Consider the following 122,260-nt stretch of genomic DNA (forward strand, 5'->3'; position numbering starts at 1 on the left):
AAGTCCATCATGACTAGGTAAAACTGTACAGGAGCTGAAAAAAAGAGATATATTAACCAAGTATCAAGGTTATCAATCCATTTTTCATGCCGTTAGGAAACAACAGAAAGTAAGCCGACAAAAAATATGTATTTAGCCAAAATTTGGGATAAAATAGTGAATCTTACAGACCAAAATCAAATTACATGGAACAAGGCAAATTTCATGGCATATTGTGTGATTTCACGATGCGTAAACCACTGCACCCTGGTTGATAGGGTTGTGTAACATATCTATGTGATTGACAATTGGTGGAAAAGGCACAAATTCAACCTGCTGATTGATAGGGGCTTACATGGATAACCGCAGATTTGAAGTCAAAATTGTCTTGCTATATTCTGTTATATATTGATGACAAACTGGTATTTTAAACATGAGTTTTGGCAATTCCTCAAAAATCTTTTACTACAAAGGCTGATCTAGCTTCAGGAATAAGGCAAGTTTGTTTCATTTCACATGAGAAAAAATGTCAGCCTTTTTGTGAAACTCCTGTAGCATATTTTGGAGGATAATCTGATATCTTACCATGTTCATTTATATGTGAGATTATCACTGTACTACATGTATATTCTCTCTCAATTTTGACTTGATTTGAAAATTTATATAAATGTATATCCTAAATTAGCCCTATTAATTTTTGTTTGCTCTTAGACTTCCAAAATAAGCCTGAAAATTACATATTTGAGTAAATTTTCCCCAGTATTTCAAGCATTTTGCAATTGTTTTTATCCAATTGCCTTGTGGTTAAATGTTAAGGCTCCTTGTTAGATATTATTGACAAGGACCTCCTTTATTTTGCCTGGTTCCTCATTGATTGAACACATGGCGTGGTTCATAAACTGGCGGATGACAGCTAATTAATGTTGCATTGATAGGGAAGATGACATTATGAATGCTGACAATGTAATGTTATGCTATGTCTAATCGTTAAGTGGAAGATAGCGATGAGTGGCAAACATGTGCTGTGTTGACATCGTATGAATATAAGGACAGGGTTTGGTCACTAATATGATACACAATGGGCATGTAATCTTTTTGTATTTGACAATTTACTAGCCGTGAGTTATAATGTGCTATCTACTGAAGATAGCACTTTTGATCTGTGTTTTGCAATATGCAATTTAGTTAAGATGCAGATATGAGTTTGTCTAGTTCAGGTGTTATCTACTGAAGATAGCACTAACGATTTGTGTTTTGCAATGTTCTATCTATTGAAGATAGTACCAGTGAAGTGTGAGTTTTGAGTGTGGGTGCTATCTACTGGGTAAAGCACCATTGATCTGTTTTGCAGTATGCTCTATACTGAAGATAGTACTATGAAGTGAGTGTTTCAAGTGTATGCGCTTTCTACTGAAGATAGTACCAGTAAAGTGAGTATCTACTAAAGATATGTTCAACAGTATGCTATCTACTGCAGATAGTAGCAGTGAAGTTGGTGTTTCTAAGTTGTGTGCTATCTGCTGAAGATGGATATGTTCGGGAGTGTGTTATCTACTGTAGTACCAGTGAAGAGTGTTTCTAAAGTTATGTGCACTCTCTGCTGAAGATAGCATACTGCAAAAAACATATCATTAGTGAAGATAGTACCAGTGAAGAGAGTGTTTTTATGTTATGTGCTCTATCTACAGAAGATGGCACTTATGATTTGTGTTTTGCAGTATGCTTTCTTCCGAAGATAATACCATTGAATTGATCTATGTATTACTAATTTGCTATCTACTGAAGATAGCACCATTGATCTATGGCTTTGATGTGTTCTCGACTGATAAGATAACATTGGTTGTGATGCTCAGGATAGCACCCAAAGGGGTTACAATAAACATAGAATGAGAATACATATGTAACACATTCCAATATATCAGTTCTCACATTGGAGCAATATTTATTCATTCGTTTATTTCCATATTTAAAAATATACAACTACATCAAAAATATATCAATTACAATAAAGTACAAAAGAAACACAATATGGTGGAAAAGGCAGGAAGGCCAATAAGGCCTGAGAATTGCCTTTCCCTGACGAAAAAACAAAAACAAAGATTATGAAATCAACAAATATAAATAAAATGACTAACAGACATGACAAACAAATTACAGTGCTCGAGAATGGCCTAATTGTACTTAGAGATAAGATTTTGTTTAAGCTGTTTGCAGAAATATTTTATGGACTTTGAGTTTTTAATTTTTTTATCTGGAGAGTTCCAAAGCATGGGCCTTGTTCGAATGGAATGGTCGGAAAAAACTCTTTTATTTTTTGTTAACTGGAGATCATTATTTCGTCTTGTCTGGTAGTCATGGATGTCAGAACATTTTGTAAAATACTCATTAAATGAATTAGGTAGTTTATGTATGGAATTCTTGTACATAAATACACAGAGTTCAAGAGAATACATATCTTGCATTCATTGATAGCACCATTGATCTGTGGCTTTAGTGTGTCGTCTACTGAAGATAGCACCAAATTGGCTGTGTTTGCTGAAGGTAGCACCATGATTGATCTATGGCTTTGGTGTCTCGTCTACTGAAGATAGCAACAAATTAACTGTGTTTGACACCTTTGCTATGCCTGTTTTCTATGCAATACCCATCTACTGCAGGCATAACACAATTAGTATCCATGCTTTTCACTGTGTTTATGACTGTATAATGTAACAAGTGTCAGGTCTGGTAACTGAATTTCAAATCTCCTGTTCAATGGCCGCATAGACATCTGATCATTGTATTGTGCCATCTACCAAAAAAGTGACGTACTTGCTCATTATTATTGGTTCCTTCACACATGCCATCAAATGCCTGTACAAATGCAAAGCGTTTTGATATCAATCACAATTACATAAAGTCATTTAATAGGAAGTCCACCACTGTTCTACTGTCACATTGTATAATAGGAGCGATTGTAATGATAATCACATACCATTAACGTGGCATCCAAATTTCCTCCATTACACCTGCTGACTGTCTCCATTAAGTCAATTTAGCAAACGGTTGATCAATAATGACAAGTGGTCACTGTGTTTATATAATGACCAAAAGGTTGTAGTGATAAAATATTGCTTTGCTAGTTAAATGTTGAAGAGGGTGTTATCAGTAGCATTGGGTTGGTGGACATCATGAATTTGGGGAAATCCTTCAAATTGTAAAATTCCTTTTGTTTTCTGTGTGCAGATTAGGTGTAGGTTTCGAATAGATGATATAGCAGTACCCTTTTACTGCAATGTACAGCAAATACACAAAAGGAAGGCTCTACCAGCATGACTTTTAATACATTACTAAAGCATGCAACAGTTCTGCGGTTTATGATGTGCATACGAGCAGTTTATATAAATGTTTACAAAGATCTCAACACTTATGTCAAGTCAAAGATCCTGAAAATTTATTTGTAGGATCTTTGGTCAAGTTGACTTTCCCAAAGCAAAGATCCTCTTTGCCCAAAGTGTGCTATGCAGTCCACATTAATCTTGATTACAGGTGCACCGAATTAATGCAGATTTATTAGCCTGTGCGGATTGCCCCCAATCTTGTCACTTAACTGGAACATTACCAAATGAACCACAGGTAGTTCTCATTTCAAAACGCTTGCGCCTTTAAAACTATTTATATGATGACAACATCCTGCAAACTTACCTTGGTTTCCATGGCAACGGAACATTGATCAAAGCCCAATCAATGATGATAACTAAAACAAAATTGATGTTATTCTCATTCAGCGGTCATTGCTCACAAATCGTGGCGGTTTCTGCCGAGTTTTAGTTCTATTTATAAATTGCAAATTCTTCCTTGGCCCACTTTGCTCTGTGTTAGATTAAATATTGATCTTATATTATAAATTTTTATATTATATTAAGTTACCACATAAAAACAGAGGTGGAATTTTGATATTAGCAAACATACCCTTTAAATGGCAAAGCTAAGGTAGCATCATTTTAAGGCCTACTCACTTAGTTTTTCAGTTCTATTAACTTCCACTGACCCATTCCATGTCAACTCCAGGGGCGTGCACATAGCACCTCTTCAATTTTTTTTTTTTTTCTGTGTGGTGGTAGATATTGATGAGAAAGTAAAATTCCGAAAATTTGAGCTTCATACTCTCATTTAGTTCTCTCCGTGGCATCAATTTGAAATTTAGGGGTCAGCGTAAAAATATATGTACAACTCTATGGAGAATGCAAACACTGATGTTTGAAGGAGTCCCAAAGTTCATAAATGTATCCAAAGGAACCATTTTCACAACTTTGAAAATGCCTACATTGGTTTCTGGGGTACTTATTTGTACAAAAATTCAAATCTGGCATCAGAAATATATCAGCTCCTTTATTCTAATACTTTAGATATAGGGCCCTCAATATTGCAAGAGTAATGTCCTACCAAAGGCCTTGACTAGTCAAAAAAATGGAAAGTAAAATTATTTTATTTTCCAGTTTTGCCAGTCAAAGTTGGCCCTTTGGATGGACATTACTCTTATCAATTTGAGCCTATTATCTTTTAAAGCTGAAGGATATTTTCTGATGCCAATTTGAATTCTTGTAAATTTTGACCCCCCTGAAAACAATACAAATTTAAATGCCCCCATTATACATTCATGGACCTTGAAATATCGTCCTTGGACAACATTTCTGACGCTTTGGGACTAAATTTCAAACATGATGTAAGGTTTGCAAACTCCATGAGTTGAAGCTCACATTTTCGATTTTACTTTCTCATCAATATCTACAACTCAGAGAAAAGAAAAAATTGAAGAGGTGCTGCGTGTGCACATCCCTGGAGTTGACATGGAATGGGCCCACTATGCTTTTTGGTTATGGGAAAGGAAAGGAAGGAAGGAATAAAGAGAGAAGATGAACAAAGAACTTGTTTGCTCCCTCAGAATTCAAATCCCACCCCCTCCATGTGCCAACCACTCGATCAGCGACTGGTAGCCACAGGTTTTTCGCTGGCCCAGCCAACGAAAATGTGCCTATATGTTTGTTTGTTTGTTTGTTTGTTTTTTTCTTTAATGTCAAATTTAGCAGTCAGTAGTTTTCAGTCTTTTCCAACAGTGCTCAAGGAAGAGGAGGAGGCCATTTTTTCAAATGTGAGATTCTGGGGGATAAGCCCTGTACAGAACCATAAAAAGAATTGGAAGTGATTCTTATTTTCTATAGTCCGTATGCCTTTCCGCGAGGCAGTAAAATAAAATTTCTCAAAAAGGACTCATTTTTGTAAGAATTTGTTATGCTAGCTGGATTCTCTGCATCATCTCCTTTCTGAAAATGTCTACTTATAAAGTTGTTTCTCTTTATTCTCTCATTTCAGAGTTACCACTGTGTAGTTAAAGAACTGGGGCAGGTCTATCTACATCTACTGAGCTCTATACATGTAGGACCATACATATTGCCTGGTGAGTATCATTGGGCTGTTCCATTTAAAATCCACACTACCCCTGTGGAAGATTTTGGAAATATCTTCCACAGTGGGAGTATGTTTTTCAAATGTAATTGGTCAGGGTTAATCATTTTGAAACCCATACTCCCCCTGTATTATGCCTTTACCTATATCTTGCACAACTGGAGTAAGTATTTCAAATATAAATTACCCAATTGTCTATTCTATTTGAAACCCATGCTCCCTCTGTAGAAGACTTTAGCTAAATCTTCCACAGGGGTAGTGTGGATTTTAAATGGAATAGCCCATTATCCCACATGCTCATTATCTCCCTGACATTTCCTTTTTGTGACACTGGAGAGTCTAGACTTAAGGGCTGGGGTATGAGCGTTTGGACAGTATTTATTTTGGGACATTAGAGCACATCAGACATATCGAATTGCATTCTGAATACGAAGAATGTCATTCTGATATCAAATAATTTTGGTTTTTGAAATTCGCAATTTAATACACATTTTATGGCAAATCATTAAAATTGATATTTTTGATATTTAACAGTACTCAAGTAAACTTTATAAATCTGATGAGTGATGACTTATACTTAACGTGTATGTAGGTGGGATGAAATGCCGACGATCAATTAAACATTTTGACCTTTCGTATTGAAGATATGGATTTTTTTTCCCAAAACACCAAAAAAAATTAGGTCTTTTTGGGAAAAAAATCTATATCTTCAATATGAAAGGTCAAAATTTTCAATTGACCGTCGGCTTTTCCTCCTGCTACATACACTTTAAGAATATATCATTAGATTTATATAATTTACTTCGAGGACTGTTATATATCAAAATTTGAAAAATATCAAATTTTTATAATTTGTCATAAAATTTATTATATTGTGATTTTCAAAAATGAAAATTATTTGATATCAGAAAGACATGCTTCAGTATTCAGAATGCAATTGATAGGTCTGAGGTGCTCTCATGTCCCACAAAAAAATACTGTCGAACGCAATAAACGCCATTTTAGATCCCTTAACTTTCTTATATTTAACTCGAACCTGTTACTTAGATAAGATGGGACACATAGAGCAAAGGTCAAATGTATTGTCAAGAACTAGACGGTCTTCTATCAATTTAATTATAGATTTCTGGATTCAAATTCGCATTCTATTGGCACTGAAAAGGATGTTAGAAAGGGTTTTAATTAGATTTATTGTCCAAAGCCGACACCAATAAGTCACTAGGATCCACAACATGCTCATCCATCAGGGGATCAGTTCTTAAACCCCAATACATATGTACATTCATTGAATGACCTTTGAAGATTTGGGTACAAAAACTCATACTCTGCAACTTGAGGTCAAATTTTGCACTAACATTATGTAATTGAGATTATTGGACTATGCCATTGTGATGAGGCTTTTGTGGTCCATAGTGAGTGAAGGAGCGCTAATTAGGTCAAGTATGATTATGTGGTACATGAATTACAATGGATCCTGAGGGATATGTTGTAGGCATGTATCTCTTACAGCGCACCTCGCATTACCGCGCTTTCACCTTCACCCACCTTTTAATCCTCTCACCTTCACCGGGCGTGTTTCTACTGCACTGTAAATGCAGATAAATAATTCACTACCCACGTATTTGGTGGGGAAGGCAAAAGTCCAGAAAATATTTTTTTTAACCTTCATGGTCAGATTTTGGATGGTCACACTGTATTGTAGTACTTCTGGTGTTACCGCCAGAATCGTCACCGCCAGAATCGTCACCGGAACTGTTTCTACTCTGAACATTACCACGTATTCACCACTATTAACCACCTCGCATTCACCTTCACCCAATCTGTTTCTCCGTTACCGCGTATTCCTCGCATCACCCAAATTCACTGAAATTCACTTTACCCACAACCATTTGCTGAGTAGAAACACTGCTCCATTTTAAGCTATAGTAACACAGCATAATAATTCTGTGACTGACTTCTACTTCCCATTTCAAAATGACGGCTGTAATCAAGACTGATCATTGGTCATAGGGGATGATATCTCATGATATCTCTTGGCCCAATTTGAGCCCACAACTAAAAATTACCCCACTTTTGTGAATACCACCAAAAGAATTGGGACATAATTCAGAAACTCAAGATTCTAAATCCTTACACAGGGCATTAAGAATACACTTGAGTGGTGCCCGAGTTTTTAAGGCAATGGAAGACCTTTTTCAGTGCTCCACTAGTGGGAGTTGTGTCTTTCTACTGATTTGGCAAAAAGCAATGCTTGGTGGGGATTAAAGGTACAGGTGCACTGAAATAAAAGTGTCTTTTGATTGAGAGAGATTGGTTATATTGGTTTTCACTGCTGTTTCATCAGTCGCGTAGCCCTGAGCTGTTTTACTATCAAATTGTTTATTGGGCATTCTAGATAACTGTCAAATAGGCCAAAGAAGGGGGAATTGTGGTCTCAATTGCTGAAATGCAAACTTTATTGCTCAAAGTAGCACTTGTAAATGATTGAGAACATCAGAAGTTGCATCTAAAACAAGTTGTATGTATTCATGTTTGAAAATGTAAGTTTTACAACGGATGATAATTTCTTAAAATGATTTGAATGATGTTCCTGGTGTTGAGCAATGGAATTTCTGCAATGTTGCATTGTATTCCAGCATATTGCACACAGGACATTGGAAGTAAGTTATAAAGATGTGGTAGAAAGCACAAATAAAAGCTATTTCTGTTTAGGACAGTGATCTAGAAAAATTTATAGACAACAGAAGTCTTGCACTGTCTATTGTCTGTGACAATATAGAGCAATCATTAAAGGCCTATTCAGTGATCCCAGCGAAAGTGTAAACAAAAATAAACTGTTGCTTTATACAAGTGAAGGATAAGTCATTAAAATTATCATCAGGTATTTTTGAAATGAAAAATTTAGGGAAAAAAAAAAAAAAAAGAACAAGGAAAACAGCATTTTCAAATTTAAGCTCCATTCAAAGTACATTTTCATTTCAAATGCCCTATTTTGTCTAAATACACAGCTTTAGGCTTTTACTCTAGCAGGCTATGTTAGCACATGATTGCTACTGACAAAGGTGCAAAAACTGAAATTTTCTGAATGAGCAAATCGTTGAATTTACAAGGCAGATGCTGTATTTTTGTGCATTTGGATGTTGCTCAGGTGCTACAAGTCTCCCGCTGCATTGCTCCATTGGTTCTGATTAAAAGCAGAATTGATCAAAATCTACGAGTGTCCTCCTTGCCCATCTGATTCAATGCACAAATAGGTGTTGGCATTTTGCTGATTGCTTGCTTGCCTGAGAAAATGGGGGTGCATTAAGAATCTGAAAATACTTAAAACGTCTTGCCTGGTATAAAAGCAGGCTGGTTCTACAAGAAAATTGGTGCATTTATTCCGATCACAAATATAAAAAAGGGTGATAGTTGTATTGCAAGCTGTGTTAGTCATCAATTTGTGCAGAAGAGTAACTGGGGTGAGTTACTGGAAGAAAGCTGAAAATGTAATAGCTGCCTTTTGACAATCAATGTATTTCAAGATTATTTGGGTTAATGTCTAATATGAAAGACACAAGTGAAGTTTAATAAATTAATCTTCTACAGAAACCAAAACAAAAAGTAGCAGGTGGATTTATTTGTCCACCCCACCCACCCCCGCCTGCGAGAGGGAAAACTTTTTCACGTTCCGAGGAGGGGGGGGGTCTTGGTTAAAGGTTTACATGGATATAAGGCGTTTTAAAGTTTCAATGGGAGGGGCTTTTATTTAAAAGGGGGTACACAGATGATGCTGAGAAAGATAGAATTTCAGGCTCTCAGTGTGCATGGTTACAAGATTTCAGACATCAGGTTTAGAGATGGGTACCTCTCCAAATGTTTTCACAAACAAGTAATCATGTTTCATTCTTTAAAAAAAATACCTGCCCAGATTTTCAAATTTAGCTTTACTATGAATATATATAATTTCAAATTTTGCAAGTCTGGTCAGGGAAAAAAATTCTCTAGGAATATGCTTTTATCTGCCATTTGATCACAAAATATCTTAAAAGCTTATCTGTTACTTAACACAGAGCAGCTATTCTGATTGCTGCTTACAATGTGATGATGACGGGTACATTCCAATTCACACATTCTTGCACATGAAATAGGGTATAAATTAAGAATTAGGTAAATTTGATGGAATTTGTTCCTAAAAGGATCAGAATTGTTACAGAGTGATGAATTGGAGAGTGCCTGAGTGATAGTGTTACTTTGTGATTTGAAGCTGTTTAAGCTCAAACAGTATTCTCTTCAAGTTGATAACATTTGGGGCATTTAGGGGAAGGTTTGATAATAATGCGATGTGATTTGCAAAGTAACACACTAATGTTAGACACATAAGATCCACACTAAAAGTATATTACACTTTAATAAGTAGTAATTTGTTGATGAAATTAACATTAAATGACACAGTCAATAAATTCAATGGATGGGAAGTTAGTGCTGCATATTTTGACACATCACTCAGGTCCAAATGATTTGATTTGAACAAAATATGACTATTATTTAGATGCAAAAAAATGACAAATTGGACCATTTAGTCACTGTGGCATGATTGTTTAGAGGCTTTTTGCTCTGATTATTATTGGTGTGTTGTTAGAAAGGAAATGTCAGTGAAATTTTGTTATTTTTTGAAACCTTTTTGTTATTTTTGAAACCTTTTGTCATCAGTTAAATGGATACAAAAGGAGACAATAGTTGTGTTCAGACGGTCATAGAATTCTTGTGGACCGAAGTGCTTGAGATTGCGATTTCTTAGTCAATCACCGAGTGTATCCATACCCCGGGGGGTCAGTCCCAATGTGGCCTGTACACCATCCGCGATAATGAAAACGCGTATAAAGGGTAGTTTTTCGAGGAAAGGCACGATACGCGCGTATCTTGTTTAGGGTATCAAAAACATGAAAAAACAGAAAAAAGGGTAACAAAATTGCAATGGCTATAATACGCGGAAATGAAATTTAGGGTATGAAATTTGATGCAAGGAATAAAATCCCTGTTTAGGGTGTCGTTTTAGCCAAGGATTAAATCCTTGCTAAGGGTGCTTTTCAAAAGTTGATTATCGCGGATGGTGTACAGACCACAATGGGAATGACCCCCCCGGGATCCATACAACTCAATTGAAGCCTGGAATCCTTGAGTTTTGCAATGCCTGATGACGTCAGCTCTGGAATTACTTACATGTAGGCGCTGGATTGGAATAGCAATTCTTTCCGTTTTACCTCATTTGTTTGACTCAAAATTAAAAGGAGACAATGTGATCAGTGAAAACTAACATTTAAATAGGAATATAGGAATCTTTTCTTTATACAAATCACACATGATTGCTTTATCTTAAATCTAAAATTTAATCAAGAAATTGCTTCTTTTTGTGCATTGTTTATTTTGCAGTTAGTAGATATAAAGAGGTTTTACAGATGTGATTAATTAAGAAGTTGGGTCTTAATTAAACCAAGTAATTTAACCCTTAAATTTTGTGTGATTTTGCAAAAAAAATCACCATAATCTTAAAACACATCAGTCATCACTGTGTAATTATTTGTTATGATTAACATCAGTAGTAAATCTTGATTAAAATTCCAGATTTGTTGTTTAAGCCTCTTCCCCGGAAATTAAAATGGTTTGAAAACTAACATGTAATAATTAAACAAATTTGAATATAAACCAAACGCCTTAGTAAAGCCCATTAACTTTTTAATTTTATTTCATACTATTGGGCTATTCCAGAAAATAAATGCACACCCCCTATAGAGGAGTTGGGATATCCAGACTTTTTGTCCAGTCGTGATTGTTGGAAATCCAGACTTTTTACGTGTCCAAAGGCGAAAAAATCCAGCAGAAAACTAGTTCAAAGTAAGAAATCCTGAATTTGAGAGCTCATTTTAGACATTTCCGTGATTTTTCCTTCATTTAATTGGATTTCCAAGCTTTTTCAGCGACATTGACAACTGGAATTCCAGTTGTTTTCAGAAAGCAGACTTGGAAATCCAGACATTTCTTTGGTTAAAAATTTACTCCTCTATAGGGGGTGTGCACTTATTTTCTGGAATAACCCATTACTGGTTCTATTTTGCCATCATTAAAATTCAAATTCTGAATATTATTTCAACCCAATTCTGGTGGTGTTAACTGTATTTAATTGATCAACTTCAAGTTTTGAATTGATTAATTAAAATGAAACTTCAAACTGCTCTTGAAAAAGTCACTTTACTGGCAATGTAAGGAATACTTTAATACAACTCTTATTGATGGATAGATGCAAATATAAGGTTTTTTTTCAGATATTTAGATTTTTGTAATCATATAAAGGAATTAACTTGTTAAATAAAGACAATGTCAATATTTTTAGAAGACCTCAACAAGAAAAGATCTTCATAAAAATTTTTCTTCACTTTGGAAAAATAGTGAAAATAAAGTGGCATCAAAATGACACTATATAAAATTTTTTTTATATAATAATGATAAAATATTTCCCAATTTAGCAGGTCTTTCATTTTCAAGAGAGGTTCATTAATAACATATGACAAAAGCCAGGGAAACCCCAATATTGACAAGTAGTACATAGAAGTGATGTCTAAAACACCAACATAATCTCAACTTTAGAAAGAAAATTGTATTTTGTTCAGGTCACATTTTTAAATTGCTCTAAAATATTTTAATTTAATAATAAGAAGCCTGTTACAGCTTACTAGTATTTGAATTTGCACCCCACTCCAACAAAAAAATAAAAGTTGCTAAAAATACTGCAAAGCACTAAGGCTTATGTTTCATGTGATACAACATTATGGTAAGGAAATATTGTTTGCAAACATGAAAAATTTCACTCTGTCGCGATATCCGCAAATATTCTTAGAAAATTACTACTGGGAAAGCCAAGTGCCTTTCAGTTCTGCAGATCATAATTGAGATATTTTAGTCGTATTAATATTTCATGAATTTGCACCTCAGCGCTGTTTTGTGGTGTGTTGTTTTTACAGTTTCAAACACATTTAAACCCAATGCAGCAGATTTATTTTTGCAGGTTTTTAAGTTTGCGGAATGGTTTGACAGTAACCCTGATAAGCATGAAAATAGAAACCTTGCGAAAATTTCCCCATTGTATAGTAACTATATCCATCCATCACTGTGAAGACTGCAGTGCATTGACCATACATGCATGGTGGCTCAGAGCAAAATAACACCCTCATCACTGTCATGGCATGTAGCATTCTGGTTGACTAGAGCAAATAGATACGATTGGTTGTCAGTTGGACCCAATGAGCACGCAGCATCAGTATCATCATCTCTCTCAGTGGATACTTAGGATGAAGATGCTGCTGACACCTGAGATGACCAAGATCATTTCCTCGTTGCCTGGAATTGGACTGACCACTATGCTGGTCTGAGTGACCACTGGTCACTTTGTAGCTTGGTGAGTTTAGTGAATGTTTTCATTGTTAAATCAACAGCTTGTAGAAATTTGTTATCAAGGATTTGTGTTACAAGGGTATTTGCTACAATTGTTGCATTTTAATATGTTTAATTGCCCGGTTTAATTGACAGTATTTACTGTTGAATAGGTTTATCCTTGGGCAAGTCTGGAGTGGGAGTATAATAAAGACATTTTAAAGCCAGAGCGAGTTTGTGCCATGCCAAGACTATACAGCTAGGCATATAAACAGCGAGCATAAAATATTATCAAGACTACAATGTAGTGTGGAAAATACAGCTGAAAAATCCTGTTTTGTTTTTGTGATCTTGTTACAACTGTGGATTATAGATCTGTTTTGTAAACTGGCAACAGAGAAGTACAGGTAAGCCGTAATTGAGTGGGAAAGTACAGCAGAATCGACTCTGCACGTCTATTTACCTGCTGCTTGGCTGTCTGTAATTGAAAAGCCACTGGTCATGAGTCAAGATTGAATACCTGAATAGACTGTATCCCTGCCAAAATACCATTAACAAGTGAAAAATAACCTGTAGCCACAATCGAGTGGGCAACACAGCGGAATCCAACTCAAAAAGTCAACTTTTGTTTATTGTTGTCGTGCGTGCCTGCTGGACGGACAGACATCGTCGTGGCCGTCACCAGAATGCCTCGAATGACTGCTACACAGTAGTATGATAGCCTGGAGTGATATACAGACACAGTGTACTGTTAGTGGCGGTGGTGGATGTATTGTTATGATTTTGTGATTATATTTGGGAGTATGTGCGCATGTTTTGATACATACCGACAGTTGACTACAGTGCCTGAGATGTTATCTGGATTGGCGATAAGTGGTTTGTGACAAGGTCCACAAACGTGGATAATATTGGTGCACTTTTTACATATTTAAAATACTTGCTGTGCAGTGGTATGCCTTGTATGATGTGATGTATACAACCATACAATACCAATAGGAGTCAATACTATTGATGTACGAGAAAATTAGTTGTTGGTGCTCGGCGGTCATAAACTTGAGCTGTGTGTGTTGGTTATAATAGGCCTTAGTTTGATTATACAAGCTCTTGTTTAATACCATACTACATGAATGTGTAACTCTTGCTTTTCCTAGAGAGTGGAGCCAGTACAGAAGTACACACCATGCTGTAAGTATTATGTTTCTTGATGCGATACTCTAATGGTTGAAATGCTTATCTGGTAGTAGTTCAGGTGAAGCACATCTTATGCATGAAGCACAGCAAGTGCTTTTGGTGAATGGAAAGGAAAGAAGGATTAAAGAAAGTAAAAAAGAAGTTGTTTGTTTTGGTCAGGATTTGAAGTTGAACCCGAGACTACTTGTGTGCCAAGCACCAGATTAGCAACCGGTAGCCATGGGTGTTTCACTGGCCCGGCCATGCCATGCATAGTGGATATAGTAGCACCTAGGAGCATTAGGGTTATGGTACTTGTCATGATATGATCTGTTGATGATGTTTTGAGGAAATTTTGATACTCTAGCTAAACAAAATACATTTTTAAAAATTGTTATCTGTGACAAATTTGACTTTTATAAAAACATTTTTTTATTAAAATAAGTATCTGTGGGAAAACGTAATGGTTGGGGAAAAAGGATGGGTATATAAATATGATAAATGAATTCCGCACACCTTCTGCTGAAAAGCCTGTAGTTTGTAGACGTAATTGATTGAGCCACGAAGTGGGAGTATTTCACAGTATTTAAGGTATGTGTGTATTTATAGATAGATGCCAACATAGTGTGACAGTTGATGATTTGATTCTGAGATGAGATGCTATCAGGACATATTTGGGCTATTCTACTTGAAATACATACACCCCCTGTCTAAGACATGACTTTAATCTTCCACACAGGGAGTGTGAGTGGACTACTAGAATGGGTGCCCCCATTTGAAATTCACACTCCCTGTGTGGGAGATTAAGGTCATGTCTTAGATTTCAAATGGAATAGCCCAATGATATTATGCGCCAAAATGATCTCATCTCCAACGGCACAGTTCTGAAACTTTCAATTAAGAATCAAAGCTCAAAATTTGACATCAAGTTGTAGAGTATGAGTTTTTGTACCTCAATGTCATTCTGTGAGTGTACACACATATTGGGGTTAAGAACTGTGGCCTAGAAGATGATAATTGGTAGTGCATTGAACCTGATGCAGTGTACTTTTTGTGTTTGATGTTGCCAGGGTTACTTGATTCAGTTTAAGCTTTGTGAAGAAAATGGACTAAATTTGTTTTTGGAAAATTCCTGTGTGGTACTGCATACACCATTTAGTATCAAACTCACTTTTTGGCAAAGGTGTTATGTGTATGCAGTGGTATCCCCCCCAATAAAAAAAAAAAGGGGGGCTATGTTGACTCATTCTTGTTCTTCAGCAGGATCATTGCTAGCACTCAGTGGATTCTGAGTTTTCTACATTATTTTCCATCTAATTTGACAGCATTTAGGAGGGGAGGGGATAAATCTAGGGCGATTGAAATAACACTGTCCACCACCACCCATCTATCCACTGTCCTAACTTGTGAAATCCTGCTCGAGTAATCTGCAGCACCGATGTATAAAGATTGGGGTTGCAATTTGGAAACTGACTGCCTAGCAAAAGGGCAGGGTCTGAAGAAATCTGGGGCACCTTCTCTGTTTGATATCTGGGTAAATTGAGGGGAAAATCAGGCCCTATAAATGTGGGAGTATAGGTGTAGGTCTTCACATTTAAGCATGTGACTGTGTGTCCTCATGTGGTAGGCCCCTAATTTAAAGACAAGATTATCTTTGAATCATGTTTTGGGTTGCACATGTACAATGTATGTATGGTGCAATCATTAGCATGATAAGGCTTCAGTGGAGCTGGTTTGTTTTGAACTTTCGAACCTAATTTCGCAGCATGTTTCCTGACATCACAAATTAGGTATGGTCTACATGCATTGTACAGTAATAACATTGTGCAATTTGGAAAAAAGAGGAATTAGAAACTAATATTTATGAAATTCCTAGGGAAGTGGTGACATTTGAGCGTTAGATTATTGCCGGTTTCCTGTTTGTCTTTCCATATCAGTGTTACATCTCATGGAAGTATCAATTGTAAAGGGAAGTATTAATTCACAAATATATAAAGTTAGTAATTATAAAATTGTATAATTATGGAAGTAGAAGTTGTTATAAATGTATGGAGGTGTTTATCATAGGAAATTTAGGGTACTAGTAGGCCCTACTAGTAGGCCTATAGGGCCTACATTTCAATCGTCAAAAGTGCCGAAAGGGTATGAAACTCACCTTGGACTTATGCTACAAGAATTGCTAACCAAAAGTCAAACTAAAAGATTTTTAACTGTTAACCTTAGGTTTGCATCATACAAAATTTTCTGTAGAAAAAAAAAAACACTGAAAAAAGTGACTTCAATCTAAAAAAAAATAACAAGTATCTTGCTAAGTATTGGGATCATTTGGTGATATTTACAATTTGCCAAAAATATTATATTTTCAATTTCAGACTTGATAGTAAAAAATTTGGGCATTTACCGGGAAGTGCGAAACACGGTCTTTTTTTAGCTAAGAAGGAAGATGGGTGTAGCTATCATGCATTGTAATGGCATTGGGTGTACGTTTTTGAAAAGGGGTCTATTGACAGGCACAGGATGCATATGCAAGTGCCCCTATCAGCATACATCAGTTGTTTTTGAATGATTCTGTTGCCCTTGACTTTGCTGCCTAGATATATCCTGAAGATGCATGACATGTTGTTATAATGTTGTCAAGTAGGACCTTGACTCAGTCTTGGTTGACCTACTCAATGTATATAAACACATGGTAAACCAACTGTCCTCAGAAAACATTATAACTGTGCTTGTTGCAATGTACAGCTACATTAAAATGTATAGGCCTACCACTTAAGAATCACTGAACCAAATAGACCAGGCATGTTTGTGCTCATGTAAAAACATTTCAAATAGATGTCAAATGATGAGAAAACAAATATTTATTTATTTTTCAAGATGATTTTGGAGCCATTGAAGAAAGCTGACCGTATCCTCACTGAAGGGATAAGATAGGGTTGATGAAGTTATGCAAACATTTGCTACCTGTCATATGGCCTGAATTGCGTAGTTTGGTTATTAAAATGTTTTTAGCATTGTATACAAGTCCAGATATTTTGTTCAATAATTCAGCATGTATCTTGCACTAATAAGACAGAATGGTGTCATTCACAGTGGCTAAGTTCATTCCAAACTTATAGCTCAAAAAATTGACCCTCAAGTTGTGCTTCATGAGGTTTTGTCATAGACTTTTTCCAACAGTCAAAGTCCCTGTGCATTGTATACTGTGAATTTTCGCATATTAATGAGGGGTGATCGTTCGATTGTGCATGTTTAACTAGGTTTATCCTTAGTGTAAGAGAGCACGAAATACTAATCGGATTAGAGTTAGGGTTAGGGTTAGAATTTAGGGTTAGGGTAAGGGTTATGGTTAGGATAAGGGTTAGGGTTAGGATTAGAGTTAGGATTTGTTTGGTGCTCTCTCTTATACGAAGGATACACCTTTAACTATCACGCCAGCATTGCATGCCTTCGCGTTTCACATATACCCGGTAGAGCGTTGCGTGTCTTCGCGTTTATGTGAAAGACCGTAACAATATGTGCGTAGCGGTTTAGTCTGTCGCACTACATGGAATGATCGGCCCTCGTTATCGGGTGACGCTGTAACTTTGACTGTTTGGAGTTTAGTCCATCAGGTTTTGTACCCAACACATTCAAAGGTCATTCTATGAATGTATAGATGTATCAGGGTTAGAGAACTGTGTCATTTGACACAGATGAGCATGTTCCAGATCTTGTAACATACATTAGGAATGATAACTCTCTCCATGCGGGTGTCGACTGCAGACGACAAGTTTCAATTTTTTTTTTTGAAAATTAAAAATTTCAGAATTATACATTTTCATCCGAATCGGCATGAAAAATGCATTTAAATGAGTAAAAACAAGCCTAGTATTGGTTCAGTTGTTTTTGAGATCATGATATTTAGAGTAAATATCTCAAAACTCAGTGACTCTTTATGTTGAAGCCTATGGCTAGCATGCAGAGCATTAAGAAAAGGATGCGAGAAATGAAGTCCATAATTATCCTAGTAAGAAGACGGCAACAACCTATGATGTTTACACTGGCCTTCCATAAATAAGTAAAGAAGTCGTTGATGAAGCTTCATATTTCGCATTTTTCATTTTTATTACCTATTTACCTATTTTAGTTTTTGTTGACATGGGAAGCTACCTGTGCAATTCAATCCTATCTCTGTTGTTTTATTCTAGTTCAAATTTCCATGTTTAGTCAATAATTTTCTTATTATAACAGTTTTATGTTTGCCCAATTAGGAATTCAGTAGTTTGGTTACAGACTTTCTTGTTTTTCCCCAACTTAGATCAAACACAGGTTTTGCCCAAAAAATAATTGTGTGTGTGGGTGTGACAGCCTGTTTGGTTAAAGTCTGCAAGGAGAAAAACTAAACACATCAAAAAAGAAAGTCTCACTACTTTGAGTGGCCATAACTTGAAGCACAGTTATAAAAATAATACCATAATGATATGAACGTGTAAATAAATTTTCTTACCAATCAATAACCTATGCTGACCGGCCGCCACTCACTTCTGGCGAGTGGAACATGCTCCACAATGCAATTTCATTCCGCATTTTCATACTGTTTTTAATTTGCAACTTCTCAATTGCATTCAGTCATGAATTTCTTGATGATTCCGATTTTTCCCAGCGATTTTGTTTCACACAATTAGTGAGGTATCAAACTGCTACAAACAAAGCTCTCCGGGAAAACTCGCAAAACTTTTATATCAATTTTATTGCTTTTGGGCTCAAAGTTATGACCAAGTGCTCAAAGTAGTAGGGACTTTTTTACAGTGTTGATTACACTACTCACACAAATTAAGGATCATACTATTCGCTGACATAGTGCATGTTTATAGTAACCATTGGCTACTGGTTCAAGCCTAAGCTCCAGTTCTAAACACCTGTTCTAAATTATGATATGCCATAGGCTTTGTGTTGTGATCATTTCGATCAGTGGTTTGTAACAAAGAAAGCATGAGCCAATTGCCCAAGCAATGGTCATACGGTAATAGACATACATGCACTATGCCAGCAAATTAACATTTTTCAAAAACAGCATAAACATTCTAAATTTGGATGAGTGTCATTTCATTCAATATTGGCAACTGAACACTTGCACTACCAAGTACTGAAGTTGCATGACACTGAAAAACACCTTGGTCAGCACCATGAAAACAGACAAGATACTAGAAAGAAATCAGGATTGTCATACTCTGATCCTTTACATATTTTGAGTAGCACATAAGAAGCTTAAAAATACCTTGATCATTATGTTCTTCCTGATTATGGGCTAAACCTCATAAGCCTGTAGGATAGGATATGTGCATTAACAGATGTTTGGAGGCCTAGAGTATTAAGGTTCTGTCAAATTTGTGTTTTTGAAGGGAAAATAACAACTTGTTATGATCCTTTATTAATATTGCTAGAATCTCAAACATGATCATCTGCAGTGACACAGTTCCTTATAACCCAATATGTTTGTACATTCATACTTTCATAGAATGACCTTTGAATGTTTTGGGTACTAAAACTCAGGATCCACTACTTGAGGTCAAATGTGATGCGATCAAGCAAAATTATTTGGATGTTGGGAATATTGATTTTGAGATCAATAATATATTCAACTTCCTTAATATTTCATTGTTCTGAGCAACACTACAATGGCCATATCTCTTGAACCATAAGTCTGCTTATGATGGGGTTTTCAGCAAAATAAAGCTCTGAGCATTGGCACTGAAGCGTGTGCTCAGTGGAAAAGAGAAAAAAAATAAAGCTCTGAGAATGGCTCATATAATGAGATTGAAAACTGAATTTTGATTTTGATCGACATCAGACTCATTTGGTTGATTGCATCACAAATTGTTATCTCTGGTACAGGCCTATACACAGGATTTATATTCGGCTGATGCAGGACCTTCAACAAATGAACTTTTTTGCAGCAAAAAGTTGACTTTTTGTGAATTTTTCTTCCACTTTCTGGACCTTTTCATTCGAAAAGAAGAAGCAAAAAGTGGACCTTATGAATTTTATTTTTTGGGGGGGGGTGGGTGTTGCCACTTGCTTTGAGCCTGGTGGTATTGAAGTTGAAATAATTGACATGCAGTTGTTAGATTGAGCTCATGGGGGGGCTGTGCCCTTAAGTCACCCCTAGTCACTAGTCTTTAGCGATCACTGGACTTTTCCAGAGCCATTTGGGTCCCGTAGGTCTGAAATTGTACTGGTCCTCATCATTTTCACAGGCTCAATCTTGATTGTGAATTGACACATAATACTTGTTTGAAGATTTTAACGTCTCACTTGTCCACATTTTGTGACACTTTTTAAGACTTCAGACTGGCAAATCAACAAGAGGTAACATCAAATGGCAGGGAAGGATTGGTGTTGAAGTCGGTATTAACCCTAACCGCCCTGCAAACTACAAAATACTACAGCACAATGCGACTGCAAGCCCAAGTCTGGGACCCAAGTATCCCACATGATCTGATTGCGTAATCATCCGAACATGCATATACTATAGGCATGAAAACACTGGCCGGCCATTAGGTGCGCACTTGTGACACACTTTCCCAGGTCTTCTGTTCAGCACCCAATGGGTCCATGGTTCCAAACTGGACCAGAGAAAACAACTTTTTTCTTCATCTTCTCTCTTCCTTCCATCCTTCTTTCCTACCCTTTTGTGACAAAAAGCAGAAAGAGTTTAAAGTCACAGTGTTGATGACTTTGGTAACAAACTTTCACAGGGCCTGAGGGTCAGTGCAGGACATAAGGCCAAGGAAAGTCGATTTTGAGTTTCCCGTCACCCGCCCTCACTTCATTTTCTGACCCTCACTTGAATTCATTATTGTGATTTTCCAAAAAATACCGATAAAAACTGGTTATACTTGCAAAAAAACATATGAATATCCCTTTATTTTTTGTGGAAAATCAAAATCAAAACATGCATTTTGCTGTCAACCTTGCAGACTCTTTTTAATATACTTTTGAATCTCATTTGGGCTAAACATCCATCTTCAAGTGAGTGAGAGTATAATAACAACACATTATACATGCGTGTTGGTCATATAATGAAAGGCAGAAAAATAATGAATAATGAATAATGAAAAAGTTACCTCACTTGTTTTCAGAAATTATGTGACGGGAAACTCAAAATTGACTGTTAGGGGCCTAACGTATCAACAAGCCAGCAGTGATTTTCACAGACTTTCTAATACTGCCTGTTGGTCTAGTAACCAAACCGTCATTGAAAAATCTGATGCACAAAATCATTGCAACAAACAGTAATATTTTCTAGCTGCAAACTGCAAATATGACATTTGTAATATGGAAGAATACTTGTGACAACAAGCTGGTATAGTAATCAGAGGTTACTACCAGACACCATGCATGAAGTCATGAGTGATATCTTGATGTCACAACTCATCAATTCAAGAAGTGGATGGACACACATACATGCACCATGGAATACAATGTAAGGTTGTATAAGTGGCTGTGTAATAATTATGAGGGGGGTTAAGAAAATTTTTGGCAAGCCAAAGTGGGGCAAGACATTTTTGGCAGATCCAACTTATTTTGGCACACACATTTATGGAGCACTTTTTCAATAATTGCTCTGAAAAGGCTTAGAAATTCAATACGGAAACATTCAAATGTGCACATTTTTCTTGATTATGTGGATCAAGGTGTAAAAATGGAGTTTCCAAAATGTAGCATTTGCTTTTTTTCTGCAAATAGGTTGACCTGACTGGGAATCCCCCTGCCTTCTTGCTTCCAATTCTGTAAGTACCCCTCTATTCTTACCCCACTGTTGTTACCATTTCTGTGTCATATGTTGTTTACATTTTATCCCAAATCACATTTCAGTTCACTTGTTTCTGGGATGAGTCTGTGCACCAACGACTCCACCATCATCAGCCCTGATGCCTGCAGCAGTCCAATTCCGTCGCCAATTATGAATTCATAACCGACCAAGATTCATAAAGATCGGAAATAAAGAAAACATCTGGTCAGTGTGCAGAGCGTAATATGATAACATGATAATGTTATTCTTAGATCTAGGATGAGCACTGTAAGTGTAATAACTGGTGTGAGGATCCGTTAGGTGGGACATTTTAAAAGCAGCTTTTCCTATACATTGCTGTGAGGAACATTGTAATTAGTTTTGAGTGGCTAAAGTGGTAATTTTTAAGGGCTTTAGTTGCTATGAGAACCACCAAATGTATGGAGATATATGATTTGCTTGAAGTGTATATGAATTTTAAAATATGATGGTTGTGACATACAAAATGCCACTTCAAAATAAAGGCTGTAACTGACTGTCAAAGTTTGAATGACAACAGGGAGATGCAGAAAGGGGGGCAAGTAGTTGAAAGTTGAGAATAGAATTAAAATAATTCATAATCTACATGAAGTGGGAAGTTTGACATATATTTTGCTTATTCGTTTCACCTGTGCAAAAAACAGGGGCAAGTGGCACAGAAGATGAAAACAGGTAAAAATGGGAAACATGGCTTTATGAATTTCCACCTTAATATGATGAAATTGATATATGCGAGATATATTCCTAAAAAAGTAGATTATACAGAAGAAAATGAACTCTTCAAAAATTCAACATCTTTTTGAGGCATGCCCTATATTCATCAAATCCTTGATCGAACAACTAGCTTGTTCATAAATTGAGGTATTGTGGAAATTTTGAATGAAATTTTGCAACGATGCTCGTATCCAAACCTCAATTTCAACACCCCATAGCGTAGAATAATTGAGTGAGTGGATGATGGAACAGCATAACATTTCAACAAAGTCTTTAATTTTCAATCAAAGTATAAAACTTACTCTAACACTGTGGGAAAACAAGCGATGGAAGAATAAAATGTGAAGTCGCTTGAAGACACATCCTTTGATATGTCTAGTTCAATAACCTGCATTGACTAATGTTTGGTTTGAATTTTAACTTTAAGTATTAGGGTGTGAGGTTATGATAGTAAGAATGCTAAGTTTATTCACAAGTGCATAGCAGTGAGGATCCACAACATTCTCATCTATCAGGGCACATTTCTTTAACCCCAATACAGTTGCACATTCATTGAATGACCTTTGAAAATATGGGTACACAAACTCATACTCCACAACTTAAGGTCAAATGTTGCTCTATGTTTGTTTAATTGATGTTATTGAACTGTGCCATTGGGTTGAGGCCATTGTGGTCCATAGTGTAGGCTGAGCAATAGACTTGCTGAACTGTGTCTCCAGGATGGCAAAAGTTATACAGGAAATGTTGGTGCTACCTAAATCTATACCTCAAAGACACCCCTTCAATCAAAGGATGCCTGTCACCAAACTGCTACTCTCTGTCATTCATGTTTTACTCATTTTCTATTTGTAAAGATTTTACAAAAATTCACTAAAAGTTGTGAGATTTCACATTTTCATGATTGTATTGGAAATATCATGCCTGTGAGCCAATATAACAGCCTCATTTTCAGTTACATAGTTCAGTAACTGTCATAGCACATGAGTTAATTTGAAATTGTGGAGTATGAGTTTGATACTCACCACATTAAAATGTCTTTCCATGAGTGTACAGTGACGACATCGAGTACAAACATGCTCAGTTGCTCTCGTCACAGATCTTGAAAAACCAGAATTAATTGAAATCGCTAAAAGGTTTATGTAATGGAATTTATATGTATGTGTTTGAAAAGCTTCAAAGGACATCCCTCTGCCCATTTTCCCATCTTCAAACAGCTGAAGTGCCGCGAGGTTGTTGGTTGGTCTACGGTCTTCATCTGTCAAAGCCTATGTGTGCTGCCGAGATACGAAATAATCCTAACGTGGAAAATAATAGACTGAACAAACAGGATGTGTTATTACTCTGTACAGTAATTGCAACCTGTGGCTTATATCGGACACTTATTGAAGCACTACCCAGAATGCTTTGCGGGAAGATGGTGATACTGTTGCACTCTGTACAGAGAGGGGTGCATCTCAAGATTGTGTAGCTGATTGGCTTTGATATCTTCAATTTGAATGTTTGTTAATTCAATAATACACATTCAGGCATGAGAATTTCCAGTCAAAACACTGGAACCAGACTTTTGTGATGTCAAAATTTCCACAATTTCATTTATTTTCAGCCCATTTTCAGGTGTTTTTGTACAATTTTACACGCTTTTCCAGTTTTTTGACAATTTGCAGACTTTTTCATAAATGTGTTTTCTCATGCCTGCATTGCATGGATAAATTCAAGCAGTGGTAGCACCAGAATTTTTGTTGGGGGGCATTGGGGGAAAGTGAATTTCAGGGGGGGGGGGGAAGGGAAGAAATCAACAAATTGTGTGCAAAATTGCTGTGAAAAATGGGCATTTTTGTAATTTTTGGTTTTTACTGTACATGTACTTGGCTTATCCATGGGGACAAGAGTCCTGACTGGGGGCCATGCCCCCTTACCACTGCATCATAGCTAAATATTGTATTTTAGCTTTGAGTCCTACGAGAATGAATTGATTTCTAATCTCGGAATGAATTACCGAGATAAATGTTGCAGTGGATTATGGGAGAGTGTTAGTTCTTCTGGGCTTATATACATGTGTGATAAGTCGGGCACTCACTTCTTTATAACACAATGTATGACATCTCTGCGTGCTACGTTCACTAAAACTGAAGACTGTTCCAAAATAGTAGTGTATAGTAAGAGCCACCTGGCCAATACTAGGCATGTTTGCACTCATTTGAAAGCACTTTTGATGAATGTTTCTCATTCGGTCTTATAAGAATAAAATGTTTCAATTTGTGGAAAAAGTCAAGAATGATTTGAAGCTGTTGAGTGAAGTGAAGAAAGATGAGTAGCGAAAGGTTAACTGTGATATGAATATGCTTCATTTCTTTTTATGTGATGGCAGAGAGGAGGGTTACGGTGAAAGCTAAGGAATTTCAGTTGAATAGGTGATCACATACCAAGATGAGATGGTTTTGTTATCACGTTCTGACGAATACTTGTATCATAGATACGTGGAATGCGATCGCGTGGAATAACGTTAATATGATCATGTGAAATTGAAACGGTTTGACACTATTCATGTGTCACTTTTTTTTTTTTTTTTTGTTAATGTTTTTTTAACATGATGTCACTTTTTAATTTGAATTCAATTATAACCCAAGATAAATATAACCCAATACTTGTTGCGATGCAAAATGTCACTGTTATTTTGGGTATAGAATACTGCCTGTATTTTTGCTGTATATATTTCTTGTATCTAAGAAGCATGACGTACCAATCTGTACTAGGGACAGTGCTATAATTAGATACAGAGCTGCCAACTAGTACTTATTTTACTAATGAATACTGAAAGTTCTAAAGAATAGCTAAAGAATAGTGTTTAACTTTAAGTGTGAATAAAATACTGCTTTTTATGGAAAAACTGATTTTAGGTCTTGAGAAAACTGAAAAGTGTTTAGATACAACATAAGAATGTATCAGCCTTAGCACTCCTAAATGCCACACTTACCTGCGTGCCCATGGGGTACTGATGTTTGGTTTGGGTATGGTTATACCTCCGTGTATATTTATATTTAGGTGAACATTTCGCAGAAAAGCAAAGCACACACATGCTCATTGTTTAATAACTAGAAGTTTCAAGCCAATCAATATATTGCCCATTGCTTGCATCGCAATCCCTATGCAATCAAGTGTATAGACCTTTTCCGTAAGGCCCCCCCCAAAAAAATTGTTTGTTTGTCCACGTCCGACCGACTGTGTACCCTGGTCTCGACCGTGTCTTTTTTTTTTTTTTTTTATTTTTTTTTATTTATTTATTTTTTTTTTTTTTTTTTTTTGAGTTATTTACCAGTCTTCAAATTTAAAAAAATAAAAATAAAAAAATCCGACCTACCGACCCAACTTTTTCATAAGCCTCTATGGACAAACAAACAATTTTTTGTTTGGCCTAATTGCCCACCTTTCGCTGTAGATGGGGTAAACATCGATGTCACATGACAAAAAATGTCGAAAGCGAGGACAAATTTTGCCGTAGATGGGGGTAATCAGGACAAAAAATATCGAAAGCGAGGGCAAATTTGATGTTTACCCCATCTACGACAAAAGGTGGGCAATTACGGAAAAGGTCTATAGGCTTTCATAAAAAAATATTAAAAACACCCCCCAAAACACACCCAAATACCATCTGGATAAAATATTCATTCTGCTGTAGCATTTTAGCATTAAAGGTAGGAGTAAAAATCATGCTGTGAGACCTTGTAAATGACCTCAGATTTTAGTTCAAGGTGTTGAGAACTCTAATTATCATACCTGATTTACCTGTGCAGCTCTAGAGAATGGTGTTTAGTGTTCAATAAAGTACACACAGGCTTTCAATATGTCTGGAGGATCAAGGTGAAAAACAATTTCTTTAACTACTGTAAAAGATGAAATTTTTGCACCAATTAATTATTTGCAATTTGCTAATTTTCAATAGTTTTAGATAAATCTGAGCTTCTTTACATTGACCGATACACACAAGAAATATATTTGTAGATTTTTATTTTTGCGGAACTCGGAAGAGCGCAAAAATAAAATTTAGGGTAAAAAAATAATCAACTTTTAAGTAGTGAATCAGAATTGGAATTAAATTAAATGTTTATCATACCTAACATACAGGTGTGGTCAAAGCACATAACAGGTGATATGTGAGTACATAAAATAATACATAAATATGAATATAACATGTAGAATATAACATTAATTTTCATGATTTAAAAGGGCCTTATTTGAGAAATTGGAAGCTTCATCCTTATCAGTAGGAGTAGCCAGGCCTTTCCAGGGTGGCCAAAATTGCCTGACCATGCAATAGGAGCAAGAAAGAATGAAAATTTACATGATTAGGCCCCGAACAATCGATTTTGAGTTTCCCGTCACATAATTTTTGAAAACAAGTGAGGTAACTTTTTCATTATTCATTATTCATTATTTTCATGACTTTCATTATATGACAAAATGCGAGTGTAAAACACGTTGTTATTTAACGCTCACTCACTCAAAGGATGTTTAACCAAAGATATAAACTTGCAAAGAGGCTGCAAGGTCAAAATTGATACCAATTCCTTTCTTTTTACTATTATTTTTCTTATTTATTTATAATTTTGTGTGATTTAAGTACAAATTATCCAGTTGACGTTGACATGCGATATCGTCACTGCATGACAGTACGACCACTGTCGCATATCTTAATTGATATGTACATGACAAATCTTTAATACAAACGTCAGCAAAGTCCCATCAAATTGAAATCAAAATACGAAACAATTGCAATTCATGAATTGGTAAGTTTTTACAGCTCCACTATCGAATCTTGCGCCAACAAAATTAAAGGGAAAACCCCATGCGTACGTGTTTTGTTGATGTTGAATACCGCATAGTTCTTGCAGCAATGTCATAAACACAACGGAGTTGAAATATATAATTTGTTGCTCTTTGTGTATATTAAATTTAATTTAAAACTATGTCGAATACTATTTAAAAATAAATAATTGATCAATCGGGACAACAAATATAAAATTAAGAGTATTAATATATTTCTTTAATTACCACAAACAACGATATTGTGCAAAGTCACAAACAGCACTGTAGAATAAAAAATCAGACATTGAAAAATATTTTTGTTCGACCGCATATTTCGTGCAACAGTGTCACAATAGAGCAGAGTTGAAATATATAAATTTTGCCATTTTTGTACAGTCAAGTTAATGTAAAACGATACCAAGTACTATTTTAAAATATATGATTGATATTTATGAAAAGAAATCCAAAAATAACAGAATCAATATATTTTTTTAAAATTCGCACAAACATCACTATTCATTGTGCGATTTCGCGAACAGCACTGTAGAATCATTGATCTGCATGACAGCATTAATCTGTCAGTCCAGTATATGATACGACGTGGGAAAGGACAGCGACGTCAACATATTTACAAAGCGTTGCGAACCGGGCCTACAGGATCTAGGCTATCACTATCAGACGCCAATCAACCGGCCGCAATGAGTTTACTGCCGGTAGCGAAATCGATGTTTTGAATTTGATTTTTCCACTAAAAATGCACGGATTTCATCGTTTTTTGCAAAAATGATAAGATTTTATTTTTATTTTTCGTAAATCGCAATAATGAATTCAAGTGCGGGCCCGAAAATGAAGTGCGGGCGGGCGACGGGAAACTCAAAATCGACTTTGCTAGGCCTTACAAGGTAGACTTTCAAATCCTAGGAAAATTAAAAAACTGTTGAACACATTTTAAGACCGTCAGTCTGTTGATTACATTGAGGGTGTTTGTTGGAAATTGTAATGCATGTATTTTAGGAAGCCTGTCAAGTGCGTTAAAATGATGTTAGACTCATGATTAAAATTATTAACACACAATAAACAGAAGGATTAATATTTGAAAAATGAAACAGTCAAGGAATTTGATTTGGTGTAAAAACAACCATTTTGGAGTAAATGACTAAAAACATTGTGAACATGTCTTAAAATTCTGCTTGAAATTTCACAACAGCGTCAATGTGGAATATATATCGTAGTGTGGAGCATTGCATGTAGAGTTCAACCAAGTAATTATCATGGTTTAACAGAAGTGTTAGTGTTCCTTCAGTACACAGACCCATGTTACATAAATGGCTAGAGGACAAATGAATATGGAAATAAAAACAAAATGGGGAAAAAAGGTAGCATGCATGCTTGATGTGCACATGTTAAAAATGTTGTTAGACTCATTGACTTAAAAGTGCTAAAAAGTCATTGAACTTAAAAGCATTGAGTTGTGCTCATGTTACATGCATGTAGAAGGGAAATTTATCAGTGATAAAAATGTTTAAAATAGTTAATAGAAATAAAAATAAATGCTCTGTGCTTCAATTTCTCTCCTTTAAGATGTAATTCTAGAGGCCTACGAGGTATGTTTACATCTTTTAACCACACTTTTTACGTCACTCACAAAATTACATTTTTGTCTGTAGGCGTGTTTGTGTTTGATTTCTTTTTTTGATGTTCTTGCTCATCTTCATCAAAAGATGGTACGCCTCTCCTGCAAGGAGTTGAACATTGCTACAACCTTAGTTTATGGACTTGATTGCTACATATAATATAACACAATATTTAAATATACTTCACTGTAAATAACTTGTTTCGTAGACAAAAACTATGCATATTGCTGGTCTTTTCTACATGTAGCACCACTTAGATGTTTTATTGGGTTTGCACTTCTCAATTGGAACCCTGACCCCTGGGTACTGGGGATGGCTGGGCAGGTGATAACATTTGGACAGGGAGTCGACACAAAGTTTGTTCGCCAAGTGCCAGGTCTTGCTCAGGGAGTTAGAGCTGGCAATGGGGGGGGGGGGGGGACCATGATTTATGCATTCTAGTAAATACAGCATTGAAGGAAAGGAAGTCCTTCAGTGATCATAGGGAATCATTGTATCTCCTGTGGTTATTCAACAATATTATATAGAGCAGCTATTACGAATAGCTGCTGTGACAACAGCCATTTTTCTTGAGGATATTTTGACCTTTGCAAATGAGGAATCCTATTACATTGGGCTTTAGGGTTAAGACAGATAGCTGCTTCAGGTGTTAATCCGTCAAATGGGCTTAGTGCTTGCAGGTTTTCTTCACCTATCACTAGGATCCACAACATGCTCATCTATCAGAGGCACAGATCTTAAACCCCAATACATTGATTTGTACATTAATTGAATGACCTTTGAAGATTTGAGTACAAAAATTCATACTCTGCAACTTGAGGTCAAAGTCTACACTATGATTATGTAATTGAGGTTATTGGACTATGCCATTAGGATGAGGCTATTGTGGTCCATAGAGTATCTATCTATCTTAGAACTATCTTGGTTCCTGGCATCATGGTACTCCCCGTAGTACATCAGAGAAGCTACTGAGTCTGCTGCATAGACTCTAGTGTTGCGGAGGGTATGGCACTCTCTACATGTGCATGTACAGGTAGTCTTTCGTGTACAATGTTTGAAGTATGTGGCAAATACATGAATCTGAAAACGTGCAACTTGCGAATATTTCTAAAAGCTGTCAAAACTTCCTTTCAAAAGCATTAGGATGTCCTTTGGTGGAAGTAGGCAAGGTCATTATATCACCATTTCCCATAAAATTTACAATTGTGTTTTGAAAAATATCATACGGATCTAAAGGAAATGTAACTAAAATTATTAATTAATATATGTTTAATTAAGAAATCAAATCACAATTTGGGATTTCAAAGCCACAATATACTCAGAATTGATCTATTTTCCATCATCCTAATCCAGTTTGATAATAAAATTGGTTATTAGTATATTGTCATTTTATCCAGGAAATGACAGCATTGAAGAAGGGATAACACAGCGAACATCACGTAATAAGCTTGAGGATATTTGAATGCAATTTGTAATAGTAGATTTGTTGTTTGTAGCGAGTGTCCGTGTAGGGTTAAATCAATGTTTGGGAGGCCATCTTATAGGAATGGGTAAAATTGTGGGTAGAATGATTTGGGCACTTGATAATGCTACTATATGAAGGTAATTTTGTTTGCTTTCTGTTTAGTGGTTTGCAGGTTAGGGTTTGGCTTGGGTAATTATAGGGTTAAATTTGGTTTTGATTAGGGTAGTGGTAGAATGAACACATAGCTTCACAAATCGGTTGAACTTGAATATCTACGGTACCTCAGTGGGGGGGAGGTGGAAATGTGGGTATGGGCATTATAGACCACATAAAGCTATAGGGTCTATGGTATGGGGATAGGCTGCTCATTTGGTAGCATTTTGGGGCTCGTGTGTTTAGCTTTAGGTCGCAGATTTCAGAAACCGGTGTAGCTTTTTCAAAATATTCTCATAAAATATTGTGGAAAAAGTGCTAATTTAAAAAAAAAAGGAACTTGTGAGATTTTCCAGAATTTGTTAAATTTACCTGATTTTTTAACATAAATAAGGTTTATCTAGTTATTGAAGTTGAGAAAATAAGCATATTTTTTGGTCTCTATTTTGTCAAGGTAACTTTCAGAATCCCAACCACACATACCCACCCGATCCAAAATCCAAGTTTCAACATCTGTCTGCGTAAAATAAAAATTATAAAAACCAAAAAACATCTGCCTGAATGTCAGTGCAGTGATGGGTAACATTGCCAATTAGGCATGAAATTTCAAAAGTACCAGCAACAATGTAGACATTGTTTTGTGGGGAAAAAGAAATAAAGAATGAACCAGTGTAAAGTACATGTAGACGCAACTGAAAAAAAATACACATACCCAAACACCAAATATTGCCTGTTTTTTTTTCTGTTAGTGTTGATCTTTAAAGATGGTAGATTACCATGTTCAAGGTTGTCTTGTTTCGCATGGGTGTCAAATTCTGGACAAAGCCAGGAATATATTAGAACTAACTGTTTGGTGTCATTTAGCTTAGTCTTTGTCAAAGACTGACTCGAGATAGTGTCGGACTCGCGATCAAGGGGGTGGAGCGGCGAAGCACAATGAGCCGCTGGCGGCAATCTGGCTCGCCAGCCATGCCAAGCGGCTGGCGGCAGTGTGTGTGTTCCCAGTAGTTTCTCTCCCTATGGATAATATAGGTACACGGTCTGTAACACAGACTACATTTAGCTTGGCTTGATGAAATTTCACAATTTCTATTATCAAGTTACTAGGAGCATATTTTAGAAATGGTGCTTTAGTTGGTTATACAATTCAAATTAAAGGAGATAGTGTTTCAATCCCAATTATGGTTAATAAAGGAGAACAAAGTTAATTGACAATCAATCTGTCATGATCAATTAATGCTTTTTGTTAAAAATTGAATTGCCTGAAAAATGAAATCAGTCACCCAGTACCCAAAGTGCAAATTTCATGCACGGTTGCTCAAGAGGCAAAAATTGTACAAAACCGTATTTTGTGATATGAAACTGCAGTTTCTTCTCAAGCCGACAGAAGTTACATATTAAGACAGTGTCATGCGGAATGTTTGAGCACATTTTGTAACAAGGTAATTATGATTTTGTAAAGCTTGCAGAATATTTGATAAGCTGGGTCTTGAGGGTTGTTAGACTCTTGTAAACTGGAAAATTTCATGGTTGTTGTAGGTGTGATGTTGTATGTGTGTGGGAGGCTGTGTAAAAGACTGGTGTTCTATGCATTGCAATGGGCAATTGACTATAAATGCAACAATTTTAGGCAACAGTAAGCTTACAATTACAATGTAAAATAAATGGGTTCTGTGTGGCAAGATATTTTGTGGCTTGCATGAAAGTGTTATGTTGATGGTGTTTTGTCAGTGTTAAAAACAGTTAGGGATTGCTGCAGCTATTCAGTCTTGAGGTGTGGCCAATAAGGTTATATTAAGAGTCCATACTTCAAATAACTCCATGCATAATGCAATGGTAAAGGGCAATATTGGATTGTCATACTTGGGAACAAAATGGTTTACCTCTGGTATTGATCTGCAAATAGCTGGATTTGAATGATAATCAGTACTTTAAAAAGATTGTGCATTACATAGGTTTCCATTTGTGCTATTACCACAATGCATTACATGCAGAACACAAGCAAGCTTGAGGCATGGCGAGATGTTATCCAGAACTACACTGGTTTTTTCCCCGTCCAGTTCACTGTTTTGTCATTCATGAGTAACACATGGCATAGACCAACCTATTTGGAGACATGTTTTGGGCTGCTACTTGCCCAAAACTCTTTTCCAAGAGGATTGGCATCTATACACCTACATAGGTTAGCAGACCTAGATAAAGTGGGTCCTCATGCCAAACGCCATTAAAAAAAAGTTCCACAGTTTTTTGTGCACAAAATGCCTATCAACTTCATTAGAAAGACCTAGTATAGGGCCCTACCTAAAATATGCTGGTGTATTTCAAGCCCTGTAGATCAGTACTGAATGGGCTTTAATTTAGACTTTTGAATGAAAAGTAGACTTTCTACATGTGAAAATCTGAATCCATTTGTATTATAAATTTGATGATTTGAGATGCTACTCAGGTTAAACAAGAACATGCATCCTGCAAATGAGTGTTACGCTGCCCATTTGTATCAGAGATGCAGTGAACCAGATTATTTGCATGGAGAAGTCATGATGAGATGGCGAAAGCTACATCAGGCTGTGAGAGCCAAATCTCATTGGAATTGGTTGCAAATAGAGATTTCAATGGTGAAGTAAGCCTTGCATGCAGCCTGATGTAGCCAACCAATTCCCAGTGCGGCTCTAAGCCTTGTTGTCTTTTGTCAACTATGCAAGCTTGACCGTGACAGTCCATTTGATCAGAAACCTACCCTTGAATTTGTCTTTGATCAGTGAAAAGGCGAGTTGCATTTCCATATTACAGGACCTGCTGTAAGAAACTGTTGAAAATATGTTGACACAGCTTAATTTGAGCTAGAAATAGAAGTTGTAATGTTTTTCTTAGCAGAGGACGGTGTACACAAACATCTTGTGATGTGCAAATAATGTTTACTGTGGTCACCTCCGCTATTCTGACGGTTGGACATCCGGGCATTTGCATCTATTGCTCTTACTCCCCGGATCTGGAATGAAATTTTGCATTGGACTTGGAGTGTATAGCCTAAGGGAAATTCTATTTTTAGTTCCTACTTTTTGGTTTGACACAATGGAGTAACATTTTCAAAACATGTCAAACGGGACAATATTAAAAAAAATTCTGTTAACTTTTCCATTCACCACAACAGCAATCTTTCACTCCAGTATCAGAGGGAGGATGAGGAATATCCACGTTGTGACAACACTCCGACTGACAGAATAAAATAGGCTATTTGACAACAGATAGAAACATTGCAAATTTATGCATGCATTACATGTTAGCTGATAAAAAGACAATCTTGATCCTGATAAGCCCTGCCATACATTACATTCATTTGTGTTGGGAATTACCATTAAAAAGTACCTACAGATCTAAATTCATCCCCTGAAAAAATATATCACCGCAAAAGTCCACCAAAGTAGTCCTATCTACCTGATCACTAGTCCCAAAGGTAGGCATAATAAAAGCAAAAACACTGACTTCTCCGCTTTGAATACAAAAATCAACCTGTAAAATCTGCTATATGTAAATAAATCTGAGGATGATGGCACCATTGGTGATGTATAGCCTGGAGCGCTGTGTTTTAAGCTTAGGGAATGCACTTGGTAAGTCTCAAGGGGGTTCAGACACCAGCGTACCAATTGTCAACTCATCTCCTGCAGATTTATAGTTTTGTTTTTTCTTGGTTGTTAAGAACTCATCAAAAGACTTGTCACCATATGAGAGAGAGAGACCTGCTTTTGATTGATACTTTTTGCATTAGTCTGGCTGTGTGTCCATCTGAACTGCAACCTTCTGGGACCTGGATTGGATGGATACATATTTCATTGCGTCCATAAATGCAGAGTGCTAGGAGTGTTGCCAGAGATGCTGTTTAGTTGCCCAATTGGGCTCATTAAGTTTGCTAGCCACTGCTGAGACAATTGTGCTGTGCTATGACGTGCCTAAAATTGGGCTGTTTTGCTAATAACAGGTGGCAGCAGGATGTTTGTTGTATTATATCTTTAATTTAGTTGATTTTGAAAGGGTTTGAGTCTCTGAAATAACATATTTTCTGGCCATTTATTGATGAATGGTCACCCAGTATTGAAATTAATTGAAGTGATATTCTACCCAATAGGGGGGTTTCATTGCTGAATTCACTACAACTGCCCAATATTTGGCCAGTGTTTCTTCGGAATAGTTGAAATTGGGCTACTTGGGAGGTATTTGCAGAGGCCTGGCAGGTCAATTTGCTATCTACTCCTGATAGCATATTTTGTCACTTGCTATCTACTCCTGATAGCATAATTTTGTAATTTCATTTCTTCTCCTACTAGCATATTTCTGTCATATTCTAACTACTCCTGATAGATTTGTCATTTGCTATTTACTCCTGATAGCATATTTTGTAATTTCCTTTCTACTAGCATATTTCTGTCATATGCTAACTACTATTTGCAGAGGCCTGGCAGGTCAAATTGCCACCCTTGGTACTGAAAGAGTTGTGGCAACACTGATTGAGGGATTGAGAGTGTTAGTTTCCTGTCAAGCCAATACCTTGGTGTTTTCATATTATCTTATGATTTCCTATCTGGCTACTATATGAGTATACAATATTTACATAAGTTAAGCTTATGTCCTGACAATAGTGATGGACATTTGTAGGTATAAGTCATTGGCCTTTCTCATCTCGGCCATCATTTTGTAACTGACCCTGTCAATCAAGTTATGAAAAGGCGGAGTCAAGTTGTTCCTAGAAGTGACAGTACATGACAACACTTGATGTTATTAAATTCAGTTAGCTAGGCCTGTGTGGTGTATCTCACACGCCACATATTTCATATTATGCATTCATTTCTTTATCACAAAGTAAAGTAACACAACTTGCAAATGGAGTAACAAAGTTTTAATTTCCATTGTTGAATTGATTGTGGGAGTTTGATGTGATATCTTAATATAGAGAAGGATAAAATATTTGTGACTTGCTATCTACTCCTGATAGCATACACTACTATTAGAAAGAAAGGATCAGAATATAGCAATCCTGATTTACATTCTTTCTTTGTCTATTTTCGGGGTGCTGACCAAAGTGTTTTTCATTGGTATGGAACTTCAGTACTTGGTTTTGCAAATTACATTACTCATGAAATGATGCTCGGATGATTTACAATGTTAATTCTGTTTTTGTAAAATGTCAATAAATAGGTCAGATCCTTGCATTTTTTTCGCTTGCTATCAACTGATGATAGTATTTTTTGGCACTTGCTATCTACTACTGATAGCATATTTTGTTTCTCTTGCTGTCTACTGCTGACAGTATTTTTGGCACTTGGTATATACTGCTGATATCTTGTTTTGTGTTGATAGCATATTTTTGTCATTGCTATCTACTCCTGATAGCATATTTTTGTCATTTGCTATCTACTCCTGATAGCATATTTTTGTCATTTGCTATCTACTCCTGATAGCATATTTTTGTAATTTGCTATATACCCCTGATAGCATATTTTTGTCACTTGCTATCTACTCCTGATAATATAATTTTGTCATTTGCTATCTACTACTGATAGCATATTTTTGACATTTGCTATCTATTTGCTATCTACTCCTGTTAGCATTTTTTTTATCATTTGCTATCTACTGCTGATAGCATATTTTTGTTGTTTGCTATCTACGTCTGATAGCATAATTTTGTAATTTGCTATCTACTTCTGAAAGCATATTTTGTCATTTGCTATCTACTGTTGATATCATATTTTTGTCATTTGCTATCTACTCCTGATAGCATATTTTGTCACTTGCTATCTACTCCTGATAGCATAATTTTGTAATGTCCTTTCTATACCAACTAGCATATTTTTGTCATATGCTATCTACTCCTGATAGCATATTTTTGTCATAAGCTATCTACTCCTGATAGCATATTTTTGTCATTTGCTATCTACTCCTGATAGCATATTTTTCTCACTTGCTATCTACTCCTGATAGTATATTTTTGTCATTTGCTATTTTCTCCCGATAGCATATTTTTGTCACTTGCTATCTACTCCTGATAGCATATTTTTGTCATTTGCTATCTACTCCTGATAGCATATTTTTGTCACTTGCTATCTACTCCTGATAGTATATTCTTTGTCATTTGCTATCTACTCCTGATAGCATATTTTTGACATTTGCTATCTACTGCTGATAGCATATTTTTGTTGTTTGCTATCTACATCTGATAGCATAATTTTGTCATTTGCTATCTACTGCTGATAGCATATTTTTGTCATTTGCTATCTACTGCTGATAGCATATTTTTGTCATTTGCTATCTACTCCTGATAGCATATTTTTGTCACTTGCTATCTACTCCTGATAGTATATTTTTTGTCATTTGCTATCTACTCCTGATAGCATATTTTTGACATTTGCTATCTATTATTTGGTATCTACTGCTGATAGCATATTTTTGTTGTTTGCTATCTACATCTGATAGCATAATTTTGTAATTAGCTATCTACTTCTGATAGCATATTTTGTCATTTGCTATCTAATGCTGATAGCATATTTTTGTCATTTGCTATCTACTGCTGATAGCATATTTTCGTCATTTGCTATCTACTCCTGATACCATATTTTTGTCACTTGCTATCTACTCCTGATAGCATATTTTGTCATTTGCTATCTACACTTAATAGCACATTTTGACACTTGTTATCTACTCCTGATAGCATATTTTTGTCAGTTGTTATCTACTGCTGATAGCATATTGCCATTTGCTATCTACTCCTGTTAGCATATTTTGTCATATGCTATCTACTCCTGATAGCATTTGCTATCTACTCCTGATAGCATATTTTTGTCCTTTGCTATCTACTTCTGATAGCATATTTTTGTAATTTGCTATCTACTTCTGATAGCATATTTTGTCATTTGCTATCTACTGCTGATAGCATATTTTTGTCATTTGCTATGTACTGCTGTTAGCATAGTTTTGTTGTTTGCTATCTACTTCTGATAGCATATTTTTGTAATTTGCTATCTACTTCTGATAGCATATTTTGTCATTTGCTATCTACTGCTGATAGCATATTTTCGTCATTTGCTATCTACTGCTGATAGTATACTTTTGTTATTTGCTATCTACTCCTGATAGCATATTTTTGTAACTTGCTATCTACTTCTGAGTCCTGATAGCATATTTTTGTGGTTTGCTACCTACTCCTGAAAGCATATTTTTGTTTTTTGCTATCTACTCCTGATAGTCACATATTCCGCACTCCTAGTCCGTTAAACAATGCATGTTACTTGTGGTTTTCAAATTAGTTATAAAGAATGAAATTAATCCATTACTAGTATGTACGCAAAATACATGCCTGTGACACTTTAGAGTGTTATTATAAATATAATATTACACATTGAATAATTGCTCAGTAATTTTGCAATATAGCCTCTATGATTTACATGACATGCTTCAAATTATCTTCTTCTTGACATGCACTCATATAATTTCTCCTATACTAATTAGTATTTTTCCAATATTTTCACTGTCATAAACATGTCCAGATAGTAATGACACGTTGAGTCATGCTGTCATCAGGCATTATTACATAATGCTCGCACCCACCAATATCACCAATATCAGTAATATTTCGACTTCAGCACCCAAACTTTCAAAACCAAAGTTCACTCAATGGTCAAAAAATATGATTGCTTCATTCATCCCATTTTATAATGCATAAAATGTTTCATTTCCTCATAGTGCTTCATGCATGGCTACCTGCATCATTATCTCATCATTAAACGTAAGTGCAGGGTAATCACCCTCTATTGAACTCAAAATAAAAATGCCGCTCTTCCCACATTCTCCATCAATTGGTCAACATATTTTTCAGTATTCCTCACTTAAGTCATCCAATTTTCTTTTTTTTTTTCATCGACATAAAATGTTTCCAATTTCTTACCCAGATGCTCTATGCATGGCTTATTGAATCATTCCGTCATTTTAGCAATTAGAAGGGAATGACCGCTACAAACACGTATCAGAGGCTGGTTTGCAACCTTCCCACAATGCCATGCAAATTTCCTCCCAAGTACTCAACACTATATACACACTGGTTTAGTTTTTATTGGCTTGTATGGTAGAATCATGATGCATCGTGGGATGAGTGCAATTCATGCTCTGGGTCGGCATATCACACATACACGCACGCACCTGCTAACTGATGATTGCATGATTAACTTTACAACATTGTGACAAGAAGAGGAAATTCTAGAATGAATACACACACATTAACAATATTAAAGCACAGAGATATGAAACACTCATTCATGGATTGGTAATTGAAAAATCTGATTTGATCTAAGCGCGTGCAAAGTGGAAGATGTTTGGGGCAATATTGTGTTCATGTACATATGGTACAGTATCCAAAGGCATGATGATATATATCTGTATTAATAAGTCCAATATTTACCAAGTTCAATTTTGACTTTAATTTTAATCAATAAATGACACCCCGTGAATGTGTTAATTTTGCTAAAGATGAAGCCCCGCTTTTGGTTTTAGGTTAGTCAAGGTTAAAATGTATCCATGTAAATTCTGTTCTGTCTGTCATCAAGGTAACAGGTGTAAGTCAGTTCTTCTGTGGAGAATTGGTCAAGTGGGGCTTCCTGTTTAAAACAACCTCATAGTATTACTTGAACAACAGATGACAAAAGAATTGTCATTCTTATTGTTAATGTATCACAAAATCAATAACAACATCTGACTTGTCTTCTGCATGGCATCACAGATGTAACATGATCAGATCAAATCAGGCCAAAGGAGGTGATTTTGACAATTGAGTTAATCAATGTCAAAATTGCACTGTAATCAAGTGTACTATGGATGAAATCCTTACCTGAATTCATGTTTGGTTGCAAAGCTATGAGCTTTTATAATGTCGATTTTCATATGTATTGTATTGTTTTTACTTCTTATATTTGCTATCATCTCAATTCCACAAGTACAACCTTTGGCCTCATTGGACTAGATGGCATCACATATGGTACATGTCAGACTCACAGGTGGTACCCTGTTACCTTGCGGTCATTCCCTCCATAGTCCATCTGTAATAGCTTAATGACTGTATGATTCAATTATCATTATGATTTAGATGATGGGCAACTGGACATTGGCGGAACAGCAGAATTTTTAAAAGGAAATTTGGATGGAATTGTAAGTGGATCTATCATGCGTGAAGCTGTGCTATCAGCAGTAGATAGCACATGTGGAATACTGAATGATGGTGCTCAGTAGTGCACAGGTCATTGGGAGTGTGTCGTATGATGTACTTTATAACTCTATATCTTCGTTATAGTGAATGAGTTAACAGGTGTACACAATAATATATTCTACACAAAGTTAAAGGAAATTTAGAATTTCATTATTTCAGTTGTGTCCCCAAACTTGTAATTGTATATTCACTCTATGTTAGCAGTTATGCATATAATTGCGTATCTTTTTTTTTTTAATCAAATGAAAAATTTCCCAGGGCAACACTTCCATTATTATTGTCACACTTACTAAGATACCTTTTGTTTACTTTGGCTGAATGCAGGAAAGCATGGGAACTACTGAGGTGTAGGCTATATGAAATTCAACAAACTTTGATAATTGAAACAACAACAGCAACTATAGAAACACATACCATAGTATACAGTATGGTACAAGTATGTTAAGTGCATGTGTTTGTTTGACAACTTTGGTGTTAGTTCACTTTGTACATGGTAAACCACTTTTCTTTATATTAAATCAACCAGGATTCATACAGTAAGCATGGTGTTGGGTACACCGGTAGTACAGGTACCTATGTGTTAACTATAGAGACCTTTAATGCATTGGAAATACAACCTCTGTAAACCATGCCAATATATTAAGCACCAAAAAAAAAAAAAAAAAAGATTTTAAATTTCAATGTAGAATCCATTTTTTCCCTTTTTATTTTTCCCCAGACTCAAACAAATAAGCTTCAGATGCTCCAAACTTACACTTTCATGATTTAAGTGTTAATCACACATTTCTTTCAACAAATTCTTTTAAAATCAACTTTTGCCAATATTTTGATTTAATTTTTAGTTCTATTAAATTTGCAAATTTCACCAAGATAAATAAATGCCCATGTTTGTGTGCCAATGCTAGTAACAGAAAGGGTGTTGCATGTTCATACCACAACTATATCCAGTGAAGGATAGCATGGCTCCAGCTCTGAAATAATATACTGTCCACTATCGTCAGCAGCTACTTGTTGTATAGCAGTGGTCATCTTGGATGGAGGGACACTTATTAGCTGAGTGGTCAAGAACCATATGTTTTTGCAGTGACCATGAATTTAAAGCAGGTCTTAAGGATATTTATAAAAGGTATACTTATTGCATTAAGGGCTTCTCAAGATGGATAATGAAAAAGACTTCATGGCTAGGGCTTGTTTTATTTTTCCAGAGGTTCCAGGAAATTCACATTTTTTTCTAGGAAAAAGTATTTATAAGCCATTGTGACCGGTTTTGTTTTATGGTACGCCTTTGAATGAGGCTCTGTTTATTTAAAAAATTTTCCTGTGGTTGAGTATTTTATGTCAAATGATTGCTTTTGAAAATCATATTTTCCAACAAATATGTGACCCATCACATCGAAACAGACCTTGTGGCAGAAATGAAAATGGAGATTTAAACACTAGGATAAACTGCTGCTTTTTAGCTTGAAAATGATAACTTACTTGTTGAAATCAGATACAGTAAAAATGTTTTATGACGCAAAACAAGCTCAGAATTCTTTTTATTTTCTTTATATTTTTTCATCTTCTTTCATTGTTATCTGCTAATGAAGCTAGCCGCGAAGTGGTCTGTTTTGATGTGATGGGTCACATATGAGCTTGGCTTCCACTCTTTGTGAAAGGGTGCCGCCTAAATACTAGACATTTAAAAATTATATAGCGATTGGACTATTTTTATGAACTCCAAACAGACGCGGCAGTATGATGTTATTATGGTAGAAGAAATTTGCTGAGCTAGGCAGAGACAATTTTGAAAAGCTTAAGGCTAAAATCTCGGGTTATTTCAAATACTGATTATTATGGTCATCTTTGTGGGGAAAGGTCATTGTCTTTATTTGATTTGTTTGTAGTGAGAACTAGGGTAAGTGTGGAGTTATTCTTTCTGGTGATTTTATTATTATGTGGCATGTGGACTCACTAGGAGAAATCAGAGAGCCACAAAGTGATATAAAAAGAGAGAAAGAGGGAGGAGATAGGGAAGGAGAGGGGGAGAAGAGAGGGGGTGTAGGAGTGATGATAGAGAGGGGGTGTAGGAATGATGATAGAGAGGGGAGCAAAGAAAGATTGCAAAGTGAGATGAAGTTAAGAAGAGGGACGAGAGAAGGAGAGCCATAATCCACCGGGCCATTCCAGTTAAAGCTTGTAACCTTAATCTCCCCAACAAGGGGTGTAGATTTCAAATTGAGTCTCCCATTCAGGTAACTCTATTTGAAATTCACACTTCTTGTGTGAAAGATTAAGGTTGTGGCTTATAATAGGTGGATTATGAATTTCAACTGGAATAGCCCATTAGCATGATATGGCCATCAACAGATATTGTGAGAAAGGGGGGGAAGAAATGTGTAGGCAATGAAGAAAAGAAAGAAAGAAAGGAAGGAAGGAGAGAGAAGGGAAAGGAAAGGGAAGGGAAAAGGGAAAAGAAAAATATGGACAGCTATAGAAAAGAGAAAATCAATGCCTGTATATAAATTCTTCTCCAGTTTTCATGACGACAGCCATTTTCTCTCACTTCCACTCAACATGTTTTTGCCTTTTTTAACACTCTCATGGGCTTCACAAATATAAAGATGTTCTTTTAACAAGAAATCTCTGTTATATTTAGGTGTCAAATTGCAACAAGCAATAATGGGACTGGCTATAGCACATATTAAAATCCAGATTGATTTGAATTGATGTAGATCTGCATTAATTTAAAACTGGGTCAGTTCCTCGAATCGGGACCCCTCAAATAGAGAATTTTTATTTCATATGGGTACTGGATGTCAGATGTATAAGTATACTTCAGACAAAAATGCTAATGTCGTAATATTTTAATGATATGTACTTGAATGTTCTGGACTGATCTAGATTGAAAATTCATGTGCACATTCCCATAACCGAATTGTATAGAAACGATAAACATTAAAAGTCCAATTCACAGAGAATGTGCATCACAGAAAATGTAGTTTTAAATGGTCTAGATCAGGCCTTCTCAACTGGCGGCACGTGCACGCCACTTGTGGGGCTTAGAGTTAGTAGAAGTGGCGCACAAAGTAGGGCACAGTAAATTTACCAATTATTTTCACATACATTTTTAACAAAAAAAGGGGTGAAAATACCACACTGGACCCCTCCAGGGGCCACTGGACCCCATCCGCTCTGCGTTCGGTTGCGCACACGCTCCCTAGCAAAATCCTCCCGTAACATGTTGGCACTTCATGATCACTAAAATTTCCCAGTTGGCACTTCAATTAAACTAGTTGAGAAGGCCTGGTCTAGATTGAGTACATGTAGTTCAAAAGTGTCGTATGGACCACCACCCCACAAAGTACCCATCATAACAATGAACCTGAATAATTGTTTACAAATGACAAGTCTAATTTGTGTCATAATTCTGATGACACTCAAGGCGGTCTCCTAACCAAATCATCCGGTCACTACATCAGTCTAGGACATCACTTTGGTCAGTTAATAGACGGTCAATCTTTGGCCATTAGTAAATAGCCAGTAGGGGTAATAAGTGGACATGGATTGGGGCTCATTGACTTTTTAAAAACAATGTTTGTGCCCAGGTAATGGCCTATCGTATTCAACCTAATAAGCACCCATCCCCCAATAAGCACCCCTGTGGAATTTTCAGTTGACAAGTCTAAGCACCCCATTTTCAGTGCAACTTTACATTATGTCAAATGTCTAAATAACATTACCATCTAAACCTTTAAAAAAAGCTGAAGAATCCTGCTTAGGACCTTGATGATTTTGACTTCAGATATACTGTATTTAATGTTTTATGTGTGAATTCAGTACATTTCATTATTTTAATAAGGTCCCGCTCCAAGTGACTGACTGAAGTGTCACTATGTCAAATACAAGGTTCTTCGGGAAACTAGTCATCTTTTTCCATGTATTTTGTTTTACCTTTTATAATACGTTATTGTTGCTGCTGATCACGAAATATCAAATGTAGAATTCTTCAATTCTTATTCTAAATCTCAGGGTCCAGACCCTTGAAGAGAAACATTTTCCTTATTGAAGGTAAGAGATTTGCAAATGTATTTGAACCAATAATGTGAATGAATGCCTGCCTGCTTGCACCATTTCACTAACTATAGTTTCTCATTTTGTGTACTTTTTCCATACAGATATTGACAATATACTGCTCTACTGGATCTAGCCCTTACCTGTATCCAATGTAAGTGTACTACCTGGCATTATTTTGTCTTATTTTATTTGGCAAAATAATACTGCAAAGCATGACATTTTCTTGTGCATGAAAATTTAGCAAAGTTTGTGACTTAGATTTGCAAAATTTTTATGTTGAACAAAGAAAATTTCACACAAATTATGGTTCTTTCCTAATTGCAAAAACAACATTCAATGTAAGTGTACTACCTGGCATTATTTTGTCACATTTTATTTGGCAAAACAATACTGTAAAGCATAACTTTTTCTTGAAAATTTAGCAAAGTTTTGTGACTTAAATTCTCAAAATTTTTATGTTGAACAAATATTTCTTTTCGCTATTGGCCTTTAAAAATAATTCACACAAATTACAGGACGCAAAAATTATCAAAAATAATGGTTCTTCCAAATTGCAAAAAAATATGTGCATAGAAAATGTTGTGGTTTAGAGTATATCGAAACATTCTTTCCTGCATGGAGTACTTTATGGCAAAATGACATTTTCTCAGTCTTGAAGAAGACCAAGCTTATTGGTTCAGTTTTCAGTCAAGGAAATATCTCAAAGTGGCATTTGAATAAGTTTTTTTTTAAAACTTTTGACATCATTCCAAAAAGGCTTTTTCTACATTAAAAAAAATAATTAAAACATTCCTGTGTTCAACAAACCAAGCATAAACATCATCTTGTGTAGTAAATTGAAATTCAACAAGAAATTAATCATTTTCATAAAATTGCAAAGTTAATGTGAATTAAGTATAAATGCCTTAAAATGATTGCATCTTCTTCATCAAATTGTGATGCCATGCAACAGTTGAATCATCACTTCACATAAAATCACAAATGCTTAAGAAATTATATTATGTCACTGAACATATCTGCTTGTGGAATCAATTAAAATTCAACACATTAGCAATGTTTGAATCATTTATATTTACATAAAATCTACAGGTTTGTGAATAAAAATAAAATATCCCTGAAATAAATACATAGGTTTAAAAATAATGCATTACCGTAAGCAACATTTGGATTATTTTTGTTAACATTCCAAAGGATTGTATTGGTATCCTGAAATGCAAATCATTATGTAAGTAAGCATTCTAGAATTCTAATTAAGCTGCGGATAAAAGATAAGATATTCACAGAATCACATACCTGCTTTAAAATTCAACACATTGCAAATATTTGAATAATTTTTATCCCAAATTCCAACTCTTTATGAATAATGATGACAAAAATCCTGGAAAACAAAGCACCACATCTTGTGTGTTAAAATTCAAGTGATTAAGCAACATTTGTATTAGTTTACATAACATTCCAAATCAATGATAGAGTGATTGCAGACCCAGATGCTGATTAACTGTGGATTAATTGAAACATGATATGTGCAGCATTGAAACAGATACTCATACTTAAGGACATTCGGAGGGTTGGCTTCTTAACTCCCTGTCTTAATATTTAATATTTCACTGGAAGAGAGGTTCTGTAAAAATGACACAGAAAAAGTTATCAATAAAGTGATAATTATTCAGGAAATTACGTGATAATTGTGGAAGGTTAAACACTGCAGAAAATAATCAACAGAGACAAAAACAAATTAAGTTGATGCCTACACATCTATGTAGACTACATCCAACGTATGCTACATGTAATTTACAGTGAAGGCAAGACACGTGCAGAACAGGTAGCACCACTTGCTAAAGATCACTGTTTGGAGCAATATCGTAGTCACCTGCTCCACAGCTAACGTTTGTTATGGTTTTTTAAGGCGGAAAAAATAAGACTCATAACACCATGTATTGGTATAGAATGGCATGCACGCAGTTGGGCGCAATGCTTACGCTAGTTATGCATTGTGTAATGTGCGATTGGCGCATGCTTATGCCAAATTTCGCGAGCATGAGTTGGGGCTTTATTGTCGCGCACAGTAACAAAAGACAAATAATTTCTGCCTTAAAAAAGCCGAACAAACTTTAAAGGAGGATTATGATGGAATGAGTTTTAGGGGTGTATTTTTTTGGTATTTATGCACTCGATGATCAATAGGTCAACCATCTTGTTGTCATGATTGTCGATCAGCAAATCAGTGTGATTATTTATCATTTCTGCTTTAGCACTCGTTTACACACAGCAAATAACTAACAATTAGTTGATTTACTTTATAATTACACTAGGCTAATCTTTGACATAAAGATTCATGTGTGATTCTAATCATCATTCATACCTGCTACACGTGTACCTGTTACATACCCGTCTTCCTTAAAAACACACTCACTGTCTCCGCATCACCTTAAACATAGCTAGGTTTCATGATGACTGTATCATATATCGTGAATTAGCACAGTACATCTTGATTTACATGTATAAAACAAATTCCTATCACAGATGATGACTTGGGTAATTACAGTAACATTTCAACGAATACTCTGAGTAAAAATTTGGGCGATTTTATGTCAATTCAAATCAAGTGTTTTCCTTGTTAGCGACTGAAGATCAAATATATCTCAGTAGTGCGAGATAAAAAGAAAAACGTAGTTCAACATTCTAAGTGATAACAAGGAAAGCTTTCCATTACAGCAGAGATATTTGCCTGGAGCGATTTTGATATTATCACCAGTGATTACGGTTCGTGCGTGTCATCTCGGTTATTGTTCTTGATTCTCTTCTTTTATGCATATGAAAATATGCTTTTTTTTTCTTCTTGTCGAGTTCTTGTGGAATGTATGTGACGATGCAATTGATGCAGTGCTAGTAGAGGTTAGCTAAATCTTTGTAATTAGATGTCTGTGACAATCAGCTTCAATGAGCTAGTTGAAAGCAGGGCAAACACTGAGACGTGGGGGGAAAACGTGACAGGTTTTAAAGGAATGTGTTGGGTAGAGTGGAAAATAAATCAGGAGTTTTGAGGAGGGGTGTTTTTTTTGACAACTCACCCAACTCAATTGTGTTTAAAAATTACAATTTTGCTATCTTCAGTAGATAGCAATGTATCAAGTGACAGTTATATTTCTACAGATGAAAGTCAATGAAACCTTTTTTCTGACTCTGTTGATCATTGCATGGCAGCACATAACATCTAGAATTAAAGAATTGTGATAAATGTATTTAGCTTTGAAATTCCAATAACTATCTTTAGTAGATAGCAAGTTTGATTTGTACAGATGAAAGTCAATGAAACCTTTTTTCTGACTGAGACTGTTGTTCATTGTGTGTCAGCACATAATATCTAGAATTAAAGAATTGGGACAAACTTACATGTATTTAGCTTTGAAATTCAAATACATATCTTTAGAAGATAGCAATGTATCAAGTGAAAGTTATGTTTCTACAGATGAAAAATCAATGAAACCTTTTTTCTGACTCTGTTGTTCATTGCATGTCAGCACATAACATCTAGAATTAAAGAATAGGGACAAACCTTTATGTATTTAGCTTTGAAATTCCAATACCTATCTTCAGTAGATAGCAATGTACAAGTGAAAGTTGATTTGTACAGATAAAAGGCAATGAAACCTTTTTTCTGAGGTTCATTGTATGTCAGCTCATTACATCTAGAATGAAAGAAATGGGACAAACCATTATGTATTCATTGTTGAAATTATAATTTAGCTATCTTCAGTAAATAGCAATCTTTCAAGCTAATCTAGTTGTGGTGGTATCCGATTTTGTGCAAGTAAAAATCAATAAAAACTTCTATTTTAAGAAGTTCATGTGTCAGCTTTTTTTCTTGTGCAGTAGAGAAAAAGCAGTATGTAATAACTCAATCTGTAAACTTTAGATTTTGTTTTGAAATTTTGGTAGCTTTTTTTAGTATTTTCAAGACAATCTCCTTGTGGTAGAGTAAGATATGTGCACGAAAGTCATCTATTAGAACCATTAATTGTTGAAGCCTGTTGTTTAACTTAATTTGTGTGTCTGCCCATGTGGAATAACTGAATACACACAAGCTTTAATGCATTTTAGTTTACGATGGCTATCTTCAGTAGATAGAAGTCAATCTTGTTGTAGAATAAGAACTGTGTGGATGGAAGTCAATCACATTATTAAGGTTGAATATGTGTCACATCATCTAGAATAAGAACAATTCAGGACAAATTTGGATGTAATAGTTTTGCACTATCTTCAGTAGATAGCAATATTTTTGTAATAGAATAAACTTGTATACTAAGGCAATCAAAATAATAGCAGTGTAACAAACCTGCTGTAAGAAAGATATTAATTATGTGCCATTATGAGCCATACATAAAGAAAGAAAAAAGTTCCCCAATGTTCAAGCACTATTGCAGTAATGGTGAAATCTAAACCACAGTATGTCTGTCCTGCGTGAACCAAATAATAGAAGGTATTTATCTTATAACTAGATAACTGTGTCATAATAGCACATATTCACATGCCCACAAGGCCTTGTTAGCTGTAAAATAATGCTATTATTTTAAAACGAGAGACAGGACATGGGCTAGATGGAGGTGGTCTCCGGCCATGATAATTCTGTTATAAATGGATTGGGTTACATTGTAAGCCAGAGTCGCAAATCATTGGTGTACATGGTGCTGTAATCAGAATGTAAGCAGAGTAAGTTCAACAAGGGACAAGGGATTTAAGCGTACTTCCTTATAAATGTGAACAAATTGCTTGTATACCTTGCTTCACCTGGAGTTTGGTAATTATATGGCTACCGGTCGTAGTATCAAGCATGTTATCCTAATTCCGCAAAGCGTATACATACGTATACAAGGATGTTTTGTTGACACGCTTGTGGTGCAACTATGTAAAGGCACTGGGGTTACTACCAAACTCAAGGTAAAACAAAGCATATCAATGGCTTTATTGTGGGATAGGCTTGTACTCTGTTGACAAATGGCAGTCTTCAGTGAATGGCTCTTTTCAGAGCCATCAGTATGCAATGGGGCAGCCTACATGTACATGTCTATACTTTGTCTTAAAGAAGTCAGAGCTACTCTTGACATTTCCAAACTTGTCTGACGTCAAATCTGCTAAAAGCTTACTAATTGTTATATCAGTGGCCTTTACAATGGTAATTACAATTAAATATAAACAAAATTGAAAAGACTATGTGAGAGTTGACCTGGGATTGGGTAGATCACCATTTAGATTTGATAGGAGAGAGACGTGTCAAAGATGGCCTCATTTTCAAACGGAGCACCGGAAAACTTAATGCTTTACGTTAAAAGTGGTCATCCAAACTGCAAAATGTTTGACTTTAGAGCTTTATATTATATGCTGTCAGACTCTGGTTTAAAGAAATTATGTTTTGCTTAGCTATACCTTTACATCCTTTGAATTTCATTACCCTGTTAGAAAAAACATTGCAATAAGAAAATAAGCTTCCTGGCGAGACTAGAACAATGTCAACACAATACAGGAAGCAATTGTTGGTTTTGAAAAGGTTGCATGATACCTTGGCCTGCGGAAAGTCAGGTTTGATACTATATAGAGACATGTCAAAGATGGCCATATTTATAGGAAAATGCACACAAAGCATGCAAATGATGATGCTTTCATCCAAAAGGGCAACTTGTTTGAACTTGACTGACTTTTGACATTTGTGTGCTGTCAGACTTAGCTATTGTTTGACAAGTTGCTACTATCTAGTAACGCTACAGGTATCTGTTATTATTAATTATTATTATTAATTCGCCAAATAGATAGCCTTAAGGGGTACTACACCCCTGTGGTAAATTTGTGACTATTTTGCATTTTTCTCAAAAATAATAACACACTGGTAACAAAAGTTATGTATATTATTGGGGCAAGGAATCCAATTACTACACGAAATTTCAGTAACTCAAGACAAGCGGTTCAGTATATATGATAGGAAATGAGGTACAACCTAGCGGTACTTTTGTTACCAGTGTGTTATTAGTTTTTGAGAAAAATGCAAAAATAGGCACAAATTTATCGAGGGGTGTAGTACCCCCTTAAATACGGCTTAATGTAATTTGCAATCTCTTGCCACTTAGTGACCCCTGAAATTACCCAAGTTATTTGTACCATGTTATTTCCCTTCATTTACCAATTATTTACTAGAGATGATTTTTTTATCGATTGCTGTTTTTTTAACCCTCTCTAAAATAATGCTGAAACCAGTTGACTAACCGCAAGCTTATTAAATATGGGTTACAACTTTACTTTTATTACTGCATGTACATTTGTAGCATATCCACGAACTTGCTGAGTACGAACATACAGTCTTGCACTAATTCAACCATTCTCAAGATATTATAAGTTAATTTTGTAACGAAAATTCTAAATTATTTGACTTTATATGATTAAATCTTTGACAGTACACAAACCACAATATATCATCTGAAAGTCCCTCGGAGCCAAATCAACAACAATTGTGCGCTTTTTGCAGCCACAATTACTGTTTGACGCCTCGGAAAATGTGACAGATATAATCAGGCCATCGCAGACTTGAGTGGTCTTGAATAAGAAATGACCACACATTTTTTGCCTCGCTGGTCAAGATGACCTGTCCTGAGGGTTCATTGGATTTACTCTGGGAAGTGATGCCATATGGTAACTTAGCTGCACAATTGGGCTACAATTATATTTTTGAAAGGCGTGGTGAGTGGCACTTTAATTTGCAAAAATATGGGCTACTTTTGGAAGTTTCAAGATGCTGTGGTTTTTTAAACTTTAATATATTTTTGCCAATTTTTATCACCAAAGTGCGATAGCCCATTTCAAGTGCTTTATAACCACACTATTGATGAGAATGTTGATCAAACTTGAAGCACAGGAAGTGGACTCCATCAAGTGATCATCCTCCCAATTGGGCTGTTTTTGCGCTGTTACAACACCCAAATATTAGGATTTGGATTGGATGCATTTTGCTTTGACTGGAACTTGGGCTACTTAAAAACCACACACCGCCATCTTGGGGTATAGCTGCACCTTTGATTTGAATAAGGATGGCAACCCTGATGCAGGGTAATTGTACTGGACAGTCCAGTTAAATGGTCAATCTCTGTTTTAATTTCAAGAACTTGTTAAAACACGGGAGAAAAAGATTTGGCCTTAAGGTGCAAATCTGTGATTTGGCCTTTGATAGAATGATAATTAAATGTATCAGATATTTTCTGAGGATTAGCTGAAAAGGAAAGAGTACAATCCTATAAGAAGTGTGAAGCATAGCATGCAAATATTATAATATTTTATAAAATATAAAAATATGCGTAACATGACCAAAAACACTAAAAGATTTGTTTCTATGGATGATCAGTTGTCCAGTTAACTCATCTGTGGATACAAATCTTTTTCATGATTTTTTGGGAAATCGCTTTATTTAAGATGCAACTAACTGGAATGGTATAACAATTGAAATGGCAGCTCTAAGATGATAGGGGACAGATCTCTAGATCGATTCCACAACCAGTCATAACTACTACCTTTTTCATTGGATTATCATGGGTAAAGTCCAAGTGGAGGCCGCTTGGAGGACAGAATTTTATTTAAATTAGGATGATTCTGGCATGAGTGATGTCGTATTGCATACCCTCTATATAATAACAGCAGTAAATTTGATAATTGAAAAGGAAAAAAATTGGTGAAACCCCATACTTTGTGTGTCTGAGTTTCAATTTGGAAATTTATCTATGCAAATAAGTAACTCAAACCAGCTGATGTACCAATCTTTGAGAAACACCTTGTAATAAAATATGCATCTCCACATTCACTGTGCGGAATTCACAAACAGAAAACACTATAGAAAATAATATAGCGTATACCATGTTAATAGTAGTTTCCAGATGTGATAAGTAGTTTTAGTAATCCTTCACCTTCAACAGCTTGGCAACCAAAAATAAATTCTCAAAAGTGCTTTCTCCTCCTCATCTTTCAGTTAGTTTGCATAATATTCTTTTCTACAGTTTGGAAATTGTAGGTACCATGTCTTCCATTGAGTGAGGAATAGATGCATTTGTAAAGCAGTGACATAGCTGCTAGGTACTGTATTCAACCACCAATGCTTTAACACACCAAGCACTTAAGGGATTGGTATTAATTAGATCAATTCATTTCATTTCTGTTATAACATGTCGGGGGAGGGGCACTTACACAGATTACCATATTTTCCTCCGGAAAGACCCCTGTTTTTGGTACGGGCAGCTCTGAAAGACCCTTGAATTTTACCAAAACAAAGCGCTGATGAAAGACCCTTTTTTGATAATATACTAATTATTGATACCCCTAAGTTGCTCATTTCTCTCATTTCTGGTTTTTCAAGGAGATTTTCAATCAGAAAATGGAAAAAAGTCCCTTGATTTTGACCATTTGCAGTTCTGGAATCTGACCTTCTCATCAACTCCTTCAGACCCAGCTGTGGGGAAACATACCCACCATTCAGGACAGGTTTAGGAAATAAAGTAGTCTAAATACCAAGATCCTGATCCTCTTTTGAAGCATGTTCAACTCATGGGGGAATGAGTCTGGGATTTTGTTTTGTTTGTGGATCACCACATTGTGATCCACACTGATGGTGTGCCATAGATGAAACAATGAAAGCCCAGAAAGGGAGCTATTGCACTTAGCAAGTGATCAGATCAGATGAGATGCAAATAACCAAATGTCAATTGTCTTGCTATCCTCAAAAATGCCGCTGCATGCGTGATACAAAATGCCGCCAGATATTCCAGTCGGGGGTTAGGTTTCTACAAGAACAGGTTTTGGTTTTATATCCATATATTATTTTAGTCATAGTGTATACTCGTTGCTTTTGGTTTCATTGATAGATAATTTTCATTTATCAATAAGCTGGATAATCTTGTGGATGAAATTCACACTAGGGATCTTTGCAAAACATGACTTCTGTATATTTTGATCCAAACTTACTTTGTGTGTTTTGTGCATGAGAATGTATTGTGTGGGGGTGGGAGTCTGTTGGTGCTGCATTATTTCCGAGGACTCCAACATAACAACACATCGACATACCAAGGACTCTGTGCTTAACGAGGGCCTAAATACGTGTCCTAGCTTCGGAAACCTCATTAAACGGCGAAAAACAAGGTCTTATATCCTACTACCCACTCTATATAGCTTACGTTCTTGCAGTGTTAACTGTTTTAACACTTGTTCAGTTTTACCGACTTTAAATGAGCATTTGACATGACAACACACGGACACACTAAGGACATTAGGTCCTCAGAAATATTAGTAAGGCAAGTAAGTGTGTGTGGGGGTTGGTTTGAGGGTGTGATTGTTGATGGGTATGTTTGTGTGGAGTTGTGATCATGTGCTGGCCAGGGTTGTAGCTACACTGTAAAATAAATCTTGTAAATTTTACAGTAAAAGTGTATGCAGCCAATCTGCCAACAAAACCCTGTAAAATTTACAGTATCCTGTAAAAATGAACACACTCAAAATGCTGTAAAATAGGTATATTTGGCGAGTTATTTTAGAGCTTGAGAATGTGTTTAGGATAAAAATGCTGACTGACTTCAAAAGTCCACCCTTCCCATAGAAGTTTTTTTACATCGCCTAACTGTAAAATTTACAGTTTCCTGTCAAGAAAATACAGTTGAAACCTGTAAAATTCATCCTTTTTACAGGATACTGTAAATTTTACAGGTTTTGGTTGGCAGATTGGCTGCACACACTTTAACTGTAAAATTTAGTCACGTGATATTTAGTACTTAATCGTATAAGTGACCATTCTTACAGTGTAGTGATGATATTGATATTGCTTAAACGTTGAATTATAACTCCAATTTTAATTTCAGCTTTGATAGGCCTAGATAATTTAAACTAAAAAAATACAGTATTTGCCTGTTTTTATCAATTACAGCCAAATACTGTAAATAATTAGCCTTTTTTACAGTATTTTACTGTAAATTTCACTGTTATTTTTTACAGTGTACAGTGGGCGGTTGTAGGCGGTAGGCGGCATTGGAGCCCACCACTCAGAGTCCAAAATTGCAAACTTTTGTTGAATTAGTCAAGAATTTGATCAGTTTTGATAACAAATTACCAAGTATGCAAGATTTTCATCAAATGCCACCCAGCACTCAGCTGGTATGTGTTAACTTACGGCCAGTCCATCGTATGTTCGTTCTGTGCCTTTGTGCAATACCTATATGTGTACCATTAAATGCATATGTTGCTTTTCTCAAAGATACTGTGAAATTATAGTAATGGTGCAGTTGATTCACAAAATTTTCATGCACCCAATTTTTTTTCATATAGGTCTGTAAGGAAATGTCAAATTCGTAAAAATTTCATGCCATGCCACACAGCCACAGCTGTCATGCTTTACAGTATTGCTATAAACTGATGGATATTATGAAACCATGCAAGCTACTGAATCAAAAAGGAGGGCAATTATCCCAAACCTTTTATTTGACATGACTTTGCTGAATTAATTGGCAAAACAAATTCAAATGCATGGAAATATACATCCATTTAGCCATCAGCAATTCATAAAGTCACCAGTTTGCATGGCGAGATGGGGAAACAAGCCCACGAACGATTCACAGGAAATTTTGCTAATCGATTGGAAGGTACCGTAGCCTATCTGCCATCCTCCACCGAGATCAACACCTGACGAGATCAAATAACAACAAAAGTCACAATACAAAGAGACATGCATTATTATTGTCGCAACAATATTTTTCTAACCGACCCACTTATTGAAATTTGATCTGTTGGAAGCTGTGGTGGAATATGATCACAAAGTTAATTTTGTGATGACTCTGCATGTTTGTTCTGTCTCATATTTCTTAATTATGCTTCAATGAAATGATAGTTAAGAATTGAATCACCTAGAGCTGAAAGGTTAATGCAAGTTTTTTATGAATGCTCAAAATGTTGACAAAGTATAATGTTTGCTTTTGAGCGATGGGTTAGAACCAGAAGGATATCAGATGTTAGTCTTTGGCAAAGTTGGGTATCACATGTTAGTCTTGAACAAAGTTGACCTACTTATTCTTGCCATGTCTGGTCTTGGCAAATCACTTTGTAGTACTTTGTAGACATGCCCTGATTACTTGCAGGTAGATAAGAAATCGTAATAAGCCGATTGGCGTTCTTATTATTTCAGACCGATTCATCATTCCCTATAAACTAGCCATACCTGTTATTTTCTGTAGCTGATTTGATCTATGAATACAGTAGCACATACCTGTACAGGGCTGGTTATATTTCATACAATGATAAAAAAGTGTTTAGCTGCATAGTGGTGAGATATTTTATATTGATATTATGATTGGGCTATTCCAGTTGAAATCCATACACCCCCTATTGAAGACATGGCTTTGATCTTCTACATAAGGAGTGTGACTTTCAAATGGGACTACCTGAATAAGTAACTCCATTTGAAATCATCACCCCCTGTGTGGGAGATTAAGATCATGTCTTTCATAGGGAGTATGGATTTCAACTGGAATAGTGCATTGTAAAACAAAAATGGTTTCACAGAGCTGGGTGAGAAATGGGTGGGGTGGCGACACAGAATATATTCATTTTGGTATAGTTGGATAGGGTGTTAAGGAACTTACTTGAGGGTAGTCTTGAGGTATTTAAATGAATTGAATGGATGTACCAGAGGTTAATGGAAACACGATTTGAAGAAAACAGATTAAAAACATGATTGTCTAAACCAGGTCATTATTGGCAGTTGAAACTTCTGCACATAACATCTAGAAATGCATTATTTTTAAAGTGTTTTAATGGCGATTCTATTGCAGACATGAAAATCACACAATTCAATACAATTTCATTCTTCTTTAGAAATAGAATGGCTTGAACCAAAGGTTAAGAACCTTAAAATAACAAAAAGTCTACTTTGGTTTTTCCTTTTTTAATTTTAACATAATGACTAAACCATGTTTCCTATTATGATGTCTATCTTCAAACAAAAAGGATACCAAGACTTTCCTCAAAACTTAACCATTTCCTGTGTAAGGTTTCTACTCCTATTGTCCAAATATTGGCCAACTTTCACATGAACTTGCAGGTATCTGGGCATATGGGAAATCCCACTGTGGTTTGCATCAGGATATCTTCAACTCTATTAACGCTACCAGACCATACAAAACCATACAGCATGAAGCAACTGCCAGACCATGCATCCAAAATGATCCGATTGCATAATCATGCAAAACTATATAGGCACAGAACTGTTGACCGGTCGACGGTCACATGCATGGCTTGCTATACCCGTTCTGCTGGTACGGTACATGAGGGGTCAGTGGATAAATTCCCGGGTAGGGAAAACATTTTTTTTCTTCATTATTCCATGAGGCAGAGCCCCTTGGTGGGGTCAGGGGCCTGCTGATGCTTTTTTGTTTGTTTTAATGTTCAAACACATGAACATACAGGAAGTTCCTAAAAATATGAACTTGAAAAATGAACAATACTTTTAAAAAATGAGTTTTGCTACTGTTCAAAATTCAGAATCATAGGAAGGGTAACCAGACCCTACACACACAAATATGCCCATACAACACAATACCTCAGTAATACAACAAAGGGGTTTACCTCGGAGCACATAAATGCTGTTGCTATTTCACAACATTGGACCAACCTTTACCTAAACTTAACTATTTCCTCTTCAAAATAGCTCTTTTTATTGTCTAAAATATTAGCTGACTTTGACGTGTGTGCGGTTTTGATAGAACTGTCTTATTCCAGGAATGGGCGTTTATTTCCTTTACAAGATTAGAATCATTACATTGCTGGGATTTTTCAAATTGACTAATGTTGTCAAACAAAACATGGTTCAATACTAATCTGTGACATTGTAACTAATTTGTGTAACTAAGATTGTTACATTGATACCTTTAGGATGCAAAGGTTAATGTGTTACAAGATCAGGTCCGCGCCACTCCGAACTGTCCTCACATCGGTATAGGCCGTCTGCATGTTAATTGTACGGAGTGTCCTATCTCATAGTCTATATCTCTGACAAGATTGTGAATGTTTTTGTGTGTTACAGTTGATCATGCTCTAGTAAAAGTCCTTGCAGTAAAAGTGCCTTTTACATGAGACATGTGATCGCGTGATATAACATCATACAAACAATAACAGCTTTGGTATTGGAGGCGGCTTGTGGTTTATAACAAATGATACATCATTTATGGTGGAACATCATGCTATTTACGGAATTAAGGAAATGCTGTTTTGTTCAAATTGGTGCTTTTGTGTTTCATCTAGGCCTATAGACGTGGATTGTGATATGAACTGCTGCACTGATGCAGCACATTAACTTTATATTGGACATTGGATCAGTGCTATTATATAGCTCCACACTTTGTGAATCGTAGATGATGACATGATGCTGTAAGATTTTCTTCCTGGTATATGTACCTGAATGCCCTCAAAGGCTGAGAAATATTAGTGAATTGTCTTCTGATTGTGAGACTGAAAGGACAAAAGTCATCTGATTTACAAGGTAAGGCCGTATAAAATTGATTTTTTTATTTGGTTCTCGTTTCTTTCTGGGATTTAGTCATAATTTGTCAAAACATGTATGACTTTGGAATCAAATAGGAAAACGTTAGAGAACAAGGATCTCTGTCAATTCTTTTTGTGGTACTCTAGGAGTTCATCCCTCAGAATCTCACATTTGGAAAACACTGTTGGAAAACTACTAACAATGCTAATTTTACATTAAAAATAAAACCACCTCCCTCCCTCATCAATTCATGAAAATTCTACAGACGAGAACCAAAAAATTAATTTTATGTGGTCTAAAATAAACTTTTCTTATACATAGCAGAGTAATTCCAAAGCATTCCCTAAGCATTAACCAAAGCTAAATGCTACAATCACAAAGTCAGTAACGCAGTTGTATATCTGCCTGGTACACATGATAACCATGAGAGATAAAAGAAGATCAAGTAGATTGTTGCATCCCTTTTCAGCGTTAATAAAGCACTTAATTTAGGCAACATAAAGAGAAAGTGCAAAAACACACACACATTAAGAGGTACTTAACAGCATGACACTCTGCTCCGCTGCTAACGACCTCTTTCACAATAACACCATCTATCTCAATTTAAAACTCGTTTATGACAACAGCTCCTAATGAGTCCCATCAAAAACGGTTTGTTTTGTGCATTTGACAGATAGAATTACTGCTGCCAAGTAACGTATTGAAGCAGTCACACAGTAACAAATTGAAGCATGTGCAAAGATGTTAACTTTGTCATGTGATTAGTGTGAGATACAATGATCTGGGTTAGACTGCATAGTTGCCCCATGTCACAGTATTAACCTTCACACAAAGCCCATAGTCTCAGTTTTGAAATAGTATTCCTTCAGATCTGGAGCCTTTCCCTAACCCTAACGTACCTGGGCATGTTAGGGTTAAGTAAGCCTATATTGAGTTTCGATAGTGGTCAACTAACCCTAACGCCCCAGGGGCTTTTTGGCGACAGAAAGGGAAAGAAGGAAGCACTAGGTCGGCGACACTTTGCCACAGGTCTTGGGCTTCGCTGGCCAGCGAAACCATGCCTATATATATCACTTAGGGCGATTGCGTCAGCATACCATGTGGGATGCACGCACGAACGGCGCATATATCAAGTAGTATTTTGTAGTACCTGGGGGTGTTAGGGTAAAAGTTCTGAAAAAGTTTATGTTACGGGAATCTCGAACCCACAACCTCGATTATGAGTTGATCAAAGTCTTAGACTGCTGCGCCACTGTGCCCTTCTTATAATGGCACAACAATGGCATCTTTGAAAGCTTTTACAAAGTTCTGCATAATGTTATACATAAGGCCTAAAAAAAAAATTTGTTTGATTGAAATAACATCGTGTTTTGTTCGTTTATAAATATAAGTGATTTACCGCATTTTTAAGCTGAAAATAAAGATTTTTTTCTTTTTTTTTTAAATTTTAATCTTTTTTGATTTTTTTTATTCATTTTTTGCAAAAAATTAAGAAAAAAAGTCTAGGGTTGGGCCTATTTTTAGGGTCGGGCCTATTTTTAGGGTCGGTCGGGTTACACCAATCAAACAATTTTTTTTAGGCCTAATGATATCAATGTGTATGGAAGATTCTTTTAAGATATTTTACCAATTCCCAAATTCTGCTTCAAAGAAAAAGACTAACAAAACACTGAATGTCATGTGCCTTCCCCAATTCCAAATTTCTGATGAAATGAAACTGCACCCAAGCATTAAATTTAACAATATATGCACTTTAATCAAATGTGGCAGAGATAGTGCCAGCATTACTTTTGAAGAACACACTAGCTTTTTGGTGCAGTCAGTATGTGTGCTATCATTTTAAATTCAGCTTAGATTAGCCATGTTAACACTATCTTAGTTTCTCATCATTTTCTCTATACACCATTGACAAACTGAATTGGGTTATAGTCGACAATGTTGACGATCGCTGACAGTCCTCTTTAGGCTTGGCTGTGTGCGATTTTCTACATAATCCACCAACATCATGGACAAATTTGAAGTAAACACATGCACAGATATTTTGTTTAAAACCAAAAAAACTTTTTGTTAGTCAGTTTTGCCATACAGGCTGAGTCAAAAAGAAGTAAACTCTTGTTTGAAGGGCTGTAACTAGAGATCTGTAAGGAATCTGCTAAAATGAAAATATCAGTGGAAAGAGCAAACTCTACACGCCTAAATAATAACAAGAATTGTTGTAATTAAGCAGAGCAAACTAAAGTTATACTCATTTGAATACAACCACCCATTTTTGTAGCTGCACACGGCCGATTGATTTTCATCCATTTCAATTTCAATCAATAAAGTACTATCAGGATTTACTGTTGAATTGACAACTTTTGCTTTTAATTAATTACAAACGGCGTCCCAAGAATGAAGTACATGACGGTACTGTAGTTTATATGGATACCAATTCAAGTCTTCACGAACGATCGGGCAGAAGCTTGACTGGGGAGCTGATCTTTGGGTCTTGCTGTAACGCATGTCTAACTCTAGCAATCTTCACTTGTGATCTAGCAGTTCATGGTCTGCGTGAAGCTTCCGGATGTCGGTTATTTAGTGTCCCATGCACATTGTGCTTGTTCACATTCTTCTATACTGCTCCCTTACATGGAATCCGATTAGATGTGGGACACTGGAGACGCAAAACGACGCTGAACTTCAGTGGGACTCTTAGTTTCATGATCCTTCGTCGACAGCGACGTGCGCTCCCGTAAGGTAAATTGTAGTGCCATGTTGTCATTTGGTCCGTTTCATAATAATGTAGTGCAATGAGGTAAGATTCATATTGAAAAGAACCCATTAACATGAGGGAATTATTGATCGAAACCACACCTGCCACAGAACTTTATTTGCATTTGAATATCGCGCCTTACGAAACAATATAATAGGTACTTGGAAAGTGAAACCGTGTGCAGCTACAAAAAAGGGTGGTTGTATTCAAATGAGTATAACTTAAGTTTGCTGTGAGAAATTCGAACAATTCTTGTTTTAAATTAGATGTGTAGAATGTGCTCTTTCCACTGATATTTTCATTTTAGCAGATTCCTCACAGATCTCTAGTTACAGCCCTTCAAACAAGAGTTTACTTCTTTTTGACTCAGCCTGTACACAAACACCCACCCACACACAAAAAGTGCACAGGATGATATGTAATTTAGTTTGCTCATTTAATGGGTAGATGGTATAGAGCAGTACAGTGCCATCACCTACAATGACCTTGCTCCTATGCATTAACATACTAAGTGATAAATGGATGGCATCTTAAATTAAGACTAATGACTAAAGTCAAGTTTAATGGCTTTAATAGACCCATTTTTGGTACATAGACTCACATAGGCTGTTAATATAACAAGTTGAGTGCATAAACACTTATTAGGTCAATGCCATGGTAAATGAAGACTAATGGCTGCAATAGGTCCATATTGATCATATGCTCATATGTCATGACAAAGTTCTTAAACCAGTATGCTTGCACACTAATTGAATGACCTTTGGGTACTAAATATCATACTCTGCAACTTTAGGTCAACTCTTAAGTTATGATTGTTAAATAGATATTGCTGAACTATGTCACAAGGTATGATGATGTTTTGGTAGGTATTGATTCCTTCAGTGTACACACATAACAACTAATATATACCACATTAAGTGCCAAAACATACATTAGGCATATGCCATCTTAAATTAAGACTAATGGTAAGAGTGAAGTATAGCAACACAAGTAGATCAATGTTCTCTACATCTATTCCTATATACACAGACAACATCTAAAATCAACCCTGGAAAAACCCATATAATGCTACTTAGTACTTTCAAATAGACTGCTTAAATCTCACCTTAGATATTTATTATGTGTGGTATAGGGTATGAAGAGTTCATTTGCAAACCCCAATATATTAAATGGGCTGCTGTGTATTTATTTTGTGTACTATTGATAATTTATGTAAGGCCAAAAGAAAAAAAAAAGGTTGTCTCAAAGCTTGCACGCACATTTGCAAAATCGCACGATTTGAAAAAAAAAGAAATGCAGAATTTTTTTAATAGTTTTTTCCAGAAAAATTTGGCAAAAATCTCAAAATACCATAAAAATACCATAAAAATACCATGTCGGGAATAGAATAAAAAACCACTTGTTTTCAAACCACTTGTGAGCTTTGAGACAAACCTTTTATTTTTCTTGGCCTAATGAGATACTTAACCCCATGAGCACTATTGCCTTCCTTACAGAATCCCTGATTGAATAATTACATGATATGAACATCTGAGTAACCAATCAAAAGGTAGCTTCTAGATCTCTGAGCAATAAGCTTAATCGCTTTTAACCCTACCGACTGTCCCTATCTCTGATTGGCTCAATACATGATATAGCCCTCTGTGTAACCAATCAAAATAATTCTTAGAGGATCTTATTTTGGATAGAAGTATTCTTGGGGTTAATATCAATCCACAATTCCACATAATAATTATATATATTTGAGATCTTATCACTTTCATTGAGTTAGTAAAGGATTATAAAAATTAATAAATTTTGAAAAAGCTAACTATTTGCATTGCAATACCTTACTTAAAACCAATTTTTTTTTGGCAGGGTTTCTCAAATAATCTTATAAATTGGTAAATATCTCTTAACCCCTCCCTCACTAAAAGAGCTACTCTTAACATTTTACAAGGAAATGGCACAGCGAAATAAAGTGGTTTTGTAGTATCTCTTCAGAGTGATGACATCCCAGCGTGATTTTACTTTTATATACTTCTATTTTAAGCTTGCCAGTAGTGCACTTTTGAGTTGTTATTGGTCGGATTTTGAGAAAGCAAGATTGCCTGTATGTTTTAGTGTCTTGTTTAGAGTTGAAAGTGTCAATTTGTAACTTTTCTAAAATATTTGTGTGTGAGAGGACATACTCCTGAAAATAGTGTGATAACTGGAGACACCCAGCAACAGAGGACGTCCATGGTTCCCTGTCAGTAGAAGCATATTTGCAAACCATGTAAAAATACATGTAACATGTCTCGTGTGCAGGTGTAAGGTCTGGTTGCGGTTGGATGATAGTAAAAAGTCAAACGGGTCCACGGTTTGGAGCTTAACATTGGGTGTGCTAGGTCCACAGTTAAATTGGACAAAGTTAAGGTCCGTTCATACTACCACCGCATTTGCGATGTGTTGCTTTGCGATGCATTGCTTTGCGATGCGGTGCGATGCCGCACTGCATCGTACTGCAAACTATTGTATTGCGATATCGCAATAAAGTTAAATACATTTTAACTTGGAAATGCGACGAGTTGCGGCAAAAAGTAATCGATATATCGGCATCGCAAAGCAACGCATCCCAAATGCGGTGGTAGTATGAATGCACCTTTAGGTCGTCATTTGCAGGTCTTTATAAGCAGTGTATGTGAGTTTTTTGTAAGCAAATCTGTCAAGGATTGAACTGCAAGTTGCGAGTTCAGGATAAAAAGTGCCAACACAACGTTTTATATCATATTTTTAACACATTTCATTCTCAAGAGCCTTACACTAAATGTGGTAAGCTCAAAAGCTGAGCGTGCAATTTTCAAAGTTCAGAGGCATCTCCTCCATGTATCCTTACATGTTTATACTGTCTGTAGATGTACATATTTCCAAAACTGATGAATGGGAAAGCACCACTTTAATGTAACGAACAATGCAGATGACATTTACCAAGCATAATCCTTGTGATTTGACTCGCTTTCATCTTCGTTGGCATGCTGGCAAGTTTAAAAAATGCAGAATGGTAAACGATGTGCAAATTTGACCCAGATAAAAACCAGGATTAGGCCCCGAAGATACAGCACTATATAGAAAAGGACAACACTGCTGTGGTATATAGTAGAAGATGGATATAAATATATAGGCCTTTATGGCTGGCATACGGTAGATATTGAAATTGCACTCGTCAATACTGGGAACTAAAAGTAATATAGCGCTCCAGTCACTACTCTTGGCTTAAATTTGTATTTGGCAAAAAAATCTTGCTTGAAAATATGTATGTGTTGATATATTCTTTCAAGAAATTAAAAGGTGAAACTCCAAGTTAGCGCTTTATACTCATGTGGAATATTGCACAGATACATGGATATCAAGCAAGTGTAGGTATTCATGTGCATACATACCCATCTTAAGCATCAATGGCAACTTTGTATGTATGAATCATCAAACTATATTTTGAAGCTCTCTTGTTGCTCTGTTGCCATGGTAACAGGATTTGAGAGATGACTTTTGGATCATGTTTGATGATGGTTCTTGGTGAGCTTAGTTCAAGTATGTTGCCTTTTTTGGAGTCAAAATGAAAATGTAATGTTCAATTTTTCACAACCACATTCTTTTTTAATAACATCGTTGGCAGGAAAACCTGCGGCCCATGGACATGTTTAAAACAAAACTGCCAAGAGGTTACATGGGAGGTTTTGCTTTAAACATTTTCAGGGGCCAATGACAAATAGGAGGATTTTCATACCCAGCGATGGTAATCAGTATTGAAACTGCTTGTCTGACATGGTAATGAAGAATAAAGTTGAAAAAATATTGACCTATTTGATCATAATTAAATTTTGCATCCCCACACTGCCATACTTTTGTTGTCAGTTCATGTCAGCCCATGAAGACATGGGCATGTAAAGCAATACGGTATCCACCATCATAAAACAACAGGTCGTTATTTTTATTTGATCATTGTCCAATAATTATCTAATTCGTAATGGGTGAAAAGTACAAGCAAGATATTATCTAATTGTTTGATATTAAATTTCCTGTATACATATAGTGATCAAACCAAAAGCCACTTGATCATGATGATAACGATATTGATAATGTAGAATTTGAAATATAACTCACATAATTAGTCAACATTATTTCCTGCATGTGTTGTTATCAAACCAAAGAGGCACATGATCATGATTAGGATGCTGATATACTTTGATTTTGAAAAACAGCCAACTTGAGTGTAGAATTTCTTGGGCATGTTTTTGCCAACTATCTCTCAAATAGATTTAATGGTTTTTAGCATAATATAACTGCAGGAATCAGGATTTTTGTCAGACATCTAGTAATTTGACATTTGTTTGTGTGTCTGTTGAAGAATGAATGAATGAAGTTTTACTTGCTGATGTAGAGCCATGAGGTAGAACCACAGAGTACCAACTCCTCCAGGATTGGGTGTCACTCATGGAGGGCAAAATAGTGTACCTCCCAATGAGGTAGAACCAAAGAGTACCAACTCCACCATGATTGGGTGTCACTCATGGAGGGAAAAATAGTGTACCTCCCAATGAGGTAGAACCAAAGAGTACCAACTCCACCATGATTGGGTGTCACTCATGGAGGGCAAAATAGTGTACCTCCCAATGAGGTAGAACCAAAGAGTACTGACTCCACCATGATTGGGTGTCACTCATGGAGGGCAAAATAGTGCACCTCCCAATGAGGTAGAACCAACGAGTACCATGTGATGTGCCCTGAGTAATTTGATTTAATTTAATTATTTAACTTTGTTTACAAGCTGAAAGTATTTCATGAGATGGGAAACCCCTTGTATTATGGAATTCCCCAAATTATTGTAAACAAAGTCAGACCTATGTTTGGAACTTGGAAAGCCCCAGTTCATTGTTGCACCATCAGGAAAACCCCCAGGAAGTGATGTAATGTGAATGTAGTATAATTAATCTTGGGAAATCCCAAGATTGCAGCAATGTTGTGAAAATGTGATTGAAGTAATGGTTTATTAATAGATGATGGGTTTTTGCATGAGTACTGCTATAAAAAGCTGGAGGCTTTTGTTGGGACTTTACAGAATGCCATGGGAGATTGAAAACTCCACATGTGTGTGATGGTCTTCGTGCTTCAAAAAAGAAGTACATTTTAACCAGTTTATATAGCCAATAATTGAGCTAATTTTAATACAGCAACGAAGAAGACAGCGAGCACACAAAAGTGCTCTTCCTCATCAAAGGATTAAAAGTTCTTCTGTCAAATTGCTGGAGTTTGCTGGGTTTGTGAAGGCCACGCATCTGTCAAGAAACAGTGGAGCTGTGTTAAAGAAACCGTTCCCTGAAAAAGAGTGATTGGTGAAAGAAACACCATTTTTGGAGAAAGCAGCGCAAGGAGATATATTTGAGGAGAAAGCAGCGCAAGGAGATATATTTGTGGAGATAACAGCGCAAAGGAGATTGGAGAAAGCATCATCATTTTCGTATGAGGATTTTATACGCAAGGATTTATAAGCGCAAGTGTACACTGGACTTCGTGGGACAAGCGAATAAGGATATATTACATCAGTCGTCCAGAACATTGCAAGAACTCTAGGATCACCAACAAGAAGACAGCTGGTTAAGTAGTCATAGAGTAAAACTGTCATTGTGTGATTTTATTGTATATGCGATATTGTTATTATATGTACCAATCATACTCTGTTCTCAATTAAAGACTTAGATTTTGTTAGCTTAAATAAACAGTGTATTTGTATTGTGCATTCGTGTGAGTTCGAGTAAAAGGTGATTTTGGCCTTGAGTCAAGTACGACTCGTAACAACCAACTCCACCATGATTGGGTGTCACTCATGGAGGGCAAAATAGTGCACCTCCCAATGAGGTAGAACCAAAGAGTACCAACTCCACCATGATTGGGTGTCACTCATGGAGGGCAAAATAGTGCACCTCCCAATGAGGTAGAACCAAAGAGTACCAACTCCACCATGATTGGGTGTCACTCATGGAGGGAAAAATAGTGTACCTCCCAATGAGGTAGAACCAAAGAGTACCAACTCCACCATGATTGGGTGTCACTCATGGAGGGAAAAATAGTGTACCTCCCAATGAGGTAGAACCAAAGAGTACCAACTCCACCATGATTGGGTGTCACTCATGGAGGGAAAAATAGTGTACCTCCCAAAGAGGTAGAATCAAAGAGTACCAACTCCACCATGATTGGGTGTCGCTCATGGAGGGAAAAATAGTGTACCTCCCAATGAGGTAGAACCAAAGAGTATCAACTCCACCATGATTGGGTGTCACTCATGGAGGGAAAAATAGTGTACCTCCCAAAGAGGTAGAATCAAAGAGTACCAACTCCACCATGATTGGGTGTCACTCATGGAGGGAAAAATAGTGTACCTCCCAATGAGGTAGAACCAAAGAGTACTGACTCCTCCAGGTTTGTGTGTCACTCATGGAGGGCAAAATAGCGTACCTCCCGAATATTTTGCTATGTGCCTGGAAAACTTTGATTCATAGTGTGTGGTTGTTTGCGTTCTGCATGTAACACGGTTGTGCTCAAAATGCGTGCTAAGTGCTGCATGCGCAAAACTTTGTAACACTCAAGCTTAAAGATGCCAATTATTGTTCCATTTTGGGCTTTAGCCAAGCAATGCCAGATGTACACTATTTGTCATCCATGAGCAGCAAACTAAAATGGCAGATTTATCACAAGGGGCAGTTTTGAGTTGGTATTCTGTAGGCCTACTCTTTATGGTTTGCACTCATATTTATTGTCACATAGGTTTAGAAGAGAGCTGGAAGTGTAGTAAGTAACTTAGCATTAATGTATTCACTTATATGCGACCTATTACTTAAGATATGCCTGTCAAGCAGGACAGTGTACACACACTCACTAGTATAACTGGGTTTGTATGTTAACAGCATCTTAGAGGCTACAGAACGTGTTATTTCAAGTCAATGAGGGATTTATCTTGTGGAGTGTGAGGTGAAAACCGGAATTGGTCTCAAGTCTTTGTTTTATCAATATATGATCTATGACAGATATATACTTGTGATCTGTTCATGTTATTTAGGGATGTATAGCTATAGTAGCTATACTCTCAGTGAATGAGTGACGTCAGTGCACATCACATTGGGCGCAGGTTTTAAATCGCGAGCATTTGTTGAAAGTGTAGACACCCATGCCATATAAGTGCGCATGTGAAACAGATTCCTCCGCACGTTCACGTCACTGACTTGCTGAGACTAACACTATTATAGTTTAGAGGTTGCCTGTTTATGTTGCATAGTGTTTTCTTTATCCGTCTTGATGATTTGTTACTCTAAAAAACGCTGCTGCGGCAGTTGACAATCGGTAAATAAAAAATTGATGTCAGGATTTTGGATTGACAAAGAAGTTTATCCAGATGGGTAAATATCGTATGGACAAGGCGGACAAGGGGTCTCAGAGTGTTGCAAGAAATAGACAGGGATGTGAAGCTGGGCATTTGTGTATATAGAGTTGGAATCGGTTTCTAAATTCTAATCATTTGAAAGTGTGCATGATCTTTGCTGTTTATTGAGAGTGAGAGTGATTGATGAGATTCATTAACCTTGAAATATCTTAAACAGATCTCTATAGTGGTAATATCATTACCTCTTCCTGATTTATTAAAGTTCACTTCCATGCTGTTCCATGGTTGGATGTACATAACAGGTTTCTACATCTGTGCTCTCCCATGGAATAATGACATATCTGCAAGTAATTCACATAGCAAATACAGTATTCTTCTGTTCTACCGTGGGAGGGCAGGTCTGCTTCCAAGTAAAATGTCTCTATATTCAAAGTTAAAGTCAAAGATTAAGTCTAGCTATGCCATAGACCTTCCTTGGATGAAGGGCGAATTATCTTGGCAAAGTAGCGCCTGGCTAAATTATCGATCTCTAAGAACTCTTTTGATTGGTTACAAAGAGAGCTATATTGTGCAATTAAGCCAATCGGATATATGGTAAGAATTGCAGTTTGGTTGATGGGGATTTAAAAAGCTTTAAATTGCTATAAAATCTGAAAGTTCTATTTTGATTGGTTACTTAGGTTAGAAAGGCAGTAGCACCCATGGGGTTAATATCATGATGATTTCAGGCTAAGTTGTGTATGTTGAAAGTGAGTAATGTTTTTAAGCAACCATGAGATACACCAAGTCCAGTCTATGATCTCCACAAATTCTCATCATAATTATGATTTCTAACCCAAGTGTTTGGGAGTGACAAGAGTCAGGTCATATACAATCAGTCAGTGACACTGAACTTTTTCTCATCATTTTTGGGAAGTACAATTTAGTGGGGTGTTATACATTTGTAACTGACAGTATTATTGCACAGGTCCAAAAGAAACTTCAGAGAGTAAAAATGCTGTCTTCAGTAGATAGCAGCCATGCTCACGCTAAAAGATAGGGGGAAGGAGGAGAGAAATTCATGATAGACTGAACCCTTGTTGTTGTACTGCGCATGTTATCGCAACTCTATCTAAAATCACCATACCTACAAATCCGTATAATTAGACCTTCCAAAATAATAGTACCAACTTCTTCCAGATTATTTTTAAAATGTTGAGAAAAACCTCCCAAATTCAATAGAATTTTAGGTAAAGTCTCAATCAATGCTTTGGAAATACAAACATCCTGTTAGGTCTCAGCACATGTTAACACTTTTCTTGCATGACTTTCTTTGAAAGTGGATAATTTTTCAAATAAGTAACTAAAACTGGGTCTATAAGTTAATTGGACAGACAGTAGTCATGGGGTTGATTTGTAGCTGGTCCCAGTTTGTAGACATGGGTCCAGTTATAATATTTATTTGAATTACTTGCAAAATACTGCTTACAGTATGAAGTTTCATTTGATAGTATTCTAAACCACATGCACCTCAAATTGAACCTTCTACCTCTTTTTAAGGCAAATATAGTTCAAAGTTCCCATCAGGATCTGTGGTCCCATAAACATTATTATAGATGATACAGGTAGATATACAGAACTGAACCAGGTCGGGGTTGTCAAACTTAACAGCCCAAGTCACTGGTCAAATCACTAGAAGGTCGCCCAATATATCTCTAACAATATCAGAACAAGATTGGGCTATTCCAGAAAATAGGTGCACACCCCCTATAGAGGAGTAAATTTTCAATCAAAGAAATGTCCGGATTTCCACGCCTGCTTTCTAAAACGACTGGATTTCCAGTTGCCAATGTTACTGGAAAAAGCTTGGAAATCCAATAAAATGAAGGAAAAATCACGGAAATGTTGAAGATGAGCTCTCAAATTGAGGATTTCTGATTTTAAACTATTTTTCAGACGGATTTTTTTTGCATTTGGGCACTTTAAAAGTCTGGATTTCCAACAGTCACAATTGGACAAAAAGTCCGGATATCCGAACTCCTCTATAGAGGGTGTGCATCTATTTTCTGGAATAGCCCATTGCTCAATGCAGTATCTGAAAACACTCCTATTTCTAGTGATTGTGGAATTCTTGGTTTGGGTAAAACTGACAGTTAAGCCCTGCATTTGAAAGTCTGTAAATATTGTATTACAAGCTCTACAATCTTATGCAAAACTTGTTGGGACACTTGATGTTATAATCTATTAATATCACTAAAATTGCCATAACTTTTAAACATGTAAGGCTATCTTCAGTAGACAGCAAACTTGCTTATCATTATGTACTTGCTATCTTCAGTAGATAGCTTATAAACTGTACACATTTGGTGCATGCATGTAGTGCTAGGTATATACAGCTCCCTTTGGGAACATAAACTTTTCAGGATAACAATTCATGCAAAAGAGTACTCTGTGTATTGTAGGGTATAGGTCAAGTTGTGTTTAATTGCCTTAAGATTTAAGAGGAATATGATCTCATCAGTGCATGATAGAGAGTTGAATAGGAAAGGTTTGTTTGTTGTCCTTAAGAGAGATATTACTATATTCTTGTCTTGTCTTTTTTAAAATAATATCCAACATTTGGGATTTAATATGATTATATATATGGTCAATTCCAGCCAAAGCGGGACAAAATTCTCTCTGGGGGCCATTTTGAAAATGTTTTCCTTTTCAATTCTAGACTTATCAAATGAGACGATCATATCTAGTGAATCATCAGGTGGAAGTGCCATCGGATTGAAAAATAACTTTTCTTGCTAGACCAAATAAAGTGTTAAATGCGATATGCATGTTACCCACGAATTCAAGCCTTTTTCACCTGTTGTACGCCATAAAATTTCACTTTCTTTAATATCTTTCAATATTTTATGTGTGACTCATATACACTAGAAATCGGTGAAGACTTTGAACGTAAAATAGAATTTTATTACATATATCTACAAAGAAATATTTTGGTTATTACAAATTTTAAGAAAGAACCAGGTGTACAGTTAAGATTGTGTCAATTCTTCAACTCTTTCCAAAGTGGCTGTCATTTAACATTACTGTATTATTTCGAAAGATTAGAATAAATGCTTCATATAAATATGAAGTTAGATTTTGTATCTCGTCAGGGATGAGGATCTCGGATGGATTCGTGGGTAACAGCGTCCGAAAATAGCAATTCCTATTAATTTTTTAAATAAAAATAAAAAATACTTTTCCGTATGTCAATAATTCCGGCTGCAATGGCACTAAAATGAATTTTAATCAAAATACAAACTACATGGAATATTTAGAATGGATCATTATGGCATTTTGGGTATAAAAATGTTGAGAATAATGAAGTTGCCAAATTCAAATAGACAGAGCAAACAGTTTTATATTATTATTTTAGTAAAATCATTCCATATTTTCATGCAGCAATATTCTATTAACTCGTGTTTGACAGTTCCTATGAACTAAAATACTATCAATACATTGTTAACTATAATTTAAGTAGGGATTCGTGGGTAACAAAAATGTTCGTGGGTAACACATATTTGAAGGTATGTATTGGTAAGCGGCAAAATAGAAAATATTACAGAAGGTTGGAAACCATCATGCGGTTATTCCTCCATTGTGTTTCAATGATTCCCGTTTTTGTAACCAATTGCAATTACCCAAAAAATTTAGGATAATCAATCAAAGCTTCATGATACAGCTTCAGTATACCTTCAAGAGGACGCTATTAAACAGGACTGTTTTGGAACCTATTTCGCATGTTTTCAAAATGTTAAGATGCATAAGAAACATATAATTTACGAGTAAATCCTTGGATTCGTGGGTAACGCCAATTCGTGGGTAAAGCTATAAGTACTATAGTACCGCTTTGGGGTTTATGCGTTTCTTAGGTGCATAAACTGTAAGTACTGTAAAAATTATAGCATACCCATGGCTTGAATATGTGCCGATTTAAACTTAAAATAAACAATCTCCTTGTTTTTCAAGGTTAGCATCTATTCGGGATTCGTGGGTAACAAAAGTTTAAACCGTCAGAGATTCTTTTTAAAGCGGTGAACTTATTTTTACGATTTACAATTTTAAGCGCTTGTCAAACTAAATTCAGTGTCCAAAGTCATTAAATGTTAATTTAAGTTATGGCAATTATATTTGCTGGACTCGTGGGTAACAGTTGATACGTGGGTAACGTCAAATTTGATTTTATGGAATTTTATGGGTAAAACGTATTTGCATAAAATAATCACTTGGACCTCAGAATTATAGAACTAAACTTCGTTTCATGATATAGTCATTTATGGCATATTCACTTAACATTTTTCAGAACGATCATTTTATTTTTGATACGCTGGGTAACAAAATTATTAGCCAAATTGACTTAATGGCCTCTAGAGTCCACATACTTTGGTGGAATTCAATCGTTTTACATATGATGAGAGATCATGCAAACGTCATTCTAACGGTAATAATTTCATTTTGATTGAAGGACATTCAATGACATATATGGTGCTTTATCTTTGAATTCGTGGGTAACGCCAATTCATTTAAGCCATCATAACTTGTCCCCTGGTATTACTTGCTAGTAAAGGCCTATATGCACAACGAGAGCACATTGGACGTGACATGATATGCTCCATCAATAACGTGATTTCCTTTATTAATGACATTTTAAAGTGGAAAGTTAACATAGAGAGAATTTTGTCCCGCTTTCGCTGGAATTGACCATATATATATATATATTTTTTATAAGAAAAACATTTACCATATTATGTGAGATTGAACATGACAAATGTTTATTTGTGAAATTATTTTAAAAGCATGTAAATTTATTTTATATTGTACTAGCCCATTTATCAATAGTGTGATCTCCTCAGTTTGATTATCTTTTTGTTGCAAAATCGGTAACCTATAGATTCACATGAAACATACATACATACACATAATTGGCTTGCTGCGTCACTTGTATTTGAACATAGATGCATTGTGGACTAAAGCAGAACTATATCGGTCCGGACCGATCTGGTTTCTAAAGCCTCGTATAAAGCACCCTCACAATGAGCTCACCAACTCATGCATCCTGCTGTAACATCACCACTGTCCATTAATTACTTAACCAAAATACCCAGACCAGTCCACCTGCAATGTGCTAATTGCATCCTTTATTTACGCTATGTAATAAGTGTACTCTAGGGAGTTGGTAATGGTGTAACCGGAGTCCAATTGAGAGAGCCAGAGTGGAAACTGGAGATTTCTCTCATCTGAAACCTGTTACCTTTGGCTCTCATCCTCATCTCACAGATGAAAAATGTGACCGTTATTTAATATGTGATTGCACGAAAAGTCCAGACTTTTTTCCTGGCTAAAAATAAGTATATTTCCTATCAAATTTCACCTTGTGATTTAGCGAGTATGGAAGTATGCTTACATTTCTTTAATGGGAAAAATTAACAACTGTTTGAAGAAGGGGAATGTAATAATTTCAATGTAATGCAGCAGGTGGAATTCCCCAATGTTATGTGTAACAAAACTTATGTCACTTTAATGCAATAATGTGTGATTTCAATAAAGAAAAGATTCTTATTTTTGTTTTCCACAAAATGTAAGTTTTCATTCAAAAAATAATGTCCCTTTTAATTTCAAGCTTTAGAACAAATAAAGTAAAACAAAGAAAATTGCTATTTCATTCCATAATTCTATAATTTGCCGACTGTTATTGAGCCACACAGCTGGGATGTAAGGCGTATAGCAATATACACACAGTTTATTTTATGCATTTCGGCCATCACTCGATCGCTGAACTTGTATTAAAACCAGAGATCTCCGGATTTTTTTCGTCTTTCACATGATAATTTAGTACACCATTGGGCATTACAATCATGCAACAAGTAGAAATTCAAGAAAAATTTAGGGTGTCACTGTGGAGCAAATCACATATTATGGCTTTAATCCTTTTTCCTATTTTTTATAAGTTTATATATGTGAAAGAGTACCTGTGTTTCAATCCACCCGAGACATGACCCTATTCCGTCAAACAAGACACAGTCTTATACGCATTTTACATTATTTGCCATACACTTGCAGGGAAAAGGAACAGAGGAATGAGAGGATGTCCATATTTTGTGGGTTTCCATGGTTATCAGGGTGTTTTCGGGTGTGTGTTCCTAATTTGCCTGAGTTTACAAACGCACATAAAAATACACCTCTAAATATGGGTGCACACACATAGCACATGTGTATCTTCATATGCCCATTTGCAACATAATCTCTACAGCACCACAAGCATGTGAATAAATTCCTTCACATCGCATAGTCGCTACTAAAAATAATGAAATGAAAGTTGGAATTTGATGCTCCAGGACAGTTTGCTCACTCTATTCATCCCATACAACCTCACTGTGTACTCTTTCCTATTAACAAACCTTATATGCTCATCTCCCATAGTCACAGGTCACTTCACTGTGTGTTCATGTACATGCTGATAAACTATGCATTTGTTTTGGGAACTGAAACTCATACCCAAAGTCAACTTGAAGTGCATACATGTGCATGTAAATTTGTAAACTTTGCCTTTGGGAAGGACAGTAATTATTTTGCTCCTAAGTTAGCATATACTTAGTGCAGGGGTTGTAAGGAACTTGGCGAGTTACAAATTGCTCTCTGTTGTTGTGCATCAAAACAGAAAAGGTGACTAAACCAACCACAGAACAATAGGAAAGCATGTTGGAGTTTGCATAGTCAGTCAAGTTCACAATTCAAACTCTCCAAGGACTTGTGGCCAAGTCTAACAGCTTTCCCAATGTAAACAGTGGAGGAGAATAGAACAGTCTTGACCCCAAGTCTAAAGTAGCTCCGTTGGGAGTGGTGGGGTTTTCTTTGCTGGAGTACAGTCCTGGAGAAAAATCATCTCTGATTTCAATTCGGGAAAATGTTGTGATGTACTGTGGCCTGGTTAGAACTGTTAAGCATTTTTGTGCATAGGAGCAGATTTACTCAATATTATCTCAAGCAGAAGTTTGGTCTATATAGAATTTCTTCCAGTTTGGTATCATTACTTGTAGGCACATGAGTACAAACATGTGTGGTATTGGTACAGTGGTTCTTGGGATTATTATTACCATCTTGAAATTCAGGTATACATACTTTTTGAATGGTGGTGAAGACCTGTTGTTGCATACGGTAAGTGTATCAGAGCTCTGACTAAATGCTTCCAATGTGTTATTTGATTTTTGTAAAAATGTAAAATGAGCATTTTTGAGTTCAGTGCACCTGGCATGAAAAATGAAGCTGTTATTCTTCTTGTGTGCAATAAACATGAATTTTATAAGCTGTTGGGTAAATGTTGATCGATTTAAAACTTGACACAGTTTGTGCAACAAATTTATTTAGTATAAGGTTTCTGCAAAGTAAGGCCAAAGGGAAAAAATGCCTCTGAAACATTTAGCAAAAAAGCTATGTGCTACATTTTTTTTAACAACTAAAAAAGGCCAGAATGGGCTTACGACGTAGAGCTTCATGGTAAAGCTTAATGCACATAGCTATATGTGCACAGGTTTCTAAGACACACTTTTTTCTTTAGGCTCAGAAAAATCAAAAGGTTTGGGTAGTTGTGTGCCAATGAGAGTTTGAAAGTGGACTCATCAATACACCAACATTTCAAGAAAATTCAAATTTTTTGGCCTTTAGCCAAATGGGGAAATTTTGGCTACAGTGAGGCAAAATTGGGCTATTTTCCAATAAAAATAGACATTTTTGAAAAAAGAACCTAATTTCATTGAGATTGGTCATCAACTTTTGGACACAAACTTAAATTATCACATATGCATTGGTTCTTCAATCACTATCTAGTGTGCATGGGATTTTTGTGACTGGGAGTATATATACCGTATTTCGTCAAATAGTCGCCCCCCCCCTCAAATAAACGCCCCCACCACTTTTTTCAACCAAGATGTTTCAAAAATGCAGATATTTCCATGCTATCTTGTGTAGTAAGCTTACCAAGTTGCCCACATGGTCGATAATAGCGTCACTTTTTGGCGAAAATTTGGATCGGAGACCCGGAAGTGAACCAGAAGTCAGTGTTTCTAGTTTGTCATTTTAGCGTGAGTTTTAAGTTTACCTAATGATTTTAACGGGAATTATCGTTCTAAAATTGACTTTGAATAAACGCCCCTTTGGGAAAATGTAACGCCTTCGGGGTGTTTATTTGACTAAATACGGTATATATCTTATTATTTTTGCTGAACCATGAAATAACTGTCTATGTTACTAGGTCCCTAGGTTACTAAGTTACTAGGTCCCTAGGTTACTAGGTTACTAGGTCCTTAACTAACCTTTTGGTCTGAAATGGACATATCTCTAAATGCCACGAAGATATGACCCCATGAGTGGTGTCATATGAAAGAGGAAAACATAAAGAATATAATAAAAATATTTCCAAACGTCAGAGGTCATCCAGGGGTCACAGGGATCAAAAAAGGTCATTTTAATCGAAAATGCTACGATTGAGCTTAAATTTAAATGCAATGATCCTTATGACATTCTAAACATGTGTAAAACATTTTAAAATTTATTTAAGGTCATTTAGGGGTCATAAAAGGGTCAAAGGTCAAGTTTTTCAAAATGCTCCAATTGAGCTGAAATTTATATGCAATGATCCTTATGACATTCTAAACTTTCTAAAAACATTTTAAGATTCATTTAAGGTCATTAAGGGGTCATAAAAGGGTCAAAGGTCAAGTTTTCCAAAATGCTCCGATTGAGCTCAAATTTAAACGCAATGATCCTTATGACATTCTAAACATGTTGAAAATATTTTAAAATTCAAAATGCTGCAATTGAGCTGAAATTTAAATGCAATGATCCTTATGACATTCTTAACATGTTTTAAATATTTTAAAATTCATTTAAGGTCATTAAGGGGGTCATACAGAGGTCAAAATGCAAGGTTTCAAAATGCCAGCTTTCCACGATCAAGGTATATTAAAACGGCAATTAATGAAACAGTCTTATTAAAATTAATACTATCCAGCACAGTATTGCTGCTTGATCAGATCATCACAGTCATCCGCCTAACTTATCTTGTGCCCTTGCAAAGGCACAGTTGCTTTAGTTTATTTTATATTCTTTACTTTTCCTCTTTCATTAACACCACTCGGCCGGTCATACCTTCGTAGCATTTCAAGATTATGTCCATTACAGACTCGGGTGACAGTGGTATAGGCCTACCACAATATACTGCTGAAGCCACATGGTTCAGCTATGGTGCGGTTATCGCTCTAGTTTTAATACTAAGTTGAAAGTGTTGCATTTTGAGTTGGCATAATTGCTGCTGCTTTAAATGCATATCCACATAACACTTTAAACATAATGTAGCAGGAAGGAAATAAAGACAAGCCATTCATTGCAATATTAAACATTTACTGAAGTAGGTGGGTTTCCTGTTGCTACTGTGTTATAGGGAATAACACATTAATAAGGTTACTTATTATAGAAACCAGTTAAAAACATGTTTACTGAGGTGTGACTTTGCTTCTTTCACCTTGTGTGAAGAAGTCAAACCTTTGGAACTATGTTAGGCTAAAAAAAAATAATGCTATGTCTTAAAGGGACCATTGAAAGAAAATATGATTTGGTATCAAAATAAAGCCCATAAAATATAGAATCAATATCTAAAACAATTGAAGAACTAACTATTTTAGAAATAAAAATACAATGAAAACAACATACTCGATTTACCCCCCTTCCGACGCTACATCGCGTCATTTATCAAAAGTAGAAAATTGGGCGCTTTCCTGATGACGCCATTGTGGTTACGCTGCTTTGTGTTGCGCTGACATTTTTGCCGGGATAATTTGACAACAGCGATCGCGATCTAAATATCAGATGCAATAATCATGGTAATACAACCACCTATAATTATTTAAAGGTCAAGTAAAAACAAAATTCCAGTTGATTGTCCACATGTTATCAAAAAGAGGAAGTGGAGGGTCTTTTTATTTAGGTAGAGGAGGATGATAGGATCAAGGCTCTTGTTATTTGATGGTTCTCTGAGAGGATGATTAAAATAAAGCCTCTAAATTGAAATGCTTATTGGACAGAAGCAAATCTAAACTATTGACAATATTATTAACTTTTGAAACATTTAAAAAAGAAGTTTTCCTTATAATAAAGAAAATAGCATTAAACATTTCAGACTCCCTCAATTGCAATGCCATGCGAAAGGAAGCGGGCGGGACGATCAATTGGTTTTTTTTATCATCGTCAAGCATATGCAGCTTATTATTTTACTTATTCATAAATTCAACCCCCCCCCCGGTCAACATGACCATGATTCCGATGACTTTATGAAGGCCCTACATGGCATATATAAAACCATAAAACTAATTATGAGTATGCCGGAGGCCTATGATATAGTGACGATGTTGAGGGGAATATCGCCAAGATTGCATAAATTGCAGATGATGTGCCGGCGCGAGCAGCTCCCATGGGTATTATTATTATAGGCCTATATATTTTTTCCGTAGGACCTACCTTAAAAAATATTCAAGAGATGATTATTTTTTCCAAAACCTGACAATTGGTATAAAAAAGCTTTTTCTTTAACTTTCAAAAGTGCTTATTTTCATACCCCAAACAATGCAAAAGTAGGCCTAGGCCCTTTTATTTTGCAAATTTATTCCCCTATAGGCCTACCATGCATTATACGGGAGACTTGCCAATATTATTTGAGCCGTTGGCACTGGGGCAGTAGCTGAACGGCAGATGAAGAAGTTGGTTCAGAAGAACATGACATGCAAGCTGTTCTTGAAATAAATTACGAGGAGCGCCTATAAACATACATAGGCCTTCAAAAAGCCTATAGGCCTATGTTACAAACATCAAATGGGAAATATTATAGGCCTACACTTATTTATGGATGGTTAGGACCGGGGTAGGCCTAGGCTATGCGAAATTGATGTCAGTCATTTCTAAAAACGAAATATCCAGCCAGGCGCGCTGTATTTTACAAGATTTACCCAATCAACATAAACTTTGCAACTGTAGGCCTACCTTTGATAAAACACTCGGACACTTTGCACTTTCAAGTATCAGTGGGAGTTGAGATTGGATTAGGCCTATAAGCATTTCCATAACGTAAACTAAAGGCTGACAGTAAATATTGTTCATATGATTGTTTGGAGTGGCCTTTGTGGTTCTTAATATCTTCAAATTAGTTTCTCATTTTGCATAGGCTTTTTAAAATAAATAAAAGTAAATTTCGGCTTTTATATAATTTTACGCCTTTTCCCAGATCTCGGAGGGTTCAAAGCACTGTAATTTCGCTGCCATGGTAGGGGCCTACTTATCACAATCAGATCGCATCATCTAGGCTGGATGCTGCCGAACCTGTCGCAAATCTAGCCGCACTTGGATTGTAACATCCACCAATTATCTTTTCAGCTCCCCAAATTTCATTGGGTGAAGGAAGTTTTGATAACCAAACAACTAATCACCGATTTTTGAGAAGCAGGAGGAAACTGGAGATCCCGAAGAAAACCTGCGGGATCGAGATAAACCAAGTTCACATGAGTCATCAGATATTTCAGAGGAAATATAGGGGCCTAAGTAAAGAGTTGCTATATCAGAATGCCTCAGTCAAAACAAATGATAGGCTACTCTCTTGCAAACGCCGAGCAGCTAGCACTGACAGCTAATTGACTTTGTCAATATGAAGGCCTAGGCCTAACTTACTTATGTTTCCCCGTTGTTGGCCAATTTTGTAGGCCTAGCTAGAATTTATATAGGCCTATAGGCCTATCATAGAAGTCATTGTAGCTTTGTAATTTATATTATAATATCCTTTTTAATATACTTGTTAGGCCTAAAAGGCACACATTATAAGTTCATTGCTGTAAACACGTTCATGCGTGCGTTGGTTTATGACCAAGTCTGGACTATGCAGTGTTGCCATGCAGCGGAAAGGATAACCACTTTGACGTCACAGGGGTTGCCACGTGTCTCTGCACATATGAATTGGGCGAACGACGCGACATTGGGCGCTTTGTCTTTATTTGCTGATTTGGGGGTATAATAAAGGAAAATTGCGTTTATCATTTTAGAAATGGATTCTATATGTTATTAGCTTTATTTTGATACCAAATATGTTTTTCTTTCAATGGTCCCTTTAAAGCCCATGGCAGTTTCAAAAACAAATGTGGAATGAGGTGTTTTTTTAAGATTTTTTTTATAGATTTTTTAAAACAAAATTATGAACTAAGATGTCATTTTCGAGTGTTCAAAAGTACACAGCATGAAATTGTGGTGATTAACACAATTGAAGTACAAACATCAATTGTTTTATACCTAAACAATGAGCGTATCGAATCAAGTAACTTTTGTTCCAAATTTGTCTCAAAATTTCATGATTTTACAGCAAAAAACTATAAAAAAAACTTTTTGAAAAAAATAAAAATTGAATATGCCGCTTCATAACATGGACGCACTAAGAAAAAAGGAACATGTGCGTGGGCTTTGAGACATAACTTTCTTTTTTTTAGCCTTATACAAATCAACAGAATTGCGGTTCATCTTATTACAAAAGTTGATTCAGTAGTGCACAAAATTAAGACCATTTTTTGTGACTAAATATACCTTACATTTGCTAAGGCAGACACATGCTCCACTTACACACACACACCACCCCATACACTCCCTCATTCTTGTAATTAAAAGGTGTAGAACAGAAAATGTGTGTCTAATACATGCATATCAATAACTTGTAAAGTTTTTTGATGTCTATTTTCTTAAGTATTTGATTGATTTTGTTCTCTATATTTTTACCTTTATCTCGGTTTCAAATTTGCCACCTTTCCCCCTACATACCAGATCTTGTCACATATAGGCTGTTTGATGCTGGGAAATTGGAGACATGTGACATGTGAGACATGTGTATCCCCAATGAAATACTCTGAAAATATAGGTCTGATTCTTTATTGTTCAATACAACCTCACCCCACATGTCTAACTAATACTTTTAGTATGGGGTGTTGTATATGGCCATTAGCATTTATTTATTTGAAGTTTTATAACCCCTCCAAATACCTGATCCTGCACCATGTACTAGCATATTGAGACATGGTCATTTGCAGTTGGAATAAAACTTAATTATTTTATAACATGCCTCTGTGTTAATTTAAAGAAAATGAATATTCATATAATGAATTATCTATAACTTAGTCAGTCTAAACTGTTCAACTCAGTTCAGTAAAGGAGAAATCCAGCAAATGTACAGTATTTGTTGCTATTGCTATGCACTGTGCGTGTACTGCCATTGCCATTATGTAACCATACCTGATTGCCTGTGCTCATTTGCAGCACAACAGTAATTGATGATTGTTGAAAATTATTTGTAGGATCTGAAATATGGGCAGTTGCAATCTGTCTGCCATCTTTGACCAGGTCAATAAATGGGTTACCCTGATTATAACCTCCAATGGTAAATGTAAAAACATAGGTACCTGAGAATTGACATGTAAATTTATGAGTTACTGAATCATAATGGTTGCCAATGTTTGTTTCTACCAAGTCAAATGTTAACACTTGGCCATAACTTAAAGTTTGAGAAGATGTTTTTATTACTGTGAAAGCTGATTGTCTTATTTCTGGTACCTCGCCATTACTTCCCTTCTCACCGATAGGTCCGGGTTGACCAGCAAGCCCCGGAATTCCTCGCAAACCATTTGGGCCAACTTTTCCTGGCAAACCTCGCAATCCAGGAGGGCCAGGTTCTCCAGTTTCACCACTTTGGCCCTGTGAGCCAGGAAAACCCCTTTCACCGGCAGGTCCGGCACTTCCTGTGTCGCCGCGATCTCCTTTCAATCCATCTCGTCCGGGTAGGCCATTGATGCCTGGGGAGCCGTTGTTGCCGGGGGATCCGGGAATTCCATTACCGGGTAAACCTGGGATGCCTGCAGGGCCTTGACAGCAAGAATTACAGGTATCTGATTGGCTGGGTTGTGACGCGACTCCAAACAGGAGATTAGGCACAAGGATCAGGGATGCAATGGCTGCTAGATGTGTGTACATGATGCAGCTGTGGAGATAAAAATGAAACAAAGTAACAATGTGTATAGGGTGCTTTTTGAAAGTCCATGTTTCCGGATGGTATCCCCTTGTCAATGTGGTTGTCATGATGTTAACATCATGTGTAATTTAATTGCTGCATATGCAACTCTTAGCGGTGCTGGAAGGGGGTTATATTAACTTTTCTCCCAAGTTGCCCTTCCAGTCAAAAAGATAAATCATTAACCCCCCCATTCTCTTTGCTACCCAAAATCATTAACCCCCCATTCTCTTTGCCACCCAACCCCGTGCTCAGTGCCCAGAAATGTCTGTGTGTATGCAGCCATTGCATATGGAACATGTCTTGCAATTGACAACTGTAAATTTTTGCACAACATTTTTTTCACGCTTTTCGCATTCCAAGTAGCTACTGTGAAAGTAGTGTCAAAGGGATCTGCAATGCTCTTGGGCTAGTGGCTGAGTGTAGTCAGTGAAGTTAACACACCAAGGAAGTAGTTTCATGCAGGCATGGCATCTTTAAACACTTTAAGTGAACACTCCTGATTTAAAGCTGCACCATATAAATTTCACACAGATGTCAGCAACTGCACTTGGCCAAAAGCACTGTATTGGCCAAGACCCATCTACTGATGAGCTCAAGCAGCTCTTAATGAGCAACAACAGTTGTCTGTATAGAAATTCTTTGAATATCATTTTAATTAGACTGAAAATAATGGTGTTCACTTACCTATGTGATTTCAACTATATCCAGAATGCCTCTTCAGATCGACCAGCTCACATTAAATGCCAAAGTTTGAAGAATGTTACTTAATCACAAGTTCTCCAAATTCAAATGTGGGCGAGTTTGATGGATGTCCAACATTAGTTCATATCAGACTAAAAGTTAGCAAGCAAAATCTTCACTTTTAAAGTCTGATGAAGACTTGCCATGAGCGCTGATTGGATGTGGTGTCTCAGTGTCCTCTCCAAATTTGGTAAAACATGTGCGTTTCCATATTTGGAAACGCACATATGTGCGTTTTCCATATTTGGTGAAATATGTGCATTAACATTCTACAACAAGATGTATGTATATAAGCTATATACACACACTGTAACCTTTAATTTAAAGTTGTTATATTACATCAATGTGTTTGAACTTTTGATGATGAGAGTATTTGATGTTTTGCCAAGTTAACATGTAGTATGGTCGTTGGACATTTTGACCCGGAAAAAATTGGTAAAAAGCTGATTTTTGCACCAGACAAGCAGAAAACATCATATCCAAAATCCGAAGAAATCCTCCTTGGGGAATTTGTTTTATCCAAGATGGCCGCCAAAATGGCTGCCACAACATATAATTAGCTGTATCTTAGCTTCTAAAGCAGATATGATGATGGTTTTAGTGTCTTTGAATAGGTTTAAGAGGTCAGAGAATTCAAATTTGTACAAATCTAACACACTGATGTCTTCAATCACACTGAAATCCAAGATGGCCGCCAAAATGGCCGCCACAACATTTAATTAGCTGTATCTCAGTTTCTAAAGCAGATATGATGATGATTTTAGTGTCTTTGAATAGGTTTAAGAGGTCAGAGAATTCAAATGTGTACAAATCTAACACACTGATGTCTTCAATTACACTGAAATCCAAGATGGCCGCCAAAATGGCCACCACCACATATGATTAGATATATCTCTGCTTCTGAAGCAGATATGATGATGATTTTAGTGTCCTTGAATATATTTCAGAGGTCAAAGAATTCAAATTTGTACGTATCTAAAACACTGAAGTCTTCATTTACACTGGAATCCAAGATGGCCGCCAAAATGGCCGCCACCACCACGTGTTATGTTTAGGTATATTTTGGCCTTTGAAGCAGATATGATAATGATTTTAGTGTCTTTGAATATGTTTTAGGTGACGCAGATGTTAATTTTGTATTTATCTAAAGTGCTAAGTCAAGTCTTCACTCACACTGTAATCCAAGATGATCCTCAATATGGCTAAAATCAAACATGCTTAACTGCATATCTCAGCTTCTGAAACCAATATAATGTTGATTTTAATCTTTGAATAGGCTGTTAAGAAAATGTAGGTTTTATATAGGTGTTGCAGATTTCAATGTTGCAATTACTTAAAACGCGGAAGTAAGTGCTCAGTAACAATAGAATCCAAAACAGCTGCCACCACATGATTTTCTTTATCTCAGTTTCTGAAGCAAAAGTAGCTATCTTCGACTTCATCTGCAAGTATAATCGCCTCAGCGTTTTGGCAATTTTCTCCTCTGCAATCTCCACAAGCTGGGAAACAAATAAAAAACCCTTTTTGATACAGGAACATCCGTTATTTCCACAAGGACTCCTGGAGGATAGTTTACATTTGTATCATACAAACTTAAGCAAGCCTTGTGGTGCTGTATCTATATCCGTAAGGACCGGTGCTAGTACGGTGTCAGAGAGTTTCCAACCCCATTGATTTGGATCCAAGTTATTGTTTGTGAACTTTCTCCAAAGTATGACCTGCAAAAGAACACTCAGACTGAAAATATGCTGCTCTTTTTAACTAGGTGGAAGCTTTTGTGGATCAAGTGATGCTTTATTTGATGATACCATCGCCATGAATTAAGCTTAACATGCAGACCGCTTTAAAGAATCTTCATCTCTGCCACCACATAAGACAACAAATAATCTGATGCCATTTGTACCAATCTGTTTTAATGTCACCTCAGGATCGCTCATCTAGGATGATATCTGCTGCAATTCTTCTTATCTTCTGCAACAAACTTGTCTGTCCATGTCCAAATGTTGCAGAAGTGGAGTCACAACCACTCCATGCATGGATAAACAGGACCTGAGATGGTGTGTCAATACTTCACCTACGTTGTTAATAAGGTCTTGAACTTTCCAACCCACCGATATCAGCTATATTCTGGTCCCCAGTGGCACTTCTCTTCCTTGTCTTGAACATTGAAGGAGTCTTGAAGGGTACATTCCACTATCAATGTGTCAGCATCTCCGGTACTATTGTGCACCATCCATCGACTCAGCAGCGAGATAAACTGGCATTTGTTCTTATCATATTCAGCTCACAGAATCTATGAAGGTTCTCATCATGACCAGCATACCTTCAATGAGAAGAAGAACAGTCAGTTTATCTCGCTGCTGAGTCGATACTTGAAACCAATGGTCAGATCGCACAATCGTACTGGAGATCCTGACACTTTGATAGTGGAATGTACCCTTCAATTTGCAAGACAAGGAAGAGAAGTACCTTTAGTAGCAGATGATACAGATATACTTGTCCTTTTGATGTACCACTGAGACCAGACTATGGCTGATATCTTATCTACATCCATTCAGAGAAGAAAGGGTTGGTGGTTTGGAAAGTTCAAGACCCTCTGTTTATCCATGCATGGAGTGGTTGCGACTCAACTTCTGCAACATTTGGACATGGAAAGACAAGATTGTTGAAGAAGATAAAAGAATTGCAGCAGATATCATCCTAGATGAGCGATCCTGAGGCTTACATTAGAACAGATTGGTACAGCTGGCATCAGATTATTTGTCGCCCTATATGGTGGCAGAGAAGAAGATTCTTTAAACGGTTCACGGTTCGCTTAATCCATGGCGATGGTATCATCAAATAAAGCATCATTTGATCCACAGCTATCTACAAAAGCTTTCACCTACTGAAAGAGCAGCGTATTTTTACAGGTCATACTTTGGAGAAAGCTACCAAACAATGACTTGAATTCAATTTAAAGCAATGGGGCTGGAAACACTCTGACATCGTTCTAGCACAGGTCCTTACGAATTTAGATACAGCACCACATAGCTTGCTTAAGCTTGTACGATTATTGTAAACTTTCCTCCGGGAATTCTTGTGTAAATAACGGATGATGCGGCCGCAAAAATGGACTTAAATGTGTCACAGCTTGTGAAGATTACACAGAAGAACATTGCCAAAACGCTGAGGCGATTATACCTGTAGATGAGAACCAAGACAGCTACTTTTGCTTCAGAAGCTGAGATATATATTCACATGTGGTGGCAGCTATTTGGGATTCTATTGCGACTTGCACTTCAGTGTTATAAGCCCGGTTTTAAGTAATTGCAACAATTCTCTGACCCTTAAACCCTACATTCTCTTAAAAACCTATTCAAAGATTAAAATCACCATTATATTGGCTTCAGAAGCTGAGATATTTAGCTAATCATGTTTGATTTTAGCAATATTAAGGGCCATGTTGGATTGCAGTGTCAGTAAAGACATATACTTATGAAGATAAATACAAAATTGACTCCTAAAACCTATTCAAAGACACTAAAATCATTATCATATCTGCTTCATAAGCCAAAATATACCTAAACATAACACGCAGGTGGCGGCGCCATTTTGGCGGCCATCTTGGATTCCAGTGTGAATGAAGACTTCAGTGTTTTAGATACGTAAAAATTTGAATTCTTTGACCTCTGAAATATATTAAAGGACACTCAAATCATCATCATATCTGCTTCAGAAGCAGAGATATATCTAATCATATGTGGTGGTGGCCATTTTGGCGGCCAGCTTGGATTTCAGTGTAATTGAAGACATTAGTGTGTTAGATTTGTACAAATTTGAATTCTCTGACCTCTTAAACCTATTCAAAGACACTAAAATCATCATCATATCCGCTTTAGAAGCTACGATACAGATAATTATATGTTGTGGCTGCCATTTTGGCGGCCATCTTGGATTACAGTGTGAGTGAAGACATCGGTGTGTTAGATTTGCACAAATTTGAATTCCCTGACCTCTTAAACCTATTCAAAGACACTAAAATCATCATCATATCTGCTTTAGAAGCTAAGATACAGCTAATTATATGTTGTATGCCATTTTGGCCCATCTTGGATAAAACGAATTCCCCAAAGAGGATTTTTCCGGATTTTGGATATGATGTTCTATGATATATTCTGCTTGTCTGGTGCAAAAATCAGCTTTTTACCAATTTTTTCCAGGTAGCTACTGTTTTTCCTCTTCAACGACCATACTAATGGATGCAGCATGCAGCATACATGTAATAGAATGTATTTGGAATATATTTGGAATTTCATCTCAAGATCTGCTGATAAGAAATCTGAAATAAAAATGAAGGGTTATGGAATCGAAATTTTTCCCCACAACAACTTGTTGAGTGGGGCTAATGGCGCAGATGGTTGGTCGCCGGCCCCGCCGAGCGGAAGCATAATTCCATTAATCCACTCTGCAGCCTAAACACAATAACCAATGAACTTCTAACATGGTAAGGTGATAGAATATGATGACCTCTTGTGCTATATATTTTTGTGTCATATTATATGAATATTAATGAGCTTATTTGCATATTTTTGCATGGAATTCCATTAATCCACTTTGCATTTTACACTCAATAAGCGATGATCTACAAACTTGGTAGGTTTCAGGGTCTTTCAAGTATCGCATATGCATTTCATAGTACTCTCGCTAGTCATGCTTTGTGCCGAAGGCACACTGAAGTATGTCAGTCCATGGCACATCTCTGAGAATGTCTAACCCTCTGTCCCTCTTCCCAATTTAGAAGTTAAAATGTACATGACCATGTTGAAATATTTGAAGTAAATTTATGTAAATTAGTACAAATATAACTAGATGTGGATGATTTATAATACATCAGTACATTATGGGCCATATTATTCAGCGTAAATGATTTTTGTTCCTCTTGCAAATATTAACCTTCACATAATTCTCCTAATACTATGTATAAGTAAAGAAAACAACATTCAACTAGCAGAGTGCTTGAAAAATAGATTCATAAGTGTTATTATAATGAATTATTTTAATCTAAAACTTCCTCTTGTTATTCAAAAACAACTTGAGATGATAACTCAAGTACAAGGCACAGACAGTCATCTGGGAGGAGGAGGAAAACATGACTATACAAACAAGAATGTGATCCAGTTTGGTTCACATCTGAAGATTTGCCTCCCATTCTCCCTCTTTGGATTTGGATCAGTATATAGTTTAAATGTAATGTTACATGTGAAAGTCATGGCAAAATAAGAACATGTATGAAGTATAAGTTATTCATCTCAAGTGCCCCTTCCTTCAAACATGCAGCAACACCTGTATCCACCATCTAACAATTGGACAACGGGGACTGGATGGAGGGAGACATGGGACAGCAGGGAGGGAGATATGGAACAGAGGGGGAGAGGGAGACAAATATATGCAGATTGGCCGGTATTGTGTACTTCAGGGAGGGGGAGGAGAGAGACAAGAGAATAGATCAGGGAGTAGGGAAGGGAAGGGGGAGAGATGCGGATTCATCTGTATGTGTACTTCAGGAAGGAGAGAGAGAGAGAGAGAGAGAAAGAGAAGATCGACAGAGCAGGGAGGGGATGGGGAGAGATGCAGATGTGCTTGTAGTATGTATACTTCAGGAATGAAGAGGAAATGAGGAGGAAAGAGGGAGAGGGGTTAGACAAGAGAGACCAGGGAGTAGGGAGGGGAAGAGCAGAGAAATATAGATTCACCTGCAATGTGTATACTTCAGGAAGTAGAAGGAAAGAGAGGAAGTGAAAATAGAAGGATCAGGTAAGTGAGGAGAGAGAGATGCAGATTTGCACACTTCAGGAATAAGGAGAAAGAATGAGTGAGAAAGAGGGAGAGAGTGAGAGGCAAGAGAACAAAGAGAGCAGGCGGGTGAGGGGAGGGGGATGTGGATTCCCCTATATTGTGTACTTGATCTGGATCCAAAGAGTTCCAATGAAACCTGTGGAGGAGCAAGTATTATGTAGAAGATTGCCTCATTATTTAAGCATGTAACAAGAGCACTAGCCTGTGATTTTCTGTTTATGTGAATAACAAAGTGACAAACTGCTTTGAACCGCTACTTTTATGTACCCAAAATAATTTGTATGAAATTATTTGATCAAATTGATTAAATTACGTTATCTGTGAAACTGTATAGCAACGGACCATGAAATCTACACTCTTCCCCAATCATAACACAATTAACGCTATGGACTTGGAAATCAAGTGTTTCTAGATGGTTGTTCCGTGCTTATTATGATAGAATTGAAACAAATGGTATCATAGGTATGAGTAATAATATATTGAATGGCAAAATCACTGTTGTTTTAACAGAACATTATGGTGATAAGCGTAGCTTAGTAAGAAGTACTGATATTGATTCCTGTTATTTTAAAGATATGATTGAATTTGTTAAAAATGGCGGCATTGATTTGCACGTCATGAGGGACATCTTAGTAACAGGCTTGTTGAATCATCTCACAATTTGGCAGACTAATATATCCAAAATGATATTGTTTTCACTGATTTTATGAATAAAACCGCCGAAATTGGAATCGGATGTCGAGCGATGAGCCAGTCGAACAAGGACACTGAACACCGACTTTGTCAAAAAGTTGCCTCTGCCGATATGCCGCTGATTAATTGTATGTTGGGAGTAGGAATTCTTTTTTTGCTTGGATAACAGTTTACACTTTAGTAATCTCCAGAAGCAATTTCAACTTATGCATTCCTCTAATTTCAGATATCTATGTAAAACTTAGTTATTGAACTAAAAATTGTGTTCTGGCTTTAATATCACCTGAGCAATGAAATTGAAAAATGCATGAAATTTAAAGTATGATGAAAATTTCAGCTTGCAACATAGTCGTCTGTGAAAACCGATGCTGCAAATATGTCACTTATGAAAACCAATGCAACGCTAGGACAGTAACCTTGTCTGTTGCATGCAATTGTAAACTCTAACACCCATTTCTAGTCTGGTCAGGTACAACTTGTAAACTGAGCTCAAAATGTTGAATTAAGTATGGAATGCCTCCAGCATGTCCAGAGGAGGCTGTTTTTTTTGGTGTAAATTATTCCAAATTTCAAGCAAGGCATTGCAAGACTGTTTTGAAGATTTGAAGCTATATTGTAACATTTGCTGAGGAGGACACCTCATTTTGTTATATGATTGTTACGTGCTTTAATGAACGAACATACCCTGCAAAAATCAAGGCCTCAAAGGTGCTCTATTATTGACAAAATCTGTGATTTTAATCAAACGACTGAATGCAATTGATGTCTACATGGTCTATGATAATTATTTTCTTACCGAAATATATTCACTTAACACAGACCACGGTTGCCCAACAAATGAGGGCAAACCGCGGGTCAAATCATTGAAAAGTCGCCCAATATTTTTTTTATCAACCGTTGGTTTCTATGAGATAAAAAGCTACCAGAAGTCGCGTAAGCCAATGTTGAAAAGTCATGCAATATTTTTCTTAACCATCAATTGGTGTCTATAGGACAGGAAATTGTCGCGAGGAAAATCTTCAAAACTCATCCTATTGACCTAGGCCTATTACATCGCTGGTTTGGCAACCCTGCAATATATACAGTTATATAACATCGCACCGCATTGTGAGGTGAACGAACTGAATGTTGACATTGTATTCAGGATTTAAAACAAGAACTGTCTTTAACCAGACAATGCGGTTGGTATAAAACATAGCGTGTGATATCATGATATCAACTTCAAAATCTAAAAACAAAAGTAAAGAAATAATTTAGGGCTTAAATAAATAAACAGCGTACAGCAGGTGCTATCTTGTCAATAATGATAAGAGGAACATGAAAAAACCAGCAGAGAGCATGCACCCCAGTAAAGAGTTAAATAAAGCAAGGAAAAATCATAATGTGCAGAAGGCCTACTTTTCGGATGATATTCACAGAAACAAAAATAAAGAACTAAAGATCTAAAAACAAAAGTAAAGAAAATGAGGGCGAAATAAATAAACAGCGTACAACATGTGATGACTTGTCAATAACGATAAGAGGAGCATGTACCTCAATAAAGAGTTTAAATAAAACAAGGAAAATCATAATGTGTAGAGGCCTACTTTTCGGATGATATTCACTGAAACAGAAAAAAAGAAATAAGTTTAAAGAATTATATATTTTAAGATTAGATAATGAACAATCATACATAAAAATGTGACAGGTGTCTGATGATATTTATACACTTGAGCAAAAATAAAGAACTACTTAACACGCCGACATAAATAAATAGCCATATTTTATGAACGAACTGAATGTTGACATTGCGGACCAGGATTTGAAACAAGAACTGTTTTCAAAAAGAAAACGCGGTTGGTATAAAAACATAGCGTGTGCTATCATGATATAAACTTCAAAATCTAAAAACACAAGTAAAGAAATAATTTAGGGCGAAATAAATAACAGCGTACAGCAGGTGCTATCTTGTCAATAATGATAAGAGGAACATGAAAAAAACCAGCAGAGAGCATGCACCCCAGTAAAGAGTTAAATAAAGCAAGGCAAAATCATAATGTGCAGGAGGCCTACTTTTCGGATGATATTCATAGAAACAAAAATAAAGAACTACGTTAGTACGTTTAAAAAATTATATAATTTGAAATTAAATAATGCAAAATCATACATAAAAATGTGACATGTGTCTGATGATAATTATACACTTCGACCAAAAATTAAAAAAATACTTAACACGCGACATAAATAAACAGCCATCTATCAAGAATGACAAGAGGAACATGAAAAAAAAAACCACCTAATATATGAGAGCATGCACCCCAATAAAGAATTGCTTTAAAATAAAACATTGAAAAATCATGACATGTGAAATGTATGTTGATACACTTATAAATAATACTCAAGGGTGAAATAAAAAACACCTTATCTACCGATATTTCCACAGTTAAACATACTCAGTGATCACTTGTACTAAAACAAAAATAAAGAAATACTTCACAAATGATAAGAGGAACACATAAAAAATAAATAAGCGAGCATGTCCCAAAAAAAATTAGTAAAAGATAAAATAATGATAAAACGTACAAGAAGGGGCAAAATATTTGTCGCAAAAACTTATTAAATGCTCATTTGCTCTAAGATATTTAATGTTTGCAATTTACTCCTAGTTTATCATTTATTTATTATTTATCTATAGGCTTATATATCTTTTATTTATTTATCTATTAATTTATCTATTTATCAATTTATTTCAATATCATTATTATTAAGTGCCTATTTATAATGATATTTAAATCTATCAACATTATGCTTACGCCATCCAGGAGTTATTATCCCACTTGAAATCGCCATATAAACACAAATTAATAAAGAAATACCCAATGGGTGAAATAAAAGCATGATCTATCTTTTCAAGAATGAAAAGAGGATATAAAAATATAACAGAGCATGTCCTATAAACATGATAAAGAATTATTTAAAATCGTACAAATGCGATACATGTAATATGACATATACTTAAGGGATCTGGAATGAGCGTTTTGAGCGTTTCGACAGTATTTTTGTGGGAAATGAGACATCAGACATATCGAATTGCATTCTGAATACGAAGAATGTCTTTCTCATATCAAATAATTTTCATTTTTTGTTTTTTTCACGATATAATACAAATTTTATGACAAATTATTAAAATTTGATATTTTTCAAATTTTTGATATATAACAGTCCTCGAAGTAAATTTTATAAATCTAATGACATATTCTTAAAGTGTATGTAGCTGGGAGGAAAAGCCGACGATCAATTGAAAATTTTGACCTTTCATATTGAAGATATGGATTTTATTTCCCAAAAAGACCTATTTTTGGGGGAAATCCATATCTTCAATACGAAAGGTCAAAATTTTCAATAGATCGTCGGCATTTCCTCCCAGCTACATATACTTAAAGAATGTATCATTAAATTTATAAAATTTACTTGGGACTGTTATATATCAAAATATCAATTTTAATGATTTGTCATAAAATGTGTATTACATTGCGAATTTCAAAAAATCAAAATTATTTGATATCAGGACATTCTTAGTATTCAGAATGCAATTCGATATGTCTGATGTGCTCTAATGTCCCACAATAAATACTGTCCAAACGTTCATACCCCAGCCCTTAACATAAAACAAAATAAAACGGTCATGATAATATGACATTAAGGGCGAACACCACTAATGAAGCGTCTTGGTTGAAATGCACGTGAAAATTAATGTCTTTCTTTGCTCAATTTGAGGCCTTTTCGGCTCTCACAGTTGCCTGATGTACCCCGTTACATTTTATTAAGAAACAAGGTAGTATAGTTTCTCTCCATTGATTTTGCAATAGCGTCTCCAGGAGGGGGGCTCGGAGGGCTTTCAGATTTATGCGGTGGGGGGCTTAATGGCTAAAATCGCCAAAAACCGCCTGATTTTACATATCCTCTAGCGTTGGTTGTCAGTAGATTGCAGTCACTCCTCATCAAGTGTTGACAAAGACAACAGTGGTTGTTGAAACGCACACAGTAAGTGCATTTTCTTGGATCAGATACTACGAACTCTGGTTTACTAGTTTACTCTACCGATCCTGATGAATTTGTTCAATCAATAACGAGATCTGGGGACCAATCACAAGCCAGATTCATTTAAAGATGCATTACATCATGACCAATTTTAGTTAGGCCAGAAATTGGCCTAACTCTCCATAGAATCCCGTGTTAAAAAGTTATCCAATCCAAAGTCAGTAGTCCACTTGGGAAGCTAACAAACAGAGGGCGACGGTGACTGAAAAGATTAGATGTGAAAATCTATCAATTGTGCACAAATAATAATCAGAGTTTTAAGCTTAAATGCAATAGCCAGAAGCACAATTGGCAAGTGGAGTACGGAGAAGTCTAGCTACACCCTGGAAGGAAAAAAAAACAGTATTTGAAACGAGGAAATGTGCAATATGACTTAATGTAATACATTAGAAAAGGCTTAAAAGGCAACTATTAGGCCCTGATTCATATTTAATCATCATTTAGGCCTGTAAATTAGATTGTCTGTGTAAATTTAGCAGGATCCGACTTTTTATGACGACTTTCAAAATGTGTTACATTTCAGAAACACCAAGCTGTTTGTGAGGTGGCGTTAGCTGTATGGGTTATAGGTTGAACTTTTTACAATATTTCTGGAAAAAAAAATCCTGAAATCCATATATTAATTTTTACAATGGATGTCGTCATCTGACCTTCTGCTTGCAGAAAGGGGAAGTTTTGAAGAACTGAGTTGTTTTCCGGCCCCTGTCTGTACAGAAAGTCAGTGGGGTTATTTACTGGTGTGCACCCTAAAAGGCCCTTGTCATAACCAATGGTGGCGGCATGATTTTTCCCGTGCATGAGGGTTTAGGAAAATTAAATTATATGTCTAAACTTGAGGTTGCATGTGTAAAACATGGTCGGGTGTTTAGCGCATGTTTGGGGTATTGAAGTGATATTTGGTTGGCTTGCACAATCATGGTAAAGATCCATGTCATACATAAGAGATTATAGGACATACAATACTTGGTAGGCCTAATGATAATGCGTAAACTTTGTACCTGTTAGGGAACTGAAATCAGACTGAAAACACAAACGCGTCATTCGAGGCTCTGTCTCACCAGTTGCATTTACAAGGCCCTTGTTATAACCAGTGGTGGCGGATGATTTTTTTCTGGGGGGGGGGAAGGGTCACACAAGGTTCTGAACAGAAACCTCACATACGGACCAACCCACACTACCGAGAACCGCGAATGCCGAGAACCGCGAAAGCCGAGAACCGCTCTAGTTGATGATTGCTGAAGATCATCAGCAGAATGTGAATAGGCAGTTGCAATCTGTCTGCCATCTTTTGCCAGATCAATCCATGGGTTATCCCCATTATTACCGGCAATGGTATATGTAAATACATAGTTGCCTGGGAATTGACATGTAAATTTATGAGTTACTGAATCATAATGGTTGCCAATATTTGTTTCTACCAAGTCAAATGTTAACACTTCGTTTGTACTTAGAGATTGGGAAGATGTTTTCATGACTGTAAAAGCGGATTGTCTTATTTCTGGTGCCTCGCCGTTACTTCCTTTCTCACCGACAGGTCCGGGTTGACCAACAATCCCTGGATTTCCTGGCAAACCATTGGGGCCAACTTTTCCTGGCAAACCTCGCAGTCCAGGAGGGCCAGGTTCTCCGGCTTCACCACTTGGGCCCTGGGGGCCGGGAAAGCCCCTTTCACCGGCAGGTCCGACACTTCCTGTGTCGCCGCGATCTCCTTTCAATCCATCTCGTCCGGGTAGGCCATTGTTGCCTGGGGAGCCGTTGTTGCCGGGGGATCCGGGAATTCCATTACCGGGTAAACCTGGGATGCCGGCAGGGCCTTGGCAGCAGGAATTACAGGTCTCTGATGGATTTGTTTGTGAAGAGACTCCCACCAGGAGATTAGGTACAAGGATCAGGGATGCGATGGCTGGTAGATGTGTGTACATGATGCAGCTGTGGAGATGAAAATGAAATAATTAAAGTAACAATGTGTATTGGGTGCTTTTCCGGATGATATTCCCATGTCAATGTGTTTATCATGATGTCAACAACATGTGTAATCTAATTACAACTGATTTTTATTCGGGTGCGCCATCGGATATCACATTACCGGTGCAGCCGGTCAATGTATGAAAACTACAGTACTGGTGCAGCCAGTCACTGTGTGAAAATGGTCAAGCTTTCGTCAGATGTGGCTCTGACTTCATCAGGTGGACGGTGCACCCAATAAAAATCAGTTGTTATGGAATCCCGTTGTGAAAGCCTATCTACTTGTAATTTAATTGCTGCACATACAACTCATAGCGGTGCTGGGAGGGGGTTATATTGGGCTTTTCTCCCAAGTTGCACTTCCAGTCAAAAAGATAAATAAATCATTAAAAATCACCCCCCCCCATTCTCTTTGCCACCCAACCCCATGCTCAATGCCCAGAAATGTCTGTGTGTATGCAGCCATTGCATATGGAACATGTCTTGCAATAGAAAACTAAATTTTTGCGCAACATTTTTTCATACTTTTCGCATTCCAAGTAGCTACCGTGAAAGTAGTGTCAAAGGGATCTGTAATGCTCTTGGGCTAGTGGCTGAGTGTAGTCAGTGAAGTTAACACACCAAGGAAGTACTTTCATGCAGGCATAGCATCTTTAAACACTTTAAGTGAACACTCCTGATTTAAAGCTGCACCATATACATTTCACACAGACGTCAGCAACTTCACTCGGCCAAAAGCACTGTATACACACACGTACTGATGAGCTCAAGCAGCACTTACTGAGCCACACCAGAAAATCTTTGAAAATCATTTTAATAAGACTAAAAAATTAGGTGTTCACTTACCTATGTGCTGTTAACTATATTTAGAATGCCTCTCCAGATTGACCAGCTCACATAAATGCCTTGCTTTCTTGAAAACAAAGTTTAAAGAATGTTACTTTATCACAAGTTCATACAATTAAAAATTTCATGTGGGTGAGTTACGTACAGATTCCTTAAACATGTTTGATGGATGTCCAACAGCAGTTTATATCAGACTGAATGTTGGCAGGCAGTCTTCACTTTTAAAGTCTGATGAAGATATGCCATGAGGTAACGAAAGCTCTGATTGGTGTGGTGCCTCGATGTCCTCTCCAAATTTGGTAAAATGTGTGTTTCCATATTTGGTGAAGTATGTGCGTTTTCCATATTTGGTGAAATATGTGCATTAACATCCTACAACAAGATACCAAGGTATATTAGCTACGCACACTGTAACCTTTATTTTAAAGTTGTTATATTACATCAATGTGTTTGAACTTTTGATGATGAGAGTATTTGATGTTTTGCCAAGTTAATGTGGATGCAGCATGTAACATGTAATAGAATGTATTTGGAATATATTTGGAATTTCATCTCAAGATCTGCTGATACGAAATCTGACGGGTTATGGAATCAAAATTTTTCCCCCACAACAACTTGTTGAGTGGGGCTATGGCGCAGATGGTTGGTCGCCGGCCCCGCCGAGCGGAAGCATAATTCCATTAATCCACTCTGCAGCCTAAACACAATAACCAATGAACTTCTAACATGGTAGGGTGATAGAATATGATGACCTCTTGTGCTATATATTTTTGTGTCATATTATATGAATATTAATGAGCTTGTTTGCATATTTTTGCATGGAATTCCATTAATCCACTCTGCATTTTACATACAATAAGTGATGGTCTACAAACTTGGTAGGTTTCAGGGTCTTTCAAGTATCGCATATGCGTTTCATAATACTCTCGCTAGTCATGCTTTGTGCCCAAGGCACACTGAAGTATGTCAGTCCGTGGAACATCTCTGACAAAGTCTGTGGCACATCTCTGACAAAGTCTAACCCTCTCTGTCCCTCTTCCCAATTTAGAAGTTAAAATTTACATGACCATGTTGAAATATTTGAAGTAAATTTATGTAAATTAGTGCAAATATAACTAGATGTGGATGATTATACATCAGTAAATTATGGGACTATTATTCAGCGTAAGTGATTTTTTGTTCCCCTTGCAAACATTAACCTTCACATAATTCTTATAATACTATATAAAAGTAAAGAAAACAACATTCAACTAGCAGATCGAGTGCTTGAAAAATAGATTCATAAGTGTTATTATAATGAATTATTTTAATCCAAAACTTCCTCTTGTTATTTAAAAACAACTTGAGATGATATCTCAAGTACAAGGCACAGACAGTCATCTGGGAGGAGGAGGAAAACATGACTATCCAAACAAGAATGTGATCCAGTTTGGTTCACATCTGAAGATTTGCCTCCCATTCTCCCTCTTTGGATTTGGATCAGTATATAAACTGAGCTCAAAAAAAACTTATAATTTTTCACAAGGTCATATCTTGAAATCCTGTCCATCAAATTGAACCAAAATTACACACAGATTTACTTCAATACTCTACTCTTAACACATGTCAGTAACCAAGCAGTTATCCAACTGACACAACAGCAAAATGCACTGACATGGGACAGCTTCCTGGACCACATTCACAGCCCAGCCCTGTTTCATGAAAAAAGTGTATGAAAAGCAGAAAGCAGCACCGTTTTATCATCTGTGCAAGGATCTTGTGTGCATTCTCACAGATTTTTTGTCCTGGGTGCCAAATGTTGGGCTGTGAAAGTGAAGGAAGTCCAGGAAGCTGTCCCATGACAGTGCATTTTGCTATTGTGTCAGTTGGACAACTGCTTGGTTACTGACATGTGTTTTGAGTAGAGTATTAAGGTTATCCTGTGTGTAATTTTGGTTCATTTTGATTGACAGTATTTTAAGATATGACCTTGTGATTCAAAAGTTGTAAAAAATTACAAGTTTCTTTTTGAGCTCAGTTTAGTTTAAATGTATTGTTACATGTGAAAGTCATGGCAAAATAAGAACATGTATGAAGTATAAGTTATTCATCTCAAGTGCCCCCTCCTTCAAACATGCAGCAACACCTGTACCCACCATCTAACAATTGGACAAAGGGGACTGGATGGAGGGAGACATGGGACAGCAGGGAGGGAGATATGGAACAGAGTGGAGAGAAGGAGACAAATATATGCAGATTGGCCGGTATTGTGTACTTCAGTGAGCGGGAGGAGAGAGACAAGAGAATAGACCAGGGAGTAGGGAAGGGAAGGGGGAGAGAGATGCGGATTCATCTGCATGTGTATACTTCAGGAAGGAGGAGAGAGAGAGAGAGAGAGAGAAAGAGAAGATCAACAGAGCAGGGAGGGGGTGGAGAGAGATGCAGATTTGCCTGTAGTATGTATACTTCAGGAATGAGGAGGAAGAAAGAGAGAGGAGAGACCAGGGAGTAGGGAGGGGAAGAGGAGAGAAATATAGATTCACCTGCATGTGTATACTTCAGGAAGTAGAAGGAAAGAGAGGAAGTGAAAATAGAAGGATCAGGTAAGTGAGGAGAGAGAGATGCAGATTTGCACACTTCAGGAATAAGGAGAAAGAATGAGTGAGAAAGAGGGAGAGAGTGAGAGGCAAGAGAACAAAGAGAGCAGGCGGGTGAGGGGAGGGGGATGTGGATTCGCCTATATTTTGTACTTGATCTGGATCCAAAGAGTTCCAATGAAACCTGTGGAGGAGCAAGTATTATGTAGAAGATTGCCTCATTATTTAAGCATGTAACAAGAGCACTAGCCTGTGATTTTCTGTTTATGTGAATAACAAAGTGACAAACTGCTTTGAACCGCTACTTTTATGTACCCAAAATAATTTGTATGAAATTATTTGATCAAATTGATTAAATTACGTTATCTGTGAAACTGTATAGCAACGGACCATGAAATCTACACTCTTTCCCAATCATAACACAATTAACGCTATGGACTTGGAAATCAAGTGTTTCTAGATGGTTGTTCCGTGCTTATTATGATAGAATTGAAACAAATGGTATCATAGGTATGAGTAATAATATATTGAATGGCAAAATCACTGTTGTTTTAACAGAACATTATGGTGATAAGCGTAGCTTAGTAAGAAGTACTGATATTGATTCCTGTTATTTTAAAGATATGATTGAATTTGTTAAAATGGCGGCATTGATTTGCACGTCATGAGGGACATCTTAGTAACAGGCTTGTTGAATCATCTCACAATTTGGCAGACTAATATATCCAAAATGATATTGTTTTCACTGATTTTATGAATAAAACCGCCAAAATTGGAATCGGATGTCGAGCAATGAGCCAGTCGAACAAGGACACTGAACACCGACTTTGTCAAAAAGTTGCCTCTGCCGATATGCCGCTGATTAATTGCATGTCGGGAGTTCTTTTAATGCAGGAATTCTTTTTTCGCTTGGATAACAGTTTACACTTGAGTATTCTCCAGAAGCAATTCCAACTTCTGCATTCCTCTAATTTCAGATATCTATGTAAAACTTAGTTATTGAACTAAAAATTGTGTTCTGGCTTCAATATCACATGAGCAATGAAATTGAAAAATGCATGAAATTTAAAGTGTGATGAAAATTTCAGCTTGTAACATAGTCGTCTGTGAAAACCGATGCTGCAAATATGTCACTTATGAAAACCAATGCAGCGCTAGGACAGTAACCTTGTCTGTTGCATGCAATTGTAAACTCTAACACCCATTTCTAGTCTGGTCAGGTACAACTTGTAAACTGAGCTCAAAATGTTGAATTAAGTATGGAATGCCTCCAGCATGTCCAGAGGAGGGTCTTTTTTTTGGTGTAAATTATTCCGAATTTCAAGCAAGGCATTGCAAGACTGTTTTGAAGATTTGAAGCTATATTGTAACATTTGCTGAGGAGGACACCTCATTTTGTTATATGATTGTTACGTACTTTAATGAACGAACATATCCTGCAAAAATCAAGGCCTCAAAGGTGCTCTGTTAGTGACAAAATCTGTGATTTGAATCAAACGACTGAATGCAATGGGCTATTCCAGAAAATAGGTGCACACCCCCTATAGAGGAGTAAATTTTCAATCAAAGATATGTCCGGATTTCCAAGTTTGCTTTCTGAAAACGACTGGATTTCCAGTTGCCAATGTTACTGCAAAAAGCTTGGAAATCCAATCAAATGAAGGAAAAATCACGGAAATGTTGAAAATGAGCTCTCATATTGAGGATTTCTGATTAAACTATTTTTCTGCCGGATTTTTTTGCCCTTGGCCACTTAAAAAGTCTGGATTTCCAACAGTCACGACTGGACATTAAGTCCGGATATCCGAACTCCTCTATAGGGGGTGTGCATCTATTTTCTGGAATAGCCCAATTGAGAGCCTTATCCCCCACATAAACCCACTGTAACCAGGAATTCTTCTAGGAATCACTAAAATGACCCCTTAAGGTGATGTATGCGGTTATTTCTGGAAATTGAGCTGACAATGACCGTAACATTAAAAAATATGTGAGGACATTACAGGGTAGCACGGCTAGATTTTGAATGGATTTTAAACAAAATCTTTAAACAGAGACGTGTTGGCACAGTACTCCATCCACTAATGCCCAACGCTTGTTCAATGTCTTTATCACTTTGATTTTTAGCACTACCATGTTTATTCTTTCCCTTTAAACAAATTGACCCAGTGCTTTTAAGCTTATACTGCCGACTTCCATATTAGATGTTATCCCATTTTTGTTCAATTGTAGGAATTCAACAGCCTTATTGCGATGTTTTCATTGTTTTTGACATACGTCCTCTACACCAGCGACGGTAGCTTTAACCCTCACGATGGGTATTACTAGCGCATGTGACAATCACAGGTTTAAAACAAAAAGAAATTAGTAAATTTTTGTATTATTTAAGACCATAGGTGAAATCTTTATCAAAAATGCATTTAAATGAGTACAAAATAGCCAGTATTGGTCTTGTGGTTCTTGAATTAAGCATTCAAATTTTGAGGGAAATTCTTGAAATTTAATGATTTCGTGCACAAAGCCCAGTGGCATACAAAATTTAAAGTGTAGACACACAAGTGACGTCAAGAACCTTGAAATCAAGTAAAGCATAGATTTTTTCTCTCAAGTGCTTGTTGCTTGTACAGGGACCCATTTTCTCTTGCTATTTGTTTTGAAGGCTTCAGTGGGAAAATGTAGGAGTTTGGTCAAATGCTATATCCCAAGTAGTCAAGGAGCAAGATGCACACGTAATAGTATTTCTGGACATGAGATTGTCAAGTATTGCCAACATATGTCCAACTATGGGGCCTTTTAAACATGTTCTACATGGAGAACAGGAGAACTGATATAAAGCCAGTGACCAGTGAGGGAAGTAATTGAAGAATCAATTGATTTGAAAAGTGTATATCAAAATCAAAAATTCTAAATGTCTCCCATCAACTCTGGCAAATTTCTATCACAAATTTAAGTTAGTACTAACCAAGAAGACCCCATACTCAATGCTACAAAATAGAAAATACTGAATCTATCTCACACAAATTTGAATAAAAAGGTTGAGAAACCCAGCAGCTTCAATCCTCATCAACTTGTCGTGGAGACATAACATAGCTTTTCCATTTCTTCCGTAACATCCCACCTACTTCTCTTTCTACCTTCCTCTACCGATTATTAAAATACAGAGGAAGCTACCATTAAGGAAGGACATTTCTTGTGTTTGGCCCACGCCTTACTAAATGCAACGACTGTACAAACATAGAAAGTGTTTCTAGGCAAAAGCTGCAGTGGGTATATAAATTTTGGTACTTGTGGCACAAAATGTGCAATGGTGGTGTGGTTTTATATAAGGTGATGTTAATATTAAAAGGAGAAAAATTTTAGGCTATTTAAGCATCCCAAAATTTGATTGATAAATAGAATTTGTTACACTTTTTTTTCCTATTGTTTAATTTGTTACAGATATTTATAAATTTAAAAAAATTGCCTCATTTGGCCTGGTTGGTTCACAAAATAAAATTGGTTTCATAAAATACATATCTGCTACTTGTGTGAATAACAATATATTCTGAATTCCTATTTTATTTACTCTCATTCTGAATTCCCGTTTTATTTACTCTCTTTACAGATGACCAAGCCAATGTGACACTTTGACCACACCCACCATCACCTCAACTGACCAATCACCATGCGGCTTGTCAACCCACGATTAGGGTTTCGTGCCCTCCTCTTTCTTCTCCTTGCATCCACATTCGTCACATTCATCTTTCTCCTACGCTGCAATGGCAGTAACAAGAACCAAGATGACCAGGACACGGGCCGACCCGGTCTAGGCCTAGGCGTAGGTGCCGCTATCAGCAGACATCCAGATACGCGAGACTTAGAGGGCGTCCTCCATCAACCGGAAGCTGCTTTCAATCAGCCGAGGGATTTGCAACAAGGAATCAAATATCAAGAAATAGAATGCCTTATCAATGACGATTACAGTATACAAGGGCGGCGTGAGGGGGAGGAAGTCTTCATTCCTTTCAGCTTCATTGAGAAGTACTTTGAGATATACGGGAGGCTTGCTGAATATGATGGGTACGACAGATTCGAGTTGCAACATAGCAATGCAAGGATCTACCAACAAAACCCGTACAAATCAGACAGTACATTTATGTCCTTTACCCATTATAATGTAGAAGCAAGGGATAGGGTCAAGTACATCAGTGGTGTTGAAGGTAAGTGGTTGTTGTACATACAGTAAGGGCAGACTCACCTGACCCAACCCACTGTAACAAAGGGGGTAACAAAAGGAAATATCAAACTAAAGCTGGTTTCATACTTCCCTGCCGCTTTGCTGCTCTGACAACGTTTCTGCTTCACTGCACAGTCACACCAGAAATGCTAGCAGTGATCAGCACCAAGCCGAAATATCGATCACTCCACCGCTTTGCCAAAAGTTGCAGATTGCTAGGAGTTGAATTCAAGTCAACTGGGGAGCGGTGCAACTCTGACGTGTGGGAACAGAATATGATTTTTGGCCATTGAGCACAGAGTGGTGCTTAGCGGCAACATTGGTTTTTCTGAGTCGTGCCACTGCCGCTCAGCGGTGTGCCACTCCGCTTGCAGAAAAGTGCAAGTGGAATGATGAAGCATCGCACCGCTTATCGGCAAGCGGCAGAAGTACGAAACCAGCATAAGGCCAAAGGTTGGCCAACTGTTATAACTAAGTTTGTGTAAAAAAGAAATCAGCAATTCTTTGGGCTTTTCACAAATATTTCCTAAAAACATGGCTTATCATTACCTGTGTTTCTGTACTATTATTTACTATACATTTACTCCTTCCCATATCTGGACAAACTGTTCTACCCCTCTGGCCCAAAATAGCTCAGAATCTGACAATGTCTTCTGTTCTGGAACCGAAATAATAAAACTTTGACAGGCAGGCTGGCAGGCAGACATCAAGAGAAAGAACAGTTTGGAAATAGGTCAAACTTTAGCCAGTGCAAGTAGTGATATTGTCTATAGAGCCATTTGAGTGAGCAATTGAGAGGTTATGTAACAATTGGGCTCCTTGTGCATGGTTCCGTTACTTGATCACTTTCAACTTGGACCAGCAGATGCTAAAGAGATCTACAGTGTGTCCACCCTTGGTTTGTCGCTGAAGAAAGATGGTCCCCATATTTGTATTGTAGTCAATGAAGAGGGAGAATGGCGTAATAGAAAATATTGTATTCAGGTTTGAGCTAGAGAATTAGGGAATAATTCATGTGGTGGTAATGGTTATCTTTTTGTGGGGTTATGTTTGAAACTATGTGTATCTAAACTTTGCCATCAAAATATAGATTTCCAACAAAACGATTTAAACAAGAATTCAGATAAATCTAATATAAGATATCATACTCTGTTGCAATCCTTGTATACATACAGGTGTACCCATCTCCACCCAATGGGGTCCTCAAGGATACTTCTACCCAATCCAAATAGCTCAGTTTGGTCTCAGCCACTACAGTAAGAACCTAACAGACAAAGAGCCGAGGGTCTTCGTCTTTGAGGATGCTGAAGATGGTGATACCAGCAGGTGGAATCCACCGGATAGAACCAGTCAAATCAAGATTGTGCATGATGAGGAGAGGGATTCCAATGTTATTGAGTTCCAGACATCGGGTTAGTATGAAGAGTGTGTTATGTGCAGTCAAGTAGGCTCGATCATTAAGATGCTGTAGACATTCCTTGAGTCAGTAATTTAGATAGATTTTATTGTATCTCTAAATGTAATGATGAGAAGTATATCAAAATATACATTTTCAGAAAGGAAACGATGCAAGGAATCCATCTACCATAACGAGATTCCTGTTTAATTTACAGTTTTTGAGAAAAACTCAAAATTTGATTTTACTTTACGGACTCAAGGAAATTATATGGACATAATAGACCAAGGGTTCCCATCTATCTGACATTGTGTGTGCAGTCACGCCTGCATTATACATCCCACCATTGAGGAGATTATGCAGTAACCACCAGAAGCAGAATGAGGAGAGGGATTCCAATGTGATTGAGTTGCAGACATCATGTCAGTATGAAGAGTGTGTTATGTGCAGTCAAGTAGGCTCAATCAATAAGATGCTAGACTAGGGCCGGTCTCAATAGGCGTTATAGGCGTCCTGCGGGCTAGATCTGATCCAACTACCAATAATTTATTGTGGTTGGCCCTTCAACAACTTTGTAATGTACAATAAACATGGAAAAACCTGGTACATTTGGCCCTTAAACACAGATCTTTGTAATGAGTGTGGCCCACAAGCATATATAATTGAGAATCTCTGGGCTAGACTCTGTGTGACATATGAGTTTGAGCCACACATAGTGTCATGAACAAATTGGTCTAGCTTGAAATTCTCCCAGAAAACGTAGTTGCTAATTTATTGGTGTGGTTTACCCATATGAAACTCAGGGATGCGATCATGGCTCCAATGAGACCTAAATTAAAATAATAATAAGTTAATCATGAAGTCAAAGTAGCAACATTTTACATTTACATTTGACTATCTGCTCAGATTCTGTGAATGTGCTGTTAATTAATCATAATTTCATTATCAATTAATACTGGTTTTTAAAGTACCAGCTGAGACATTACGTACTGTTACACTAATTGTGTAAACATGGGTACTGCACAAACTGAAGAGACAAAATATTTTAGGCCAAGTAAGTTTGTACTTTTCAGGAGCAATGCTGACACATTCAGTATTTATGCAGCTAAGACACAATCACAGTCTTGAAGTTTTAAGTATCAACACACTTAATTAGGCCTGCTTTTACTAGGACAACTTGTTGATTTGACAGTGGTGGCATTCTGTGTTGCCAAAACTTTTCTGTGCCAAGGCATGGCAAATTGGCTCCGTAGGCCATGGTGAATGAGTCTCAAGTAGCCCAATTTGTAACATTCCTGAAAAGTGCCCAATAGCGGATATTTGGGCAGTTTTCCTCAATTTGAAACGTATTAAAGGGGCTCAATTGTGCGGAAAAGCCCTTGACTCAATAAATGGTCACAAAACCCAATGTTATTTCAATTGGAAGCATCAGAGACTCAAAACCTTTATAATTCAGCTAAATTGAAAGGCAAATACTTCAAATTATTGCTACAACCAGACACTGGCAAAAGTAGACCAATCATATGTGTTTTTGAGTAGCGGCAAGTGATTGCCAAGTAGCCCAATTGTGCACCTAAAGCACAGCATTTGCATCACTGGCTACATTGTGTATAATTGTCTTCACAATGTTTCATTGTATACAGAGCATTGAAGAAGTGTCCTTTGTACTTCAAGGTGCACTTTGTGTTCTTTGGGTGATTTTGACTTTTCTCTTTTGTATCTCTTTCTTAAAGAAAACCAACTAAAACTTTAATCAGTAGCAAAGAAGTAGGACTTATAACAGTGCTGATTTTTATTATTGATATTATAATCGTTGAATAATTGAGCCTTTCATAATTATATTGTCAGGTTTTTCTTGACTCCAAATTTGTAACAAAAATGGCACAAGACAGTCTGTTTGTAAACGCTATTATATAATCTCACAAAACCTTCCTTCTAGCATTACTTTCGGGTTCTGTTGCTTCCAGCCAGATCACGTCAGCAGTCTTATGCTTCGCACTCAGCCCTTTGGCCTGTCAAGTCAAGTAATCCTTTATTAGATCCATAAGGGAAATTTCAATCCATACAATACAATACAAAGAGCATTTGCGCCATTTCCATAAGGCTCAGAGTGCTTACAAAATACCTTAATACTACCACTTAAAACTACATTTGAATGTGCATCTTAAAATACAAAGAACATGATGCAAAAACTGTGAAAGTTCTATCACCAGCCAAAAGACTCCAGTGAATTTAGAGAAAAAAATGTTAATATCTTTGGAACTTTGGAACATTCTCATTATATAAGTGGAGGGAATTCAGTTGTGTGGTTATGAGATCAGAAAATGCCCAAAATTTGCATGTTATCTATAGTACATTGGTACTACTGCAAATTCTTGAAGAATGCAAATTACTACATGTCTCTAAACCTAGTGGCATCTTTCAAAGCCATTAATGTTTGTTCCAGGAAGTTGATTTAAACAGGTTTGGAAATGACTATTTCCACAATTCCAAGTTTGATGGTCAATTAGAATAATGCCTCTCTACACATGGTTTCACATAATGTACGGTTCCACATAAGGATTTCATCTGATGGCATGAGTGATTGGCCATCCGCTGTATTATGGCTGATTAAACAAGCTCATTTAACAATATTATTGGCTATTAATTTCCCAGAGTAGTTCTTCATGTGTGAAGAGAAATTTATGCAGATATCTTAGTTAAGTTAGGGTGTAGCTGACCTAGTTATGGACATGTTCAGTTGTTATCCCTACCCCGGGGACCCCGGACCAGTGGGAATTTAGGGGGGACTTAGCCGGGGATGTAAACATTGGAAGTGTAACGTCCCTGTCATAGTTCTGGTTAGCAGGGCATGATATTTATGTGCCTACCCAAGTCACTGCCTCCCGCATGACAGGCATAATGTAGAATTCCCTATATATGCCCAAATGTGCAAATTGTGTAAAATCTCTGGCTGAGTTCCGGCTATCTGCCACAGGGGGAGTATGAATATCAAATGTAATGAGCACATAAGACAGTTCCATTTGAATTTCATACTCCCTCTTTAAATAAAAAAGATTAAACCTGAATCTTTCACAAAGGAAGGGTGACTTTCAAATAGAGTTGGTTAGTGTATTAAATCTTGCACAGGGGGGTGTGTGGACTTAAAATGGAAGAGCCCATTATTTAGTCTGATTGGATCAACCGTACATGTGTCACAACTTGATACTAATGTCTTCTCATATTTCTCTATTTTACAGAGCTGCTGGTGGAATCACAAGGCTTCACACTCCCAATCAAAAGCAGAGGAGATTTTGTACTTACATTTGATGCCAAATTCTTCACCAATTTTACAATATCTGTGACAGTAGAAGCAGACGACGGAAGAGAGAAACCTATGACAATTCATTATACCAGCGATGAAGATGGTATAATGCATAAAGGTAGTCATTTAACATTTGGGCTGGGCCCGATGAGAACTTGGAGAACTATCACCCGTGATCTAGTTACAGATTTTCGAAAAGCCGTCGGTAAAACAAACACTAAGTCAGTGCGAAAAACCAAGGCGTCTTTACGTAAAGTTGTGAAATTATTGATACATGGGCACGGAAGGATTGATAACGTGACGATGTGGACGCATAGTCACATGTCACAATTTTTTGATGCAGCAAATTGGCTGATAAAAACACAAGATGGGCAAGGCGGTTGGCCAATTAACGTTGAGCGTAAATTGGACGAGGATATCGTCAGCCTACCGCCGGGATGGTATTCAGCAATGGCGCAAGGCCAAGCTTATATCGACGCTTGTACGAGCGCATAAGAAAACTCACGATTTCAAATACCTAAGTGCCGCTTTAAAAGCCACTAAAATATTTAGAATACCTTCAGGTGAAGGTGGCGTGTTAGCCAAACTGTTTGATAAATTTCCGTGGTACGAGGAATATCCGACCACTCCGAGTTCCTTTGTGTTGAATGGTTTTATATACAGCCTAATAGGATTATACGATCTTCACACAATAGCAGGTCCCGAAGAGGGGCGTGAAGCCTTACAACTTTATAACGATGGCATCAAGTCACTAAAAACGCTCTTACCTCTCTTCGACACGGGGTCGGGGACTACATACGATCTGAGACATCTCAGTTTGCACAAAGCGCCAAATTTAGCACGGTGGGACTATCACGCCACACATATAAGTCAACTTCAACTATTGTCATCCATAGATCCAGATCCAGTGTTCAAATCGTTTTTAGACCGTTGGATAGGATATACAAAAGGGAAAAGAGCAAAACATAACTGACAAAGGTTTTTTTTTATAACTTATTGTTATTTAACGTTGATGGTACTAATTTCTTATTGCTTTTTTGTATACGTTTATTATTATTAACTTGTGTAGTTGTGCAATGTCTGGAAACCGGAGCACTGGTACTTTATAGACCCAATCCAAAGAGCACTTAAAATGGTATTATGTGTACTGTGCAGCTGGACATTTTCACTGGGGTAATTTTTAAGAAATATTGTAAGGTTTCTTTAAACTTAATATTGTTGTTGGGCAGGAAAAACTTCCCTTTGTACTTGTGGCCCTTGAACATGTTTAAAATATAACTGCCAAGAGGTTACATAAGCGGTTAAGTTCAGGCGCCAGTGACAAATCGGTTTTTCCTGCCCAATGACAATATTTATTTTAAATTTGTCCACAAATAAATAGTGTTAGCGTTAACTGCCAGCAAGGTTTTCTGTGTAATTTAGCCATATTTATCAGGTAATGTGAAAGAAAGCAGCTGCACAAACAGTCTGTTATGCATGTCTGACAATGGGCCAATTTATGTCTGGATCTTATAACAAAATACAGTTCTTCAATTTTTACTCTCAGGGTATTTTAGGTTATTGATGCACAGCACAATCATGTGAAAATCAGAAATTCTTGGAACAAGATCGGGTGCCATTGTGAGCAAATCTTACCATATTGATTTAAAATAATTGGTAGTAAACCTCAAAATTTATGTCAAAATTGAATTACCACTTGTTCATGGCATAAACAGAGCCTGAGTTTGAACATGTTCCTTGAAGGGTCCAGATTTTAGGTCTGTACATGGGATCCCTGATCTGCATGCAGAATGAACCATATAGATCAGGGGTTGCTAAGCAAGTTGGTTGTGACGTCATTTGAGGTCTCAAACTCAAAGTTGGGATTGTGAGCATGGTTTGAAGATAGAAGAAAATTCATGTTGTATACAATGTATAGCATTAGAGATGGGCGTTACCAGGGTCAACAATTGGTGATGTAGCCCCCCCCCCCTTTACCAAGTTTGCTTTTTTGAACAGAGGCTTCCCATGTTTTGAGCAATTTCAATGGGAATGGTGTCAAATCACTCAAACCATACTGCATTAATTAATCCTCAAAAATTATCTGGAAAATCAATTTTTAGCCCACTGCTATACCATTTTTCACCCTGATGTTACTGCCATATCAGGATGAAAAATGGTATACGCTGGCGAAGTTAAGTAATAATCGGATTAACTACCATAGCAATAGGTGAAAACAATTTTTGAATATACCGCGCTGCACTGGTACGTTCACGCGCTACCTATGCATTGGACCATATCATGCTGATCACTCTCACTTGTAAGATAAGTATATTTGAAAAGACCGGTATTGGATTCAATCTATGATTGCAGACATGCACAGGTGATGCGTGTAACCTGCTTGTAGTGCTGCACGATATATTCAAAATTGTTTTCACCTATTGCTACATCTATGGTAGTTATTCCGATTTATTACGTAACTTCGCCAGCGTATAGGTACAGTTCTATAATGTGTATCTCTACTACAGAGAGTTCAAAGAGTTTAGATTATAGAGTCAGAACTCGGGCTATGTTTGAGTGTTGTTAAATGGAGGGCAAAATAATGTACCTTGTACCAAGTGTTGTAGCATCAACATGCACCAAGCGCTATGCCCACGTCTTTTTAGCACTCAAAATGAATGCTTTTGCCAATTAATGCTCTGCGTGCTAGCCATGGGCTTCAACGGAAAAAGTTCAAGTGTTGAAATATTTTCTCAAAATATCAAGAGATATCTTAAGAACCACTGAACCAATAGTAGGCTTGTTTGTACTCATTTTAATGCATTTTTCATGCTGATTCCAAATATGGTCATGAAAATTCACATTTCTGAAATTTTTGACTTTAAAAAAAACGCCCGTGTGAAGAGAGTTAATGCTGGAGGTATACACTTTTAATGTTGGAGGTCACTAAAGTTTGTTTGGTTTATATAAGGCAGAAAAAATAAGACTCATAACAACGTGTATTGATATAGAATGGCATGCATGCAATTGGGCGCAATGCTTACTCTAGTTGTGCGTTGCGTAATGCCTGACTGGTGCATGCTTATAATGTGAATTTAAGCGAATGTGAGTTGGGACTTTATTGACTCGCGCAGTAACAAAAGCCGAATAATTTCCGCCTTATGTAAGCCGAACAAACTTTATTTTGGTCCTCAAGCATAAGTGTCCAATATGGCGGATATCTAGCACTACACACATGTCTCATTTGCTTGCAGAGAAATACCTCACACTCTTGCTCATAGTTACCAGTGTTGCGGATTCCTCTTTCTGTTAGCAGCCCTATTGAACCGTCTGCTAGCATAACAAGTACATGTAGTAAGATAGATTATATAATGTAGATTGTAGGCCTATATTGTAGTCATACCAGTAACATCCATTCCAGAACAATACTATCATCATGAATTGTCTAAATCTATGTGCAGGAAGTTTGATTATGCATCACAATTTGTAGGCAACTTCCATGCGTGTGGTCACTTCATATCAGGCTTCACAAAGAATATTTGTCAGCATTTGAATTGGTCAGGGAAGGAAACTCCCTCTAAGCTCTTCCAACCATAAGACGGGTCAGCATGTAGTTATTTTTGCCACAGGTGCATGTAAAATGCATGAATGCTTCCTGCATTCTTTATTCTTTGTTCATAGTGTTGAACAGACCAGGAGAATGCAGTATGTATTTTATATGTACTGGTGGCAAAATATACACAAAAATGGACTTTTCCAATACATGGATTGAGGGTTTCTCTACCAGAAGTCAATCTGTGCCAAAATTCCTCCCTACAATGCAATCTAGGCGTATTGCATAACAATAGAAACAGTTCGGAGGTTAAACAATCGCCATTGTTTTGCAATATGCATATTGTATTGTACGGAGGAATTTCAACACAAATTGGCTTCCCGGTAGAGAAACCCTCAATCCACATATTGAAATTTATACTCCCCTCATGGAAGACATGACCTTAATCTTCCACACAGGGAGTGTGAATTTCAAATGGTATTACCGGAATGGGTGACTCTATTTGAAATCTACACCCTGTGTGAAGGAGATTAAGGTCATGTCTTTCATAGGGTGTATGGATTCCAACTGGAACAGCCCAATGTTGACCTATAACTGGTCTGAAACCAAATGTGTTCCCTATTGTGTCTTCCATGGCCAATCCCTACCTGAAAAGTGGCATCAAAGATACAGTGTGTCCCCGTACAGCTAGATCCTTCAAACCTATTGTAACTTTAACATATAGGCTAAATCATATTGGACGAGTGAGGATGGGTTTGGGATTTTCGAACTATATATTAGTTCACCTCAAGTTCTGTAGTGGCATAGGTGCATAGCGTACATGTATGTGTACACAGGCATTTTGTTGGAACACTTGCATCGCAACCACGAAAAGGCATTGATGTCACTACTAAATTTGAGGTGAATTAAAGAATGTGTGATGTGTCGTAACTCTTTGTGAAATTGATCCCAGCACTTTCAATATGAGTTTCCTATAATGTCACTACCGAACTTGAAGCAAAGCAAAGTATATGAGTTTCCTATATAACATCGGAGTTGTATAAAGTACCTTATGCACCCTCATCTGCAAGCCTTGAAATAAGCAGACTGGAACGAGGAGCAATTTGTTTTTGAACATTGCTCCTGGTTCACAGGGATTTTACCAGAACCAGGAGCAATTTCTGAAGAAACAGGAGCAATTTTCAAAAGTAATCCTTTTCTGCATATACAATAGCAGTACTACTGCATCAAGTGCAAAACTGGAACCAGGAGCAATTTGTTTTAGAAAATTGCTCCTGGTTCATGTGAATTTTATAAGGACCAGGAGCAATTGGTGGCTTTACGAGAGCAAATTTGCTCCCCGCGCCCGCTTAATTCAAGGCCTGCTCATCTGTATTGCTATACTCACTGTATTGCTATCCAGGCAAGATAGTGAAATCTATCATGACATGAAACAATGTCTCAGTACTACAAACAAGAACCTTTACTGCAAATAATGATGATATCTTGCTTGCATTTCAAATCAAAATAATGTTACCATGTTCAAAATGTGCATTGATGGAGTGAAAGTACTTCATAACTTGGATGGACAAGAAAATGGACAGGGTTGCCAAAATCTTTCAACCCATTTTGCAGACACAGAACTTGAAATGTCGCTCAAATTGACAAAAATGCGCCCAAATTTACAAAAATGTGCTCAAAATAAAAATCGTTAAAAGTCAAAGGGCATTTCGAGGCAAAATTGGTCTGAAATTGTATAATTTATGTGAATTATTCCAGTTTAAATCCATACACCTCCTATGGAAGACATGATCTTACAAGCTCCCACACAAGGACTGTAGGTTTCAAATGGAGTCACCCATTCACACTAGTACTCCCTTTGGGAGATTAAGGTTCATGTCTTCCATAGGGGGTGTATGGAATTCAACTGGAATAGCCCAATTGGGCTACCAAATCACAGGCTTGGTAACCCTGACCAAAGCGGAGTGTGGTTGTGTGTTTATATGAAGCAGTTTGCAAAGGTAAACCTATCCCAGGCATAATTCTAATTTGTCTATTTGACATCTCATTGATAGTATGTTTTGGAATGGATGTTCCAAACCAAGCTGAAATTGAACCTTATTCAGTGATTTTACAATACAAACCAAAGCCTGTCCAACTTTGTATCTTATTTATATTACTTTGTCAGTACATAAAGAGAAAGAAAGGTTACTGTAAATCTTATTTTTTATACCGAATAACTGTTGTTTTATGTATGTATGTATGTTTATACCATGTGTATTCATGAAATTGGTCAATTTGTTATATAATTTTGTGATATTTTCATGCTTTTATTTGATGTAGATATGATTATAGAATGTACAGAGGTGATGTGACCACATTGAGGGCTCATTGCAACATCGTCTCATCTCCAATAGCTCCCCTGGGTAATGTTATTCATAAGCATAATCGCATTTATACACAATATTACCCACGGCAGCTATTTGAGATGAGTGCTTGTTGCACTGAGCCCTCAACATGGCACTTTAAAATTGTTGATTATGGTTGTGGATGAGTAGTCTTATGTGCAAGACAATACAGTACTGAGTCAAAGACTGGAGTACTGAATCAAAGACTGGAAGAGAGTCTATTAATGTTTCATGTTTAGTGTCATACACATGTTGGATTGGATAAAAGTACTACTGAACAGCATGATGTTACGACTGCTTAATCTTTTCCACAGTCAGCCCCTTACTTAGCCAAGTATATGGCATGGCTGGAGCAAGATGCCAAGTGTTTGAATTTTGTTCAAAAATTTGATAAAGATATCAAATTCAAAACCAAAAATGTGTTTGAAGTACTTTAATTTATAGAACAGTCACTATGTAAACTGGGTTTTGTTTTCTATGGTCATGATCAAGGCTGCGTAAATGAAGTGTCTTGGTCCAGATTAATACCGTTGAAAAATTAAGGTTTGGCAAACTTTTTAAAAAAAATTTACCAAAAATATTTTAACTTAACTGCCTTCGTTTCTACAAGAATCCTATGGTCAGTCGGCATATGATTTGATTTCATACAAAAATATTGATCTATTTTAAGTATCATTGGTTAACTGATCCCTGATTATTTTGCTGTTACAGTATGAACAAGTCAACAAGTCACTTTCAAAGTGTTGTTTGCAGTGTACCATCAACCCAAAGTTAACACAATTTGCTATGAAAGTTGACTGGAAATAGGGATATTTAGTCAGTGGTCAAGGGTCAGTCAGGGAGATCCAAAAACTGAAGAACATTTTCTGCCAACAGACAAGTTGGTCAGGATACTGGCATAAAAATTTTGCCCAGCCTAAAATTATTAATGTTACTTGGAAAGCCTAGTCTTATCATAACTTGTTGATGAGTTTCCTTTCACCAACATTTGTTTTGCAATACTGTATGAAGTTGAATTAACAACAAACACAAACCGCACAAACAAGCTCTTAAGTTGACCCTGGTTGTTATTTCTTCAGTCTTGAAGCTTGAAGTGAAAGGTCACCCTAACCTTAGTTACAGGAAGATAAACCAATTTAGATTTGACATTACAAATTCTCTTGTAAAAATACTTTCTAGTGTGTTAAATTGCCTTACAAAAATTATTTTACTGTTTTTGGTGCTATTGGGCCCTTCCAGTTGCTGTAAATTTTGTTGATCCACAGATTTGGACCCTTAACATAGCTATGATGAAACAGTATGACCTGGAATCGATATCACTAACAGTTGCACTGGTAGGCTGCAAAAGTAATCAAATTAGGTTTTACATTTGGTTTGGGCCTTTTGATGCCTAGTATTAAATCTTTGTAAAGTGATCTCTGGTGGAAAAAAAATCTGAAATGTTTTCCATTAAATAACTCTGGAGGGCAGTATCACATAAATCCTCACCTAGGAGTTCAATGTGCTCTTGGTTTGTTTGCTGGAGTAAAAGCATTTATATGATTGATGAGCAAATTACCATGCTACATGCAGAGAGTGCATGTTTTATAGGGGCTTGACACAAATGACAGCCCCATCCCCTTCTTTATCCCATCAGAATTGAGATTTTGGCATAAAGAAAGCACAGATTCCTTATAAGGAAGGCTAGTGGAATCCTGTGACCTGAACAAAAAAGTCCTAGTACACTTGCTCAGAAATTACCGATTGATCAACAGACCCAATCGATGAATTTACTGATACGTCTGAAAACAACACAAATTTGATAATTGTATGATTCTTTACACCTCCCCCAATCTACCCATCTAGCCTTGCTCTCCTTTATTCATCATAGCTGAACATATTAACATTAATTGGGCTCTATGAGCTCCTAATGTCAATTTTGGAAAGCAGTAAATTTTTCCTTAAAGTGATAATGTAACAAATTTTGTAATTGCTGATCATGTAGACTTGATGAAAATGATGCACCATTTTTATTCGTAGTAGAGGGTTTTCTTTTCCCTTCAAGTAGGGATGGGAAGATAACTTGATGGATGTGTACCTAAGAAAGTTGTATAACGATGGCTGTCTTTGGTTACATAATGGAAGAATGATGTCAAAGGAGAGTAACAAATGTTAGCCCTGTGCAGAGTGCACCTCTGGCATTTTGCAGCAAAGCCAAAAATACAAATTACTTTTGTAGATCGAACAGAAGTACTTTTTAAAGAGGAAGCCCCGTCAGAGCAGTTCTTCTGGGGTGAACCAGACCTTCAGGGAATGAAATGTCCTTGATCATGTTAAGAAAATGTTGCCAAACAAATGACCCTGGCGTGGTATAAACAAAGGCATTAGCTAAGTCACTTGCCAATTATCACTGATTAATTTGATAACCATGCAGGTTTGGTTCACTCCAAAGAAATGCTCTGGCGGGGCTTCCTCTTGAAGAAAAAGATATCCTTAAATTACGAGGTATTTTAATGGTATAATTGTTTTCATAATTTCAGTTCTGAATAGTTACAGTGAAAATCTGACTCATTTTGCTGTAGCACACATGACATTATGGTATATTGTTCTTTATATTAAATGTAATGGTCTTAAAGATACAATAAGCAGCTTTTTGCAGATCAAACTCTTTTACACTCATGCTGGTAGGTGTATGTTGTGGCTGCTACTTGTCATTCTATCATACTATGTATTCATTCAGTTAAACGTGGTGTCCTGTGTTTCTCTACCATGAGTCTGTTTGACCAAAATTCCTTCCCACAAGGTAATAGGCACATTGCATAACATTAGATACAGTTCAGAGGTTACTACATCTTATTTGTTATGTTATGCAATAAGCATAGTGTATTGTGTGAAACAACTTTTGTCAAACTGAATTGCAGTAGAGTAACTCTGGATCTGTGTATCGAAGAGGGAAGTACTACAGCTCCAAACTCAATGTATACTGAATAGTGTGTATTAGAACGTTTCAACTGCTCGGTGCCAGAAGTGGGTAAGTGCATTAGCTGCCATGTGTAGATGAGTACAATATACTGTGTGTAAATTGCCAAATGTTCACAGGGCAGCTATTGCACTTATCCACTTCTGGCACTGAGCAGTTGATTTGTTGTTACATTGAAGGCATACATGCTGACATAAGCCAAGAAGGCATACATGCTGACATCAGTCAAGTTTGCACTGATAGTTTGTTTTGATGCCAGTGCAGCATATATTTTGAGTAGCAAAAAGTGCTATGCAATATCTGCATACCGGTAGTATTTTTATTTTTGTGCTAATTTAGTCAAGGGCAAATTATCAGGATCTGCAGACATAAGCATTCATGATACCTCTCAAACTTGACAAACTTTGTAATGAAACTGGCTATTGTTTGGCATCACACATTTTTAGGCTATGCAATAGCAAAATTGATTAGCAAATATTACAAATTTGTGTAGCATTGTGCTATGCGAATCCAGGTAAATCCTTATACACTGTTTGATGCCATTCATTTTTCTGATGAAGCAACTAGATGTAGATGCGAAATGCGATTGCAGAAACACACTATTTGTTCTGCTCGGTACCCATCAGTTTTCAGTGTATCTTGAAAATACAACCCTCTTTCAAGCAGTGATCAGGACCTATATATCGTGGGGTCATTGACACAAAGACGTAACTCCTTGCGAAAATGAGATTTTGAAATAAAAATTGTCCGAAATATGAGCACTTTCCAAAAAACACATGGAAGTAACTCCATTTAGCACCCCATTGAAATCAATGGCCAGTGAAACATAGACGTAACTACATAAGTCAATGTGAACCATTATCTTTAAACTCTTTTTTCTCAGAATGGCCAAAATGGAGTTACGTCTTTGTGTCACTGACCCCTCGATATAGTTTCTATAACTTAGCTTTGAAAAAAGGCCATTCAAATTTTATTTTAAAAATTGTAATTTATGTGGCAGCTGTTTTGTATAGTGTATCTATGCGATGCATGATTTAGAGCTGCGTCCAATGAATGCGCATTGGGTGTCACTGACTGGCCGAGAGTAAAATATTATCAGTACACTTAATAAGACAGTCTTGTCCCTTGGTCACTGGAACCGATGGGTTTACACAAATCATTTTGACATTAACTGATACTGATTCGATTTGATTATAAGTCAGCAGTGATCAAATGATTATTTTTTGCAGGACATACTATAACTCATTTGTACCAACAGTAGATATTTTTGCATGTACTTAGCCATTTTTATTTGAAATGTATTGTAAATCAATTGTATAAACCAAATCTAAATAGTGAAACAGTACAATGTTGTTTTTTATACATCAAAATAATAGAGGAAATATTTCTGAAATTGAAAATAATGATGTTACAAGAAATTTGTATAGACTTGTCAAGTGTGCTTTTATCAAAGGGGAAAATGTGATTGTTAAATATCCTTAACACCTATAAATACTAGACTGCAATCTCAATGGAATGAATAGGGTAACAGTATTAACTATTTCCAAGAATTGAGGCTAGTCTAGAGGGTGTCTAGGGCATGTAACAGTGACACTAAAAATCATCAAATATACCTATTGTGGGATGCTTGTGAGTTATTGCAGGGGTGTGAGAGTTCCTCTTTTCAGCTAATTTCTTCTTCTTTTTTTGTTGCCAAAATTTACTTTTATTTTATTTTCCACCCATATTTGGAGTTTCCCCCAAGTTTTTCAGCTTTTTTTTTATAGTAATTTTCCTCTTTTTTTGGTCTGTGACCTCTCACACCCCTCTTATTATCAGTCAAAATTACTGATGTAAAATGCTGGTGAATGAGGAAAATGGCACCATAAAGATAACATAATTGCATGTTACCGGGACTTGTTGAGAAAAAACGCCTTCTAAGATATCATCTACCCCAAGAATATTTCTATGACAATTATACTAGCTAAGTGGGATAATGTCACAGGTACATGAAGCATGATAGGCAAAGCTTACTGTAGATGTACATTTTATCAAATACAACCAAACAAATAAACAATCAAAAGCAGCAGCAATACCTGTCTGTTGGATATTAGCATATTAGAATGTGTTGGAGTCAAAAATTGTTGAAAGAATCACTCATACCTTTTGGTAATTTGTTTAGAACCTGATATTACTAATATTATTCTTTCATTTTTGTGGACGAATAATAAAATCAAAACTTGACAGACACCATGTAGCTTTTGTATTTAACATTAAAGATGAACAATAATCAAGTGCTTTTCAAACCTATTGCTGAGAATCTGAAATTGTTGATTTATAGCCAGCTGTCAATTTGTTGCTTTAAACTTTGTGAATTTGAACTTTAAGAGTGCTTTTTGTTCATTATACCATACAGCAGTATTACCATGGGTTACACGATATTTGGTTAAGCAAAAAGACAGTATGCAATATTGCAAATGAATTTTCCCAAAACTCATTGCTGCTTGATCTCATGATATATACTAACAACTAAAAATGCACAGTTGTACAAAGTGTAATCTGCACAAAAACTAATTATTTTCCAATGATTTCAAAATATTAGTTTGCATTTAATGCTGGTTTCATACTGTCCTGCCACTTTGCCACTCTGAAGATGATTTTACTTCACTGCGCTGTCGCACCAGTAACGCCAGCAGTGACCAGCGGCAAGCCGATATATCGATCACTACACCGCTTTGAGTTGATTTGAATTCAACTCCCAGTGGTGCCACTTTGACGTATGAGAACAAAATACGATTTTGGAGTGGTGCTGAGTGGCAAGAGTGACTTTCAGAGTCATGCCGCTGCAGCTCAGCGGTGTGCCGCTCCGCTTGCAGACAAGTGCAAACGGCACGATGAAGCATCACGCTGCTCAGCGGCAAGCAAGCAGCAGAAAGTATGAAACCAGCATTAGGGATTGATGAATGCATGGTGTGAAAACAAAAACAAGAGACCGACTGGGCAGTTGAACAATATTCCACCTGTGTTCAAACTTATATTTAATATATTTAACCCATTGTAACTTGTTGTTTTCAGAGGATGTGGATAGGCTAAAATATTAGGGCAGAGGCCTGTGCCCCTTACTATGCCACTGGTTGTTGATACTTACTAATCTCCTTTGTGTAATAGAAATTACAAACTTACAATGGATTTTTTGACTTAATGGGGTCTCTCTTTTCCCATTATTGGTGCTGTTTTAATATATAAGGTATTGTCATCTTTCTACCAAAACTATTGGTATGGTAACTATAACAAGTTTACTTCACAGGTGACTATCTTTGGAATTATAGAGTGCTCAAACCCATTACAGGTGAGCTAAGAAACAAATTCAAAGTATAGGCAACCGTTACTAATAATTTACTAATAGTTTACTATGGTAACTACCATTTCTCACCCTGATGTGGCAGTGACGTCAGTGCGCATTACATGTTAGATATTTGCTCAAAGTGCTGTCGCACACACACCTATGCTTAAAGACACCATACAGAGGCGCACCTGAAACTGCCTCATCATGCGACAAATGGTATTATACAAATATTGACTGCTTTATGAGGGGCATGGTTAAGATTATAGGCCCAAGGTGATCTCAAAACCATGCTATGACCCGAGGCGCAACCGAGGGTCATAGCATGGTTTTGAGATCACCGTGGGCTTATAATCTTAACCATGTCCCGAATAAAGCAGTCAATATTTGTTTTATATACCGAATGGATATGTGGATGTTGCGATTGCGCAGTTTGATCGGGACGCACGTGACCGGTCCATAGTTCATTTCCATGGACCGGTCCATAGTTCATTTTGAGGGCATAGTTAATTCAATGACTGCACATTCAACCAATCAGAATCTATATATGAGGTATATAAAGAATAATATGGACTTACAGAATGCGCTATTCCCATTTGAAAGTGACACTGACGTTGTGGAAGATTTTGCAATGTGTACAACATGTCATAGTCCACACATGGGGTGTGGTTTTTAAGTGGAATAGCATTTAGGGAATTTTCAGTATTCTTATTTATCTATATTTGTATTTTGGTTTATCTATTTTACTTTTCTCATTCTTTTTTTTTTGTTTCAATTTATAATATTACATACAAAATGTAATTATACTTCATACTCTGAATATTCAACATGTGTGTTGTATTGTCACAGTTAATCCAATGATTATATTTTGCTGATTTTTCTTTATGTTGGAGAAACGCACAAACATTTGCATTACACAAATGCTCAAAAACAGCAGCATCGAAGGAACAAATTTACCTTCCACTCTAAATAAAACAGAAAAGTATACTGGAACAAACCAAAGGTTTGGTGATGTCCTAAAAATGAAAAATGAAAGTGCTTTCATTATAGGAGGTTGACTACCTCCTTCTAACGTAGGTGTAAAATATTGAAAATTCCAATCCCAAAAGATCAACTTTGTCCGGTGTTTTAACTAGTTGCAAACATAATTGGACTTTTTGACCCCCCCCCAGGACTTTCGTTTATAGGATGTCCTGGAACTTTTGGTTTGTTCCCTAATGCTAGGTTTTCTTGTGATTGATATCTATTGAAGTTGCATGTTGAATATCTCTCACTCGTGAATTTTTGCTATTTTGAAAGATAAAATCCATGATTTGGTTGTATATTGGGTTTGTTTTTCATAACTAGCATCTCCATGATTGTATTGCTGTGTGGTTTTATACATGCATACATAACAGAGCATAAGAAATTGTAAACAATATACATGTTCTGTATATTTGATGACAAATAAATTACATATTTTCCATGGAAAATTATTTTTTTGATTGAATTTGTTGTTTATTTATCCATGTCACTTAAATTGTAATAATAGGCTATTCCAGTTGAAATTCATAAACCCCCTATAAAAGACATGACCTTAATCTCTCACACAGGGGGTGTAGATTTCAAATGGAATCACCCATTCAGGTAACCCCATGGAAATTCACACTCCCTGTGTGGAAGATTGAGGCTATGTCTTCCATAGGTGTATAACTGGAAGAGTCCAATAATGTGAAACTTGTAATGTGAAGGAGGTATGTCATTATGTTGAGATCAAAGAAGTTTTACTAGGTGAATCCATACTCTGTATAGCACTATATGATTGTCATGCATGGGACCAAAGTAGTGTACCTTTGTCAGTTTTCAGCAAAAGCCCAAAATTGAACAAGCATTAGCAATTTAGCATAATAATATAAGCGTTACAAAGGTTTGCTTAGTGTGCATGATCAGCATAGCACATTACATCAGGCCTTGCCGTCTAGATTTTAAAGGCGAGTCGTCAATCGCTCGCTAGCATGATGCTAGGCGAGTGGTCGAATCACTGTGCCCACATCTGTTGAAAACCCCCTCTTTCGTTTTCAGGAATTAAGGCTATTTCATTACGTTAAATCGAATGAATACATTGAAAGTGCTGAAACTTGAATGTAAATTGGGTAAAATGATGATTCGCAGCGAGCGATATTTAGTGTCAATGGCGAGTGTAAAATCGCTCACTAGAAATTGAGTTTGGGCGAGCGGTGGCGAGCGAGAGCGATCGCTCGCCTCAAACGGCAAGGGCTGTTACATACAGGCCACAATTAAGCTAATCAGTTTATCAGACCCATGGTTTAATAATATGCAGGTACACTATTTTCCCCTCAATGACTGAAATGCAAATATGGTGGCATCTGAATTCTCCTTGTTTAATCTCTTTGGTTCAGGTTCAGGTAAGGAGTACATGTATATTGCTATAATTAAGGGCTGGGGTATGAGCGTTTGGACAGTATTTATTGTGGGACATTAGAGCACATCAGACATATCGAATTGCATTCTGAATACGAAGAATGTCATTCTGATATCAAATAATTTTGATTTTTGAAATTCACAATTTAATACACATTTTATGGCAAATCATTAAAAATTGATATTTTTGATATTTAACAGTACTTGAAGTAAACTTTATAAATCTGATGATTTATACTTAAAGTGTATGTAGGTGGGATGAAAAGCCGATGATCAATTGAAAATGTTGACCTTTCGTATTGAAGATAT

General features: G+C 36.6%; 2 protein-coding genes across 2 annotated transcripts; one reads left to right on the top strand and one right to left on the bottom strand.

Annotated features, from left to right (window-relative positions):
- Positions 1-13,263: 13,263 nt before the first annotated feature.
- Positions 13,264-110,194, top strand: LOC140168407 (D-glucuronyl C5-epimerase B-like). The gene is given in 6 exon segments (XM_072191795.1): positions 13,264-14,016; positions 43,985-44,034; positions 102,019-102,613; positions 103,806-104,042; positions 107,266-107,798; positions 107,800-110,194. Coding segments are annotated over 4 exon segments (1,809 nt in total). The 5' UTR covers positions 13,264-14,016; positions 43,985-44,034; positions 102,019-102,078; the 3' UTR covers positions 108,304-110,194.
- On the bottom strand, positions 80,600-96,018 carry LOC140167708 (uncharacterized). Its single transcript, XM_072191004.1, has 4 exons — positions 95,842-96,018; positions 94,248-94,959; positions 86,785-86,873; positions 80,600-81,645 (listed from the first exon to the last, which is right to left on the bottom strand). Exons 2-4 carry the CDS (start codon positions 94,950-94,952, stop codon positions 80,814-80,816), a joined length of 1,626 nt encoding a protein of 541 aa, XP_072047105.1. The 5' UTR covers positions 94,953-94,959; positions 95,842-96,018; the 3' UTR covers positions 80,600-80,813.
- Positions 110,195-122,260: the final 12,066 nt, after the last annotated feature.

The sequence above is a fragment of the Amphiura filiformis genome, chromosome 13 (assembly GCF_039555335.1).
Source record: "Amphiura filiformis chromosome 13, Afil_fr2py, whole genome shotgun sequence".
NCBI lineage: Eukaryota > Metazoa > Echinodermata > Ophiuroidea > Amphilepidida > Amphiuridae > Amphiura > Amphiura filiformis.

Bases quoted from the DNA above. Each gene is read 5' to 3' on its own strand.
- LOC140167708 (XM_072191004.1), bottom strand. From the start codon at position 94,952: ATGTACACACATCTACCAGCCATCGCATCCCTGATCCTTGTACCTAAT. The intron at 86,874-94,247 runs GTTCTCGGCTTT...TATTGTGTTTAG, and splicing joins AGCAATCATCAACTAGAGCG to GCTGCAGAGTGGATTAATGG. The intron at 81,646-86,784 runs GTGGGGAAAAAT...TTATCTCCACAG, and splicing joins GCCCCACTCAACAAGTTGTT to CTGCATCATGTACACACATC.